At 35.8% G+C, this 121,896-nt stretch overlaps 10 protein-coding genes and 2 long non-coding RNA genes across 16 annotated transcripts; 6 read left to right on the top strand and 6 right to left on the bottom strand.

The window, feature by feature from the left end:
- Positions 1–377: 377 nt before the first annotated feature.
- Positions 378–2,632, bottom strand: LOC135076505 (E3 ubiquitin-protein ligase RNF181-like). The gene is made up of 4 exons (XM_063970959.1): positions 2,437–2,632; positions 2,124–2,308; positions 1,337–1,513; positions 378–663 (listed from the first exon to the last, which is right to left on the bottom strand). The coding sequence occupies exons 2-4, from the start codon at positions 2,253–2,255 to the stop codon at positions 529–531; spliced, it is 444 nt and encodes a 147-aa protein (XP_063827029.1). The 5' UTR covers positions 2,256–2,308; positions 2,437–2,632; the 3' UTR covers positions 378–528.
- Positions 2,633–4,021: 1,389 nt separating this feature from the next.
- Positions 4,022–7,072, top strand: LOC135076856 (uncharacterized). Its single transcript, XR_010258343.1, has 2 exons — positions 4,022–4,308; positions 6,888–7,072. It is a non-coding gene; the product is annotated as an uncharacterized LOC135076856 (long non-coding RNA).
- Positions 7,073–7,223: 151 nt separating this feature from the next.
- Positions 7,224–16,283, bottom strand: LOC135076851 (uncharacterized). 3 transcript variants are annotated; one of them, XM_063971316.1, is made up of 15 exons: positions 16,118–16,283; positions 15,857–16,018; positions 14,998–15,622; positions 14,819–14,916; positions 14,183–14,336; positions 13,823–13,969; positions 11,054–11,121; positions 9,395–10,562; positions 9,240–9,319; positions 8,934–9,087; positions 8,693–8,835; positions 8,041–8,615; positions 7,835–7,957; positions 7,655–7,753; positions 7,224–7,469 (listed from the first exon to the last, which is right to left on the bottom strand). In XM_063971316.1, the coding sequence occupies exons 2-15, from the start codon at positions 16,016–16,018 to the stop codon at positions 7,391–7,393; spliced, it is 3,675 nt and encodes a 1,224-aa protein (XP_063827386.1). In that variant the 5' UTR covers positions 16,118–16,283; the 3' UTR covers positions 7,224–7,390. The 3 variants fall into 3 exon arrangements, with proteins under 3 accessions (XP_063827386.1, XP_063827387.1, XP_063827388.1); XM_063971317.1 differs by having other exon boundaries at positions 16,148–16,283; XM_063971318.1 differs by having other exon boundaries at positions 16,182–16,283.
- Positions 16,284–16,762: 479 nt separating this feature from the next.
- LOC135076848 (protein N-lysine methyltransferase METTL21D-like) lies at positions 16,763–18,115 on the bottom strand. Its single transcript, XM_063971315.1, has 3 exons — positions 17,581–18,115; positions 17,300–17,495; positions 16,763–17,185 (listed from the first exon to the last, which is right to left on the bottom strand). The coding sequence occupies exons 1-3, from the start codon at positions 17,835–17,837 to the stop codon at positions 16,955–16,957; spliced, it is 684 nt and encodes a 227-aa protein (XP_063827385.1). The 5' UTR covers positions 17,838–18,115; the 3' UTR covers positions 16,763–16,954.
- Positions 18,116–18,183: 68 nt separating this feature from the next.
- LOC135076845 (ATPase H(+)-transporting accessory protein 2) lies at positions 18,184–22,975 on the top strand. Its single transcript, XM_063971312.1, has 8 exons — positions 18,184–18,293; positions 18,368–18,498; positions 18,581–18,679; positions 20,347–20,490; positions 20,573–20,713; positions 21,009–21,132; positions 22,060–22,196; positions 22,280–22,975. Exons 1-8 carry the CDS (start codon positions 18,212–18,214, stop codon positions 22,463–22,465), a joined length of 1,044 nt encoding a protein of 347 aa, XP_063827382.1. The 5' UTR covers positions 18,184–18,211; the 3' UTR covers positions 22,466–22,975.
- LOC135076850 (uncharacterized) lies at positions 19,138–20,189 on the bottom strand. The gene is made up of 2 exons (XR_010258342.1): positions 20,085–20,189; positions 19,138–19,857 (listed from the first exon to the last, which is right to left on the bottom strand). It is a non-coding gene; the product is annotated as an uncharacterized LOC135076850 (long non-coding RNA).
- Positions 22,976–23,158: 183 nt separating the features above from the next.
- LOC135076847 (LIM and senescent cell antigen-like-containing domain protein 1) lies at positions 23,159–30,339 on the bottom strand. 3 transcript variants are annotated; one of them, XR_010258341.1, is made up of 10 exons: positions 30,145–30,339; positions 29,953–30,013; positions 29,027–29,140; positions 28,762–28,874; positions 28,051–28,243; positions 26,997–27,138; positions 26,522–26,638; positions 25,859–26,000; positions 24,810–25,247; positions 23,159–24,357 (listed from the first exon to the last, which is right to left on the bottom strand). XR_010258341.1 is itself a non-coding variant. In XM_063971313.1 (9 exons), exons 2-9 carry the CDS (start codon positions 29,958–29,960, stop codon positions 25,054–25,056), a joined length of 1,023 nt encoding a protein of 340 aa, XP_063827383.1. In that variant the 5' UTR covers positions 29,961–30,013; positions 30,145–30,339; the 3' UTR covers positions 23,159–25,053. The 3 variants fall into 3 exon arrangements, 2 of the variants coding, with proteins under 2 accessions (XP_063827383.1, XP_063827384.1); XM_063971313.1 differs by having other exon boundaries at positions 23,159–25,247; XM_063971314.1 differs by lacking the exon at positions 29,953–30,013 and having other exon boundaries at positions 23,159–25,247.
- Positions 30,340–31,454: 1,115 nt separating this feature from the next.
- On the top strand, positions 31,455–32,106 carry LOC135076503 (putative peptidyl-tRNA hydrolase PTRHD1). The gene is made up of 2 exons (XM_063970958.1): positions 31,455–31,782; positions 31,896–32,106. The coding sequence occupies exons 1-2, from the start codon at positions 31,597–31,599 to the stop codon at positions 32,088–32,090; spliced, it is 381 nt and encodes a 126-aa protein (XP_063827028.1). The 5' UTR covers positions 31,455–31,596; the 3' UTR covers positions 32,091–32,106.
- Positions 32,107–34,514: 2,408 nt separating this feature from the next.
- Positions 34,515–43,081, top strand: LOC135076670 (saccharopine dehydrogenase-like oxidoreductase). Its single transcript, XM_063971090.1, has 9 exons — positions 34,515–34,958; positions 36,486–36,670; positions 37,949–38,078; positions 38,439–38,623; positions 39,612–39,741; positions 40,438–40,639; positions 40,917–41,283; positions 41,509–41,600; positions 41,723–43,081. Exons 1-9 carry the CDS (start codon positions 34,775–34,777, stop codon positions 41,853–41,855), a joined length of 1,608 nt encoding a protein of 535 aa, XP_063827160.1. The 5' UTR covers positions 34,515–34,774; the 3' UTR covers positions 41,856–43,081.
- A 2,255-nt stretch (positions 43,082–45,336) lies between these two features.
- Positions 45,337–54,949, top strand: LOC135076844 (saccharopine dehydrogenase-like oxidoreductase). The gene is made up of 7 exons (XM_063971311.1): positions 45,337–45,972; positions 51,906–52,090; positions 52,265–52,394; positions 53,403–53,604; positions 53,669–54,038; positions 54,328–54,419; positions 54,666–54,949. Exons 1-7 carry the CDS (start codon positions 45,798–45,800, stop codon positions 54,763–54,765), a joined length of 1,254 nt encoding a protein of 417 aa, XP_063827381.1. The 5' UTR covers positions 45,337–45,797; the 3' UTR covers positions 54,766–54,949.
- Positions 54,950–58,767: 3,818 nt separating this feature from the next.
- On the top strand, positions 58,768–61,896 carry LOC135076842 (vacuolar protein sorting-associated protein 4). The gene is made up of 2 exons (XM_063971309.1): positions 58,768–58,892; positions 59,443–61,896. The coding sequence occupies exon 2, from the start codon at positions 59,455–59,457 to the stop codon at positions 60,775–60,777; it is 1,323 nt and encodes a 440-aa protein (XP_063827379.1). The 5' UTR covers positions 58,768–58,892; positions 59,443–59,454; the 3' UTR covers positions 60,778–61,896.
- An 81-nt stretch (positions 61,897–61,977) lies between these two features.
- Positions 61,978–67,126, bottom strand: LOC135076843 (uncharacterized). The gene is made up of 6 exons (XM_063971310.1): positions 66,984–67,126; positions 66,311–66,516; positions 64,762–64,897; positions 63,620–63,750; positions 62,552–62,711; positions 61,978–62,185 (listed from the first exon to the last, which is right to left on the bottom strand). Exons 1-6 carry the CDS (start codon positions 67,027–67,029, stop codon positions 62,094–62,096), a joined length of 771 nt encoding a protein of 256 aa, XP_063827380.1. The 5' UTR covers positions 67,030–67,126; the 3' UTR covers positions 61,978–62,093.
- Positions 67,127–121,896: the final 54,770 nt, after the last annotated feature.

The raw sequence follows: 121,896 nt of genomic DNA, 5'->3' as shown, positions 1-121,896 counted from the left end.
TATTTACACAACATTATACTAGAGGTTTTTTCAAATATGTGATGCTGCCACTGCAATGGTTCTTCACAGGCTTTTAGTATCAGAATGACCATACGAGATGTAGTACGATTTAACAACTTCCCCAGCTTTGAAAGACTTAAAATATCAATGTGTTTACATAACAAAACGTTAAGGTTTGCATTTCAGAAAAATTGCATCATGCTAGATGTAAAGGATAGTTAGTGTACACTGGGTTGCACCATCTTACTTTAGCTATAACAAACGTCAAGTCTGTGAAACTCCATACAAAAACATCGGTTAAAGTTATAGTAACAGTTAAAGTTAAGGTGATGCAACTCAGCCTTATATTACACAGTTAGATGAATAAAAGTTTACAATGTATTACCACCCATGTATTTACATAAAAACTAATATATTACTCATAAGTAAATTATTTACATTGAATACTAAAACCATTATACCGCAGGTACACCAGAAAACACGAAATTATACTTTAGTATGTAATGAATAAAGTAGAAGAAATTGGAATTAACTGAACATGGAATTGTGCAGAATGTCTAATTCTTGTTCACGCTGCACTGCACGTTTCTTCTCCTTTTTAAATGCTTCATAACCTTCATCATCAGTGGGTAACTCGTGCCGGCAGAATGGACAAGAGTTGGTCTGAAAAATGGTGATTATATTGTTTTAATTGTAACTTTAAAAATATTATCAAAGTAAATATTAGTTATATTAGTCAAGTGATTATGTTTAGTAATAGTGCTATTAGTTATCATAATAAATCTGCTATTTTTTTCATCATTACATAAACTATACAGAATGATTATTTTGCAGGTAATCAAATACAACAACTTCTCTTAGGAAAACCAAGTACAAATAAAAAAAAAACATCCTTATAAATTGTCATCAGCAATAAGTAATTGAATTTAGGGATATCAATTATTTTTTGAGAATGTGAACCTGTTTTTCTTTGAGCATCTATCAAAGAATCAGCCTGTATTTGCCAAATGTTATGAAGGTGTTAATGTTAGTCAGCCTTGAATGATGGCAAGACTTACAATTACTGTAACTATACTACATACTAGCTTTCCGCCCGCGGCTTCGCGCGCGTGGACTACATTATCTACATATTTTACGGAACCCTATTTTTTTCTAAAATAAAATTTAGCTTATGTTACTCGTGGATAATGTAGCTTTCGAATGGTGAAAGAATTTTTAAAAACGGTCCAGTAGTTTTTGAGCCTATTCATTACAACGAAACAAACAAAGTTTTCCTCTTTATAATATTAGTGTTGGTAGATAAACAAATACTGTAAGAATGTACTGAATATATTACCTTGTTTAACCACACCAGGATACATTTATTGTGGAACTGGTGATTGCAAGGCATTGTCGTTGCTTTTTCACCGACAAGGAATGTTTTCAAGCAAATTGTGCAGCTCTCATCACTAGTTTCGATAGTTTTTTCTGGTAGGTTCTTCACTACTTCTTTGGAAGCTGGTGGTGGTAATCTGTAGAGGAAATAACAGATTAGTTACATAAGATAACTTTTAACGGTGTACAGAAGACAACACATTAGGGTAAACACTGAAAACACATCTTAAAAACATAATAAATAAGCGATAACATAGTAATAGGTGCAATTTTGCAAAAAAAAAAAAACTGATGTGCTGTATACTATACAATTCAGAGTTGTCTTCTGCTGGACATAGACCTCTTTTAATCTACACCCTTGAACTCACTTTTAACAATCATCTTCTAACCGACAACTACCCCTGTTTATAAATGTGTGTAAATAGACACAGTATAAACTGCTATGTTCATAAGTGCCACTTGTGGTCTAAACTGAATAAATATTTTTGATTTTGATTTTTTATAAAATACTTGTTATTGTTACTCAGAGTATTATAGGACAAAAACTGTTAATACCATACCAAATTAGGTAAGTATTTGTACCTTAATAACACAAAATAACAATGAAGGACACTCCAAATTTTACTGTGATCATAGTTAAAATACTTTTTCAATTTAATGATTACAAGACGAAATTAACCGTCATGAAGACTTAAATATTATTGTCTGTTTAACAAACTGTAATACAGAAAAATAATTTAAACTTAACTCGGCCATTGACCACTGAATCCATCTTCATGCAATCCAATGTCAAGCATAAACCGTGCCATATGAAGGAGGTGGTTTGGTTGTTCCCCATCTTGTAATTCACGCCATCCCATTTCTTCAAAATAGCCAGCCATTGCTTCTCAAACAACTTTTTTAATGCAATCTAGTGCACTATGTTTGTTGAAACCTGAAATTAATTAGTTAGTTTAGAACTTTAAAAAAAATCACTGAGAGCTCAAGAATGTGTTTGAAACTAGGTAAGTAGTAAATCAAAAAAGTTAATTCCTACCTAGTAAAAACTTAGTTTTAACTTACCCAGTTTAATAAAAATTCAAGATATAGATTATTTGCAGATTATCCTGATACATTTAAAACGATTATTAGATACTGATAAGAGGTATTGAAGATGCAGCAAAAAGTTATTTGTTATTTTAATCGTAATTAATTAAAATTTCATCATCAAAAAACCACCACTCATCATCACAACAAATTCTGACATTTCTCACAAGTTTGACAACTTTGACAACACAACATGATGACATGAGACAGCTGTATGTAGGGATGTACAAAATAAAATACTTTACTCATACATATCACCTTGTGTATCAATATTTTCTACACATTCTTCCAAATAATAATAAAATGCACAAAATTATAATAATATTCTGTTAAAATAAAAATACCATTCTGTAGAAACTTGATTTTTGTTACACTGTCTAACAATTTACTTAGTCATCTTCTAGTGTGTTCTAGTGTAACTCCATAAAAATAAATAGTTTTTTTTTTCTTAAATCGTTAGTCTATTTTCTGAAATATTTTTTGTCACATCCCTAGACATCAAATGCAAACGCTTTTTTAAAAGCATTTTACAGCTCTGGGTATAACTCATTTGGCCCTAATGTCAGTGTTGTACAACAAAAAAAAAGGGTGAAATAAACACAGAATGTTGTTTTCTACTGCTCAAATGCAACAATTTTCCCCATAAAAAGGTTTTTTCTACTGCTCAAATGCAACAATTTTCCCCACAGAACTGAATTTCAGGATCTGCCTTGCAATTGGTCCTGATGAAAGTACTGTTATTTAGGAAAATGTAGAACCTACTATTTCTGTTTGATCGACTAAAAACAACGCAGGCACTCACTTAGTTATTTATTTGGTACTGAGACAAGACAAATGAGCAGTCATTGATTCGGCATTGGCTACATAAGTTTCTGCTTGACCCATAGTTGAGTGGAGGAGAATGCTCCACTGTACGCATTAAGTTCATCTTTTGTACTTTTCAGTCATCAAGGCGATAGGTAAATGAAAAGTAGGAACAGAAATATGGGCACATGATGGGACCAACAAAATTACTTAGGCATCATACTTAGGTTGCGCTTGCGACGCTCGTCTCGGTTATCATCATTACTTTTTTAGGAAACTCAAGGTCACCTAGTCCACTATATGAGAATTCTGACACTCCATAGTTCCATGCACCTACCTATAACGTTGAACAGAGCCCACACCAAATCCTTATCTAATCAAACATGCAGGAACCAAAATTATTTACAGAAGCATTTCCTGTGCAGTGTGCAAGTACCTAAATGATCTTTGCACAAACCTTTCTTGTTTAGGTATCACTCAACATAAGTTTTTCTCAATTCATTCTCTTGTGTTATGTAGTTAAGAAATTACAATCTTTACAGTTTGTTTGAAAATTATAAGTAACTTGAAAAAATCTCCTAAGGGCTAAAGCGGGGAATCAAACCCACAACCTTTACAATGTAGTTGTCCCCAGCCAAATACAACATCAATTAAAAGACAGTAAGTAAGAAGTAGGCTTCACAAATTAATGCTCGTGTGATTACATTGCTAAAATGAGTAATAAAAATGCAAGTTGCGATAAACTTCCTTGCAATATTACCTACTTACCTATACTTACTCAAACAGCAGATGATTCAACTCATTCACCAACATACAGATGCGTAATATGACGGAACATCGAAGCCGAAGCCCACTTCATTATCAATTAGGTCGTAAAATACTATGCATACTAAAGCCAGTCCCCGTAGCGTCAACATTCCGTCACCCAGATAAGGTGGCTAGAGGTAGTGTCAGCCAACACCCGCAGTTAAAATCCAACCTGTGGAGCGATAGGTCGACTTTGATTCGTGTTGTGATTTTGTAACCGTCCAGCAACGAAAACCGGTAAGACATCAATGTTTACATTCAGGCAGTTCACTGGCTTTCACTACGCTCTCCGCCGGACGCGTTCCGTGTCTCAGTTTACTAATCTTATCTATTTTTAGGAGGTACCGTAAACATGATTCTTTAGATAAGTTAGTGACCATTGTACAGTAGAAAATTATGCATTTCTTAAAATACTACGCCTTGGTATATTTACCAAGTGTGTTTACGACCGGTGTATTAATACAGTACAACTAAGTAGGTAGGTATTTGGCGTACGTTAACTATTCTATTGTAAATACGAAATGCTTATCGCTTCATATCGATGTCGTTATTTACGAATTGATATGTAAAATGAATAATATTGAGTTATTTAAAAAAAATATTACACCCAAATGTAAAAACAAAATCAATGGTGGAAATTAGTACTATAAATACTTAAGTCAATACTTGAATTTATTAGGTAACAGAATATAATACCGTTCTAGATGGCTAGATATACGCAATACGCATAACGTAAGGTCTAGTTAGCAGAACGGTTCGATTCCACGGCCAGACAAATTATGCGCTTGCACGTTTATGCGTATATGAAGCAATTAGCAATAGAAACTTCGAAAGGATGTTAAGTAGGATTTATATTATATGACTGCCGGAAGGTATTATAATAATAAGGTTAACGATGCTGATATAACTTGCCGTGAAGAATCGTCTACCAACTGTTTCAAGCCTTATAAATAAAGGGAAAGTGCAGTAGATCTGTTAAGAAGCACCGCCCAATGTCCATATTGTTTGGTTTTTTTTTTTGAAATATTTTCTATTCTTCTGATAAATTGAAAAGGAGTCGTGTTTTTTCAGGTCATAGTGACCTGATGATGATGACTGTATAATTGGAAGATTACTTTACTTGATAACAATAAAATGTAAAAAGATTAATGTTGTAGGAGTTACCACCTACGCCTACGTTACGTAGCCATCTATGATTCAACTAACATGTACTTGTTGACGTTTACGCGAATGAAAAATTCCTTTAAGTCCTACGTATTATCAGTGTGTCACCAAACAACTTAAACAAGTATTTAAATAAAAAATACAAAGAAATGAAAGTCACCAACTGTGATTTCAGTACAGATTATGAAGCCAAAGATCAAAACAACTTGATTTCTCTCTTCGAAATATTTTTTAAATTCCTTCAATGTCTTATTTTATTACTAACCCTACCTACTCTTTGAAAATACTCTATGAAATCATTGTTAGTACTAACTACTGTTTCTGTTTTGGCCACACGTTCTTGACGAGCGTTCATAACACCTATTTTAATCGGTATTTATTATTGTTTTCAGAAAATGGGCAACGTATTATTCTCAATAATTTGGCTCATCATTCTGATATTCATCGGATTTTGGATAGCTGGAATTGCAGCTGGCTTTTATATCCTTCTAATTCCATTCACAGTTTGCATAGAACCGCTATCGGTAAGTACTAAAATGTAACAGTTAGAGATCTATTGTGACCTAAGTTAGGGCAAATATTCTTACAGCAAAAAACATGCGGGATCAAGGCCCATATTACGAATTCAAAAATTAATGTACACTCGATAATAAATTCAAGGTTTTGAGCTTCATTAATTTCATAATATTATTCGCTTTTAATAGATTTTAAGCCTAGGCGCAGACCATCGATTTTTCGTCGGCGAATAGTTTAGTCGGGCAGTTGATCAGTATGGGCATGTATGGAAGTGCGCACATTACACCGATTTGATTTGGCCGATTCTTCATACAAATTAAAATCGGGCCCAACTATCGGCCAACTAAAAATCGATGGTCTGCGTCTAGTCTAAAAATAATACAGTAACAGAAAAATAAATAAGGTCAGACCAATGACAAAAATAATTGAATCATACGTACACAACAAATTGCCAAGCCCAAAGTAAGCCAAGCTGTTACTATGGTGACCATAGATAACGGATTATATCACATCTGAATTACTACCAATACATACTAATAAGTGCCATCAAACTAATATTGCGAGAATCGAACCCGCAACTGCGGCTGTCCAAACAGCACTAATTTCCACTAACTATAATAATATGTACTGATTTGTAATATAAAATGCGCGATCCAGGAGTTAACTATGAATTATCAATTTTCATTATAACGGGTAATCCAGTTATCAATGTGTTATTAAATTGAATTCTTTGGTAACGTTTGATATGAGTAAGCCGTTTGATAGATAATTATTTATGCCATTATGGCCATCTTCGCGCTATAACAAAATGAAATATTTATGTATTTGGAAAGATGAACGAACATCTTACACAAAAAAAAAAGGCTTAAATACAGGGTGTCCCAAAATTTGACGTCAAACTGACACTGGAGTTCGAACAAGCCATATTATGTCCATAAAAACTTTTATGAGTTTTGAGATTATTATGACCAATTTTAGATATTAATGTCCATAGAAAAGTTTGATGAGTTTTGAAATATGGCCCAATTTTAGTATTTTCTAAAATAATATTATTCGATGCGAAGACGAAGGATGATCTAAAATCTAATCAAATCAAAGCTGATAATATAAATTAATCATTATTTTCTCTCTTTCAGGGACTCACGGACTTCCTCCTGTCAGTAATACAGTTCCCGAAATATTGCGCGCAGGCTATGATGGACGGAAAAGGCTTTAATTAATCTTAGAATTAGACAATTAATTTATTTTCCAATATCACTTTGTGCCATAAGTCTTAAATGTTTCAGTTTTTTTGTTAATATTTTTTAATTTACATCTGTTTTAATATAATGTTTATTATGAAATAGGGCTTGGCACAGACAGCTTTTAATATTTCCTATAATTTTGGTATTTTATTTACTTATCTGTATTTGTCTTCAACTTTGAAATAATTCTGTGCAGGCCAGGAGGTATTTGTATAGTAAAATAAAATAAAAATGTAAAACATTTACTGAATACTTACAACTTTAAAAAGAATCAACAGTCATGTATTTACAGTTAAGAGAGTCAATAAAAAATTATAATAAAAGAGATATCACTTCCTTTTGCACTTTCAGTTCATCTCTGCATAACAAAATACTTACAAAGAGATACTATTTGGCTACTTTACGGCTTCAATAACTACATTGACTGCTTCTAGGAGAGTGTTGGCTTGACTCGAATACTGTGCGATGATATCCCTAAAACCAAAGCATACGGTTCAAAGTCGTGAAAATTTGCTACTCCTTGGATTGTCATCTTGTACAGCAAATGTTCGATGTACTTCGAAGTAAATAAGTTTAAGACAAACAAAAGAACTTGCCATGAAGACGTCATCTAAACTGACCTTAACGAAGGTGATAATAAAATTTGTAAGATTTCTCACCTGTACTCAATAGACTTATTGGCATCAAGGTGAAATCCAACCTCTTTGAAAATATTCAGAATTTTTTTTCCACCGACAATCTTCTCCCGAGAAAGTATGCTAAAAAGTGAATTAAATATGCATAAATAATGCAAAAGATATTAGTAACCATATTATTATGATGTTTGTAAATATACATACGTTTTTAAGGAACAAAGAAGTATTTGTATATGTAACCGCGCCTTCTCAGCTTTGTCTTGTACTTCAAACTTTCTTGGAGAACTTAACGTCTTGGAAACACTTAGTTCTTCTTTAAACTTTGCACTACAAACGACAAGAAGAGGTTACTCGAGTGAACAAAAAACTCAGTCAAAACTGCTAAAGTAGGTAAGTAGATAGAAACTTACCAAAACGAATGCACATCTAAAAATGTTTCCTGGATTTCATTGAAAAATTTATGGATAAAACATTCAAAATAAGAATTTCCATTTTTGTCGACATTCTTTTCGTCACATAATTGAGATTCATCTCCTTCACCATAGTATTCAGTGTCTTCGAAATCCTCAACATTATCAAAATCGCGGTATCCATAATCATAGTCATAGTAATCCTCATAACCATCATCACTGTTAGAGAAATGTGCATCCATAGCATCCATAGGTAACGATTCTTTTTGTTTATTTTTTAACTTCTCTTCGTACTCGGCTAGACACTTGCTAAAATTCCTAATTATTTTTGGCTCGTTAATTGGCTTATCTATTTCAGTTTTAGCTTCATTTGTCTCATCATTGTTTAAACTATTTATAGGTTTTTCGTGCACAGTATTCGATAAAGTATTATGACATGCAGCAGAACGAGTCAAAAAATTTATGGCGACGTTTGGGCTGTCCTGATTTTTCTGAAGTTTCAAACTTGTGAAAAATGTAGATTCAATATCAATCTTTCTAATGAATTTGACGGGTTGTTCAGTCCTTTCTTCGTCCTAAAAATAATTCGAATGAAATATATTGTTCATAAACATTACAGGTAATTTTTTTATTACCTATTTTAAAAACTCACCTCCATTGCTCTTTTTCGATTGGATCTGAGATTGTATTTCTTTATTTCAGCATTATTATCAGAACTTTTTGGGCTTTTAAAAACAGGTAGCTTATTTTCATCGGGTTTCGGTGTTTCACTTGTGTTATCATTGTGTGGTTTATCTAAGAATAATAATTTTGGAACATAATTAAAATCTATAGTTATTAGATTGTTTATAGTATATTTATCGGTAACGATGAAACGAAAGTGTAATGCTTACCGATGCTGACATCTGTGTTATTTGCAGAACGATGATGGGAAGTATCCAAAAAGGCTTCCGTGTGACTGGTATCGAGGTTTGGGTCGGTAATATCACTTAACAGTTTGGCTAAGGAATCTGCGGCTGTTTGAAGGTCTTCAATGTTGCTGACAGACTGAAAAAAAAACATTAAAAAAAGCATTCAGTCGAATTGAGAACTTCCTCCTTTTTTTTGAAGTCGGTTAAAACACATTTATGCATTTAAAAAGTTGTCATTGCGGCTGAAAAAGGTATACATTTTTAATTTTAATATAGCGATTAACTCACCTGCAATGCGTCGACCAAATAAACACCGTAACTATACAATTCCATGAACTCTGATGGTTTCAAATTCACGCTAATATTACCTGAAAACAGATTTTTAAATCAGTGACTATAAGTTTAATTCAGAAAATTAAATACCCCCTTAATACAATAAATACCTCTGCCATCGCTGATTCTAAACAGAACTTTAGTTAACATATTTGCCGCATCATTTACATCAGGATCATTTTCAAATTTCTTTTTGATACATTCAGTTGCTTCATGTATTGTCCAAGGAGGTGGTAACATGCGATTAAAAAATGTAGGTCTTTGTTGTAATATTTGACTCAAAACCTCTTCCATTATTTGAACAAATCTAGAAACCCACTCATCACTCCTCATTTTTAAATACTCTTCCATGGTAGGGCTTTCGACTTCGAACATCACGCATTTGTATAAATCCTTTTGTTCATTGTTTAGTTTGTTATAAATCTCTTCATTGTGCATGCTTTCAGAATCAACATTACTGACCGTATTGGAAATTACTCCAGACGTAGAAGTCTCTTCGATAACGATTTTTTCATCAACACTTTTTTGTATGAAACATGAGCTACTGGTTTCACTACCATCAATGGGTTCGAAGTAAGAATTTCTAGTTTCATGAGGGAATATATTCTCAAATCTAGGTTCTGGGCCCGCCTGTTTGGTATGAGTTTGACCTTCTGTATTGGAAGAATGATCGCTAAATGTCGTCGATTTCTCATCTGTTGTATTATCGTGTGGAGCTGATGCAATTCTTTTTCTCCGCCATTTGAATTGTTTCTTTTCTCCATTATTACCCGTTGCTGGCTGATGAGAGATGTTCCTTTTCAGTCGTATTTCTCTTCGTTTAGGTATTTCATTGGAATCCACAACATCTCTATTTTGCCGATCTTTGCTTTCTTCACTGACATTACTTGAATTACATGTTTCAGTGTTTACTCCCATGGAACTCAGTTTCGGTGAGCTCTGAAGTTCTGGTAACTGGTCAGTTTGTATTCCAATATCAACAGCATTCTTTGATGTTGGTTTACTAAGTAAGTTACTAGTGGCAGTAAACGTATTACTTGTTAGAGTTCCAATGCACTCTTTTTCATACACATCAAACTGAGTCCCTACAGACATCGCTTTTGAATATTTTGCGGCATTTGCTTGAAGATTAGGTATTGTAATTTCAATATTATGGTCGCCTAATATTCGTTTTGGTGGATGCACATTAGATAGCGTATCTTTTAGTTCTTGAGCACTGAGTATAGTTATGGTGTTATCATTATTTCTTCTCCATCGAATATTGTTCGATATGAGAACCTATAACACAAAAATTACTTTAAAGAACTCAAGCATAATATTATGGTAAATATAAAACTTATTTGCACTTTAGGTTTTACATAGCTCCAATGCTTGTTGTTTAAAATCCTACTATCCTACTAATATTATAAAGGCGAAAGTTTGGATGTCTGGATGTTTGTTACTCTTTCACGCAAAAACTACTGAACGGATTTTGTTGAAATTTAACAGTATTATTGTTTATAACCCAGATTAACATACATAGGCAATAATTTATGACGTTAAGTGACAAATAAATCTCAATAGATAAATAAGACGTGTCTAAAAAGCGCCATCTATCGTCATTGGTTAAAATCTACAGCGCTGGACAAACAACTGTCTTTGACCTTCGTAAATATTCATGCAGGGGAAGCAGTAAAACGCCATCTATCAACATGATATCTAACGGGGGTAAAACGAGGTCCACGCGTACGAAGTCGCGGGCAGCCGCTAGTATGCAAATAATAACTTACCACATTATGTTCTGCTTTTAATTTGCAACAAAAATCATATGCATTACTGTCACTTGTGAGGTCTCTTCCTGAAAATAATTGATATTATAAAAATAGTATTACATACAGGGTGGAAACGTTAAGTGATCTCACTCGATTATTTCTAAACTATAAAAGATATTGAAAAACTGGTAACTGATCCTGAAAGTGCTGCATGAGCTCTTTCAAACGGTACCAAAATAGGAAACATTGAATTTTCGGATAGATCCAGTTTATTCTGTAACCTATCATTAATACCGATTAATAGAGCTCATGAAGCACTTTCAGGATCAGTAACTAGTTTATTGATATCTTGTATAGTTTAGAAATAATCGAGTGAGATCACTTATCGTTTCCAACCTGTATATTTAGGTATGAACCAGCTACATTTTTAGAAAGAAATTTCTAGGAGTATAGGGTGTACTGGTTATTCTCTCTTTGAGGACGAATAAACTCTTTGAGGACGAATAAACTATTTGACACCACCATTTTTAAAACTGTCAAAACGAGACTCCCTTAGATTTTTGTATGGCAATACAAGCAAGTGACGTCACTATTTTGTAATGATGCAACAAATACAAATACGAGTATTCGTATTTGCCGAATAGTAGATATTTACCGAATATTCGTATTCGGTGAAATGATAATAATTACGAATACGAATACCTACTTTTTTAAATTTTGTCACGCACGTGTGTGTCTCTGAACACTATAGCCACAACGACACGACGGGAGTTACCCCGGTCAGTATGTAACAAAGTAGTAAGTAAGTTCTCTTCCGGAATTTGACAGTCAATAGCAGATCGATTGTACAAGTATTATTTTGTTTTGTGATTAGTTACAAAGTAAAGTGATAAAATAACAAAAAAAATGCCATTTGTAAATTTTAATTACTAAAACATTAACCATAATAAAAAGAGTTAAATTTATGAGTATTTCATGACTATGTAGAGATATTCGTATTCGCCGAATAGTAGATTTAATATTCGTATCGTAAAAGTAGTATTCGTTGCATCACTACTATTTTGTCAACTCAATTAAACTACTTTTATCAAAATTACAATGCAACCAAAAATCTTAATTTACAGGTAATTTCAAATTAATTAAGTTTTTAAGACCAGAATGAAGTGTATTTTTAAAAAACGTTGAGATTTCGGATTATTGGGGAATGGTGTCAAATACATAGTATAGTTCGTTAAATACACGAAGACGCGCGGGGTCGAGGGAAGCGCGGGGTGCGGGGAGCATGGTCCGACCAATCCGAGCGTCATCAATGTAATTTGCGCGCGCACTCACGGACAACTATCCAATGAGGGCTATCGTTTTTATACTTAACAGTTGGCACCCCTGGCGATTGACAGGACCTTACTCTACAGTGGCGCCATCTTGATGAGTGCAATTGCGATAGTCCTCCTACCACTTTAGCGCTCACCAGTTGGTGCCACTGTCTTCGCTACTAGCAAGTGACAGGACCTTACTCTACAGTGGCGCTAACTGGTGAGCGCTAAAACGATAGCCCTCATTGCAACGCTGCCAATGCCAACAATGACGCTCGGATTGGTCGGATCAAACTCCCCGCACCCCCCGCTTCCCTCGACCCCGCGCGTCTTCGTGGATGAAACGAACTATACAGGGTAGAATTTTGTAATGCCACCTGGAGGGAAAGTACTCTTAATACTGTAGATAGAAAAATGTACTCAAAGAAACCATTCTTTTATTTTTGAAAAGAAATAGAACTGCATTCAAAGATTTCCGTTTTTTTTTTCGAAAATTCACTACCATACCATAAAATTTTCTGTGAATAATTTAAAAAAATTAAGATGTCATGGTTTTCCTTTCATTTGATTTATCAAGTTTGTTAGAGAGATTTCATCCTTATACTTAACCCTAACGATCTATGCAATAAAAAACAGGGTGTAATTTTTATCAGATTTTAGTTGGTTCGATTCCGGGATTCATTCGTGTAAAGCGGATGCGAGTGCCGGGCAAGAACTATACCTGTCTCTTGATAGATTGCACATTTTAGAAGGAACATGTAAATAGTATCATATTGGAAGGAATTTGTAAATAGTATTAGCCTCCAATTGGTAATAGTTAACACACACCTACTCGTAATGTGCAACGTCGCGTATTAGTAAAATGCGAAAGCAATATTCAACCTAATTCACATAGAACATTAACTTCTAAATGCTCTAACTTGTCGTTTGCTAGCTCGTTTGTTGCGCCACTTATTCCCAAAACATGAATGAACAAAGGGAGTGGCAAATCAGTTTGCGCACTGCATAGACAATTTTAACCGTAAGGGTGATATGTATAAGTAAGGCGGCAGCGACCGCGATAGTACTTCTAAGGTGTAAGCCACAAATTGAAATCTTCACTATTCTAGTATCATTAGCGAAGAAATAGCGTACCAATAATAATAAGCTGACAAAATAGAATTACTAGACAGACTTATTAAAAGAACAGTGTTGTGATACGAATATTTGCCTCAACACAACACTATACCACTCTGTAGCAGCATGAGCATAATTAATATTTTTTAACTTAGCACACAGCAGCACTTTATGGTACACACAGCAGTGTCCTAGTAGAGGCAATTAGTGCGATTTTGCAATGAAAATATTGCAGTCTAGTGTGCTGTTGTTTTTACATTTAATCATTGACAATTTCGTTGAAAAAGAAATACAACATTATTGAAAAAATAACATAATATTATTTTTTTCTATACTTATTATGACAGTAAACACATACCTAAGACAGCTTTACCAGCACTAATTTGTTGGGAGAGAATTTGTAAACATTGATGTGCTCTGCTAAAAATATGTGTATCAAAAGCTCTACTTCTGTTTTGAAGTGTCCCCATTACAGAGACAGGGATCATAAGCTGGCACTTTTCATCTGGAATAATAAAAATAATAATAAATATCTTTAGACATTTTACACTGTGCCTCTAGTTCCAAATAATTATGTTTTTAGCAATAATATAAATATTGGAATAACACAGTTACATAGCAAAATTTCCATAAAACACAAGGCCAAAGCAGATTTGAGATTACTTTAGTAGGGCAATGAGAAACCATGAAAGTTATGCACTAGATAATGTACACTTACCAGAATTTACAACACTAATAATCAAATTGATGTGGTTAAACAAAACACCAGGGTCGGCCACAACATACAAACTGGAGTTGACATTACCAGTTACAAGTTTCTTTAGAGGGTCCACATTTAAAACCAATTGAGTACCTCTAACAGTTGAATGTTCCTGAAAATATGATATTTAAGTATACATGTTATTTACAATTAATGTAATAAAATCCCAACTAATATTATAAATGCGAAAGTAACTCTGTCTGTCTGTCTGTCTGTTACGCTTTCCCGCTTAAACCTCGCAACCGATTTTGATGAAATTTGGCATAGAGATAGTTTGAGTCCCGGGAAAGAACATAGGATAGTTTTTATCCCGGTTTTTGAAACAGGGACGCGCGCGATAAAGTTTTTCTGTGACAGACAAAATTCCACGCGGGCGAAGCCGCGGGCGGAAAGCTAGTAAAAAATAAATCATTTATGTGTCATTATAAATTTTATGTGAAATTCTTATGCCCTTTTTCACCATCAATCCTTAATTTTTAAGTGACCCTATTGAAAACAAAATTCTTCTTGAGTGTTACCATAGGGGTCACTTAAAAATTAGGGATTAATGGTGAAAACGGGCATTAATTTACTAATTCTAAATAAATAAATCACCTTTAACCAAATGTCATCTGCATCACTACATGCTACATTGGCAAACTTTGGCTTCATTATTTGTATCCTTGGTGACTGACTGTTACTGACTTCTTCATCTAAAACAAATAAAAGAGATCAATTATTATTACACATAGAAACACTCAAACCCTAAGGCTAAATAAGTGTCAAGAACATACCTTGGTAATTGTCATTGACATTGTTCCATGCATTATTTAATCTCTTTGCAGTCAACCGTTGACGCAAATCCCTTTGGTCACTAAACCTATTAAATTTATTATATGGATTACCATTCCTTTGGCCAAAACATTCATTTCTATTATTCTGTGGTATAAATTTGTTGGGTCCATTTCCAATACCAAAATTTCTATTTATGGTATTTGTGTGTGGCATTTGATTGTAGCGTTGTGTTAGAGGCAATGACGTATTTTGAACAATTACTGGCTGCTCTAAGCTGTTATCGATATCATTGTCTATTTCTGGTAACGGATGGAGTGCTGGAGGTTTAGGTGCAATAACTTGGAGGATTTGGTAGTCCGGTGGAAGACCCCATGCGTTTGGATTGCCATTGTTATGTACAGCCACTGAATCAGGAGCATAGTAGGCTTGCATTGGCGCAATTGCTTCCTTAGGAAACTGATTATTTATAACCTGTTTGTTGTACACTCTAGAAGGGACATACTGTATTTTTGTATTTGGTGGACTTATAGAAGTTTTGACACTGTCAATAGGAGGTTCCTTTGGTTCAGGGCAGCTTTCAAACTTTGAACCTACAATACTTGTTGTTGCTTTTGCCTTTTCAATCTGTAAAAAACACAAGTTACATTAAAAATATTGAAAAACAATACTTCAAACAGTGAAGAACAAACACTGAAGGCTTAATATTGATTTCTTATTAGATGATATTTTTATTGTAACAGATTTCATTTCAATAACAATAAAAACCTGCAATCTGACCAACTTTTGAACTAATTTAAATAACTATGTAAGTAAGTACACCAAATTCATAAATACATCAATGTAAATAGATCTCCTTACTTCTTGATCACTTAAGTTCCATGCTGCTTCACCAGTTAGGGTATTGAAGTAATAAATTCGACCACCATGGGACTTGGACCGGCATACTATCCAAGAATTACCAACGGCTGTTACCGTTTCCACATTGTCGCGCTGAACAGTAGATTGATTCTGGCCATCCATCTGTTTAATAAAATAAAAATAACTAATGTGTTTCCACAAGGTTTCAACTATTTTAATGCGGACAAAGCAGTTTCTCAAGTTCATGTAAGGATCACCTACTTTCCCTGAAAAGTAGACGCGGTAACGTACTTCCTATACTTTAAGAATTCATGATATTACTTGCTTTATAACAAACGTAGAGATCTTCGTTAGAGAATCTCACTATTTGTAGTTAAAATCAAATAAAACTACTCGCAATTCACAAAATTTTGCAACAAAATCTGACCTGACATTTAAAAACAGACAGACAGACCACAGATTACTCAAAGGGTATGACATAGACAAGACCACAGATTAGAAGTCAAGAAACAACAGAGAAAAAAGCGATAGCCATTGTAAATCATCGAGTAGAAACAGGAGACGACATAAATGTTACAAAACGAACGACTTGGCCTAGGATGCGAGTCGCGTTAAGCTTTCATTCCACCATTTTACGCGATAAGCCCATACGTGTATCGTTAATATCATCGATAAGATTGTATCATGGCGTGCATCCTAGCCCGGCTGGCCAAGGGTAGAGAAATACCTCATAGATGAAATAAAAAAATCGTAAATATTGTCTCCACGGTCGATTAATATAAATAACGACTAGACTAATAAGGAATTTCTAGTAATAATTATGGTAATACTCCTATGAATCTAAACATAGAAGATGGCGATATGGTAAAACTTTAAACTGTAACAGGAGTTTCAGCTTAATACATGAAAACACTTAATAAAAATTACTTACATAGTGGCGAAAAAGCGATTTTATTATTTAAGTATTCTTAAAAATATTTATTACATTAAATGCAATTATTGTGCTATTTTGTTTGTCAACTTCTCACTATAAGAGATTAAAAATGGAATTAAAAATGATTTATAAATATAGCTTTGAGCTTATGTTACAAAATGTAGTTATTTCTTATTTATCCTTAACAATGTAATATCAGAACTTCTATAATTAGCATGTTGTTGTTCTTCTGGGATCTTCTCAACATTGAAATTATCTGTCAGTTTCTCATAAAATGTGTCCCATAAACCTTTTTGTATATCAGAATCTCTCATTTCCTGGGTCAAATATATTGTAGGCTTCTTTGACATGGTGTTGTTGAGACTCTGTAGTGTTTGAACAAGAGGATCTATAGCCTGTAATAGAAAATTATATTTATGAATTTAAAATAAGATAATTATTTTTGCCAACTTAATACTGGGTGGCATTCTCTACCAGTCACAGTTTGAATTATGATATTAGTAGTTTACCTCCTCATAATAAACACAATCAGCCATAACAATCATGTCAAACTCTTCTTTCAGTATTTCTGAAGTACTATCTCCCCATACAAGGGATTCAGCTGTGGCATATCCACCCATGCTGCCAATTTTTGTCTTGTTTTCATTTATGTTGAGCCGTAACAGTGGCAATGCTTCTGGCAAATCTGTAAGTGTGACCTGAGCCCTAGAAAAGGAAAAAGGAAAGGAAAAGGTTGGTGGTACCTAATAACATCAGTGTGATTCAAATTTGTAGGATTATTGTAACTTACCCTAAGGTAGCAGCTGTCAGTCCAACAACTCCAAGACCTGATCCAAGTTCTAATACTTTTATGCCACTTAAGAAATCAGGTTTATGCTGACACATTGTTTCAAGATACTTCGCCAACACCAAAGAAGCATCCCAAACAACACAGTTTACATCACCTTCCATTTTTTGATAGATTTTCAATGTTTTCAAACATATCTCAATATCTATTTCCCTGGGAAACAAATCGTTGGCTTGGAAACTCGATCTTCTGTGTGACATCTTTCCCAAATTTTTCCTAAATTTTACAAAATAGCCAATTCGATGCTCATAAAAATAACCAAAATTTTGTAAACATTAGAGTAAAATGCGGGATTTGGAAGTTCTCAAAATATAAGGAAATTTGTTGTTGTCTCTTCTTCTCTACTACTACTTGTCAATGAAAAGTGAAACAGACACAGTTTTAACAGAAGCTTTTTAAATTATAAGGATATTTCAGTAATCAATACCGTAAATATGTCAATGTCAAAACTATTCGTTCAGAAATACACAGCAGAAATACATGGAGGAATACCAATCGTTGCATTGAGATTTCACACATTTTCCATAGACACAGATGAGCTTCTAATTATTTCGTATAGCAAGACTGTGATCATATGACAGTCGATCATCTATTTTCGAACAAAATGGCTGTGACAATGGCTCTTTTTTGGATAACTCTTGTTTTATCAGTAATTGGTAAGTATTTACACGTTTTGAACTAGTATTTACGTTGTTTAGTTGTTCGTTAACGTATTTATATATATTTTAAGGCTCCAATGCCTCGGGGGAATTGGCTGTCTTGCACAGCCCGAAATCCCTGAAGTTCTCAGGATCTAGCAAGACCCTTGAGAGTGGCCTGAAAGAGGTTTTCTCCGCTTCCCTTGGACTGTCCGTGGAAGAGGTACAAACAATTTTAATGATATTAATACTTGCAATGTTTCTTTGTTAGTTACCATCATATAAAACCAATAATTCACTTGCAGAACTCTGACTGGGATGGGCTTTCAATTGTAGACCCATTCAACACCCCTGAGGCTGCAGTAGAGGTCTACATTGATGGAGTTTCCAGCCTTGGAAATGATGTAAGTTTATTTCATTCAATAAACATGATCATTATCCCTTTCAGCACGACAGAACAAAAAGTGAAAACTTGAAAAAACTTGTATTTATATGTAACCCATAGCAATCAAAGTCCCCAACAAAAATAGTAAAAAAAATCCCCCCCCTCTAGTTTCCCCCCAATAGACATCGCACGTACGTGCGTTCCAGGTTCTACTCAGCTAACGCAGGATCGTGCATTCCATAATAAATCACACAAAGTTTGTTTAATTATAAGTACTTTATTTATTATAGCCCTATTTATCAGTCTCATCAACATAAGTATTAATCTCGCATATTAATTACATTTTCATGACAAGATTTTTTTAAAATATCTCATCAATATCATTTTCGATATTCTTAGACTTAAAAACAGAATTACTTCGAGTAACATAATTATGACACCTTTATTGAACAATAACATTAATCAAAAACAAACAAAGATATTTCCTACCATTTTTAATGAAACAAATCAGTCTTCTTAGTAACAATATTAATCAAATAGAAAATTTGGTGGTATGACATGCTAGGAAGCAATTTTTATTCCTAACAAGGCACAAATGAACGTTGCATTTTGTGCAACGGATAGTAGTGGAAGACGTGCAGTTCTCAAACCTACATTTCTACCACTTGTGAGATCAGGAAATGGTTAAATTTGTCCAATCGTTTATCTGACGATGGAACCACAGCTGGTCTATATCTTTTAGTTGATGGTTCAGAAATAGGAGCTTCATCTTCTAAAACTTGATCAGCCTGAGGAACCGAAGCAATCAGAGCATCAGCAAGGTCCAATCTGAACCACAGCAAGTCCTTAGCCTTAATTTCTTTACCTCACCAGCTGTTACTCTTGGTGGAAAATCATGACATTTGTTTTCAAAGTTAGTTGCGCGCCAAATTCTGCGTCTTTCTTGCATTGGTAGACCACTGGTAGAGGCTGCTGGCTGGTTTCTAGGCTCTGTTACATTTAATTGCCGCAGTTGTGCTAAGGGGACTCCCATTTCTTCATCAGACTCATTCCCTTCACCGTTGTGTGGACTATCTGCATCATTTTCCAGAAACAGAAAAGCTTCGCTTAGTTATTCCTCGTCCGATTCCTCCTCCAAGTCAGATGTGCACCCATTTCCGATCAGTTGTTCCACCAGATTCTCGTTTAGAGCACAACCTGTTGAAAAATATAACATTTTAGTATTATTTCAATGTTACCTAAAAGCACAACATAAAACGACAACGCACGAACGTGCGCTCGCAACTAAATGGCTCTTTTTATAAGAAAATGTTGATAAATACTGTAATATTTTTTTGTTTTATATTTAAGGGATATATAAACAAATGAAATAAATACGATTCATAACATAAATATCACATTAAATATAGAAACAAAACACTCACGTCTACCTCGGCCGTCAACAAACATGACTCCTGTCTTGCACAAGTCCTGACGCGTCACTAGCAAGTATTTCCCCCCGCGCGTATGTTCTAACGGTTAGAATAGGTAATGCATAAACGATCGAGACCGTTTCGGCGCAGCAAAATCAAAATCTGCGACCTCTAGAATTTTTTGAGTGTCAACGCAAGTTTAGTACAATCCGTGCTGAAAGGGTTATGATGTCTAAATGTATATCAAGTTATAATAATTTAAAAATCCTTACAGGCTGGGTTGAAGTCAAAAGTATACCCACTTACAGTTGACGAGTATGAGCCTGACACATTTGAAGCCGTGAAACACAGGATCAACCAGAGATTTACCAATGGTGGCAACAAACTTGTCAAGATTGACCTTTCAGACACTGATCAGGTGATTATCATTAACAATTTAAGTGTAATAAAATAATATTCTAATATGAGCTAATATAAAATTGTAATGATTTATCTTTCAGTTAACATCCAGGGCTGACATATTTGGAGAAATCACTCCACCAAAGGTTACAAAAGTATCTTTGCAACACTTGAAATACTCTGTTGAAGAAGACTACCAGTTCCTTACTGAATTGGAGGCTTTAAAAACTATTGCCAACCAGGTAAGATTGTGTACTAATATTTGACATTATCTATTAGATATCTATAACAGTGAAAGGTTACTGATTGACTGACTCACTCATCACAAAATCTCAGAAACTACAAATTTTTCATGGAGGTTCCTTTTAGAACGTAGGTGCTCACTAACAACGGATTTTACGAAACCACCCCTAAGGGGGTAAAACGGGATCCACACGTAAACATTTATGACTAATACTATGAAGACGTGGGCGGCCGCTAGTTCTTTAATTTTTACTAAGTTTAAGTATAACAATGATTTATATTAAATAATTTCAGGTTCGGTCGTTGAGCCCCGACAACATTGTTGACTTCTACAACTTCAGATTCCGTTCCCTCCATGCTTTATCTGACTACCATGGACCTAACTCTCTGCAAGCTAAGGAGGCTAAGAAGCTTTTGGGTATGTATTAAAATTCCTAGCAATAAGCTATAGTTCAAAAAAGTTAATAAATATAAGATTTTAAACTTTTGCATTCCATTTCAACTAAAAAAGAGAAATACGGGTCTATAGTAGGTGTTGCTCCCGAAACCACAGAATATTAATAAGTACTACGTACAGAAGTTTTACTTCGCGAAGGTATTTAAAAAAATATATGCTCAATGTCATTAACAATATGGTGTAATTTAGCCTGTCTCAAGAGTCAAGCACCATTTTGTTGACAAACGTCAGTGATCGGCACTGCGCCGAAGCTATAGGGCTGACTTCGGTAAAATGATGTGACGTGAGGTGCCAAACTGCGGAAAATGGCAGAGGAAATACATTATTTAGCATAAATTATCATGAATAATATTAACTACTTATTTACCTCTCAGTGTCTTGAGGCAACTTAAAAAAGTACATTCTGTGTTTTTATTATTATTTAGGCAGTTAAATACTGCACAGTATTTAGTACCTACACCATTTTCTTTATTTTATTCCATCATACTCAAGAATACGCGTGCGTGAGTCAATGTTCGCTCGTATGTGAGGCCTTGTCAAATAGTATCCTGTAGGTGGGCCATCGTGCGTGTTTTGTTTTCGATGTAAACTCGCGGAGATGAACAGGCCTGCCGAAACATCAAGCCTTGAGTACATATGTAACATATCAACATATGTGACGCATTGAGACCTGTGTTTCTCTATTTAACCCTAACCAGGTCTAAAAAAAAGTAATTGGTTTTCAATCATATCTTCACAGCATAAAGTTCAAATAGATGTGGTCTCTGTGGATACCAGAGGCTGGTTATGGGTTAAGATAATAAATATTTATGAGAAAGTTACCATAAACTACAGATTTTAGTGAAATTGTGGTATAGATAAATATAAAATATCTAAAATTTATTTCAGGTGATGTGCTGGAAGATTTGAGCAATGCCTTTGTGAAGGCATACGATGGATCGGTACTGGTAACTGCTGTGACCACAGATGTCATTCACAGCCGCCGTGTTACCCGCTCAGTTAGCAATGAAGGAAAATTGAAAGATGTAAGTTTTTTGTAAAATTAATAGCTGTGCAATAGTATTACCATTTTTTTCTTCTCTGTTTATAATGTTGAATCTTCTTGCAGACTCAGAGCTTCAGCAGCGACAAATACACTTCAGATTACTCCGCCATTTTCAACATCATCCTGTGGTTCGGAGTTGTTTTCTCCTTCACTCTGATCGCCATTGTCTATGCTATCATGGATATGGACCCTGGCAGGGACTCCATTATCTACCGTATGACAAGCACGAGGATGAAGAAAGACAACTAAATTAATTAGTTTGTGAAGCTCACACAGAACTTTTATGTGTTCTGATCACACTTGTGAATATGATCCTGAAATGAACACCTAGGAGATTTTACTGTAAGCAGTAATTAACTTGTCTTTAAAACATTGTTTTATTCATATTAGAGTCACAGCCACAATGTTTGAATAGACACTGTAAAAATAATTAGTTGTAATGTGAGTTGTTGAAATGTATGAGCAGTTTATATTTATTTGCAGTTATTGTACATAAGTGTTACTAAGTTTACTGGATAGTTTACGTAATGGAGTACAATACGACCTTCTGTAAAATATTATTATGTAGTGTTGCAAGTGATGTGTTAGTATGGATTAAATCGATATAAAAATAATAATCAATGTTTATGTGCAACCCTACTCATTGACTTACGGCTTTTAATGTATTTCAGTATTATGTACTGTTTTAATTACTGTTGGAATTAATGTTCAGAAATAATTCAGATAAGCAAATAAATCTAATAAACATTCCCACTGTAATATTAGTTCTTTATTTACATCATCATCATGACCTTAATATATTTTTTTTGTACCTGGTTTTTGAATTTCCTTTAGCTAAATGAATATTTTTAATTTATTAATTGTTACAAAACATTACTTGACATTAAAATTTATTCTTGTGGACGGGATATTTATTTAGTTGTAGTTTTTCAGTAAAATGCGTTTTAGTAAATACAATTTTTATTAAAACCAATATGGCAATTTTAATGGTTAAATACACATACTTTTAGTTACTAAATTATTCCATTATTAAACTAATTAAAGTATTCATTAACAAAAAAAATATAATTAGTTCATAAAATAAAGTACTACAAAACGGGCGCTAAAAATTGTCAACCACAGATCAAACCAGTTTTGTTACATCTCAGTAATTTAAAACAATACAGAATGCTTAGGTTTCAATTAAGCTTTAAACGTCGTTTCGTAATACGGGCCCATCTTATTCCGTTTATGCACAAATCTAAACAATAATGTATATCAATAGTATTTTTTAGTTTTCCTTATAGCGTAGGCACTTCAACTTTTAATACATATCGCTATTAAGTCCGAGCTTGCGGCGGCAATAGCATTTTTTATATCTAGGCACTTGAGGCGCATTATTATTTTAAGAAATACACTTACAGCTAGATTTAAAATTGTGTCATTTTAACATTAAACATAAATGTATATTATAAAAGTTAGAAATGTAATATATGGAATTATAATTCATATTCTTTGATTTATAAATATAGGTTTGTATAAAAAGGCAGATCATTTAACTTGACAGTTGGCTTTTTTCCTAAATATTGTCAACTTGGATCAGTGCAGTGCACACATTGATGTCCTTTGCAAGGATTCTAGGCACCGGGAAAGCACTGCTAGCACTAAGGCACTTTTATCGTGCAACGTTGCTAAAGTATATTTACTCAGCGAGCGAGCCGCGCCCACTGCCATTTAATTTGGCAGTTCTGCACGCTATGTTGGTTACTTTTAGTTAGTCATACAAGTCCTATACTAATTTTCTCGCGGCCGAGTTCCATAATTTTTCCTCCATAAGTCACTACGCATACAGTGCATACAGGGACGTTATAGGTTTTTTTTTGTTTTCGGGCAGTTATCGGTTATTTAACGCGCGGATCTTTTAACTTTTTTTGACACGGAGAAAAAGAAAATACAATCGTTCACAACCAGCCAGTTAGTTCCGTTTGCGTTACGCTCGTAGAAGCGGCGGCAGGCGGGCCACTCGTCGTACTCGTAGAACTTGACGCACTGCGACGCAACGCTTACACTACGGCACTTTAGGCGACTATAGGGTTGTGACGTTCTACATAATAACTGAATGCGCGGCGGAGTTTAGTTTTTTTTGACGTGGAGTAAATAACCTAACCAGCCAGTTAGTTGCGTTTTAGTGTGTAGTTATGCGCACGGCGCAGACGGCGACGTAGTTCGGAAGGCAGACGCTCGTAGCAGCGGCGGCAGGCGGGCCGCTCGTCGTACTCTTAGAACTTGCCAACGCTACGTAACGCACTTCTAGCACTTAGGCGACTAAGGGATGTGACGTTCTTTAGATAAACTGTTATTAATGCGTGGATGTTTTTTTTTTTTTGACGCCGGTGAAATAGACAACCGCGTGTAGTTATGCGCACGGCGCAGTTCGGAAGGCAGGCGCTCGTAGCAGCGGCGGCAGGCGGGCCGCTCGTCGTACTCGTAGAACTTGACGCTACGACGCACCGCTGGCACTACGGCACTTTAGGCGACTATAGGGTTGCGACGTTCTACATAATAACAGTGAATGCGGCGGAGTTTAGTTTTTTTTTGACGTGGAGTAAATAACCAGCCAGCCACTCCAGCCAGTTAGTTGCGTTTTAGTGTATAGTTATGCGCGCGGCGCAGACGGCGGCGTAATTCGGAAGGCAGACGCTCGTAGCAGCGGCGGCAGGCGGGCCGCTCGTCGTACTCGTAGAACTTGACGCACTGCGACGCAACGCTTACACTACGGCACTAGTTAGGCGGCTATAGGGCTGTGACGTTTTAATGCAAGATTAGTTTTTTTTTGACGCGGAACAATAGACAATCGTCTAATTGCGTTTTAGCGTGTAGTTATGCGCGCGGCGCAAACGGCGGCGTAATTCGGAAGGCAGACGCTCGTAGCAGCGGCGGCAAGCGGGCCGCTCGTCGTACTCGTAGAACTTGCTGCGCGTGCTGAGAGGCGCGTCGCAGACCGCGCACGCGAAGTGGTGCACGCACCACGCCTTGTTCAACGCCGTGAATACTGTAGAAAAAGTTTAGATTATGAAACGTGACAAATATAGATGACTTACACTAAACTGTCCTACCAAACAGTTAGACAAAGTGCAATTATAATCGCAAACCAGTCGAAGTGGTCGAAAAGCCCCTTTTTTGTATGGAGTTTTGACGGATTCGATTTTCGATTCGATCAAAAAGTGCGTTTTGTCTAGGGGGGCAGGACCACACTCTTCTGTGGATGTCGTAAGAGGGGGAAAAAGGGAAAATATTTTTTTATGCGAACTTTAGGCCTCTTCTATCAATCTGGCTATAATCAACCAAATCTCTCCTTTTGCCTCTGGTAGGTAAATCAGAGGGCCGTCTTGCAGTAATGATGACACAACAAATAAATAACGTTACAGGTTTTTTTTTTCACATTCAGATCGGGAAGACTTCTGTGGGTCTAGACAAAGTGCACATTATAATCGCAAACCAGTCGAAAGGCCTTTTTTATATGGACTTATGACGGATTCGATTTTCGATTCGATCAAAAAGTGCAATTTGTCTAGGGGGGCTGGTGTTGGCCCCCCTAAGGTCATAAAACTAAAATGATTTTCCTTTGATAAACCGGTAATTAATTTACAAAAGCGAACTTACCATCACCAGCAATGACTTGGTTGCAGACATAGCACAGGTTCCCGAAGAGCTGGTGGTAGTGCTGCTCGCAGTAGGCCAGCCCTTTCTTCTCGTAGTGGCGGTGGCCGTGGAAAGGCTTCTCGCACTTGGCGCAAACGAAGTGCTGGAAACATTACACAGGCATATTAGTTGCTTAATTGACTTGGCTAGTAGATGGCGCTGTGTGAAATTGTCCAAAGATATTTAAATATTTAGAGTAATAATTACTAATTGGTATAGTTGAGCTATTACTATAATCACAGAATAATAATAAGTAAATGACGAATTTCTGAACGGCTTGTATGAATGTTGAGTCATAATCACTTATCAATGTTTAGACACTGACTGGCTTCTAACTGAACGAACACACATTTTTATTGAATTACGACATTCATGTTTTACACCACGTATTGTTGACGTTGATCGAGACAAAAATCGATCGGTTGTAACATTTTCGCTTCGTGTCCTAGGCACGAGTAGACTACCCATTGTTTTTATAATAATATTATTTATTTTATTTAAAAAAAATCACCAACATGATTACACCACAGACTAGATATGAACAATGAAATGTAATGTTATTTTCTAGTTGGATCTCTCTAAAAGTTATGTTAATTAATTTATTTGAATATTTAGTTCACTCACCTCAACATGCCAATGCTTGCCAAGGGCAGTTACGATTCTCTCCTCGATGGGGCGGCGGCAAGCGCCGCAGATCGGTATACCCATCTTGTCGTGGCAGCGGAGGCAGAATAGATTGTTCTGGAACGGACAACATTATTAGTACGGGATCGGACTTTCGATACTTTACCCACCCACGTGTTGTTGCATGTTAAACTTTATCGACAAAAAATCCAAAACAAGAGATGTTGCGCCCTTCGCCACTCATAATGGGACCCTATCATAATATTAATTTCTTGTCGAGTTCTTATTGAAACTCATACACGAAAGAGACCTTGCTTTTAAGGTAATCTTCGTGCCTTGGAAATGAAGATGAGGGTAGTTGCAAACCGAACGTGACGCACGCAAGGTCGAGCTCGACGCCGCACGTGAAGTGGTACACTTGCCGCGGCGCTTCATGACGTCACTGTGACGTCAGCCTGCAAGGCTCAGCACTCACCACGTCGTTGGCAGCGTACCCGGGGCGGTGCTTGACCTCGCGCGCGGTGTGGTCGAGCTCGACGCCGCACGTGGCGCACGTGAAGTGGTACCCGTGATACACCTCGCCTCGGTAGCGCAGCGGCTCGCCGTCGATCACGCCACTGTTAGAAAGAAAGAGAGAGAATGTGTGAGAGAATCTGACTAATCACTGTTCAAGATCAAATCGTCTATCTGTCCTGTTCCAAAAAGTCCCACAAATTTTCCCAAAAATTAGCTTTATACGAACTTACGGTATTCTTAGTATATTGCGCCTAAGGCGATTGTTCCTTTCGCTGTACAGAATAGTTTAATTGATATAAAGTTAAGTTAGCACGCATAAAATGCATAAAAACTAAAAAGTTAAATTTTATTTATGTTTTTGGTCAGTTGCTTTAATAAGTCAAATATTGTTTCTTCATACATACTTCATCAAAGAGAATACATAATCATAATCGCTGTTACTTATAATAATTCATTTTTCAGATAAGTGGTTCTATTTTAGGAAAAAATAGGTTTATTTAGAATCTAAGAAAAAAATAATAAAATTGTAAAAGAATTATAAAAAAAAAAAAAAAACAAATTCCACTACTGGCAGTAAAGAGACGTAGGTACCTCAAAATATCCCTAAAGATCAGTAAGACAAACGCGCGTCAGTTCCATGTTGCACTCCTCGCAGCTAGAGCAATATCTTTCGGTAACTACACTAGCTAATGATAACACGAGTTGCCTTAGTATAAGTTGTGTAGAAGTGGTATGGTAAAAGACTGCTTTTAAAAGAGCTTTATACAGCTCTTAACATACTTATTACCTCAGAAAGGGATCAACACCGTATCGCCTTTCGCGAGCTGTCATCGCCTTTCACGCGCTGTCTGTGTTACGGTGGGTGCAGGTGCGGATAAGTGTGAGTTGCAGTATGGAGTTTCATACAAAGAATACTGACCGCTTCTAGTTGATACGGTTACGATCCCTTACCGGGTAGATAAATCTGCGACGTTCTTAGAAGCGCTATTTAAAAGGCTATTTTGGATACTCACTGGCACTTATGGCACATGTAGTTCTGCAGGCCGTCGGTCTTGATGCGCGCGTTGCAGCCGTGGCACAGAGCACGACCGCCATGCTTGATGAAGCCGGCGTCTGCTAGTTCCACATTGCACTCCTCGCAACGGAAGCAGGCAGGGTGCCAGTTAGCGTTCATCGCTTTGATCACGCGACCGATGATGAACTCGCCTAGTAAAAGTACTTGGTTAGACTGTTTGTTTGCTTCAATTCAACTGCTGGACAAAGGTCTTTCTAGGATAAATGCTTGGTTAGATCTTTTGTTTGCTTGAATACAACTGCTGGATAAAGGCCTTTCTCAAAGATTTCTACTACAAACAGTCTTATGCTGTCCACCATCCAGATGATTCACCTGACCAGCTTGCTGATTCACTATACTCATTACTCGTAGAACCGACGTCATAACCTTTAGCTAACTACTAGTCAGTCGGTCTTAGATACAGTAACTTATCATGTTACTGAGTCGAATTCACATATGACAGTCTAATCATAAACTGTTATGTAAAAAAAACTGTGCTAACACTAAAACCAAACATTTTCCCCCTTCTAATAAAAAGTTACACAGTTGTTAAACACTGTTTTAAAATGACATTTCCATACTAAACGTCACTTTAAAACACTGTTCAACGAGCGTGTAAGTTTTATTAGTAAGGGGGTTTATGTTTATCAAATATCAATTTTTTACATACCACATTTTCCGCAGCATGGAGCAAATAGCACCTGGAAATCACGTTCACAGTACTTGCGGCCTTCGAACTCGTAAAAAATACCCTCTGGGAACACTCTGAAGCATTGGGCGCATCTGTATTCATAACAAAAACATTATTTTGTATTAAAAGCATCTCATCAAATACATAGGCAAGTAGTGAAGCTGTTAATAATGTTCAAAAATGAACAATTTAATCATGACACTATCATGTTAATTACGTATACAAAATTGAGTGATATACTTACACAAAACAGTTGGTATGCCAGAGTTCTCCATTGGAGTTGACGATCTTTTTATTGGTCTCAAAACCTTCACCACAGCGGGTGCAAAACATATTGTCAAGGGACATGGTTGCAATGCTGAAATAAAAAAAAAACACTATTGTTTCTTTCTACACAAAAATTTGAATCACAGGTCAGTTTAGTATTAATAGTGATGATGTAGTTGAGTGAATTTTAAGGAAAATGAATTTTACCTGTTATTGTTACAAAGCCTACTGAATCTGTTTGCTATCTGAATAAGCTTGTTAGTTATTACTTTGAATGTATTAAATTAGGTAAAACAAATCTCATTAAACATTGAAAATACACAATAGAGATAAGCAAAAAAAGATCTAATTTGCTTAAAAACAAGCATTGTAAATGTGGGAAGTTGACTTATAAACAATTTTCAAGGCTGAAACCTGCTATTGTAATACTTTAATATCAATAAAATTTACTATCATAGTAGTCTATAAGTAGTTTTGTATTGTTCAAAACATTAAGTATGTTGAAATCAATGTCAAGGATTGATTTTTAGGAGGTATTGAAAACATAAGTAGTATTTTATGATGTTAAACCTTGAGTCTATGCAGTTTTATAAATCAATCTCATCTTTAACTATTAGTTATTTCACAGTTTCTGCATTTTAATAGAGTACATAACATAATGTAGTATATCAAAGATAAATACAAGGACACAAGTAATATACCTAATCAAAAAGCAAATACATCAACATTATCAGAAGATTGATAGAATCAAAACAGTAAAGTAAATAAAGGTCAGTAGTAAATATTTAAAGCCAGATAAATATTGTCAGTTGGCATTGTGGGCAATGGAAATGTGTAGGTGCTAATGGGCGATCTTTGTAAGTATTTAGGTTAGCCACTCCCTCACTACCAGATGTTTCTTACCCTGGCATTTTCACTGTCTTATAAAAACTATTTTACAATAACTCGAACACCAATAGCTTTTCTGTCAAAAAGAAGAATATTCTGAGTCAATGAAGGAATCCAAGATCTTATGGAGCGCCCAATGATGTAATGCTAACCAAAATAGAACGAGTTCACCATGGAAGTTTATGAGTAATCGGGCTTAGGACTTACCGTGATCACTGTGGATTTGTAGATATGTGTAGCACTGAAGTTTAGCACTTATAGGAATATCGGTGACACGATAAATAGCTGTGTAACCAATGTATAATTTAATTATGATTATAAATCAAAAATAAATACACAACAAAAAAATCAAAGAAACAAGATGAGACGAGACTGACAGCAGACTGACAAGTATGACAGATTGTGATGTGGTGTTGGTTGACATTGACAGACTTGACAGACATGTGACACCGACAGACTGTGACGGTCTCGAAGATGTTATAAAAAGATAAACACTCTTTGTTTCACAACAACTGTAACCATACAAAAAGGCGGTTTTAAGGCGGACTAGACTAGAACTACTAGAAGCGATCTTGTCCCTTGTCCAGACAAAACAAGGATTGTGGCGTAATTTCATTTTAGATAGTTGTTACAAAATCATACTATAACGTATAGACGTTTCGGCCAATGATCCTGAAAAATGCCTTCTTCTGCCTTCATTTACAGTCGGTTTACACTCACTGGAAAGCATTGGCGCATTGGAGTTGGGTCTAGAGATGGGTTTCCACCCGGGTAAAAACCCACATGAGGGTAAAAACCCAATAAAAACCCGTTTCATTCCACCCGTGGGTGTTTACACCGGGTGAAAACAAATAATTTTATAATTATTTCAATTGGTATCTTTTCTTTATTTTTATTGAATTTTTCTCATTTAAGTTTATTGATTAATAAGTAATAAGGCAAATTTAACACTAATATGCATTTATATCGTGGCCAAATCGTAAAATTGAACACGTTATGATGATGTGACCAATTATTTTATAAAATGGTGTTATTTCAAGAATCGTTGAACCGATTTAGAAGAAATTTAGTAGGAACACAATAATTTGTGATCATGGCAAGGACATGGAGGGGGGGGGGAGGATGCCAAAGATGCCAAACTCTCTCTTTGATGACATTACGGTATAAAGTTACAAATAACAACACCAACTACAAAGTACTTCTGCTTAAAAACTTGAAATCGAACCGCCCTTCCGCCGCTGTAAGCATTGTAACGTTTTTTAAGACCTCCTCTCCCCCCAGATTGCATTACGTAACACTAGAACGCCCCCTTAGCAACAAATACCACTTCTCAGTTTTAAAAAACTCTATTTTTGTTTTCACCCACCAGAATGGGTGATAATGGGTAAAAACCGGGTTTTTACCCAAATCACCCAGTTTTAACCCAATCGGGTGAAATGGGTTTTTACCCACTACCCATCTCTAGTTGGGTCCGGTCTGCGAATTACGATTTTAAAAAAAATAATGTGTCAAAAACGTCAGGCAAACTTGTCACTGTCACAATCAGAAAATAAATAAAAATCTAACCTAAAAATTCAAATTGAATTGTAAATACATATTTAAGAATGTAAACTACTGTATAGGTGTTACTTTTAGTACATTTGTAATAAGATATTAAAAATGTCTAACATAGTTCAATATGTTTTACTTCGAAGTGATCTCCTAAAGGAGCTGGGTTGGTCCATTGGAGCCTTGGTGGCACAGGCCTGCCATGCATCAACAGCTGTGCTGCATTTACATAGGGAAGATGAATGTACTATTCAGTATTTGAACGATTTAGATAATATGCATAAAGTGGTCTTGGAAGTAAGTTTCTATCTAGAGACCCTAAGCTCTTCCTTTAGATGCTTTTTTGAAATTTACTAACAGATGTTCAATATGACTATAAAAATATAACAACTGTTTACTTTTCTTTTCAGGTCCCTAATGAGGAATCACTGAAGAAAGTAGCTGCTAAGTTAGAAGAAAACTCTATTGCACATAAACTGTGGATTGAGCAGCCTGAGAATATTCCTACATGCTTAGCAATCAAACCCTATCCTAAGGAAGAGCTAAAAAAATATGTAGGGAAATTTAAATTGTACAAAGCTACAATGGAAAGCATTAAAGGATAGTAAATTATTATGTTCACATGTTTCTTTTCAATTAGATTAGCTCCTGTTTATCCAGTCATCTCCTTGATTTTTCATCTTCTGTTTGACCTAAAGTTTAACTGGTAGAGAATGCCACACGGCATTACGTTCGCCTTTTGTAAATTAATTAATCCTCAATCAGGCCAATCAAATCAAGCCAATTTTAAACTCTGGGAGATAAACAAGCACCAATTTCGTTGTGTACGCTCAGGTACGGATTGCAAGCAGACAGATTCTCTTTTAACCGAAAAAACAGTATGAAAGATTTTATAAGTAATCCACAGTATAAAGGCGCGCGCACGGGTGATTTTTTTGTCGCCGTGGCAGATTATCCGAGCTAATATAAATCTGTTTCTTTTACACCTTTTTAAAGAGAAAAAGAGAGACACCTGTCACGATGACAAAAGTAGCCAGTGCGCGCGCGCCGTTAGAAATCGAACCTGGAACCGAATGCATGGCTTTAACCAATAGAACGCGTACCTACCTATCGCGCACTCACTTAGCACAAAATAGGTGTTATTTCGCAGTTTCGTGAGTTCGTAGCCGACACCATAAAGCTGATACAGCAGCAGCTGAGCAGCAGACGGCGTGTCGTCGCGAGTCGCGCGCGACACTATACTGGTTTCTGGTAAGTAATCTATGAAATATCTAGCAACAGATGCCATTCAGACATCTTGTATATGTACTACGTCTAAGGTGTACTATTTGCGAATCCTTTAAACGCATTCGGTTTCAGGTTCGATTTCTGATACAGACGTGGAATGAACTTTCTTAGCAACTCGTGACCTCTTCTGGAGAAACTGTGGTCCGGTTTTTGAACTTAATTGGTATTTATCGTCACTTACATAATAACTTTTATATTTAACAGTGAGTCCTTAAGAATTCTTCGTTACGAATCATGACAAACAAGGAATTAATCGCGCAATCTAAATTTTAGACTTCACTAGTTAACTAGGTACTTATATTTAAGTTGGTATTGCTTTGTAATTATGAATTAACTACTTACTTTGCCTAGACCTTCTTTCGCTAGCTCAAAACAGGTTTACCTAACCATACTGTAATATACACTCAACATCAAATAAACCGCACCTTCCGCGACGCGAACTTTAAAGATTTTCTTCTGACACAATTATGGTACCCCAACAATATTGGTGTTATTTGAAAGCCCAATAAATATCCTTAAAGAAAAATACATTATTTTCATTTCTAAATAAATGATTAACATATACCATAAATGTGACTTGAAAATAGACCTCACTTTGGGCTCACCTCTGGGATTAATGAGACCAATTTTTATGGTTATAAAACCAAATAAAGATCTCACGTGTCCTCTTTAACAGATGGATAGCGATTAATCCCAACTTAACAGTTTTATAGTCATAAAAAATGGCTATAGCGTAACTACCTATTTTTTGAAGAAGTGACTCTGGATCCTTGTAAAGACACATTTTTGGGGTAAAAACCTTTCCTTTAATGAAATGAAGTTTAGAACTAGGCTTTCAAATGGTACCAACGTTGGTGGGAAGTGGGGATGCATACGTTTGATAAGTGCTTGTCGCGGGAGGTGCGATTTATTTGATGCCGAGTGTAGTTTGTTACGCAAATAGAAAACGATATTTTCTTACTCAATTCGACTTTTACGGAAGGTCACTGTTATTAGACATTATGATCAATCTTAGCATAAAGTTTGGCAATCTTTTAATATCCGATAGGTATGCATAATGAAATAATTTTATTAAAATAGATAGGCAGCCTTAAAAGTTCATTCACCTCAGAAGACAGCTAACCTTCAGAGTGTATTTTATAGTACTTAGTTATTTGTTTTATTTTTGTTATTTTGGTTGTAAATGTTATAATGTATAATGTCTTATAGTTGTGAATAAAAAAAAATAGTAACTATTTGCTTTATTTTCAAGTCTAAAGTTCAAGTCTAATATTTAAAAAATAATTCATACTTCAAGAAATCTAAAGAGGATAGTCTGAGGATAATAATGCAATGGTAGAAAATATTACACTCGCGAGCAAAAACATGGAATCACCCTATTTGTTTCGAGCGATCATAACAACTAAATAACTAATAGATATAAATAAAAATGGTACCATTTTAAAGGCAATATTATAAACTTTTAATTGATACCCATACTTAGATACTTAAATAGTCTTCAGTTCTTAAGATTGCTCCGAACAAAAGAGATGGGGGTGATTCCATCCATATTTTTGCACGTAAGTGTATACTAGAGTATTTAATGCCTTAAGTGTAATAAATAATGTAGAGTTAATTCTACAGTTAGCGCCAAAATATTTGTTGGAGTTGAGAAACGATTCATTGCCCGTGTATCTCAAAAATTAATACTTATTAAAATTCTACGCATGGAGTCGTGGCAGGTATACTCGTACAACTCCAATTTTTACTGGACTGCATGGTCCGAATACATAAACTTTCTATGCGACCTTGGTTTATCGTTCTTAAATATTGCAACAATGTCCGACCAGTTATACAAATAAACAAATTCACTACTATGTGTTCATAATCGTGACGCCCCCCACTACATGCGTAGCATTTTAAAATTCATTCCTTTTCTTTTTCTTATTTTTGTTTGCTCAGAATATTTTGAAAGTTCGGTCCGATTACGCGTTAACTGACGGTGCAATCAAAGTTATCCACGATGGGTACCATAGCTACGGAAAGACTGGACTTGGTAGTGCTTGGTGCAACAGGATTCACGGGAAAACATACGGTGAAGAATTTGGTGAAAATAATAAAAGCAAACAATTACAACTTCAGTTGGGGAATCTCGGGGCGGTCGAAGGAGAAAATTCAAAATTTGCTGACTGATCTGGAGGAAATAGGTTAGTGTCTATCGCTTATTTTTCTACTCGGTTTCGTTGTTTTTGTGTTCCGGCACAGAATAAACACTAATAGTACCAAGGCTCCGGTCCGGCAGATAGAAGTAAGATAGCTATTAGCTATCGATATACAGGATGGAATTTTATAATGCCACCGGGAGGGAAAGTAGGTACTCTTATTACTTTAGATTGAAAATTTTACTCAAAGAAAACATTCCTTTATTTTTAAATAGAAATAAGTAGAACTGCATTTAAAGATTTCCAAAAATTTCCTTGCCACACCCGGGAATCGAACCAACTAAAATCTGTAAAAAATCGATCGTTATGGTTAAGGATTAAATATCTGCAACACACTTGATAAATGAAATGAAAGGAAAACCATGAAATTTTAAATTATTTTAATTAAGTAAATTTACAGAAAATTTCGTGGTGAATTTTCGAAAATTTTACGGAAATCTTTGAATGTACCTAGTTCTCTTTCTTTAAAAAATAAAAGAAATAGTTATCTTTGAGTAATTTCCCTCCAGGTGGAATTCCAAGATTTTGGAGAATTCGAACCTTCGGCTTGATTATTATTATCGTCATGGATTTACTTAACGCGTAAAACAACATAACAAATATTTCTGTAGATAACCATTTGTTTTGCAGTTTTAAAATTAGTTACTTACTATTTTAGTTAAAGTTAGGAAGGCCATAATCTTCCTTGTTTTGAGAGTGAAATTTATAACAATTTATTGATACTTCTAGAGTTTAATTAAATAGAGTTGATCTTGTTTTTAGAATAGAAAGGACAAAAACAGCTAAAAATTCAATCAAGTTCTTATAAACAGACTCTTACGAAACCGTAGAAAGTGCAGTGAACTTGTTATGATGGTCTACTTAAATGGAAATGTTTAAATATAAAATACGTAATTAAGTTTTTTTAGTGAATCCTCCTAATAATCGCTAAAATCAAGTGGCAGTGGGCGGGGCACATAGCTCGAAGAGCTGATGGCCGCTGGGGCAGGAAAGTTCTTGAGTGGCGACCACGAGCTGGAAGACGTAGCGTGGGCAGGCCTCCCACTAGGTGGACCGACGATCTGGTGATGGTCGCGGGAGGTACCTGGATGCAAGCGGCGCAGGACCGGTCTTTGTGGAAATCCTTGGGAGAGGCCTTTGTCCAGCAGTGGACGTCTTTCGGCTGAAACGAACGAACGAACTAATAATAAAAATGCGAAAGTTTGGATGTCTGGATGAATGTATGTTTGTTACTCTTTCACGCAAAAACTACTGAACGGATTTTGATGAAACTTTACGGTATTATTGTTCATAGCCCAGAATATCATTAGGCTATATTTATGACGATCTGTGACAAAATAAATTTCACGCGAGTGAAACCGCGGCAGAAACAATTGCGACTTTAGTTCGTTTACGGATCTCCTCATTTCTGATTCGATCTCGTAAAGAAACATCGAGAATAGCCCTGTCCACAGCACGCTGTGCAACTTTGAGCTTCTGTTCTGTACAATATAAAACCTAATTTCTTTACAGGCGAGGAAAAAACAAAAATAACTGTAATAGAATGCGATATTAAGAGGGATGACATCAGGAACGTTACACGAAAGGCTAAGGTTCTCATCAACTGTACTGGACCCAACACGATTCTCAGCGAACCTATAGTGAAGGCGTGCGTGGACACCAAAACGCACTATGTTGATATTTCCGCGGAATTATATGTGAGTTTTTTTTAATTAAATGTATGTATCCCATAAAGTTCTGGCATGTTTGGATTTAGAGTTTTTGAAGAAGTAAGTATTAGCTACGTATGGTAGGGAAAAAACTGTCAGAAAGAATAAGAATCGAAACAATTATGAAATACTTCCCTACACAAAAACAAAAGATGTCATAGAAACAATAAAAAAGTTTAAGTGGAGGTGGTCAGGCCACACCATTAGAGGAAGCGAAAAATGGTCAAAACTAGTCATCAACTGGTAGATACACAGGGGACAAGAATAGGAAACGAGGTAGACCATTTAGACGGTGGATTGACATCAAAGCCATAGCAGGTGGCACATGATGAAGAATAGCCAATGATAGAGAGAAATGGCGGCAGTTGGAGGAGGCCTTTGTTAAGAGCTCAGATCATATTCTATGATCTGAGGTTAAGAGTGACATACAGACGTAGTCAAGCAAGTGTTCTGGTTCTGTGTAAAGTGTTATTGTAAAATGTACCTAACACTTTCTGAATAAAGGCTATTATTATTGTACCTACGTATTAGAATAGTCCTTGGAAAACTTGGATATAATATGTGACTAGAACTCTTGAGATACATAGTCTCATGTAAAATGCGAGGTCAAAGTTGAGTTTTGACTGGTTAAGTTAATTTAATTGTGAATATTCAGGCTCTAGACAAAATTGGGGGAGGCCTATGTTCAGCAGTGGACGTCCTGTGGCTGAAATGATGATGATGATGATGATGAGACAAAATTGTTCTGCATTTAATGTGTGCTCATCTTTTCGACGGCTATAACTTTGGAAAAGTGTGTCGGGTAGATATTAGATACCTATACATGTATAAGTGTTTAAAAAATATAAATAAAAAATAAAATGGATTGAAGTGCGTGTACACTATACGAGTAATTATGTCTCGATCTCAGATCATACTATTAGAGTAAGAGGCAAGAGCTAGTGAACGCCACACCAACGTCATTTTATAAAAGCTGAAAGTTTGTCAGCGTATGCTCCCAATATAGGATATATGTTGGTGAATTATGAAGTTTGGGTCATCGTGGCTTTGGGAGCTACCCTAAAAAAACTGTCTGGCAAAGAGTTGGAACTGTCAAAACTGTCTGGCTGTTGGGGAAAATACTTCTAATTATTGTCCAAATATTATACATAAAAATCAGATTTAATGGTATACTTTTATTTATTATGGAATGAATTAATTGATTTACCTACAGCATCTGCTTTTTTCATTTAGCTTGTATGATTCAATACAAAACCAATTTTCCAGCACATGCTCAACTTACACAGAACGTTCAATGAGAGCGCAGAAGAAGCTAACATCGTGGTGATTCCAGCTTGCGGGTTTGCAGTCATTCCTGCCCTGACGGGCTTGATGTATTTGGAACAACATTTTAAAGGTAACTAACTATTAAACAAACATGTAAAGTATCTATATAATTTGTGCCCGTGATTCTCAACATGTCTCACTCATCTCTACATTATGTAGAGAAGGCTTCTAGATTGTAATACATAGTATGAAAATGATAATTAAATGTACCTAAACTTACCTCTAAAAAAAATAAAAATTGTTTATTTCTGTAAATCATTTACAATAAAGTTACCGGGGTCTCCCAGAAAGTAATCGTAAGATACTTGTGTTGGGAGTACCTCGCTCTTCCACCTTAGTTACAAATTAGATTTACGTGATACTTAGATTAGACACGCTGTGCAACTTTGAGCTTCTGTTCTGTACAATATAAAACCTAATTTCTTTACAGGCGAGGAAAAAACAAAAATAACTGTAATAGAATGCGATATTAAGAGGGATGACATCAGGAACGTTACACGAAAGGCTAAGGTTCTCATCAACTGTACTGGACCCAACACGATTCTCAGCGAACCTATAGTGAAGGCGTGCGTGGACACCAAAACGCACTATGTTGATATTTCCGCGGAATTATATGTGAGTTTTTTTTAATTAAATGTATGTATCCCATAAAGTTCTGGCATGTTTGGATTTAGAGTTTTTGAAGAAGTAAGTATTAGCTACGTATGGTAGGGAAAAAACTGTCAGAAAGAATAAGAATCGAAACAATTATGAAATACTTCCCTACACAAAAACAAAAGATGTCATAGAAACAATAAAAAAGTTTAAGTGGAGGTGGTCAGGCCACACCATTAGAGGAAGCGAAAAATGGTCAAAACTAGTCATCAACTGGTAGATACACAGGGGACAAGAATAGGAAACGAGGTAGACCATTTAGACGGTGGATTGACATCAAAGCCATAGCAGGTGGCACATGATGAAGAATAGCCAATGATAGAGAGAAATGGCGGCAGTTGGAGGAGGCCTTTGTTAAGAGCTCAGATCATATTCTATGATCTGAGGTTAAGAGTGACATACAGACGTAGTCAAGCAAGTGTTCTGGCAAGCATTTAATGTGTGCTCATCTTTTCGACGGCTATAACTTTGGAAAAGTGTGTCGGGTAGATATTAGATACCTATACATGTATAAGTGTTTAAAAAATATAAATAAAAAATAAAATGGATTGAAGTGCGTGTACACTATACGAGTAATTATGTCTCGATCTCAGATCATACTATTAGAGTAAGAGGCAAGAGCTAGTGAACGCCACACCAACGTCATTTTATAAAAGCTGAAAGTTTGTCAGCGTATGCTCCCAATATAGGATATATGTTGGTGAATTATGAAGTTTGGGTCATCGTGGCTTTGGGAGCTACCCTAAAAAAACTGTCTGGCAAAGAGTTGGAACTGTCAAAACTGTCTGGCTGTTGGGGAAAATACTTCTAATTATTGTCCAAATATTATACATAAAAATCAGATTTAATGGTATACTTTTATTTATTATGGAATGAATTAATTGATTTACCTACAGCATCTGCTTTTTTCATTTAGCTTGTATGATTCAATACAAAACCAATTTTCCAGCACATGCTCAACTTACACAGAACGTTCAATGAGAGCGCAGAAGAAGCTAACATCGTGGTGATTCCAGCTTGCGGGTTTGCAGTCATTCCTGCCCTGACGGGCTTGATGTATTTGGAACAACATTTTAAAGGTAACTAACTATTAAACAAACATGTAAAGTATCTATATAATTTGTGCCCGTGATTCTCAACATGTCTCACTCATCTCTACATTATGTAGAGAAGGCTTCTAGATTGTAATACATAGTATGAAAATGATAATTAAATGTACCTAAACTTACCTCTAAAAAAAATAAAAATTGTTTATTTCTGTAAATCATTTACAATAAAGTTACCGGGGTCTCCCAGAAAGTAATCGTAAGATACTTGTGTTGGGAGTACCTCGCTCTTCCACCTTAGTTACAAATTAGATTTACGTGATACTTAGATTTGCTAGTAGTAATAACATTGTTAAGTACACAAGGTTACCTCTAATAGATAATATTTTCGTTTACTTATTTAAATAATGCTCCTTTCAAAATTTTAATTACAATGTTAATTAGCATAATGTATAGGTTAATTAACATAACAGAAATGTTGAATGTTTCAATATTTTTGTAACGTCTTTGCTTAGGTTTCAAATAAAAGGATTATCTTTTGTAAACAATTTGAGCAACTTTCATTATTATATTAACCATAGAAGCATGATGATTCTCAGTTACTATTTACATATTCTATGTGAATTTATGTAATAACAGGATTTTGGCGCATTCGCCATGAATTTATAGAAATGCAGCTAGGTTTTTTTGGTAGAATGGTCCATGAAATTTTGTCCAAATTATTTTCAGGAACATTAAATACAGTGGAATGTTATGCGGAAGTAATCATACCAAAGAGGGTCTATTTCCCTGGCCTAAACAAATGTATACTCCACTATGGTACTTGGGAGTCCCTAGTGCATGAGTTACAAAATTTGAAGGCATACCGAATACTGAAGGCCGAGACATTTCCACAGAACATCTATGATTCAGATCTACCGGAGATAAAAAGGTGAGTTACCTTTTATAATACATTAACATTCGTAAGATACCACCTCCATTGGTTATTATTGTTGCGCAACATTTCTGCATATTTAAAGTATGTAGTACGACAGCTTGTGAGGCCCTTGGGTGCCCTTGGCAAGGCGTGCAGGGAATTTACGCAATACTAGCACTCATTGTGCATATAAAGTACCATCAAAATTGCCATTTAGTCCATTGTATTGATTATTAAATAAATATTTAAGTATAACTAGTATAAAATTCTACTCTATTGTTATTACTTCCAGGTCGTTTTTCCACAAAGACCAGGGCAGGTTATGGTTTCCATACCCTGGGTCTGATGAGGATGTGGTAGAAATGTCCCAAAGATACCTTCACGAGAAAAAGGGCAAGAGAGCGTATCGTTGCAAAATCTACACCGCTTTGCCGGCATGGTTTCATTACATGATTATCCCAACCATGTTTATTTACTACTACCTCTGCTACCTGGAGTGCTTCAGGCACCTACTGTGGAAGTACCCTCGCTTCTTCACGCTAGGCTATGTGTCCCATAAAGGCCCAACTGAAAAAATGGCTAAAGATATAAAATTCGCATACACGTGCAAAGGGAATGGGATGGACGAAAATGGTAAAAAAAAATCTTTGACGGTCAAAGTAAGTTTATTTATTTGTGTTATGAATCAAATGTGTATTTAGATATTTATTTACTAGTCATTATTTAATTTTCCTCGTATAAAACAATTTGATATCAAAAGGTCGAAATAAGTACATAGCTGTATTCAGAATCACGTGGATTAAAAAGGGATTAAAAGCTATCCCTTCAAGCCAATGTCCCGCAATCCTACTAGGTAGTTGTTTAACCTTACCTTTTTGTTTGAGGTAACTGGAAGTGACCCAGCATATGAAACTACATCCATAACAGTAGTTATAGCAGCACTAACGATCTTAACAGAGGGCTCGAAGATGCCAAAGTAAGTATGAAGCACAAAATATAGAAAGAGATTTCTGTGGATGAAGCATACATGCAATGTTTAAGTTGTCGTTTATTATTATTTAATAATTTGATTCAATAGTTTATTGTTTTCATTTACAGAGGGGGAGTTCTACCAGTTGGTGCAGCTTTTCAAGACACACAAATTGTCGACAATATTATGAAAAATAAAGGGCTCACTTATGAAATCATAGACAATAAAATCAAAGAAATTACTTGTTTACCTATCGAATAAATTGTCGATTTACAGTTAGAAGTTCAGTTCATTTACAGTATACAACCAGAAACGTATAGTATTTATATATATAGGTATATATAGGGCACCTTGAGTGTTTAGTGTCTCAGAAACCTGCTGCATACTTGTAGTTTGAACTGTGAAGTAATTCTAGTCACTTCTAAATGTAGTATCAATTCAGAAAAAAAAACTGTATTTTCCCGAAAAGTGTATTAATGAGAATTTATATAGGTTTTAAGAAGTGGCTTAGAACTACTAAGTTATTTCTTTACCATAAAATCCCAAAGCAGCAGAGACGCCGAATAAAATTGCCATAGATAAGGTAGCAGCCGGTCTCTATATTTGGCCTCATAGAAGGTCGTCTTCATCCATGGGTTCAAAGGTTCGCTAAGTACGTGATTATTAATGTGATTAATTAGTAAATAAGGAATGAGTTAACCAAAGTAAAAGGATGCATTCTCAAAGAACGGATAGCCGCTGGGATAGAAAGAAATATTCTAAAGTGGTGACCTCGCACTAGAACACATTAGGTACTGAGGCAAGCATCTCACTCGGTGGACCGACAAATATTTTTAGTGTACTTCAGTGGATGTCTTTAAAATTAAAGTAAATGCTAACTACTGTAGTTCTAAGTTGTGGGAGCAAGGATAACGCCTGTGATAACGCATAATATTTACCGGTAGTATTTTTTTTTATTGATGCAGCTTAGTAATACAATTCATTGCTAGCGATTATTTTGGTCTAGAAACAAAATTATGTAAGTTTGTATCTATTTGGTTAATTATTTAATTTAATTTTAGTTTAACCCTTAACCAGGCCTAAAAAAAGTTTAGGTACCTACCTTTTGGTTTTCAACCGTATCTTCACAGACAGGATAAAGTTCAAATTGATAAGGGGTTTTGTGGATACCAGACTGGTTAAGCGTTATTGTGGTGGTAGTATCCCCTGTGGCGTGGTGGTAGCGACCCTCTCTCGTGGTGTCTGCAGAATACAGTGGCCGTAATGTGCTCCCGAGTACGTTATTTATGGCCTCATACTAAGCAGAGACCAATTTGATACAACTAATATACCTACTTTTTTTTTATTTGTGTTGAGCGGCTACTCTAGTTCAATAAAGTCCTAGTATCACTGCGACCGTTATCGATCTATTGTTATCTACTTTTTCTTGCTCTTTAAGTTGATTTGCATCGTTGTAATTTTGGTACCAAATAAATATTTTTACTTTCTTTCTTTTATTGCTGAAAAGTAGGTACTTACCTATCTCAGTCCAGTCAATGAAGAGCCTTCCTGACAAGGAGGATCTCGTTGCAGTTTAGAATCTAAATGTAACTCTTAAGAATGTTATTGAGTTTACTGCATCCAATCATCTACCATACAAATAAAAGTGCTGACCTGCTTTACATTGGACAAAGTAAAATTTATTTATAAAGTCATGTCTCTAGGTCGCAACCGGACCTTCAAACCCCACTCTCCCCGCGGCTCAGAAATTGTGTTCCACACATTTCTCTCTTTAGTACTTCGTACTTTATTGGCTGAACTCTTATATCTTAGCAAATGTCAATGTATTTATTCAGAATTAGAGATAGTAACCTAATGATAATAAATACAGCTGTTTTCTGTGTTGATTAGGTACTTATTAACTAAATTATTATGTCAACTAACTTCAGGTCAAGACCTTTAACCGGTTTGACGAGTTCTATGCGATCGTAAGTATGTAACTACTTAGTTAAGTAAATAAAAATATTGGACTTCAGCATGCTTTTTGACAGACCAAAATTCAGTAATAAATGAATGATTGATATAATAGAGTTAAGCATTAGATGGTTTTTAATCAGAGCGTTACTCATATCCTGTAAAATCTGAAAATAGTTAAGCCCAAGACCATAGTATACTACATAAAGTCTTTAAAGAATATTATTTATACCAAATGTTTAGTCCTAATGTTTACATGAGAAAATACCCGAGGAAAATACTGATTAAACATCATTACTTTCAACGCGATTAACCATGATGATCACAGGTGCCTACCTAATTATTTTAATAATCCCAATTATCATTTAAGTGGCTATTGTTCTTAGACAGCCATAACAGAATGTAATGCCATGACAATGTAGAATACCATAAATAAACAGGCACAGCTTTTCAAATATATAATATCTTAAAAGATATAAGTACATATTATTATGTATGTAGGTTTACTGTTTCTAGATTGGTAAATAACTTTTGAAGCACGAGCCCTAGTGTCTCCGTAATCAAAGTTGAACTCTACTTCTGTAGATAGCCCTATTTTGCTGTAGGTCGGCCGTTTGGTGTAGTGGTTCGAAACGGACTACTATTCCGGAGGTAGCGGGTTCGATTAAATATTTAAGTATGTTTATATCCGTTGTCTAGTACCCATAGTACAAGCTTTGCTTAGTTTGGGACTAGAAGCGCAGTGTAAAATGTCTAATGATATTTAATTTAATGTCTAAGGATAAATAAATGAATAAATTCTTTATTGAATAACTTATTGACAGTTTTTAATAATAGGCTAATATTGAACTATAGTAGGTAAAAGTACATACGTGCCTGACTAAGAATTATAATTCCTGTATCTCAGGCAAAAAAAGGCTTACATTACTTTATTAATAGAACTATTTCTAGCAAAATATATAATCTAATATTTATACATAACAATATTTAAATTAAAAATTAAAATCTACACAAGTTACATAAATTTAAGATTTAAAATCAATACAATGTGCTACATAATAGGTATTGCTTGTCCAACATACAGTGTCTGCGTAAACAAAAATAATAAACTGAGTCACAGTCAATGTTGCAAAAATCATACAAGTTATTTATGTTTACTCTAGATATAAATGCAATTCGAGTTTGTTAAGGTAGATTTGATAAAAGGTTTAGTGGGACAGCTCTGTGATTTATGTACCTACAATATGTTTATGTACCTACCTACCTACAATAACTTCTATCTAATATTAGTGCTCTCTTGGTTTACCAATCTTATTACAAGCTTTTATATTCCCTTACAGTTACACCATATGCATACGTGCATACTCGTCGTTCATGTTTGCGGCCGTGGCCTTAGGTACCAGTTTTTTTTGTTGCGTCATAAGCGCGCTCTACACTCGCGGCGCGAAAGGCCGCGAAAGCCGCGAAACGCGTGTGTAGATGGTTTCGCGGACTTTCGCGCGTTCACGTTCACGCTTCGCGCCGTTCCCCGTTCGTTGTCGGTTTTTTGTCCCGCGACAAAGGTTCGCGCTTGGTTCACGGCGCGCGATCGCGAACGCAACTACACTCGCAGTTTTTCGCAATAGCTGAGAAGACGCCGTCGCAAGTGGTTGTGCATTATTGCGTACTTACTAACGTTCTTTTTTTTTAAATGAGTACTAGGCATGGAATAATGAACTTGAGTTGAAATTTATCGAGTGTTTTCAATCCGAACTAACCTACTTTGGCAGTCCAAACCATAAAAAAAGGACCATAAAAATAAAAATAAGACCCACTATGCCTGGACGCGGATAAGTGACATTTTAAATATTCCTGTGGGTGAATTTAAAAAAAAAAGGACTCACTTATGTCCAGTTATAGAACCTATAGAAAGAAAGTTAAGGATTCCACTCATAGTGGGGCAAGCTCAAGTGAAATATATAAACCCATTAAACATTTTTTATTTGTGTCTTATTTTAAATACATAGGTAATTACGATATAGCACAGAGCGTCACCGCAGCAACAATCACGTCGTCATCCATTGAGGCCGCGAACGAGACTGCGAGGTTTCGCGAGTGTGGAGAGACACATATAAACGCGAAGTGCACGGCGCGAATCGCGGCGTGAATTCACAGCAAGAATCGCGCGCGAGTGTAGAGCGCGCTATAGTACTTTGAAGGGCCGGCTCCAAATAGTCGTCGATACTTGCTCGATAAGTGTAGTTTACCGCGATGAGTTCGGAAGCTACGGAGAGGCTGGACCTAGTAGTGCTTGGTGCTACAGGATTTACAGGAAAACATGCTGTTAAGAATTTGGTGAAAATATTAAAAGTGAACAATTACAACTTCAGCTGGGGGATTTCAGGACGGTCGAAGGAGAAAATTCAAAGATTGCTGACCGAACTGGGTTAGTACCTCCCACCTACAATTTATTGGGCAATTTTATTATTTTTATACTTTATTAGCTAAGTTATTTTGAAAATATCTACTACTTAGCTGATACGATTTACGATTTACGAAGAACGAGAGGGCGCCACCGCGCTGTGTAAAGTTCGTCTCGCGTAAATAAATTCTTAAAAATAGTTTAAGTGAACTCTTTAACGATTTTATAAAGTAAAACTGTTCTATGATGTGATATAACCCTGGACAAGTGTTATCTTTAAAATATACAGTAAACCTAAGAAGAAAAAGTGCAAAATAACAAAGTGTTAATACTCAAGTAATTTCAATATAAACAGCAATTAAAACTGTGTAGGTACTCTATGTTTAAACAATTGAAATAAAGTGTGAACGTTGTAAACTCTGTGCTTTTGAGGTATTTATAAATTAGTGCTAAACATAAAAAAAAATGAATCGAGAATATTCTGGAAATATTTTTAATATGATACAAAAATACAACGACATCTGTTGTCTAGTAGCGAAACTAACTAGGACCAATTTAAGCACTAGATAAAGAAAAAATCATCCGCAAGCAAATCATACCTCTACTCTCCAAAAGATGGCGCTATGTGAAGGTTGTAGACAAAATATCCCAGATAGACGATTCCTCAAATGTTCTTATTGCGATAAATTCTACGACTTGGAATGTGCAAATGTCTCCGAGGCGCGATTTTACAATACTATGTCACCTAATAAAATAAAATAAAATAATAATAAAATAAATATCCAGATATTTTACACTGCGCTTCTAGTACCAAACTAAGCAAAGCATGTACTATGGGTACTAGACAACGGATATAAACATACTTAAATACTTTTTTTTTGTAAATACATACTTATTATACATAGAAAACACCCAGTCGAATACAAACAAATATGTTCATGCACACAAATGTTTGTAGGTACTGTGCGGGAATCGAACCTGCTACCTCCAGAATAGTAGTCCGTTCCGAACCACTACACCAAACGGCCGACATATTATATACAGTGTGTCCGGGCTTGTAGTGATCAAACTTTAAGGGCGTAATCTATGGACAATTTTATCGATGAAAATACTTCAAATTTGGGGCTTGACCCATTTCTCGCAAAATTACGAGGATTTAAGTTTTTAATTTTTAGTTTTCACCTCTTCCTTCAAAAACAAGTGAAAGCGTGGGTAGCTTAACACTAATAAGCAAAAATTTTATATCATGCGATAGCCAATAAAATTATCTATTAGCAGAAGTAGAAAACAGATACAAGTTTCAGACATTTTAAGGGAGTAAGAATGGATTTAATTAGAAAAAAACATGACTTTTTTCACTTCTTTTTCATTTATTTTCCAACACAAGAAAAACCAGGTCGTTAAGGTATGTTTTATTTGCATTGTATTATTAGTATTGGAGCTATTCTACAAAACGAATATAAATTTATTAGTCTACGTCTATTAGTTTCGACGTAATTGTTGAACAAAGATACCCCTTCCCAGCGGTTTCCATAGCGCACGCGACATGCGAAAATGCACTGCCTGAAAGAATCACACAACCTATTCCGATTACTATGGAAACCGCTGGGAAGGAGTATCTTTGTTCAACAATTACGTCGAAACTAATAGACGTAGACTAATAAATTTATATTCGTTTTGTAGAATAGCTCAAATACTAATAATACAATGCAAATAAAACATACCTTAACGACCTGGTTTTTCTTGTGTTGGAAAATAACTGAAAAAGAAGTGAAAAAAGTCATGTTTTTTTCTAATTAAATCCATTCTTACTCCCTTAAAATGTATGAAACTTGTATCTGTTTTCTACTTTTGCTAATAGATAATTTTATTGGCTATCGCATGATATAAAATTTTTGCTTATTAATGTTAAGCTACCCACGCTTTCACTTGTTTTTGAAGGAAGAGGTGAAAACTAAAAATTAAAAACTTAAATCCTTGTAATTTTGCGATAAATGGGTCAAGCCCCAAATTTGAAGTATTTTTATCGATAAAATTGTCCCTAGATTTGGCCCATAAAGTTTGATCACTACATGCCCGGACACACTGTATAATAGAAAAAGGAATTGGAAATGCCAAACGTGTATTTGTAATGCTCCTAAAAAAGATACTCAAACACTCCTATTAGACCAAAATCTCCTGATTCATTTATTACAATGAGAAAGAAAAAAGACCAAATCGAAATAGCTTCTATTGCATGCTTAACACTAGAGTACACGCGCGGCCTACTATAGTAGACCAGGGTAACATTTTACGCTATAACTTTTTAAAAACTTGCGCCAGAGAGCTGGCATTCCAGGAAAGCCTCGTTTACTAAATTTGTCAATAAGCCAGTAATGCTTGGGTAGCTAGCATCTACGCACTTTTCTAAAATTGGCCGTCAAAACTGCAGGTTTACCTAAAAGCCCCTTAGCACTCAACAAAAAAATTATGGAAGACTTGCAAAAAATGGATTTATCCCGTGTACCAGGCAGTAGAAAGTCTTGAATACTATGACAGATAAAAAACAAATCATATTTTTGCAGAAATTTTTTTTGCTAACATGGATCTCAGAATGCAATTTTGGTCCAAAAATGTACAACTTTTTAATCTGTTTATAATTTTTTATTCCAAATAATTAAATAAAAACACTTTGATAATAAAAGAACTATAATAAGCACTTTAATCATTAACTTAATAATTTTAGTCATAAATTGCTTACAAACTGATTTACAGTGATTTTAAATTGGCTTACCAGAGTAGGCCGCGCGTGTATTGGTGTAAAAAAGGGGGCGCGTGTACCTACTGTAGTGTTAAATCAGACAATAGATAATATAAAAATTAAAAAAAATTAAATCGGAATTTAGAAAATTTACTTTGTATGAAAATTAAAAAAATTAAAATGATGATATCAATTTTCTGACTTCACCATACCATTTATATGACCATGTTAACATGGGCTAGTGTTGGCTCATATACCCATTTGCCTAACACCCTGTATAGCAAATGTTTTATTTTGCCAAATATTATATCCCAAATAATTTGTTTAGTCAAATTGACACTTCACATACTTACCCACCGTTACCCACAAATCAAAGCATAAGGCACATGATCGTGGTTTTCACAAGAATTTTATGTAAAACAAAGAGATTGCAGAAAATGGTATGATTGCAGAAAGTAGGTATTGCCGAAAATAGTAGGTTAGGTTAGGTTAGAACAGTGACCCTTAACTCTAGAATCACCTCTATTGTTAATGAATCATTTAGAAATTTCGATAAAAATAATGAAATATGAAAATTAATTTAGAACAAATTTAATATTAACTACCCACTAAACAAAATAATAACCACAAACTAATTTGTATTCCATTCTATGCACCAATCAAATTGTTTTATCAATCAAATAATCTACCAAAAACGATGCTCAAATCTACCAAAATCTACCAAGACCTATTTAAAATTCTACTTAAATTCTACCACTAATACCTATCTAATCCAGGTGGTTGGCACATAAAGTAAAACATATAATTTGAACAAAATATAGTATTTATATTTATTTATCATCATCATTATAGTCTTTTTTATCATTTTTATATAATTTTTTGTCATTTTTAGGGTACAAAAAACGGAACCCTTATAGATTCGTCATGTCTGTCTGTCCGTCCGTATGTCACAGCCATTTTTTTCCGAAACTATATTAAGAGCTATACCTACTGTTGAAACTTGGTAAGTAGATGTATTCTGTGAACCGCATTAAGATTTTGATGCAAAAATAAAAAAAATAAGAATAATTATTGGGGGCTCCCCATACTTAGAACTGTACATACGTGTGGGGTATCTATGGATAGATCTTCAAAAATGATATCGAGGTTTCTAAAATATATTTTTTCTAAACCGAATAGTTTGCGTGACAGACGCTTCCAAAGTGGAAAAAAGTTGCCCCCCCCCCCCCCTCTAACTTCTAAAATAAGAACATGAAAATCTAAAAAAACATATGATGTACATTACTATAAAAACTACCAACGAAAATTGTTTTGAACGAGATCTAGTTCATTACTTGTAGCATGGATGCTTCAGGTTTACAATTTTTGCAATTTCCAGCGCTCTTTATAATATTAGTATAGATAATTATAACACTTTTAAAATTAGTACTATTTAATAATACAAGTTTTAAGTTTAATTTCATTGATAAATAAAAGTACTTCTTAAAAATAAACCCTTGGTATCAACGTTTGAATTTTTTGATGTCGATATTAACAACACTAGCCAATATGTGGCAACATTTGTGTGCATTGAATTTAATTGAACTGTCAAGTTAGTTCGCCTTCATAATATGTTTGTCACTATATATAGTGACCATAAAGTTAAACGGTCCCTAAAGTTCTTTTTTTTTGGCCTGGATTCTCAGCTCGGTTACAATTTAATTTTGGACTACCATTTATAAGAATGTTCTAAAAATACCAATTATCTACCAAAATCTACTAAACGATTTCGCACTACTAAATCATCGTTCTCTTTGCCTCAAATCTACCAAAAAAGTAGAAATCTACTAAAAGTGGTCACGCTGGTAAATAGTTTATCGTGAAATATTTTTGCCAAATGAAACATTTGGCAAAAAATACTTTGCTAAACAATAATTTGCTAAACAATAATATGCCAAAAACGACATTTGCGAATTAAAAGTTTGCAATAAGTTGTTTTGCCAAATGAGAATTTGCCAAATAAAAATTTGCGAAACGTTGTTTGCGATGTGATAATTTGGGAAACGTTTTTTGGCCAAACATTAGTAATCCGTTCACATACGCCCTTTTTGAAATCAAACACAGCACCAATACAGAAACAGCATTAAGGCGATAGGTGAGGCAAAACTTCAAAATAGACCTCTCTTTGAATCCCTACTCCTCCTAAATGGATGATCCAAACAAGAAAAAAAAAATATGTGTGAGATGTATAATATCTTAAACTAAAAAATTGTTGTTCGTTTTTTTTTGTTACAACAACTATTAGTTTTGACAGAAAAAAATCTTAACTTTCTTCTAATTTCACCAAAGAAATTTCCTACTACTCCTAAACGGCTGAAGCGCTTTTAATTATTCTTTCACCAAATGATAGAAAATTTAATTATCTAAAAAATTGTTGTTCATTTTTTTTTTCAAAAATAATGTAAATACGTGTCATACATTCAAAATACCCTGTAATTTCCACACGCGGGCCGCGCGAATGCGGGAGCTCAGTCTTTCACTAGCGTTCGCACGGGGAGGCTGTGTCGCACATCGGCACGCTCCGCTTCTTTGTTTTTCTATAAAGAATTTATAGCGCAGATGGTACACTAACTTGTATGCCTCAAGTTGAAGAGCTTGTACGAAAACGCCACAATGTCGGTCCGCCTTCAGGATCAGAACTCGACACTCATCCAGCTGCAGCGAGGGGTGAGACAGGGAAATGTTATATCTCCGAAACTGTTCACCACCTCCCTGGAAGATGTTTTCAAGCTTCTGGACTGAAGCGGATTCGGCATAAATATCAACGGCGAGTATATCACGGCCCACCTTCGATTCGCGGACGATATTGTAGTCATGACTGAGACCGTGAGGATCTAAGCACAATGCTCGATGGCCTCAGTAGAGCCTCTCAACAAGTGGGTCTTAAAATGAACATGAACAAGACAAAAATCATGTCAAATACCCTTGTTGTACCCACTCCTCTGAAGCAATATCTCACTTTTAGCCATCGATTTTTGGATAAGCTACTATGGATTAATTATGTCCTCAATATTGTCTATTTTTTGAGATACATTCGACTTGCGCCGGGCCTGGGTTTTTTTTTGTATGGGCTGCGCCCATTCTCCTTTATTCTAGATTTCTAAGAACATTGTTAGAGCATTGTTAGAGTTAGTTTAATGATAATTTTGCTAATTAAGTACCTGATGGTATTTTACAGGTGAAGAAAAAACTAAAATCATAGTAACAGAATGTGACATCAAAAAGGACGATATCAGGAACGTGACAAGAAAGGCTAAGGTTCTTATCAACTGTACTGGACCCAACACGATTCTCAGTGAACCTATAGTGAATGCGTGTATAGACACTAAAACGCACTATGTCGATATATCTGCCGAATTGTATGTGAGTATTTTTCATAATTTTAGCTAGTCAAAGTTCTATTCCGTTCCGTTCTATTGTATGTTCAACACAACTTTGCTGACCTGACATTATTATTTATAAGTTATTTTTAGTATAACGTAACTTATTATTATTATGTGGTATAACTAAGTACCTAAGCCTAATCTTCTATTCCAGCACATTCTTAACTTATACCGAACTTTCAATAAGCGCGCAGAAGAAGCAAACATCTTGGTGATTCCAGCTTGCGGTTTTGCAGTCATTCCTGTCATGACGGGTTTGATGTATTTGGAACAACATTTTAAAGGTATTTACCTAAAACCTAAATAAAGTTCTTTGATTAGTACCTACATACTTAAGTACAAATAAAAATAAACTTTACGCTACAGTTCATGGGGACTTCCTTTAACATGTTACTACTTATATTATGTATTTCCGTTATTAGGTACCTAGATTGTTTAGAAAACTGTATCATTCAGTATCTATCTACCTAAGGGTTCTTACACACGAACAGCATTTTGCTGTCGACGCATGTAACTGCAGTCGACGTCAGAAGGCGACGGCTAGCTGTCGACATGCTGCCGACGTGCTGTCGACGCGTTCGCGGCTGCCGCCGGCAGGTGGCGGCAGCTAGCCGCCTCCGCCATTTTGAAGGTCAACTGTCAGTAGTCCAGCCCCCCTAGACAAAACGCACTTTTTGATCGAATCGAAAATCGAATCCGTCAAAACTCCATACAAAAAAGGGGCTTTTCGACCACTTTGCGACTGGTTTGCGATTATAATTTGCACTTTGTCTAGACCCACTGGAGCTTACACGCACACCTAATGAGTTCCGAACAAATTGATTCGGAATTGCTAAAAAATTAGTGCTGTCAAAAACAATGAAATAATATGGAACTCGAATTTAGAAGGCTACCATAATAAAACATTAAAAAATAGAGCATGGGCGTCGATATGTGTAGTCTCATTCTCTATTCAATAACATTTCTTAAACCCACAATGACCGGTTCTTTCTCTTTCGTCGACGACGACGGAGTAAATGCAACAACAGTGTTTCTTCAATGAAATCCATTTTCAACTGGCTGGCTCCTGTACAAAGACGTACGCCGACACGGTCGTCGCAGCAAGCTGTCGACTCGTCGACGGCAGACGTCGACGTGTCGACAGCTTGCTGCGGGCACGTCGACGGCTAGCTGCCGACAAGTGACGGCGACTGCGGTCGCCTTTGCTGTCGTCAATGTGCTGCTCGTGTGTAAGAGCTCTAACTGGAGTTGTGAATGCTCCATGAACATGACTATGTCCAAATTATTTTCAGGGTCATTGAATGCAGTGGAATGTTATGCCGAACTAATGATACCAAAGAGGGCCTACATCCCTGGCCCAAACAAATGTCTACTCCACTATGGGACTTGGGGGTCCCTAGTTTACGAAATGCAGAATATGAAAGAGTACCGAAGACTAAAAGCCGAAATATTCCCACAGAACATTTATGACTCAGATCTCCCAGAGATAGAAAGGTAAAGTTTTTAAATCAGATTAATTGCTTCGGTAGACTTATTTTATCTTACTGTTTACTTTCAGATCGTTTTTCCACAAAACCAAAGGGAAGTTATGGTACCCATACCCTGGCCCCGATGAGTATGCTGTAGAAATGTCTCAAAGATACCTTCATGAGAAAAAGGGCAAGAAAGTGTTCCGTTGCAAAGTCTACACGACCATGCCGACCTGGTTTCATCTCATTATAATGATACCAGCTATGTATCTTTACTACTACTTCTGCTACTTAAAGTGCTTCAGGAACTTATTATGGAAGTACCCACGTTTCTTCACCCTAGGCTATGTGTCACATAAAGGTCCAGCCGAAGAAATGGTTAAGGATATAAAATTCGCATTCACGTTCAATGGAAGTGGGACTGATGAACATGAACAGAAAAAATCTTTGTCAGTCAAAGTAAGTAACTAAGGCCCGATTCGACAAAACTTTTATCCGAGAATAATTCCTGGTATAACTGGCACATTGACAGTTTCAGCATGGGAAATATGCCAAAATGTCGAACTTAATTGATTGTCTTTCGGCGCTTAAATTACTTACTTACGCCCGCGCCGTTTCTTTCTCATTTTTTAGTAATATTGACGTATTTGTTATATTGACATTTTGGTGCCCGTGCGCCTATTCCTTTTTGATTTTATCCCTGTAGTAGGTACTCATTTAAAGTAGGCATTAAAATTCTTGTTTTCAGATTACCGGGTGTGACCCAGCATATCAAACTACATCTATGACGTTGCTTGTAGCAGCTTTAACGATTTTGACGGAGAGCTCGAAGATGCCGAAGTAAGTATGGTATAGGCTTATGAGCAAAGCACCCTTTGCCGAGTAAAATGTCCAAAATCAAGTCTGTAAAATAGTTTTGACCGTTTGTTTTTATCAACAATTAATAATTTTAATTAGGTTTTGTAGGCAGGGACAATAATTTGATGTGTTAAAAGTAGGAATATTTTATTAATAATAATTATTTGTATCTTAAATTGCATTTATGTTTTTAAAATTTCTTAAATAATATTATTTGTTTACCTACAGAGGAGGAGTCTTACCAGTTGGCGCAGCTTTTCAAGACACTCAAATTATTGACAATATTATGAGAAATAAAGCACTTACTTATGAAATTATAGACAGTTAGGATTAAAAAGGAATTCGGTTTTTTTATTTTTAGTTAATACTTTATAAACATATGTTATTATTTAAATATAATGCATACTTAATGGTTTATCTTGTAACTTGTAATATAATTTAAATTTAACTGCTTAAGTACTTATTTAAATCTTGGTATTTAATAGTTGAATACATGGTGTTTCGATACCTTATCGTTGGACTATTATTTTCTGTGTAAGTCACACGATACTCAATAAAAACGAGAAACTATTTTTGTTCCGGTAACCTGAAAAGAAAGAAGAAAGAGAAATAAATGTATTTTTATTTGGCACATTAAAAACAGCAAATTACAGAATTTAACAGTATTGTATAGATTAATTTGAAAAGGCTTCCGCTCAGCATAAATGCCCCAGTGCGGCAATAAATAATTTGAAGTGACGTTATAAGTACTGAAACTTCTTTGTTTCCACTACCAACACTACACTCATGCACGTTTACGAACAATCAAGCAAATATTACATTTTTATTAATCTGGGGGCACGGCAGTGCCCCCACCAAGTCGAGCAAAAAAGCGGCACGGCCGTACCATCCTTTTCTCGAAGCAATTCAGGCCATTTTCGACCGCCTGTATAGGTGTACCAGAATCTCATGGCAAACAAAAATATTGGAAAAGTGTGTTTTTCATATGGCAATTATCTATGGTTTAATTGTCAGCTGTCAAAGAAAATTATGAAATCTGTCAGCCGCTTCAAAAATTTTGTAATCTCTTCTTGACTATTTGTTATTTTTGTGGAAAAGTCGAAAAAGTTGAAGCAAGTCATATTGTTTTCAATGTGAATTGTAAAATAAGGCATAATTCAAAGTCAATCTTTGATTCTAAAACGCGTCGTCAAGTTGACAGTAAGTTGGACTGAAATGTTTTGATACATTTAGTTTATTACCCAACTGCGTCAGAAGGAGGGTTATGTTTTTTTATATTATTCTTAATAGCTGCTTTATCGGGGTTTTCAGGTATATCTCACAAATTGGTGCAGAGGAATGGTCAAAATGTTATGACCATGTAAAGATAATTGAAAAAGATTTCATAAAGCAAGATTGAATAATGGATAAGTTTCCAATTTTTTTCTTTCAAATAAACTTAAAATAAATATAAGTAAAACTAATAATAATTGTGAAAGCATCATGAAAATATCTCTACAAATAAAGAAGTTACAGAGCCCTAAAGTTGCGCATACATAACTATTCGCGCCATTTTGATCGGTGTATTCACGACAGTCATTCGGACTACAAACAGTAAATCACCCCTGTGGGTCTAGACAAAGTGCCATTATAATCGCAAACCAGTCGAAAAGTGGTCGAAAAGCCCCTTTTTTGTATGGAATTTGACGGATTCGATTTTCGATTCGATCAAAAAGTGCGTTTTGTGCCATTATAATCGCAAACCAGTCGAAAAGTGGTCGAAAAGCCCCTTTTTTGTATGGAATTTGACGGATTCGATTTTCGATTCGATCAAAAAGTGCGTTTTGTCTAGGGGGGCTGATCCAGTGCTGTTGACAGATCCATTTTTTTAAATCTAGCAGTTTTTAATTTTTCAGCTGGGGTCACTCAAGAGTTTTCTAGTTATGAATGAAGTGATAAGTTAAAAGTATGATGCATAATAAAATTAGTTACTTAAAGTTATATACGATTTATTTATTTTTCAAGAACCTACCTAAAATGTATAATTTCGTATAGCCTGACCAGGAACATAAAAACCCTGGCATAGAGGCGCGTCAATTGCATTTGATAGTGCAACACTGAGTACAGTCGTACCTTTGTTAAATTAATAGGCTAACTTTATGTATCAGGATTCAGGATTACGGGCTAATTTGATATTTTCATAAATTGACGAAAAAATATTATTATAGGTAGCCTGGTTTAAATAAATTAAATGAAACCATCAATCGAGCTAGTAGGATTTATTTTATTATTCATCAATAATCAAATTCAGAACTTGAATATTCAACTGCAATGTTTGCTCATAAACGCTTCAAACTCGGTACTTCTTTCCCAATTCCATAATATTCAACACTTAGAAAGTGACAAAAAATTTTAAAATAGGTAGTTGAAACAAACCACAGCTAATTTTCATAGTGGACTGTACTATGCGATAAACATGTCAGTCAATTTGACAACCTTTGCCGGAAACATTATTCAATGAAAATATTGTCCGAACCCTTAGTATTTCTCTTCGACAAATACTTTAACACATTGTAAACCACTTTTCTTTCACGACTATAAAAATATTTTAGCAATTTAATTCACAAAATCAATTGCGCACATTTAAAATAAAGTTTGTTTACACTTTGACAGCAATAGACTGACATGCAAGGTGACATGACAATGAAGTTTTCAGTTACTGTTGCCATTAAAAGAAATTAGTACCATTAGTTTTCCGCAACATGGCGAGGGTTTTTATGTTCCTGGTCAGGCTATACTTCATGTTCATTAATATTATAGTCATAAAAGTAAAAAATTAAACAGTATCAAGATCGTTTATTCCAATTTCCCCAGTATTGCTCTCAACAAATTTTATTTTCCCTATTTGCCATGAGATTCTGGTACACCTATAACTTCGTTGTGGATAAAACTAGAAGGCTGAATTTTCATTAGCTATGCAGGCATTGTAAAGACACGGTATATTTAAAATTTCATTCAATTTGAACCAGTAGTTTAGGAATTATAACAGGTCAAAGTTACTTAATTTTGTCACTCACTGACTCACTGACTCACTGACTCAATGACTCACTGACTCACCGATCATCAAAATTCTAAGGCACTTCTAGCAGACCTAGAAGCTTCAAATTTGGAATATAAGTAGTGTTTGGTGTATGAATCAAGGAAAAACTAAAATATTTAGGAGCACGGTAGTGCAACCGCCAAGTCGAGTAAAATTTTTCAATTTCGGTCCAGTTTTCTAGATACATAACTGTTGTCTACAAAATACAAAAAGAAATGAGATTTGGGGGCACGGTAGTGCAACCGCCAAGTCGAGTAAAATTTTTCAATTTCGGTCCAGTTTTCTAGATACATAACTGCTGTCTACAAAATACAAAAAGAAATGAGATCCCATCAAAAACAATACTTGTCAAAAAAACCAAGTCTCGCAACTCAGTTGTTCTACGGTAAAAAGTTGTGAGATCCATGTAATACCAAGTCCAGGCCAGGAAATCTTTAACGTTTTACATAAATATATTGACTTGGCCATCGCATGAAAACACGTGTAAATTAAATTATTTAGTGCGATGGCCAAGTCAATATATTTATGTAAAACGTTAAAGATTTCCTGGCCTGGACTTGGTATTAGATGGATCTCACAACTTTTTACCGTAGAACAACTGAGTTGCGAGACTTGGTTTTTTTGACAAGTATTGTTTTTGATGGGATCGTTTTATACAGGGTGTTAGGTAAATGGGTATATGAGCCGACACTAGCCCATGTTAACATGGGCATATAAATGGTATGGTGAAGTCAGAAAATTGATATCTTCATTTTAATTATTTTAATTTTCATACAAATCGGATTTAAAAAAAAATATTTGTATGAAAATTAAAAAAAAAAAAATGATGATATCAAATTTCTGACTTCACCATACCATTTATATGCCTATGTTAACATGGGCTAGTGTCGGCTCATATACCCATTTACCAAACACCCTGTATACAACTTTTAAAAACTTTATCAAAACATGATGTATCACTTTCCCGCCAACCAACATCTCCGAATTAAGTTGTGCCACAGATAACTAGAACTGTCATAGAACTCCAAAAGTATTTTTAGGTAAACGCTTACTTGTTCATTTGTACAGAGCAAAACTCGGCAAACTTGTCGCCAAAAGAGAAAAATTAAATGTTTCAGCGATGAATTTGGATGAATTCGATATATTCGAGTAGGAAATCTATTTGAATGAATAGCGAAATTGAATCGAACTTAAATACATTTTTTTCTATGGCAGCACCGTTTTCCGGTTTTCAAAATGTCAAATATGTCAATCAGTGTGACAAACAACGATTTGCCCACTGAGATGTAATTTCTTTTTTCTTCAAAAAATAAGTTTGTGTAGTGAATTTCTGTGATTTGCAAACGCATTTTCACATATTTGGTTGTTTCATAAAGGTAGGTAGATCGTTTTAGTTCCGTTAATCGGTAAATACGCACTCATATTAATAAGTGATCTCACTGGGCAGTTTCGTATTGTCAATCGTAGCCCAGCGCAATAATGACTAATTAGTCCATTTACAAGACTAATTTAATGCCAACAGGCCCTCTTAAATTTGTTTAATAATGTAATAAATATAATAGGTTACTGAACATTGACTGGGTTTTGCTTCTTGATAAAATACATACTACTTGTACGTTTACGTGACTCATGTTTTTCCTCTTACCTTGTATTGAATCCTCTGTATACCTTCTGCTTGAACCTAATTCGGTCAAAACTTTTTAATTACTGAAATAGTCTTGTAATAGTAACAGTGCATATTCTAAAATCATTATCAGAGGTGACCTGTTTGTGGCAACAAGATGATCCTAATTAATCCCTAGAAATACTATTTCTTTATCAACTTCAGTGATTTGACACAGTCAATATTTATGGTAAAATCATTATATGAAGCAAGAATTTACTTGTGAGATTGTTTACTAACAAATACACATTACATTTTCACAGAAATAAATAAAGATGACATCATCAAATACATTGCAAAAGGCTATCGACCTTGTAACGAAAGCAACAGAGGAAGACAAAAATAAGAATTATGAAGAAGCTTTGCGGTTGTATGAACACGGCGTGGAATACTTTTTACATGCTGTCAAATATGAGGCCCAAGGGGAGAGAGCTAAAGAGAGCATTCGGGCAAAGTGTTTACAATATTTGGACAGAGCTGAGAAACTGAAAGAATACCTCAAGAAGGACAAGAAGAAGAAACCAGTTAAGGATGGAGAGTCTAATTCAAAGAGTGAAGATAAAAAAAGTGACAGTGACAGCGATTCTGATGACCCAGAGAAGAAGAAATTGCAAGGGAAGCTGGAAGGTGCTATTGTGGTGGAAAAACCTCATGTTAAGTGGAGTGATGTTGCTGGGTTAGAGGCTGCCAAAGAAGCGTTAAAAGAAGCTGTTATCTTACCCATTAAGTTCCCTCACTTGTTCACTGGTAAACGGATACCCTGGAAGGGAATTCTGCTGTTCGGACCGCCTGGTACTGGTAAATCATACTTAGCAAAAGCAGTAGCTACTGAAGCTAATAATTCTACTTTCTTCTCAGTGTCTTCATCTGATCTTGTGTCCAAATGGCTTGGCGAGTCTGAGAAACTGGTAAAAAACTTGTTCGAAATGGCTCGTCACCACAAGCCAAGTATCATCTTCATTGATGAAGTTGATTCCCTCTGCTCTTCCCGATCAGATAATGAGTCTGAATCTGCCAGAAGAATCAAAACTGAGTTTCTTGTACAAATGCAGGGTGTAGGAAATGACATGGATGGTGTTTTGGTGCTTGGAGCCACCAACATACCGTGGGTCCTTGATGCTGCTATTAGGAGACGATTTGAGAAGCGTATTTACATTGCATTGCCCGAAGAACACGCTCGGCTGGATATGTTCAAATTACATTTAGGTAACACACGTCACCAGTTGACAGAGCAGGATTTAAAAGTATTGGCTGCAAAAACAGAAGGATATTCTGGTGCTGATATAAGTATTGTTGTCCGTGATGCATTGATGCAACCTGTCCGTAAGGTACAGTCCGCAACCCACTTCAAGAAGATAACTGGGCCTAGCCCCACTGATCCTGATGTGATTGTCAATGATCTTCTGACTCCCTGCTCACCCGGAGATCCAGGAGCTATTGAAATGACCTGGATGGAAGTTCCAAGCGACAAATTAGGAGAACCACCTGTCACTGTGTCTGACGTGATGCGATCATTGGCAACATCTAAGCCAACTGTTAATGACGAAGATATGATAAAGCTCAGGAAGTTCATGGATGATTTCGGTCAGGAAGGTTAATTTGCAGCAGTGGAATTTTATTTTTATAAGAAATATTTAAATGGTAACTTAATATTTTGTTACTGCACTCTTTTAATGTTAACAAGCACATCTTTTTATTTAATTGTAACATCTAAGGCTTGAAAAATCCTTCTGCGTCTCATTATTTTTATGAATTATGTATGTATTTGAAGTTAAACAGATTATGTTGGTAGGTATATTTTACTAGTTGATGCTTTTGCTAGTTCCACACCATCCTATTGTGAAAGTAACACCAATTTGCCTTTAATATAAATCTTAATGTTTAGTCTGTGGATTTCAATAAATATACTGTTAGTAAATTGAATAAAATATATTGTGTACTTAGGTAGGTATATTAATATTTTGTCTAATTGTACATGAATGTTAATACAGGTCTGATGATTTGGATTTCACGATTTTAATTATTAATGTAAACAAACATATATTAACAAATCCACAAGTTGTGCAATGTGCATGGAGATTGCTTTGTATGTGCTGATTTTGAATTCTGTGAAGCTAAAACACTGGACTGTGCCTGTGCAAAATGAGAGATGTCTCATACAAATTTCTTACATTCAAGGCTCACTCCACACATACCTTGTGGCCATAAATGTATTTTAAGGGCTCTAGTTTGCTTCAAATTTGAAATATTCGATGTCTAAGCAAATAGGTGTTCTATAGGATGAGATAAAATAGAATACCCAATACTTCCCATGATTAGGTAACAGGGTTTGTATGTGTTAAAATATCTTTGCACCTATTACGAATCTGCCTACCTAATAATTCTAGTTGTAGATAAACTAAAATTTATTGTTAGGAATTAATTGTTCATCATGTTGAAAATATTTTTCGTGGTCATTGTGATAATGTTCAATATTTACTTTCACAAGTTTTACGTATCTTTTTTGAAACAAGAAATAGGTATGTATGTGTAATATATTTATTTGGCTTTTAAATTCAGACTATAAACAGTAAATTGCAAATCACTTAAAAATAATAGGTACTATATAATCTCTAACATTCTTAGCTATTTTTAGGTTTCAAAATTAGTATAAAGCGTATTTTTGTCTATTGTTTATATTGTTGAATAAGCGATTAAATATGTTTCAAATATTTAAATTGGTCTTTGTTTTGACACCTTAACTTGTTCAGGGAGCAATCAAATGATACGACGTTATTTTCTTATCTTTTAGTTTTAATACTTCTTCATAATAATTGTAATCTTCATTAGGTTGCATCATTTTAAAGAATAGATAAAACAAATGAATTTTATTTACATTTTGGCATATTTTAACACTTACATATTAAAACAATTATCACAATATCTTATCGAACATTTTAATGTTGACGAATACTGGTATCAGGGGAAATAGAACGAACGCCTTCATCACGCTCGAAGAGTTTGTTTCTGAAACAGATAAGATACTTAGTTGTAGTTCGTGATTTACATTTGTGTAATAATTTTCTTAATCTAATATAAAAAAAAATCTAAGTGTTTTAATGTTACGTGTTGAAATTTTTCACAGGGAAATGACATACCTACTGCTCCACAACTTCAGTGATTCTCAAGATAACGATTCCCAATTTTATTCAAGGAGGTTCAAGAGCTAGAGTTGTGTTCCTAGCTTGATTATTCGCTACCTTAGTCCCTCGTACTAAGCTAATACGCTTGTGTCACGAGTGGGTTCACCACAATAGTCGAGCGTCAGCGAGGTTCGAACCCGCGTTCCTCGGATGATATCAAAGAGTATGTAAGTATGAGAACTTTACTGACCTATAACAACGGTTCTTTCTCTCTGGTGCGTGCCGAGGGTAGCGACACATCGGAGCTGCATCAGCGGCTTCGCTGGAGCTTGCAGGCCGAGGGTAGCTACTAATAAACCCTGTGGTGCTGATCGCGCACCGTATGGTATCAACCAGGATGGCTCTGTAACCTGGAAGAACAAAACAATTGAATATGAAACGCTCTATCCATCTTGACACGAAAAGGTACTTGTGTTGTGTGCTCAATGCTCATGATTGGTTTGATGTGTCAGTTAATCTTCAGGATCGTTCCACATGTTGCCGAAGAATGAATAAATGATTTACAGTATCGTACTTGTAAGTACACCAAACAAAACAAGAATAGAAATAAAACAAATGAGAAGGCACAATTTAGGCGGACTTATCGCTATATTTATCTCTTAGCTCTACCTCGACAATTTGAAGTCCGTAGAAGTGGTAGAAGTTAAACAATCTATCGACAGCTGAAAGCGGCTCTAATATTTTTGTAGTCCATGCTCAAAAAATAAGCACGAATTTGGACGTCTCACGACCATTTTCAATCTGAATTTTACTTGTGCAGCGTCCTCGGCACTCGAGTTCAGGAAATATTATCGAAAGCAATAACAATCCTTTTGTCCGTCTACCTACGTGCCTCTGTAGGTCTGGGATCGGGAATGAGCTATAAGAGCAATTGAATTCTAGTGGCTCGCTCATACTGCATGTAGGTAGGTACTTTGATATGAACAAATCCTCGTGCAGAAGTAACTAGGTAGGAGGAGTCAATGGTAGGAGTAAAGTATATTTTTGGATTATTCAATGTTTTTACAAGCAGACTTTTAATTGAATAAGCAACACTAACTAGGTACTTTATCAGTAGAGATACCAATCATGGCACACAGAGTTATTTCATAAGACGATGTCCGCATTTTTGGTTCATTCTGGCACGTTTAGCTTTGCTCTACACTCGATAAGCTAGTTGCCCGTGCGAGTGTCGACCGCTAGCGATTTCCAATTTTAGATTTTATTTGTGCAGCGCAACACTTGAGTCGTGGAAATATTATCGAAAGCAATAACAAACCTTTTGTCCGTCTACGTGCCACTGTAGGTCGGGGGCCGGGAATGAGCTTGAGGAGCAATTCACGTTGAGTGGCTCGTGTGGCGCGTACGCCCGCTCGTGCCCGCTGATACGAGGGCCTTCGCGGGGGATGTCTGGAATTAAACGGTCATTCTTGGTAGGAGGAAGGTTTTTTGATAAAAATGGTATAAAATAAAATAGGTAAAACAGCTTTAAGGGCATTGTACTTGCACAGTGTACACGATCACATAAGTAAGCTGTGAAGTATAACGTAATGAGTTAAAGCTTAGCACAACTTACGCAAAACAAAGAAACGGCTTTTATTAAGGTACCTATAAGTATTAATTGATTTTAGATTTTTATTAATTTTTCACGACAGCAAGGCTTCTTTCAGTAGGGTTAATATTTTAATGAAAATACAAAACATTAAAAACATAACAAAACCCATTTGGCCACAACTTTTCTATTTTTAAGTTTATTTAGGTACAACTCGATGGGTGCCGGGAATAAAGCCACAATCGACAAAACACAATTTTACAGGAGAAGAGATTTAGTGTCAATTTTGAATAATTCTAAACTACGAGGCGTATCCAAACGGTTTGTATATCCAACGATGCGTTATTTTTTCTGGAGTAACATTTAATGTGCTTAAGGTTATAGTGCTTAGAATATACTTTAAAAAAGGTAGTAATACATATTGCCGCTTCATACATTGAAAGTCGGTTCCGTAAGAGTCCATTGTGGTTTTATTCCGGTAAAAAGTGTGCAATTAATCAAACAGCAATAGTGTATTGCAGCCTCAGGCGCTGATCTGAAGGATACAGTAATAGCCGTTTGCTTGTAGAAGATTTAAATAAAAGTTTTAACATTGTATATGGCACGATTATTCCGGTCAACAAATTTTAAATGATGAATGGGAATAACGATTCAATATCCATAGTGCTTTTGGTAAATCAGGCAGTTTCAAAGATAAATTCTGAAAAAAATTCAAAAGGTGTATGTATAGGGACCCGCAGTTTACTAAAATGACTTAATCGGAAAACTGCTGCTATGGCTATTGCGGCTTTATTCCAGGCACCCATCGAACTGTTTATACTACTTAGTAAATTTATAATAAGTTACCAAAAGTAATAGTTTATACTTACAATAAACTTCCATGAAAGCCTCGGCCTGGGCTGAATGGAACGATGGCGCCTCCTTTGACACTTCACACCGGTACAGGCCCCGGGATTTCAGGCTTAAGTCCTTCAAGTGAACGCGGCGGGCGCTTGACTTATCCAGCTGCAGAATAAAAAACGTTTAATGAATAAGGTTTCTAATATAAGATTTTAAACTTTCGCGTTCCATGTAACTCATAATGTCTCATTAATAGTTTTTAATATCTAAATAAACTTGAATGAAAATAAATAAAAATGATTTAATTTACAATACTGTCGATGCTTTCGTGGTAGTAGTAAAAGTGTTTTGACTCTCGATCCGGAGGTACTGTGTTGAATTCTCATTTTCAAAATAAAAGTTCCTACTAAAATGTATTAATTACCTGTGACTTATTTATATTCACAGAGAGTCCTTTTAACATTTTTAAGACAGTAACGGAGTCTTCTTCATTGCCGATAGGTAGATATGACTAGTAATAAAAAATAACTAAAAAGATATTGTTACTGCTATCTTATCTCACAAAGCTTCAGCAAGCCACAAATAATATCATTAAAATTGATGATCGGTAAAAAAGCGGCTCTGAGAAGCCAATACGGTTGATATTTTATGACTGTTCTTATGACACGATGAGGCGAAAAATGTCTAGAGCCTATAAGATAGGTAAAAATATGTTTTGTCTTCACAGACATGCCAAAATAATGTCTGTCTTTTTATTGGCTGTAATAATATTATAACACTGAGCTGTGCCTTCCAGTTTGTGTGGTAAATAAATAGACACATAAATCCAGTCCAGTTCTTTGTAGGTAGTTAAAGACGATGTTGGTAATGTAGTTATCTTCTGAGTTGGTAAAATATTATGCAAACATGGACCGTCCCATAAGTCAGAAAAATAAAATTAATATGATTATTATATTGCCATTGTTAGGTACGATTTTTAAAGGCCCTTTTCAGTCATCACTATCTTTTTCTCAAAAATTTGCAACTATTTTTGAGAGCACTTTAACGAATATAAGATACTTTCGCTCAGCAGTGATAGACTTTCGGCAAAGTAAAGAATCTCTCACATCGACTGTGACTCCATCCAAGCTATGTGCTCTCTATGGTGGGTGTAGTTTCGGCATGAAGACAAGGCTGGGTTGCACTATATTACTTTAACTTTAACAAACGTCAAAAATCTGTCAAACAAAAAACACCGGTCATCGTTAAAGTTAGCTGGTGCAACACAACCCAAGTAAAAAACTTACATCGACCGTGACTCCGTCCAAGCTATGTGCTCGTTGTGGCGGGCGTAGCTTCGGCATGAACCGGTAGAACTTAGTTTAGGCTAAGTAAAAAACTCTTACATCGACTGTGACTCCGTCCAAGTTATGTGCTCGTTGTGGCGGGCGTAGCTTCGGCATGAACCGGTAGAACTTAGTTTAGGCAAAGTAAAAAAACTCTTACATCGACCTTGACTCCGTCCAAGCTATGTGCTCGTTGGCGTAGCTTCGGCATGAACCGGTAGAACTTAGTTTAGGCAAAGTAAAAAACTCTTACATCGACCGTGACTCCGTCCAAGCTATGTGCTCGTTGTGGCGGGCGTAGTTTCGGCATGAACCGGTAAAACTCTTCATGATCCCGGTACCACTTGACGGAGTAGAGCTTGCCGCCTTCTAGCTCATAGTCGCAGGTCAATGTGGCCGCTTCGCCTCTCTGCTTGAATGGTGGCACTGATACTCCGATCACTCGAAGGCAGATGGAAACTGCGAACATTTTTTTCCAATGGTCATGTTGAGAGATTAGCCTAGATAAGTAGGTACACGTTTGGTGTTGTTCATGTGCAACCGATTCTTTTGTATTATGATGGACTTTGTTTAAAATAATAATAATTAAATGTTTAAGTTTCCTTTTGAATTTTCAATTAGTTATCGATAGTTTTTTTAATTAAATTAATATCAATAGATAATAATAATCTACTAATGTAAAGATGCTATTATATGAACATTGCAAATTGGTATATAAATAGAAATACCATACCATTATTGTCATTTTCAACTCACAATATTATTCATTCCCAATACTTATTACTTTTCTAATCCACCTCACTGAAATTAATTTCTGCTGGCGCTTTTTAACATTTACAATCTTAATCTTTTTCTTTCTTTCTTCTTTCTTTCTAATCAAACTTAACTGTTATGGTAAGTTATTAATTTTCAACAAAAACCAGTACCTTTAAAATAGCTGATAAAATACCAAACAACAGCGATCCGCTTCATTTTCACATTAACCACTCACTAACTTACAACCAACTCGCGTCATTGTTACAACGGTAACATAAAACCATCAATGTTACAAACTTAGCGCGTAAGCAATAATGAGAAAAGTTCGGAGAGCCCGCTGGTAGCGCGCGTAGCGTATCGCGGGTGGAGTGCAACTGTTGCTACGATGCTTTGCTACGAATCGCCGCTACGAGATCTACGAATACTGCAGCGCACTAACTTTCGGACGGGACAATATTTTTAACGAAAATTCTGTAGTAGTTAGTATAGATAGTCGCTAAATAAAAGGAAACTTTTTAGGAAGAATTTAGGTCGAAATACTTACTTGTATGAAAGTTCATCATCATCATCATCACTTCAGCCATAGGACGTCCACTGCTGAACATAGGCCTCCCCCAATGCTTTCCATGTTGATTGATTAGTAGCGGCCTGCGTCCAGCGCTTCCCTGCTACCTTTACGATGTCGTCGGTCCACCTTGTAGGTGGACGTCTCACGCTGCGTTTTCCGGTACGCGGCCTCCATTCCAGAACCTTTCTGCCCCATCGACCGTCAGTTCTGAGTACTATGTGCCCTGCCTATTGCCACTTCAGCTTGCTAATCCTTCGGGCTATGTCAGCGACTTTAGTTCGTTTACGGATCTCCTCATTTCTGATTCGATCTCGCAAAGAAACACCAAGCATAGCCCCAGTGGCGTAGCGTGGCTTTTCGCCGCCCGGGGCCGTCCGGAAATCCGCCGCCCTTTATTTTAACTATAAATATTTTAAAGTTTAAATATTATTTGAATGGACTTCAGGTACACTATTCACCTTATTTGTTGAAAGTCAAAATAAACTACCACGCACTGCTTCAGAAGGAAAATACATTAAAGAGAAGCAATTGCTTGAAACCCACAGGAAGTTTGATTTTCTTAAATAGCTCAGCTTTATTATGTAACACTAGGTGTATAACAATAAACAATAATAACAAGTATTAAAGTATTTATTTGTCAATTGAGAGTAAATATTATCTTAAATTATACAGTGTGAGTCACGTTAAAGTGTACATATGAAAATAGATGAAACTAGACCTATTTTTATCGACAAAAAATAGGTCAAAAAATTTTTGAGATTTTTTTTTAATTTTTTATCGAATTTTTTTTCTTCCAATTACTTATTGTAAAGAAAACGTAATAACTTTTAAACTAATCGGTATATCCTGATAAAATAAAAACAGTAATAATGCTAAATAACAGGCAATACTAAAAAAATACATAAAATACACAAAAAAGGTCAACAAATGATAAAAAAATAATACGTTTTTTAAAAAATCTGCTTTGAAATTCGTGTTTTTTTGGTTATTTGATAAATTTCTCCAAAAAATGCCCCTATAACCGGTGGTTTTTACTACTTTGTATTATTCTCTATCGTATTACCTTCGTAAAACCAAAAATCACATGTCTCTATCCCTATCACAACATTTGCAATGATCGTTTGAACTAAGACTCTCCGGGCGCGCTATTCAACGCTTCGTTAACAACGAAACTGAAAATGGCTCTAGATTTGTAATTTAGATAAAGACAAGTTAAATTTCAAATAAAAACAAAAGATTTCGAAGTAAAATAAGCATTTTGGTTAAAATTAAAATTTTCTCTACCTGCAGCGGAGAATAATGTTGTGGCAGGCCTTTGTTCAAACGCTCATAGCAAATGTTGTGATAGGGATAGAGACATGCGATTTTTGGTTTTACAAAGATAATACGATAGAGAATAATACAAAGTAATAAAAACCACCGGTTATAGGGGCATTTTTTGGAGAAATTTATCAAATAACCAAAAAAACACGAATTTAAAAGCAGATTTTTTTCAAAAAGTATCATTTTTTATTATTTGTTGGCCTTTTTTGTGTATTTTATGTATTTTTTTTAGTATTGCCTGTTATTTAGCATTATTACTGTTTTTATTTTATCAGGATATACCGCTTAGTTTAAAAGTTATTACGTTTTCTTAAAATAAGTAATTGGAAGAAAAAAAATTCTAATAATTATTTTTTTTAAAATCTCAAAAAAAAATTGACCTCTTTTTTGTCGATAAAAATGGGTCTAGTTTAATCTATTTTCATATGTACACTTTAACGTGACTCACACTATCTACTTTTAAACTAAGCGGTATATCCTGATAAAATGAAAACAGTAATAATGCTAAATAATAGGCGATACTAAAAAAAATACATAAAATACACAAAAAATGCCAACAAATAATAAAAAGTGATACTTTTTGAAAAAAATCTGCTTTTAAATTCGTGTTTTTTTGGTTATTTGATAAATTTCTCCAAAAAATGCCCCTATAACAGGTGGTTTTTATTACTTTGTATTATTTTCTATCGTATTATCTTTGTAAAACCAAAAATCGCATGTCTCTATCCCTATCACAACATTTGCTATGATCGTTGGATCAATCATCCAGTCATCTTCAAGTTTGGAGTCAATAATATATTTTAATAATCCCAGAGAGCCGGACTTCATAAGCTCTTTTTTACGGGTTAGTAGTGCGAAACGCCTACTAAAAAATATTAAATTATTATTGAAAGAGTAGAGAGAGCACATTCGTGCGAACGAATTTCGTGCGAAACGACCACTATAGGTCTACCAGAATCTCATGGCAAACAAAAATATTGGAAAAGTGTGTTTTTCATATGGCAATTGTCTATGGTTTAATTGTCACCTGTCAAAGAAAATTATGAAATCTGTCAGCCGCTGCAAAAATTTTGTAATCTCTTATTGACTATTTGTTATTTTTGTGAAAAAGTCGAAAAAGCTCAAGCAAGGCATATTGTTTTCAATGTGAATTGTAAAATAAGGCATAATTCAAAGTCAATCTTTGATTATAAGCGCGTCGTCGAGTTGACAGTAAGTTGGACTGAAATGTTTTGATACATTTAGTTTATTACCCAACTACGTCACAAGGAGGGTTATGTTTTTTATATGTATTATTCTTTTTATTAGCTGCTTTATCGGGGTTTTCAGGTATATCTCACAAATTGGTGCAGAGGAATGGTCAAAATGTTATGACCATGTAAAGAAAATTGAAAAAGATTTTATCTCTTTATCTTGATCATCTATTGAAGAACAAGAAATTGCAAGTGGAGTTCTTAGAATAGTTTTCTAGTTCTGAACGAAGTGATAAGTTAAAAGTATGATGCATAATAAAATTAGTTACTTAAAGTAATAATACGATTTATTTATTTTTCAAGACATTTTCCTATGTTAAAAACCCGATGTATTACTCGCCTACCCATCAAAATAAGTGCGAGTTAATTGAAAGCGTGCTTATCGGTGACCTGCCGTCAGTTTCGAGCCTGTGGCAGGCCTTTTTGGAGTCAAATTCTATTGCTTATATCTTAGACGAACTGTCCACACGCTAACAGCTATCCTACGAACATTTCTGAGCTCTTGCTGGACGTCGATACCAATCAAATGACGATTTCATAGAGAGGTTGACATGAAAAAACGGTCATCCTTCTGCGATGTGCACTGGCGCTGTTCAGAACTTGGTCTCGGGATAAAGCCACTAGTCTCCCGAAAGCGTCTTAAAACTTTCGAAACCCAGGACTGGCTTATGTGGAGCTGACATGCGACAGCCCGCTGGCTGAGCCCTGCTTGCAATAGTGCAACGATTTGTGCTGCTTCTGTAGGTGTAGAATCCCAGGTAAAGTGTCAAAAAAAGCGGAGATGTGTATGGATCAAAGTGTGAAAGCAAAAATCCGAAAACACGTGTTTATATAGGGGGTAAGTAGGCCGCAACTCGCGACGTATCAAACAGTTGATACATGTCTTTTTCCTTACTTCTTCACATCAGCCGGGATATCTTTTTAAATACCGGTGTGATTTAAATGAATTTGGTATCAATTAAAAGGTAAAAGTTTAATCTTTAAAATGGTGCCACTTTTTTTGTTACTAACAAATTCGTTAGTACACAAGATCGCGTGGAAACAACTTCATGTAAGTGATTCCATAGTTTTGCTCGCGAGTGTAGATTAAGTTTTTCTGAGCCCAGCATTACTGCCGGCATTAAAAAGGAATACTTTTGCGCTAGATTTTGCAGGTGTTGGAATCGATCACGAATTTCAGCAGTTACTCTGTCTATTGAATTGAACATTGTTCGCCTGAGTTCATTCTCGTACGAGATAACCCAACGTCTAAAGATCCATCGCCAAAAAGATGCTTTCTCTTGATTTGTCTTGGGGGTTCTACTGAAATTCCAAGCTCTTCACATAAACTTTTAGCATTTTGTAGAGCTCGTCGCGCGCCGACCAAGCGATATACAAGTTACTCTATGCAAGCGATTATCGTCCTCTCTTGCGCACATTTGTGCGTTTCGTTTCGCTTTATCGGTACGTAACATATTACGACGCGATTTGGAATAACTTTTTTTTTCTTGTTCATGCAATGTTTTTTTTTCTTATCCGCCGCCCCCTTTCATATGCCGCCCGGGGCCATGGCCCCCCCTGCCCCCCCCAAGCTACGCCACTGCATAGCCCTCTCCATACTCGTGTGTATGAAAGTTACTTCATATTAATAGTATGAATACGTACCTATGTTTTTCTGCTATAATTGTGTAATGATTTTAGAATGTATATCGTATTTTATAGGTACGATTGGTTGCTTATAAATAGTTATTGTAACAACTTTAGTAGAATTTAGAAACCCATTATTAAATTAAAATACTTTATTTGATTACTTCCTGGACATGTTACAGATATTAGAACGATTTTTTTAATTAATTCTGAATTGTATTCGATTGTCTCATATTATTGTTTAATTTACATTAATTTTAGAATTTTTATTGTATATAATTTGCTATTTTAGAAATAAAAATAAACTAAATTAATAATTAGGTAATGCAATTGACTACTTCCGGGGCATGCCGTCGATAAGTCGTTTGAATTAGACGAATGGAAGGGGAAGCTACCTTTTTGCTGGCATGCCACCGGACAGACAGTTCGATTTGAGCTTTCAAACAAGATGTACTTATTAGTAAGAAGTAATGTTGTAATTATGTAAATCAGTGGTGTAGAAATACATACTTGAACAAGTCTTCGATTGGTTTTTATTCACATTATTGTATTTTAGATCTCACAATTTACTACTTCAGTTTTAGTGCTACGTGCTTGTCTTAATTCTTTAGTATTATTAACTGTAATTGAAAAACTGTAAATAACAACTAAATCAAGGCTAATGGCGTCGATAAATAATTAATTTTGAACACGTGTAAGTAGGTACGTCATGTTTCTCTTACCGCAAAGAGTTATTAAAGTTGCTTAATTAATTATACCTTACTTTCATCGGCGGTGTTTGTTAACTATAAATGTAAGTAGGTAGGTACCTACATGTTAACGAGGCTTAATTATATCTTTATTAATTAACATGTTTATTTCGACACTATGACTACGAAATTCATTGAACTTTTTTGATGTTTTAATTAATTAAAAATTAAGTAAGTATTCAATTACATAGGTATTCGATCAAGTGATTTTGATGGAACATGCCTACTATATGACTTTTAGTATAGTTAAGTATCTTTTTGGTAACGCTAACTCGTGTGTAACACAATGAACGTTGCATTTGAGACTTATTATTTTCTGTATCTCAGGAAAGATACGAGTGTTTTACAAAAGGGTTATGTTAAAAATAGCAAAACCCAAATGAAAAGTTCAGTTACTCGCTTTTACTTTGCGGTTTGTTCGCCCAGCTACTTTACTTGGCTTAACTTCAGATGTATGTCCCTCACTCTGCTGGTTCGCTTGTGTTACACCAAAGGTAAGAAGGAGATTAGGAGCATTAATAAATACGTAATTTTGCTAATGGTTTACGTGTAGCGCGTGTCCCATTGTGGTCGACATGTAGGTAGTAACTTTTAAAACAATTGCTTAAACAAGGTTTCTACTCATAACCACGAAAAACGTAACTTATGAAATTAATGGTGATAGCGAGAAAAAATAGCAGATTCAGTAAGCAGCAACGCTAATTCAAATAATATAAGCTGTTTACAGGAAATACGAGTAACCATATCAAAGACAAAGGTGGGTTTTAAAAATTAGTCGTTTATACTACAGACTAACGGCACACAAGCAAGGTGACAGATCCTGAGCATCAGGCTAAAAATATGTTGGTCAACTTCAAAAATTGGTTGTAGAAAGAAACTACGGTCTTATTAAAAGTGCTTAAAGAAGAGATTTCATAAAAGTTTATTCAAACTCAGAAAGGAATATTCTTCTCACCAATCAATTAAGTGCACAGAATATTATGGCACGCAATCATGACGTGGTGTCTTCTAAAAATAGAAATCTTGGAAATATAGGTCACTCTATTGTCATTTATTTGAGCTTCCAATGTAAAATAAGACCCATAAAAGGCTTCATTTTTAGTTTCATACGTGTCGGTGCAAATGGAAATCTCCTGCACAGTGGAAAAAGAACTTCATCTTGAATTTATTGGCCGCGAGAATTTTCTTTGAACTCGAGGTAACGACCTCGTTGGGTGTCTAACTGCATTAAACAAATAGTTTTTAGATGATAATATGAGTAATATAATGTGTGAAACACCATGGTCATTAAAAAAAAACTTTTTCTTTTCAAGAAACAGATGATTTTTAACATATTTTTTAAAGAATTTCAAACATTTAAAAACAGGTGACGGCACCAGTAATGGACACGGCACCAATTATGGACATTTTTTTCCTTGATCGAATTTATTAAGCAACTGTCGCAACATTTTGAACTGGCAACACTAAAATCACAATCAATAGACGTTTGGGCTATCATTTTGACACACGTCACCAAAATCGGCCACTTTGTTTTAAGATAGCTGCGAAGTGAAATCTCGTTGCGCGCGGTGGTCATGAAAATCCGTTTTTACTATTGAAATCGTCAAGGAAGTGAGTACATATTTGTGCATGGTGCTATCTTGTGTTGTGTTATAATGAGATTTGATGTTATTTTTACTGAATAATAATAAATAGCAAGTAAATTGAGCTAAGTTAAAACTGTCTTATCACAGCCAGAAGTTTTTTCAGGGGTTTGTTCATTACTGGATTCGATATTTTATGAAATTCAGTAATGGACAAGTGTCCATGCTTAAGTTATTAATTGATTTTTTAGTTTATTGTATTAAATGATTTAATTTGATGCACTAAACATTTGGGTTGAGTTGATTTTGTAATTGATCTTTATTTTCCAATGATGGACGATGTCCATAACTGGGTATTTTTAGTTGTCCATAATTGGGATCTTTGTTTGTCTTAGATGGCACCAAAACAAAATTACACCCCCAAACAAATGGGAAGAGCATTGGATGCTGTTAGGATGGGGGAAAAGATAAGCACGGCTGCCCTCCGGTTTGATGTTCCTCGAATAACCTGGGTTACCTCCGCCATATCGAATAACAAATGATCGAAAGTAAAAATATCAAACACGTTTCATCGAAAACTCAAAACATCGAACGATTAAATTATAGAATTTACAAAATGATCGAAATAATCTTCAAAAGATCTAACGATTAAACTATCGAAAATCGATCTTATTGTATAGTTTAATAGGAAGATGGAGGTAAGGGTTCCTTGTTGACTATGGTACCCTAGAAATTAAAAAAATGTATTTATATTCATCATAATTATGACATTTAGTTTAAACTTCTTTATTGATTTTCGATATTTTAATCATTTGATATTTTGAACATTTGATCATTTGTTGATAACGAGATACATAGAAGTTATAGGTTTAAAAGATGTTTTAGATGAACCCAGCCGGATATTTAATACCGAAGGAAGCGCATTTTGTCAGTCAGATGGTTGATTGAAAGTCTGATACTTGAACATCGAAGACTGATCATGTTGAAAGTTAATAAAAGTTGATTTGTGACATCATTTGTTTCATTCATGTGTTCAATACAAAAGTGTCCATTAATGGATGTTCATAATTGGGTCCATGTCCATAACTGGGTGTCCATTACTGAATTTTTGATGTCCATCAATGGTGATTTCGTAAATTTCAATTTATAATTTTTTTATTAATTATTTATTAAACATACAGGATTTTTGGTTTTGTTTAAATGTTCCTCATGTATTTGAGTGCCGAAAAAAAAAATCACCACTTTTGTATCGTCAAAAATCATCCCCTTTTTAAACGAAATTCGAATTTAGTGCGCTTAACATGTCCATGATTGGTTCCGTCACCCTACTTTTACTGTGAATTGTGTGTTGTTGTTGAATTAAGTTTAAAAAAATTAGTAAAGTACACAGACACACACCATAACAAATGAAAAAGCTCACATTTTATGAAACTTACCATACTGAATATTAAATTTCAAGATATTTTATTACCATAAAGGTATATGAATTCAGCATTAAACAATAATGGTCAGTAATAATAATTACCAGCGACTTTAACTGCCGATTAATTTTAATTAAAAGCCTTATTGTTTGTGAAAATATCTTAATATCTTCCCATTTTGATACTTAAGTTTTTATTGTTGGTGTAAAATAAATACTATTTTTTATTTCATACCTACTCGTACCGTTGATATTAGAGACCAAAAACCTGCTAACTACGCGTAGGGTCTCACATTCTTTTCTTATCGGTTATATTCTTCGATCTTGTATTTCTGAGATAACTCACTTATCCCATTTTTGTCATTGCCATTTTTGCATAACGTGTCACTTACAGCAGGCTTATGGGGTCTTACATTAACAATCATATAAAAGAAATGCCTGTGTGCCTTTTTGGAGACTAGGAAATTGGCTTACTATTCCAACAATATCTAAACTAGTCATTGTAGTTAGCAAGTGCAGATCACGCGGGTTGCATACGTTTCCGTTATTAGTTGCTGATTACATTATATATTCATCGGCAGCGAGATTTACGTAAACAGCTTATTATGCGGCGCGAGGCTGGGGCGCCCTGGCTTGATGATAAAGCGGGACATGTAGAGACAAGTCATTTTAACTTAGGTACTTGTTGCATACACAAGGTGGACCGACGACATCATAAAGGTAGCAGAAAGGCCAGGAAGGCGCTGAACGCATGCCGCTACCAACCGGGCAACATGGAAAACATTGGGTGAGGCCTATGTTCAGCAGTGGACGTCATCGAATCTCAGCCATAGGAACGGCTGAGATCATGATGATGATGTTGATGACTCGTTGTATTATATACCTACTTATTTAGATAATTAGCTGTAAAACGTCGTACCGAACGTCGCTTGAATAATTTTAAGTTAGCTTCTTTTAAAGACTGACTACTCCCGGATTCTGATTTGATATTTTTGAGCTAAGAATCTCAATTTAGAAACAAGGCCATTGATTGAGATATTAAAAAAAAACTCTACTTATTTAACTATGCCACAGTGTAGTTTTGTAGCTGACAGGCTTTTATGCTTTCTGATCTCTGTAAAATTTAATTGAAGTTTATTTTGTACCCTCTTTGGAAAAGACTGCCCTTTCTTTTTGGAAAAATATGGTCACTCCACCAAGCGGGAAACGGTGCAGCTTCATTCAAACATGGCCGCTGTAATATTCGCGGCGTAATTTACGGCAGTAGAACTTTACAGTTTTTAGCACATTCCGTCTGCTCCAGTATTCAGTGCTTTTGGGAAGGCAGCTCTCGAATTCTTAATTCAGGTGCAATGAGATGTTTTGCGTTATTAGGCATAGAGCGAGTGTTTTCCCTGAAAATAAATCAGCAAGTCTAGGTGAGTAGTGAATGCGGAGCGCGAGAAGGCTGAAACCTTGTTGTTTACCTTCGTCTACGGACTACGCAAGAAGGTTTCTATGAATACATCACTGTTAAATAAAGTTTTACGACACGTAAGTGTTCGTGATCTTGGCAAATCTCGTAGGTGTTGAATGTTGATGTCTCAAGTCATGAGTCATGAAATGTCTGAAAAAATAAACACTTGCAGGACTGGTCTGGTATTGTTATACTTTGTGTAATACGGAGCCCTTATTGTTAGTTATTCATCGTTAAACAAGAGCGAAAGCGATATAAATTTTTTATCAACAGAAAGAACCAAAAGGGATTGGGGATAACCAATGAATTTGTCTTCAATAAATAGTAGATTTTTCCGCAAAACTGATGGATACCAAGCTTTATTTAGTATACAGTGCTAGGCATAGCATTTGCGAAGCCTATTCAGCACAGTCACTTCATACTAGACCTAAACTGGAGGCAATAAAGTCGACTTATCAAAATGTAGGTATACTAAACTTCGGCCATGACTGTACCAAGTCCCATGGCGGAACCGGTTCGGTGCAGCACCGGCTTCAATTAAACTTGCCCCATTCACCGGACGCACGTGCATAGGTAATGCGCTCGCCTTCGCCTTGTTAAAACTCCATACTGAACTGTTAGCACTCTATATGAATACTCCACTAGAGGACCATAACGTGTTGCGCAATTTAAGTTATGATCTATTTACCTGGTGGGACTACCAATATGCTTATGCAAATGCTTGTATACCTTCGTAGAGAAGTTTATCTAAACAGGTGGTAATATTATTCGGAAATTCGGAGGCATGTGTATTAGGTCAATTTCTCTATTGTAAAGATTTCTTAAACCTCAGTGAGAGCCACTGAATTAAGTAAGTGAAAGTTGAGTTTACAAATTGGCTCATTCCATAATATGGTCATTGGACGGCAGATGATGACGAATTCGGAGAATCTTAAGTGAGACGTACGCTGATACATTTATTTTATGTAATCAAGTTTCCACTAAACTCTAAACTAACGAGGTCTGACTCTCTGAGAAATCAATGAACTCTACCTCCATAATACTTGTATGTAGGTACTCGTAGTATCTCCAAATAGTTCACCTACAAACCTCAAGCTTTATTGAGGTCTTGCAGGTCCCAGGTGACGAGAGTCCGCTAAAGGCGTTATTAAGTCCTCAAGCTGAGGGCAGCCCTCGCGTCCGCAGTCCACAGGGCTGTCAACAACACAGGTTACGACCGCTTGACCTGCTCGTCGTTTTAAACAGGGTTGGTACTTAGGTTGTTACAAGATGCACAGGTTATTGATGATAAAAACATAAATACTTTATTATTTAATGGCTAATCAGAGGTGGAATTTTGCAAAGCAATCGTAATCATTTGACAGTTTATAACGTACCTACGATAAAGTCAGTTAAACAAAGCGTTTGACAGAATAATAGTACGTTATGAACTGTAAAATGATAACGATTGCTTTACACAATTCCACCTCAGATCAAGAAGTTATTTTCCTAATAAAAACAAATCAATTTCCACTAAACGTCACATAAAACACTGTTCAACGAATGTGTAATTTTTGTTAATAAAGAAGGGGTTGAAACTGTAAGCCCAAAGTTTTAAAGAGATCAATATGTGACACGAAAGAAAAAAACAAACACAGCAATTTTAAACTGTGAAAGTTTAGATTTGGTTACATATTGTACAGTGGTGGATTTAACTGAAATATGCAAAACCGCAATATTTGTCCTACGAATTTGTTTGAGGACCGAGGTGGATAATATTGGCTTCAATAACACTTGCGCCATTAACCATCAGTCCGCAATAGACATGACACTATAGCTTCCTGGTGCATACTGAATTTACGTACGAATTTGCACTCTTTCATCCACTCGTAAAGTTCAAAATGGGACAAAAGCCTTTTTGGTTAGCGCACCCATCTTAACACAGAAAAAGATGTAACTACCTGACGATTTTCAATAGAAAATCACACGTATAGTTTGGAATTAAGATTGAAATTGAGATGGGGTGAGACGGGCCGATTTATTCTATTTCATGCGAGTCCAAATTGCCGACAGTTAGGTTAACTGTTGCTCGCAGTGCTTTCTATCTGTGCCATAGTACTGCTTCCTGATATATTGCTGTACAGATTAAGGCAAAAAGCCTGTGTAACAAATGTCGGATTCGCAGTAACAGGCTATAAATAATGTAACTACAGATTACAGCATGTGATTCACCGCACTAGTCTCTTCGTGTATTGCCAATAAAACAAATGAATGGAACACTTAAGTGGCTAGTCACTTTGTCACGTAATAAAATATTTCTTAGAAAGTGCAGGTGATGGAAAAGTTTAAATGGTGTCCGAGTCTGTTCATATAGTAGCAGTAAGGTACCTTTAGATTTTAGATACATAACGCATAATTGAGTAGGTGTCTGTGGTAGAGAGGTGGTGTGGGTATGAATGATATTTGACGTAACAGCGTTGTGGTACAGAGGCGGTGTGGGACGGATGAAATTTGACGTAACAGCGCTGCCACGGATGTCTGAAACACATCTAAAGACTCGCTGACGTTACGCTTACGTTTGACGTTACAATATCACACCTACCCCTATCGCTCTACCTTTGTAGAAATCTACGTTTAAGAGCCATTTTACATTTTCGTGCAAATTTCTAAGATTTTGGAAGCATGAATTACTATCTTAAGCAACACCCAGAGATTATTTAATTACTGCGAAAGATAGTTCAATCCTTGTTGTTGACCAATAATGTAACGGATTTACTAAAACTCTTTTGATTAATTCTCAGTGCCCCATCTCCCACAACCATTTTACGGAAAAATTGCCGCAGACTCAATTTCAAAGTCCTGTATCTATTATTTATGCTCGTATAATAAGCTTAAAAATATATAGAAATCATCGGACATATATTCTTGTAGTCCAATAATCAAACGGATTCTTGAATTTCATTACCATTATTGAGTAAAATCTAAAAATATTTTGGCAAATTTTTAAGATTTACGTCACATTTTGATCGTGATTTTTGGTTTTAATACACAGCAATAACAGCAATAAAAGTATCCCAAAATAAAGAATATTCATTGGAGAATTGATTTCCACAGTTATTGTTTAAATATTAGTAACTACTTTGTCAAAATATTGATGTGAATATCAGTATAAATTACAATGCGGAAGCCGACATTGATTAGTACGGCGCGAGCGCCCGTCAAGGCAGGACCTGTGTCATTTTTCCCGCCATGACGTTTACGTGTGTTCGTGTCATGAAGCGGAGATTTATACGGCGACCAAATACTTTTGATACTATGCCGGGAGGTCCGTTTTGAGTCGGCCGTTTGGTGGTTCGAAACGGACTAATATGCCGAGAGGTCCCGGGTTCGATTCCCGGCCGAGCAGAAATTGAAATGATGAAATTTAATTTCTTTGACGGGACTGGTAGTAACTATGTATTTATGTATGAATTTAATTTAATAAATAAATTATAAAAAAGGTTGTAAGTACATAGTATATCCATTAAGCTAGCACCCTTAACAAAAGGATATTAGTTGCTTATTTTGGGACTAGATGGCATTGTGAAATTGTCCAAAGATTTGTTTATTTATTTATCCGCTTTGAGTTTTGTTTCGTGAAGAAGAAAAAGAACCGTTTTGTTTCGAGAGGGAAGTTTTGTTGTTAAATCAATAGTAATAAAAGAGGAAAGATTTGATTATTTGTTTGTTTGAAGGCAATAGGCTCCGAAAACAAATTCTTTCACTAAATGTTTCCTATGTTGGCTATAAAATATTTTCAAAAACTTTACTCCAAAATCTTCGATAATTGGTCGTTTAATAAATAAATTAGATAACATATTAATATTTTTTTATTGTTTCCAGTACGATTTCAGTACTAGTTTTTAGAAATTGTATGATTTAACTAAAGTGTTATTTTATGCATAATTTATTAACTTCTAAAATATATTCCCTATTGATAGATGACGTGCTTCGTATTTGGTTAAAAAGGTGTAGAATGTTATTTTGAAGATAACTTGCTTCCATAGAGATATAGAAAGATGCTAAGTAATGCGCTGAGTTCGAAACTCAGTGTCAAAGAAATCAAAATATGTGCTCATTATCCACTGCGGTATCAGTATTCAACGTTCGAATAATCTTTAGTAGTATGCAAGCAATGTAAACTGTTTACATTATAACGTCGCTGCTGTCATCATTGCTTTCACAAGCAATATGTTCTGTTTTTGGGCATATTGTTGCGACACCGGCTCCGCCCCCTTATCACATTTCCCTTTAGTTTCTGTGATCTGTGCTTGCTTCGAAGTTGATATCAATTAAATATTCCTTAGTGCTTTTGATTTAAATTATTTTTTTTATTTTGACACGTGTTTGAAAAATCAAGAAATAGTCAATAATACAACAAATGAAAACGAAACATTGCATTGCAAGTTGCAATGTTTCAATATTGATGAGGAGATTCCATTGGAAAGTCTGTATTCATTCCTAGGATTCCCCTAACACCATCAAATTCAAGAGAATTCTAGAGAGTGCAGTTTCCCATCTCATGCTTAGGGGCCACGGTTTAAAATAGCGTGGTTGCATAGAGCCTGCAACGGGCAACCGCGTGCGCTGCTCATACTAATTTTCGATACAAAAACAAGTGTTGGCTTACGAGTTTTATCGGAGTTCCATGTGGTAGCGGGAGTAGACTTAAGGGAAATCTATGCTTCTCCGACGGCCAGTTGTAAGTTGTATGCTCCAGAGTATGTGCACACAATAGCCTGGTGATTTTAGCACCCGAAGAAAATGTTTCAATTTTGTTGTAGAAAGATATCATAATTTTGTAAGTATTCAGATATTTAAACATACCTAATAATTTGTAGGTTTTATATTATAATTATAAATCAGCTAGTACCTAGTGCAAAGAGGCAAGGCATGTTTGTAAGATGGGGATAGCGGTGCGGGTTGTACAATAACTAAATGTCGATGTATAACTTTACTGCATATCTGAATTGTACAATTGTTTGTTATCCTAAATAAAATAAAATAAAATAAAATAAATAAAATATTAAAAAATATTATCATATTACAAAATTAATAATTTCTTAGAATAATTTAATTTTATTAGAACCAGTTTCCACTTCTTCGCGGAAAAAGTCGCGGGCAAAAAGCTAGTATGAAATATGTAGTATTGCCCGCGGCTTTACTCGCGTGAAATTTAGTTTGCTACAGATCGTCATAAATATATTGTTATTCTGGTCGACGCCAGGGATGGATGAGCGTCGCTGTCGCTGGCGACAGGGTCTTCTGGTTAAGGGTTCATGACGTAGTTCTCAGGCAAAATGAAATCCACTCATAGAAATTAATAAACTTAGTGTATTCACGAGAATAATTACACACAGCACTAGAGTGGTATCGGGACTGAGTGAACCAACGGTCTTGCGATAGGAACGTCCGACCCGAGTGATAGTTGAACACAAACTGCCTAGTACTGCTGTACTGTACTGTAAAGCTTCATCAAAATTTGTTCAGTAGTTAGTTTTTGCGTGAAAGAGTAACAAACATCGAAACATCCATACAAACTTTCGTATTTATAATATTAGTAAGACTAGTAAGAAGAAAGACAGTAAGATGAATTTATTTTAGTTATTTGTTAAATAATAATAATATTTATTTATTTCTTAGCTCTGTCTGATCTGGAGGAGTTGCAATGGCCACCTCCATTGCAACTCCATAACAAAACAATAGAACCCTATGGAGTTTGGGCTTGTGTAATTCGCCTTGACGAATACTTAGTCTAGGTAAATGATATCCAGGGTCCGATGATGGAGCTGCAAGGGGGCAGATTTTTTTTCACTATGTGACTGTCTTTATTTTGTACTTAATATAATATATTTTACATATTATACCTATTCGTGTTTCATTATTAATCGAAATAAGTATAAAAATCTTTAAAAGACTAAATAAACTCTATTAACATTTTAAATTAATTTATCATGTTTTAATACCTTATTCTACCTTAAAATTAATAACTTATATCAAGTCTTAATACGGTTACGGCTCAAGATTTTTTTGTCCATTTCGGCGTTCTTTTTACTCTTTTGTCGTTGCGTTGACAGTTTGTAGCTAAATTCGCGCGGAATATTTTTGTGAAATGGCTCTTAAGCGATAGTCTGTAATTCCTAGTTTCTCTATCGTTTCGTTCGTTCGTTTCAGCCAAATGACGTCCACTGCTGGACAAAGGCTTTCCACAATTAACGGTCCCGCGCTGCCCACATCCAGGCTCTTCCCGCGACCTTTACTAGATCGTCGCGTGATCGAATCAGAAATGAGGAGATCCGCAGGAGAACCAAAGTAACAGATATACTCGTAGACTCTCTATATTGGCAAGTAATCCAAGACAGTATCCGAGGTATCAATTCCCATAAGTTTACGATATGATACGGCGTTTATAGCGTCGCCGCCGGCGTTACAATAAAACGCGCTTGTTTTATGTTAAACTTTACGATCTATATTTTATAAAAATAAAATACCTGACAAGTAACGATTTCACACCCCTAAGGGATACTTTTATAATAGAAACCCGGCGCTCGTTAAATACACAGCAGCAGTGTAGACAATAAATTGCGTATTGATATAACTTACGGTGTGTGATGGCGCTTTATTTGCTAAGTATATTGCTGCAATAACGTTTTATTGCTCGTAAAATGGGCTTCTTATGTAGGTAGGTACCTATTAACAGTATTTCAAAAATGATGTGTTTGGGATAAAAGGTAGTGATTTGTGTAAAAAAACTATTCGTATTTAGCTTAAAACTAATAAAAGCAATCAGTGTTACCAATTTTGTAAGCTGTCATTACAAATACCAAACATTTTTCAGTGAAAGCAAATACTTTTAAAGATATAGGTACCTAGTTCAAAACCAATGGAGTAATTCGTCATCTACTACGCATGTTACGTAAGTGCTATACTTAGTTAAATCAAAAGCATTCACTGCGCTCAGCCAAAAAATAATTCACAGGAAAACGCGTGGTAAGAAGTCAAAACCTCAAACAAAAGTAAGAAAACCCATTGGACCCAGGTATCCAGTTTGTGAGAAAAAAGGACCGAATAACACAGAGATCCGCAACCTTTTCATAACATAAAATATAATATTTGAGCGTTTAATTTAAGGGTCTTGCGGAATAATATTAAAAGAGGTGCTTTGTGAGGTGTTGTAACAAATTGGCGGAGTCTGTGGCCGCCCGCAATGGACGCTTGACCGAACCTACGGGTAGGAGGTACGACGAGCTTTGAAGTTCTAATTAGAAAATTAATTTAAAAAAGTGACTTTAAATAAAATAATAGAGAAAGAAGAAAGTATAAAATAATGATAGACAAAATCAAAATAATGTTGAAGATACTTACCAAATATGACAGTTTAATCTCTACTAACTCATAATAATCTCTAGTAAAGTAACTAACTTTTTAACAAGAGTCTACAGTAGGTACTGGCGCGGACTATACAAAGTATGCTTGCAAACATTCACGATGAGTAACATCATAATTATTCACATTAGTTTTGGTAGAGTTAAGAAAATAGAGGTAACGTTTGGTAAAATAAAACACTTTTTCAGGAAAACAATCAACATGATATTTGGAATAAGTATATACCTAATGTTGACCAAACTTCCATCGTCTGTACTCTATCCTTCATGGAGGAATATTTGAAAAGAACGCGACTTGTAAGGTTCTTTGTTCACGGATCGCACAGCCTGAGGAGAATGCGCGCACTGCGCTTCAATACTACCTTCGGCCAGACGCCTCATTTCATTCCAACATGACCCTTAAGCCAACAGCAGACAGGTCCCAGCAATATTTAGCTGTTAGATGTGCCAAATATGCTTTACGATTTTCTCGCACACGAATTTTTGAATGTGCATTTACAGCTGAAATGTGGTTTCTGTACGTGTTCACTTCTATTTCATTTTTTAAATCTCGCTAATTGCTTTCGTTATTACAATTTTAACTAGTTTTTCGTGTTTATTCAATAATATGATACGTATTTTATGTATATTTCATCAATTTCAGGCAGAAAAGTGTGTAGTGCACTTACGAGTAACAGCCCTCTTTATGGTGTAGCCGATTGAGAAATTAATTACCGAGGGGTTTTAGGTAAAAAGTTATAAAGGTTCGTATAGTTTTAAACTATTCGGAATAATATCACCTGGTCTTTAAAATAGAAAATAGGTACATAAATAAACAAACAAGTCCTTGATTTTGTCAGAAAATCTAAATTAAGCTCCCTTCACTTGCTGTACAAACCGTAGCACACCTTGCTTGGTCACCCAAGTTCACAGATAGTAAGGTAAGTGGACAGAAATTCAGCCCAAATTATTCGAGAAATGTGTGTCAATTGGCTTACCCAGTTGCTATTCAGGTCGAGTGTGCAGGTAAAGGAGGTGTATTGGCTCTATTAGCATCAGATGTCGGGTGCTGCCTGGAGTGCATAATGCAATACATTGCTTTAAAGGGGTTTGGCTTTTGCTACGCAAATGCATTGCAGTTTTATACCGTTTTAAAGACTGGAAAGCTTATCTACAGATCATTGTGCCGTCGTACCATTTAAGTAGCAATTTTTAGCAATTCTGGTGAAGGTCGCGGGAAGAGCCTGGATGCGGGCAGCGCAGGACCGTTCATTGTGGAAAACCTTGGGGGAGGCCTTTGTCCAGCAGTGGACGTCATTTGGCTGAAAACGAAAAAACCATTTAAGTATCTAAATAAGATGTGATTTTACGTAGGCTGCAAGTGCCGACTTTAAGTAAGCTGAAAATTGATGATATAGTTGTGACGTCATCGACTAATGTTATACAAAATCTATGAGAGACGCGTTTTGAGTTGATAGTCATGTCTGATTACCTTATTGGCAATTCTATTCGATAAAATAAAACTGAGACGTTTTCAAAGAGGAAAAGCGGCATTTGATATTCAAAGAAACAATAAAGTAGATAGTAAATACGTATAATCGAAACAATATCCCTCAAATGATTGATGTAGTTAGTGTCACAATCACAGGCCTTGCGAGTTTTAATAGCATTGCCCATTTTTAATGCAATATGGGTTCACAAAAGGGAAAAGTACGACCGATGCAGGGGTTGCTCTTATCAAACACATTTTCGATGCTTGGCAGGAGAAAAAGGATGCTATTGGTGTATTTTGTGACTTATCGAAGGCGTTTGACTGTGTTGATCATCAAACTCTGTTATTTAAGCTAGAACATTATGGCGTATCAGGCAAGGCCTTAAGCCTATTACACTCTTACCTCTCAGACAGATTACAAAAAGTAAATATTCACGGAACTAACTCTTCGGGCGCCCCCCTAAAAATGGGAGTGCCCCAAGGCTCAATACTGGGACCATTGCTCTTTCTGATTTATATAAATGATCTACCTTTTTATTCAAAGGACCTTTGTGAGATAGTATTATTTGCTGATGACACTTCTTTAATTTTTAAAACTGACAGGCGTCAGGAAATATTTGACGACGTGAATAATGCTCTTTCCAAAGTATTAGACTGGTTTACAACTAATAATTTGCTATTAAACGCAAAAAAAACTAAATGTTTAAAATTCACTATGCCTAATGTCAAACAAGTTAATACTAATATTACAGTAAATAATGAACGCATTGAACTGATAAACTCTACTGTCTTTCTAGGTATTACCCTAGACTGTAAATTACAATGGGGCCCCCATATTGCTGCCTTGGCGGGAAGACTTAGTTCAGCTGCCTTTGCGGTGAGAAAGATCAGAAACTTGACTGATGTTGAAACAGCAAGGCTTGTATATTTTAGTTATTTTCATAGTATTATGTCTTATGGTCTTTTACTGTGGGGCTCAGCAGCAGACATAGAATCAATTTTCATTTTACAGAAAAGAGCTGTTCGGGCAATATACGGTCTTAAACCACGTGACTCGCTTAGAGAAGTTTTTAAAGAAATCAATATATTGACTGTGGCTTCGCAATACATATTTGATAACATTATGTATGTCCGTAAACATATACATTTATTTACTAAGAAAAGTGACGTCCACTCATTTAACACGAGACATAAGAATAAACTTGCTGTTCCATCATTCAGGTTGCATAAGATAGGTAATTCATTCTTGGGGAAATGTATTACCATATTTAACAAAATACCACACAACCTTGTCGAATTGCCAATAAACAAATTTAAGATACATATAAAAAATACCCTTATGTCCAAAGGGTACTACAAGGTTCGAGACTATATTGATGACAAGGATGCGTGGTCAGTTCAGTCTGCACATATTTGATGTACTTAAATTTGACTATTCTTACCGTTAGATAATTCCTGGCAATAAGTGGTGACTGAGTTTGTTCCGGCGTTTCTTCTCAGCACTTGCCATATGTTTGTCTCGAAGCGCTGGTAGGGCCCAAAAGATAAGGAGACATGTAAAGTGCCCCATAAGGGCTACCTTTTCTTTTTTTATTATTTTCTATTGACGTTCATAAGTGCCACTTGTGGTCTAAACTGAATAAATATTTTTTTGATTTTTTGATTTTGATTTTTTGATTTTTCACTTCGGTCTGATTGATGCGGGGATTTATTAACGCTTTGCGACGGGATTCGGTATTACTTGCTTGCTTGCGATTTAATAAAATGAGGATTTGATAGATGTCGGTTGGTTTGTTTTAAGTTTATATTTAAGCCGGATAACAAATTAAAACGTTTGTTTTGAAACAATAATCGATGTCCCTGGGATGTAAAGGATTGAGGTTTTCATTGGATAGTGTTGGGAGTCGACCCAAAGCCAACAAGATGAAAAAGTTTTGAGATCTCTGATAGACTAACCACAAGTTTGAAGCCATTGTTTGTTGACATACTCGGGCTCATGGGCACAACTAGGACGAGATTTCAAAATACAGGCCTACTCACCTACGTTTACAGTTGATGTAGTTGGTTTTGATCCTATAACTCTTTCTATTGGCCCATTTCACGACAAAGTACTACAAGTAGACTTAAACTTGGATCTTTAATAGAACCTTAAGTGCTAGTGAGCTATTTTCGAAGAGTCGAACCAATGTACATTTAAGCCGGTACATTTCGCAACAAATAGTCTTTTTATTCTTCGAGTGATGTTAAACGTGGTTGGAAGTTAAATTGAACCATCCAAGGAACTTTTGTAATGTAACAAAGTTCCGTTCACACTACAAAATGGTCCGCTGAGCCAATTTGCTTTTTCACTCGAATAAAAATAGAATTGAAACGGCTTTGTCAAGATTTTGTCTCCCGCTTCAGGTTTAAAGTACCGTGTACTATTGGCTCAGGTACTCGTAAATGTAGATGTTACTGTTTTATTTTACATCTTCTTTCTGTTATTATACCAATTTATCTTTCTTTAGGAAGGAAGGAGGCCACGTATCGGAAAGCGCAGCGTGGGACGACCCACAAGGTGGACCGACGATATCATAAAGGTAGCGGGAAGGCGCTGGACGCGGAACGCTACCAACCGGGCAACATGGAAAGCATTGGGGGAGGCCTATGTTTAGCAGTGGACGTCCTATGGCTGAGATGATGATGATGATCTTTCTTCAAAGTATTTTTTGTAATTATGTTGTTATTAATTATTATTAACGGTACCATTCCCACCCCTCGTTTCCACCGCTGCAACTCCTGTGTAGCCAGGATCTACAGCTTGACCGCCAATAAAAACCCAACCAGTGTTGTATTATTAGTCACTTTTGATAAGACGATCTATGACTAATATTTTTGCGGGTTACTACAATCTACGCTCTACGTTTCGAGCTTACCTACCCTAGTGCAGAATTAAGCCATTGTTGACCCGTCTATGCTATATTAAAGCTATCCATGTTACCTTTATCCTGTCCAAACATGTTCGTGAATGTTGCCGGTCCTGCCTAAGGCTGCTCCGACGATTTTCGTCAATCGCCAAGACAAAGAGAGGGGTGAATACTAAAGGGTGCAGCGACACTTGAGCGGTTTTCATCAGGCGACGAGACACCGGTGCTCTTTCAGGCCCCCTTTTGAGATCCCGCGCAAGATTAGGCACTAGTTCTTATGGTGTGAGTAGGGTTGCGACTTCGTGCAGGTGTGACTTGATGTCGATGAATTTGAATGAAAAGCTTTGTTGTTGGTGTCATCAAAATTGGTAGTACCTAATTAAATTCTCATACTGTGCTGGCTGATACTAAAGTTATAAATAGTAATTTAGTTTTTAGTAATAGTGCTGTTTTAGAAAATAACGTGAATGTAAGACAGTTTCTTAGCGAATTAATTAAAGTAAAAACTATATTACTTTAATTTTCTTCTCAAAGCAAACTCATCTCCCAGGTTAAAACAAAATTAATGAGTGTTTCAAATATTTTAATACTTACATAATGTAGGTACTCATCCAAATTTTAAGTTAAATAAATACTGACTCTTTCCATTACCTAACAGTGATATTCAATGTAAGCACACGCAGCCTTTGAGTTTTTTGAAACTTTACAAAATATGTCGACATCGACTACAGCAGGACTCGCAACAGGACTAGCTCGTTATTGCACGTCATCAGTAGTGCGGCTCGTCGCCACCACTCGGCGCCGCGATGATTCAGCATTCTCAATCCAAAAGCCTTTTACGATTCCACTCTTTCATTCTCCACATTCGAGCATTCGAGCCTTTGGCTCACGCAGGGAACGTGACGCGCACCGCATGTTTTCCCCATTCATGGCCCGCGAGATTTTGCGGGTGCTTTTTGATGCGGTGATTTGCCCACATAAAGGCCCGCGTTCACGAAACCGAAGCGATTTAGAGCGGAATCCGTGTCAGCTTTGCTTGATCAATCTTTTGTAAGCTGGAAATAAGTAACGAGTGCGTTTTTACAAAGAAATCGGTCACTATTCAAGAATTTATTTGTAACTTTATGCAACATCAATAGGAGGGTTGTGTTTTTTATTCGCTTTGAACATTGTTTAGTTTAACCGCTCGGTCATTTTAGGGTACTTATGTTTATCTTTAGTTAGCATAGGACAGGGAAGAACAATTTAATAATACAAGGTATGTTTAGGTTTCGGATTACATTCGACGTAGAGCGAGATGCGAAATGGGCCACATAAACTATGTTTATCAGCACCAGGCTCGACAAACAGTCATATTTCCAGTTGAGGAATAAGAGCACAGGATAATTGGTAATGGTAACTTGCTAGATGCATAATGATTCATAACGTTGGTTCTGGTTAATGACTTAAAAATAGACTTTCATGGTTTTTTGGTCCTGAGATTTTTCCTGGTAAAAAGAATACCTCTCTTATCTATTCTCAATAATATTTTGCGTCTATTCTTAGAGCCAAGATAGAAAAAAATATTTTGCGAATAGCTCATTAGTGCATATGTTACGGTCAAAGTGATAAATGTGAAAATTATGAATAATCGCCGGTTATTATGAATAATTACCGCATGATTTGGTAAATGTGATTAATATGAGGTCATTTATGTGTGTATAAAACTAAATAGGCGGCTTAGGGGTGGCCCAAGGGCCACCCCCGCCGCAACTTAACCTATTTTTCACTTTAAATCAAAACATTATGCTATAGGCATCATGGAAAAGTAATATTATGCAAGAAACATTCCAAACTCATTATGCCAAATTATATTAATATATGATATCAAAACGTTCAAAAGTTTGGCTGTACACGAGCACGTACACAAGATGTTGTTCTCTTTTATGAAATTTGTTAGTACTAAGGTTGAATTATTAAATAATCACTGTTAAATGTGATTAATTTATCACTTTTACCGCGACTGTCGGTAATTATTCATAATAACCGGTTATTATTAATAATTTTCAATTTATCACATTAACCGTAACACATACAAAAAGTGACCAGAAAGGGGGTGTAGTGCATGAGCTGGTACCTAAAAATTTCTTCAGAAATTGGTTTAGGATGCTTAAAAAACATAGCATATAATAGAATTTAGGGTAGAAAATATTAAAAAAGTATAGGGCAGTCATAACACAATCTCGAACTCAATCAAAGTTACATTGTCGGCGCGATCTTGCACCGAGTGACTTTCCTGAAAACTTTTGTAGGTTGTGAAAACTTGCTCTAGGATCTAGATCATTTTAGCGGTCTACAATGAGATTTAGAATGTTCATTTATTTACCATAAGCTGAAATTAATTTCAATAATGGACTTCCAAAATTATGAAACTTTTTGTGAGCTTACTGGTAATAAAGAATAAAAGGCCTTTCAAAACTTTAATACCTAGAAGTTGAAAGATTTTCTAAGAATGTTCTGTGTTATGTGATAGCAAAATATTACCTTACAAAACTCCTGAAAATAATCATTTAAATCGATAGTTCAGACTTAATTAATAATAATTGTTAAGTTTAGCTACTGGTCAAACCAGCAGCGCAGGACCGTTCATTGTGGAAAACCTTGGGGGAGGCCTTTGTCCTGCAGTGGACGTCATTTGGCTGAAACGAACGAACGAACGAACGAACTGGTCAAACAAAAGGACAAACTATGAACATCTTAAGACAAAGGGAACCAATTAGAAGTCGTATTGAACTGAGTGCTATTCCACTCAATAACAGCGGCACAAAGCTCAAGCAAAGAGCAGCGGTAATCCCATCAAAGTACGATCAGTAGCCATGGCTGGGCATTTCTACATAATGCGGATAAAACTCTATTAAACTCTATTAATGTTGATAATCTGGAAATCAATGAGAGACGTCTTTATTCAGCACTGGAAGTACTGTAGCTAAAATAATAATGATGAAGGTGGAAGTTGATAAACCAAGGCTGCTTTTTTTCCTTTTTTTATGTGACAGGAGGTAAACGAGCAGATGGATCACCTGATGGTAGTGCTGATCATAGTGTTTTAAGAGCTCAATTTAGGGAGCTGTGATGATTTTGAATGTCAAGTTGATCAGAAGAAGATTTTATCCAAATACATAATGGGTAAGCTATAAGAAGAGTATGTGTCATGAAACTGATGAAAGTTTACTATCGTAAGTTACTAAATTCATTATAGCTTCACCTTTCGACCACCTTTGCGTTTTTAACGCAGTTATACAGTTACATAGTTAACGGCATGTTAGATAAGCAATGTGTTTTCTATAATCATTTCTATAATCAATCAGCAGAACAACAGTACATGTGGATATTTTTTGAGTTGATATTACTAACGCCATCTTACAAGAGCTATTCTAGCAACAACGTATCTTCATAAAGCTTGCAAGGTATTTTCCAATCCACACCAAAATGCGCCATCTAGCGAGGGGCGAAGGAAATATTTTAGTGAGGAAAGTTGGGAAAGCCTTTTCCAGCAAGTGACTTTGTGCTTGTGTAACTGCTAGTACAGAGTTAGCAGCAGAGATGGCGTTTATGTATAGAAATTTTTATTATTTGGTATTAGGAATTTTTCGAACCAGTACAAACGGATATTTTAAAAGTCTATAATATTTATATTATGGGGCAATTTCAGGAGGTTTTATTTGTTAATATGTTTTTAAGATAAACAGGTCTTTTATTTTTTTAATTTAGTAGAAACTTAAGTATTGAATTAAAACATAATTAAGTAACTTTTTGTCTTATTAGCAAATAATTTATTAATATTACAGTTTTTATCAATATTGAAGTTTAAAGTTTTCAGACATATTTTTCTAAAATCACGATGAAAATACAAAACGTCATTAATTACGCCAAATTAACGAAGGGTCTTGTTTTTGGGATCTTTAAAGGGTGAAATGGAGTATTAATATCGTTCGATGTAATTTTGCACACTTCAGTAGCTATGAAAAGAGCAGATTTTAAATTAATTAGCAAACTGTTTTTCCCGAGTCATTCATGCGAAGTCATGAATTAATACTTTTATCCCACGATTTTAAGGCTTCCTCAAAGAAACTGAAAGCTTTATCGTTCGTTCGTTCGTTCGTTTCAGCCAAATGACGTCCACTGCTGGACAAAGGCCTCCTCCAAGGTTTTCCACAATGCACGGTCCTGCGCTGCCCGCATCCAGGCTCTTCCCGCGACCTTTACGAGATCGTCGGTCCACCTAGTAGGAGGCCTGCCCACGCTACGTCTTCTAGCCCGTGGTCGCCACTCGAGAACTTTTCTGCCCCAACGGCCATCGTCTCTACGAGCTATGTGCCCCGCCCACTGCCACTTGGTTTTAGCAATTCTGCGAGCTATGTCGGTCACTTTGGTTCTCCTGCGGATCTCCTCATTTCTGATTCGATCACGCAGGGAAACTCCAAGCATGGCCCGCTCCATCGCTCTTTGGGTGACCTTGAGCCTTCTTATGAGGCCCATAGTAAGCGTCCACGTTTCGGATCCATAAATCAACACTGGCAGCACACTGGTGTGTGCTGCCAGTGAAAGCTTTATACGGTCAATTAATTAGAAGAATTAATAAGGGAATCTATTCAGTAATTTCAAAAGCGCCTTAAAGGAACCCATTTCCACCACCAGTCACTCTTGGCAATTTTTTCATCACCCACATTATGCGCTAAATGAAGGCTGAAATATTACAGCAGCAATTATTTCTGGCCGAATATTTTATTTAATAGCCAAAGGTCTTGAGACAAAGGAAAAATAATAAAAAAACACATCGAGCGTCTTAACAAAAGATCCCTTGGTGCTCCAGGAGCGCGTTAGAAAAACGGCTGGTACACATTAAAAATAATTTCTCCCTTTGTAATGCGATTTTTCTGTCGCTCAAGCGTCGCTTATAACAATTTGTGTCATTATTTCTGAGGGCTTTGTTGAGTGTTGTTGCTTTAATGGTCACTTGGCGAGCGCTTGATGGCGATCCTTATTGATATGGCGTTATGTGCTGTTATTGCTGTCGTCAGTTGTGATGTTTTCATTGGGGTTTTATTAGCGTTCACAATTGTGCCTTTTCTTTCTTATTTTCGTAAGTCTATATTGGCCTCTATGGATCTATTTACTGAATAAACTTGCTGTATTTTCCATTAACATGTTAGTAGAATAAACGTTTACTTAAAAACGTATTTTTGTTACGTAAATGAGACAAAAATCACTTCATGTTACAATTACATTTTTGTTGAATTACTGCCTGTATTAATCCTTCGACATTTTCCTCTGATGCGTGGTCGACGTATAACCTATTTAGTTTATAATACTTCTGCATCGAGTATGCACTTCCATTCTCAATGCAAAGTTGACGTGCACACTAATTGGTTGTGATAGAGCGGGTTAGGGCGCACTTACATCTGAGTGGTCGCCACTGCCAATATATTATGTTCGATCCAGTTACGGACTTTGTATGATTGAATAACTAGCTCGGACTACTAACTAGGTATAACACAGTGCTTAAGGCCCTCAGGTAAATTGCGGTAGTAAGTTTGAGTCCCAACAGAATTAGCAATAGGTACTGTACCTGCGGAAATTCTACCAATAAGTTAGTTTCGTCTACAGTTTACGGTAGTGGTAAAAACAAAACTTTTTTTTGTATACCATTAGATACCATACAAAAATAGCCTTTATAGGTTTTAAGTTATGACACAAAGAGTTCAGGTGCGATTTTCAATAAAAATATTCGAGTAAACTAACGCCCTTCTTAAAAGGATATTATGTCCGGGAAAACCTGGGCTCATGGTAACACTCCTTTCGACTCACGCTGTTGGTAAAAGTAGGTACTAATAAAATTAATGACTTCTTGGATTTGACTTAATTTCAGTTCTCAGCACTTATATTGTCTCCAAAATTGCTCCGAGACGGGTTTTAAAAATGATTATTTTCAACCTAAATTATAGTAACGGCTCTTGTTTTGCCTATTTTCAAAATCCAAAAGAACATTTTAAAGCCACAACGTTTTTTAAGCATTTAGTCTTTTTTTGTCTGCGAACTCGGGTGTAATGTAGTGAACAATTTTCTTCTTTTTACACTAACAAGCTATTCGCGTCAGTGCAGTGTCCTTTGCTTGTCTAATGCCGTACCCCAAAAAGAAGAAGAAAACTTTTTAACGCTATAAGAGAATACAGTGTACCTACCATGAGTTTACGTTAGGTGTGCTCGCTAGCGACTGCATAAAAAAATGACATTAATTGTATGACATATTGTGCAGCGCCCCTAGCGGCTACTTTCAAGAAACAAAATCTTCATAGAGATTTTTGACGTACTCGCTAGCGAGCGTACCCAGCGTAAACTCATGGTAAGCACACAGCAGCTTTCAAAGGTAATATATTTTATAACGTTCAAAAGTTTCTACTAGGCCGCGTACTCTTAGTTGGGTTATTGAGTATTAAAAATACTTCAGCTTTCACTTCTCCGAATCATGAAATATTAATCAGTTTTCTTTTAGTCGCAATTTTCTCTCGTAGTAATAAACTTTTAGCAAAATTACCTTCTTTTTCAATTGTACCTTATGTAAATTCAAATAAAGCAATACCTACCTAGTTTTATTTTAACTTTTATACAAGATTTCTTTGAACTTATTTAAAGTATTTAATAAGCGATTAAGTAGGTATTTTACAAAGGCTCTAAATACTAGTTGTTTGTACAAGCTGTGTCTAGTTTAGGGTCATATAATTGGTGTGATAGTGACCTAATAGCAAGTAATTATATTTGAAGATTACTTCAAATGCAAGAATGCAATGCGTTCAAGGGGTGTTTTTCCCAATGGTTGGTAACCGTCCAATAACTGGAAGTTTACCCTATTCTATTTTGATCTAACAGCAAGTAAATTTGATGGATATAGAGCGGCTGTCCATTCATAATCAAGCAATTTAAACGTAATGTCTTGCAATTTATTGGCGACTACACATGCACAATGGCTTAGCCATTCATCTTGATTATGCGTGCCCTGGGCACGGCGTCTCAATACCTGGCTCCTATTACTCACTGAGTAGGTACTCAGGCGGAACAGAATTTTATATACGTCAGGTGCACAATGGGAAATAATTAATGTTTCATTCACTCAATAAACGGTTCCTTGGTGTAGCAGTTGGAGAGTTCAACTATCTTGACAGTTGACAGCAACTCATGTCTTCCGTACACGAGTTCAAAATCATTCTCATTACTCATTCGTGCGATGGTTCATTTAACTTCTCTCTCTCTAACTTTTGCTCTAATTGTAGATTTTTATTTGGTTTTCTAATACATATTAGACAAAATGAACCCTTGCATGAATGAGTTTTAGCACGATTGGGCATTAGATCTTTTGTGTTTTCCCCACATTAATATTTCGCATAAAAGTGCTCTTACTCATTTAGGCTGAGTTGTACCAACTAACCATAACTTTAACAATAACCGATGTTTTTTTATGGAGTTTGACAGATTTTTGACGTTTGTGGTGCAATTCAGCCTCAGTATTTCGCACATGTTGTGTAGTAGGTAAATCCGTAACATACGACGGCACATGACAAATATTTAGTGAAAATACTTAGGTGTTAGATTGTATGTAGTGGTGTAGTATAGTAGTCGTAGTATTCCACAAATATTATATCAAGATAATACAAAAGTTACAACTAATGAGAGTCCGGGCGGTCCTTTATGCGATGCTTCCGTCGCCTACCCTTGCGTCCTCTTGGCTCAGAGATCGTCAACTTTAGCGCCTTGTTTTATTAGGGCACTAAAATTATTAATTGCAGAAGATATGAAGATAGGATGCGCAGTAAAAACTAAAACAAGAATTTGGAACTGAAATCGCTTGAGGATAGTTTATGAGTTGGACTCAGATGGTTTTAGTTTGCAGTTTGCTAGTTTGCGCAATCCCTTCCTTTTCATATAAATTTTTCATAATAGGTAATACCTACAAAAAACTTATCATGGATTGCTGTTTCTTATGCGTAGTAAACATTCTACGCTAAATATTAATTGCAAAATATTCCATAGAATATTTTTCTCAGAACTTTTTAATAATGTACTCGTAGAATATTTACCTATAACCCTTGGGATATCCGACTATTTAGCGGTGCGCTGATGTGTTCTTATTGCATTAATATTTTCACAGTAGCAGTTTACAAAAGGTGATCAAAATCTAATTTTAAAATGTCCGTTAAACTAGAAATGTTTGCTACTGCTCACTGAAACATGAATTATAGGCAAGTTCGTTTAAGCTCACGGAAAATGTTTGCGATCGCTGCTCAGATACTTACAGCGATAAGAGGGATGGTCTCCTTATCTTTCAACTATCATGAAACCTTGTTTACTGTAACTTGTGTTTCATGTTGATTTAGTAATGCGGGAAACAATGGAATAAGTTGGAACCACTCCGTAACCTAGTTCTGACCAAATAAATATTATTCAGTGTAAGATATTGAAGCAGAAATATTGTTTGTGGGTTAGTTATATCACAAAGTTTCGGATTCAGAAAAAATATCTTAGATAATTTCATCGATGAAAGGTTTGGTTTATTCATCTGTAATTGATACTCTTGAGTCTTGTTTTCAAATTCACGTATTTAATTAATAGATGTAAAAGATACATAAAGGTGTTATAGAAGTGTTATACTACAGTAATAGTAGCCCAGTAAAATTCGCCAATACAGAACAAAAACGCATCAAACTACGAGTATAAAGATCCTTTCCCTAAATAAATAAATAAAACATTCCACACATTTGGAGTCCAATCAAGCATATATCGCTGCATGTAAAAGTTTTTATTAGATAGAAAAATACCCTTATTTTGTTCCCAGAGTTCCCAAGTTAGATCAGAAACTTCTAGACTAGTGGGGAGTTCTACAAGTTAGCTCTAGTCTAGTTCATCTAGAGATTTCCCGCGTGAAGTTCTACAGTTTTTCCGATACCATCGGTCTATCTAGACTTAAAGCAGCAAGAAGTTTTGTTCCTGTCATGTTTGTATTGATATTCCTGGAAATACAAAGCTAGTCTGCCTCAGTGCTCGGATAGCATTTTGAAAGATTTAAGGATAAGTACATACATATTCTAATGCTTTTGAAATAAAATTTAAAGAAAATAATATTATGTATTACTGTTTAGATGAAGCGATGATTCACATAACAAATCCCTAATAACTAACATCGGAAAACCCATTTCGTTCCAAATTGGAGCTGAATAAGAAAAACTTAACTTTGCTTTCTATTCTAACTTTATATTTAGATACGACGATTAAGGTATAAAAAGGCTAGAAAGTTTTCTAATGTGCTTAACTTTTTTATTTTTTAATATAAGTCTATTTGTATTTTATCCAAGCGCAAGTGCCGGCTCTATTTTAAAAATGTTTAACTACTTTAGTAATTACAATTGAAGAGATCTGAAATTGCCAACAACCTTTGCAAGCTGGCGGACAGAGGAAACCTACTAATAATGTCACCAGTGCTAATCATCTAATTATCTAATAATGAAGCTGTAACTTGAATCAAAGAACCAACGAAAATCTTTTCGTATTTGATGTTAGTTAAATTACATATTATTACAATATTCGATCTGAAAGGTTATTGCTTTCCCAAAATATAAATGCCTACTCTGATTTTATATTGTGAGTGCCAATTAACATTTCCTTAAATTAGGAATGAGTATTTTTAGACATGAGTTGCGACCTTTGGCATTTCAAGTGTTTCACGTGTGTGTAGAAATGAACTAATTATAAACACCCTTTATACACCTGGTAATTGGCATTTAATTTAACGAACTGGATTTTGAAAATGTTATTACTCACGCAATTAACTAAAGTAGGTACTATCATACAATAACTAATTACTTAGTACGCTGATGCGGTTTAAGCAAAATGTTATTTTTATTTTAAAAAATATTTTTAACCGAAAAATAAGTTAGCGGTTTTGAGTTTTTAACACATAAAGACGAGACCCGACTCTACTTCGGAACTACTATTGCTTCTTTTGCTACGTTCAACGAATGAAAATTACAGGAAGTGGAATCCACATCTTTATGGTCCGTGACCAAAGAAACCTAAGTGTTAAAGTAAATTTGGAGTCCTATTATGTATCCCGCATTGTATTCCGAGAGAAACTATTTCCGCAACATTAATGTTTACGCTCCAAATAAAGGGAATTTTGTATGAAGGAAATCAAAGGGTAGATCGTCCGTTTTCTCTTTTGAATCCGGTTACTGAGGTCACCGCAAACGGAAGGGTCCAGGTGAAATCCAATATCATGAGCGGAATTTGCATTCAAATCATACCGAGAGCATTAATTTCACACAGCTTTTAATATTGTTGATTCCTTTTTCACAGTTCAATGAAAAGTTGACAATCAAAATACGCAGTGAATTCATATGTTGTGACTACCAGGCTTTATTTAATATTGATGGTAAATACGTAAAACATTTTACAATTCATAAACTGAAATACTACGAGTGAATTTTTCGAGAGCATTTTCACTGAAAAAAATGTTTGGTTACTGTTTACACAACAAAAGTGACCACCGAACACTTTAGTTATGAGGAACAAAATGTTGTGTAAATTAAACAAATAATTCTGTAGTGAGCTAGACTTAGTTTGGTTATAGTTACCTAACACTTAGTTCGGTGGTCACTTTTGTTGTGTAAGCAGTAAACAAACATTTTTTTCAGTACTGATCAGTATTATGAGACGACACTAAAAATTCTTAGAATTTTGGGCGTTGTTTCAAAATAGAAGCCTTATGCTTGTCATAATTCTATCATACACTCCAATTCTCCTAATTTAGAAACAGTATAAACTTAGATATGCTTTGTGACACATGGAACACTGTAGCCGAGCTATAGTAACTGAACTATCAGTTATTTAGTCGATCTATTCCTGGCCGATACACTGTCCAATACGGCTTGATTTTGTTTCGTTATTTTGGGTTCGTATCTATATGGGTTTAGTAGGCAAGTTTCAGGGACATATTGTACTCCCTCATTCCTATCGGGCCTTTGTTCCAAAAGCCATCAGCCGGCCCAATCAAGTAAGAAATTGGTGATCCCGCTTGATGCTTGGGCCCACACAGAGGCCTGTTACCGAAGATAAGCTTCTTAGAGCGATGAAAATGTGTTTAGTGATGTACTGCCTTCGTCATGGATGGACTTTGTGTCAGAAAAACAATCCTTAATGATTTATAGAAAGAGAAAGGTTGTTTAGATTGTTAAGCTTCGATTGAACAAAAAGCTTCTAAAAGCGAAGGCAGTAAGCAAAGCACAAACAGTATAGTTGCGCTAAGCTATTAACAGTATTATGGAGGTCATAAAGATACAAAAGCAATTCTCTTGGATTGAAAATAAATTGTAGACCAAGTACTTATTGCCAATTTGATGCATGGGAAATAAATATTAGCGCAAGAAAATTCCGCAAATAATATGTTTAAAAAATGAGTCGATGAAACCATGGCAGCGGTAACAAGACCCATCACTAAATTGTTTCTCGACTTTGAAAGTTTACGAGTAAAGCAGATTATTAACGTTTAGTGAATTAGGGAATATGTTGTAACGTCTGCGGTTACAGCCGGAATGAACGTTTGCGTAACCTTTGTGGCTGCTTTTGTCGTAAATGCCGAATTTGCGGGGCCTTTAGTTGGTATTAATTTTGAAGATGGAAGCAAAATGAGGTAAACAATGTTATTTGATTATTAAATTGGCGTGATCGTTTAGCGAATATTAAAGTTTCAGTTTCAAATAACATATTCTGAATACGAATATTTGATTGGCTTCGGAATCCACTATAACATAAAGCTTTTAAATGCCTTATTTTATTCTTGCTGGCTACGTGCCCTATGCATTGGAGGTTAGACAGCAAAAATGCCAGCATCAGAAGACTGCACTTGATCTTAATATAATCTAAGTTTAAACTCCTGACAAACTTTGTGTTGTTTGTTCTGCGCCCTTTTCCGAAGAATTTCCATCAAAAATTGGAGGCATTCGACCGCTTCGTAACATAGTTATGACGTGGCGTTTTGTCCGCCCAATCCTTAGGGTTGTATGGCCCATTCCAGTAATTGCTTATGGATGACCAACGTTTTTTGTTCGCCCATGTAATTACTTAGAAATATGCTATGCTTGCTAGAAACTTCCTGAGGGAATAGAGTAGTCGATTAGGAAAAAATATGTATAGAGGAATCGATTTAAACTGAGTTGCACCACCTAACTTTGACCGTAACTTTGACGATAACCGGTGTTTTTTGTATGGAATTTGACAGATTTTTGACGTTTGTTAAAGTTAAAGTAACATTAGTGCAACCCAGCCATAGTTGTTTATAGTTGATTACGGGTATTTTTAGTTAAAAAATAATTCAATTTCCCAATTTTGAGAGTCAAGATGAAATTGTTCCCATATGATTTTTAATTCACCCTACAAAGAGGGTTGCAAAGATCTTGCCGTCGTAAAAAAGATAATGCATGACTGTTTTCTCTTGGATACGCAGAGAAAAGATGTTTGTTCTAACAAAGAGCAGTTTCAAAGTAAAATTGGGTCCCTTTGTTTTTTCGCCGTTAGAATTATAATGAGTACATTCCCCTCACAGATCATTTGCATCGGGGGTTCCCCGTGACTAACGCGGGGTTGACGAAGCATAATTTCCCCTCTTAAATGTATACGAATACTTAGCTTAGTATAACAATCACTTGAATAGAGCAATGAGGCCGTAAGCCCATTGTTTTCAACCTGTTTATAAATGCGGTTCAGCTTTTTGTAAAAAATATAGCTCATCAAGCTAAATATTAGTATCTTGTGTAGTTGTAATAAGTTCGATTTTGCATGTGCTGGCGACCGTGCTTTTAATTGCCATAAACATAAGAACACTCGTATCGTATGTATACATAAAGACTAGGTTACTAAATGGTACATCTAAAGTACTCACCATTTGGGTGAGTACATTATTCTCAAGTTTTTTTAGGTAGCTACCTATTTATATTGTCTTCCCTAACTTTATCTTCGTATCCTAAGTTCTTTCGCATTGTTAGTTATGGATCGGCTTAAACCGCTCATCCGAAAATAAGCGATCAAAGAAAGAAAGATATCCATTCTCTTAAACCTTAGTAGATAATACACTCGGCATCAAATAAATCGCACCTCCCGCGACAAGCACTTATCAAACGTATGCATCCCCACTTCCCACCAACATTGGTACCATTTGAAAGCCTAGTTCTAAACTTCATTTCATTAAAGGAAAGGTTTTTACCCCAAAAATGTGTCTTTACAAGGATCCAGAGTCACTTCTTCAAAAAATAGGTACTTACGCTATAGCCATTTTTTATGACTATAAAACTGTTAAGTTGGGATTAATCGCTATCCATCTGTTAAAGAGGACACGTGAGATCTTTATTTGGTTTTATAACCATAAAAATTGGTCTAATTGATCCCAGAGGTGAGCCCAAAGTGAGGTCTATTTTCAAGTCACATTTATGGTATATGTTAATCATTTATTTAGAAATGAAATGTAATTTTCTTTAAGGATATTTATTGGGCTTTCAAATAACACCAATATTGTTGGGGTACCATGATTGTGTCAGAAGAAAATCTTTAAAGTTCGCGTCGCGGAAGGTGCGGTTTATTTGATGTTGAGTGTAGATACACGAGTATTGTATAATTCTGTCTGATACTCTGATCGTACATCCGATTTAGTTAAAAAAAAAACTGAACAGTTAATCGGTTTCTCATTGGAAATCAGTGTCAGGACATTACAGATGTCTCAATTATTTAATTTTAACTTCATTTATTGTAAGTATGTACACTACTTGTAATGTGTGTTCATACAGTTCGTATATCTATCCACGCCTCGTGCGCTCAACTTAACCCTTCCTCCACAAGTCAGTTAACCTCATAATGTATCGTGTAAACACCTCTGTCCAAGTTTCGGCAAGTCATCCAAGTCTGAAGACTTATTGTTTGCGACCTCAAGACTCGTGTATTGCAGCAGGCTGCGGCTCGCAGTTTGCATGGCGACGGGCATAGCACTAGAGTGGCCACTAGATGTAGAGGGGCTGGCGCCGCGCCAACTAGTCGGTACAGATTGTAAGGGTCGGCGCATAATAACTTTATTTGCCGGACGGGGTGCTGGGAATGAACATCTTTTAATGGCTAACAGATGTTGGGTTGCGAAGAAAATCGCAGTTTTGGGGTTGACCTAAATTGAAAGGGTAGGGTTAAAATAGAGATGAATGAAAGCTTTTGTCACTAGTTCAAGCTTGTGCCTACGTAGTCTGCTATGCCACTAGATTTGTCTTTCAAAAAGTGTCGCAAATAACTATGAAACCTTATGGATACTGTAAATCAAAGAACTACTAAGACAGCAGAGAGCAGTGTAGATAACATCGGTATCCTATTCGCAAAAAGTGTCGCAAATAACTATGAATGGATACGGCAAATCAAGTAAGTAGGTACTAAGACAACAGAAGGCAGAACAGTATCCTATCCTACGCTATCCCGCTGAACCTAATCTCTTATTAACAGGTTTGATTCGGTTAAGATTTAGAAGCTGTAATCTTTCTTCTTTCTATTAGAAAAAATCGAAAACGACGAAAAATAGATTACCTACCTAAATTACTTTTAGAATCTCATCTGTACCTACCTGTAATTTTTTTCGCAGCTTGGTATGTGCACCAGCCTTACAAAGTCTAGCCCCTTCGGGGAGCTGATTCAGCTAAACACTAACGATAATAACGTGTTCGAGTAAACGCGCCGCGCTGTATAGCTTGCGACTACTGCTTGTCGAGGTGGTCAAGCGCTAGATTGTCATTATTTTGATAGATTGTTATGGTTTTATGCTGATAATGACCTTTTTTAACCTACTAGAACAAGTAAAAGAAATATTATTTACTTATCATACACTTATCAAATAATTCGTGACACCCAAAGTGGCCAAAAAGTGGACATCACAACCATATTCTAATTCTCAAAGACATGTCCAAACTTTCTGGCAACTTTGGGTGTCACGTACTATTTGACGCTGACTGTACAACATTATAGCTAAGATCAATACAGTAATTATATCACTATAGTCAGTACCTAAATACCATTAAATAACAAAATTTAATTATGCAGGTATCTCTACTTTCTTTGTTTTACAAGCACAAAAGTTATAATTTTGCTGACTACTTATTCTAAGAATACTGCTCTGCCCTAAGTAGATAAAGTATAAATAATAGCAACTACTCGTTCAGTCCAACTGAATCTGAATATAGATCTCCTTTCTCAGAAAAACTTTGCTGGATTATTTTCATTGGAAATACTAACCCGGAACCAGGTCAAGACTCAGTTCAGCATTCATTACATTCAAATGTGAAAGGAGCTTCTTATATTCAATGATATTTCTGATATATTTTACAATGCTTGCTTTGTTGGTTTTCGCGATCGGTTTGGTAATACTCGGAATAGTGGAGTCAAATTCGAAGAAGCTGTAGTTATCCTTTGAACGATATCGATATTATACCTTGTGTCTTAGTTAATATAGCAAGTTTTAGTTTAACGCAAAATCACACTAGCACCTTTATGGTATTAAGGCCCCAAATGTTTCGGCCATAAATATAATGTCGCAACTTGCAATAAGGCGATTTCCTATAACATCTGCGGATGATGTTTTCGCTTAGAAGAATATTAGCTGAATACACAGCCATAAAATACGAGTATGTTATTAACAAGAAGTACGTACATTTCGAAACGGAGGTAATGGTTTTACGGAATAAAAGTATTAGTCGAATATTTTGTAGAAAGGAGAGCTTCAGCAAAGATTAATAAATGACATATAGCGTTAAAAGAATTTAAAAGTTTGTTCGGTGAGTATTATCAAGTTGAGTGTTAACTATATATTAAATATAAGCAATCTTTTCCTATCATTTCCCAATGATAGTACTTAAATCGTACATAATAATAACAAATTATTTATAATACGTCATGAAATAATGTGTAACAATATAGAGTTTCCAGAACCAAGTAAATTTTAATGCTATTGTACAACTGCGTAAGATCATTCTTATGTATGACATTAACTTCAAAGTTTCCTTGCTTTATCCCAACTCAGATACATTTCGCAGCCTTCCCCGAATCACTGATTTAATCCTCTTTGTTTCTTTTTGCTAGAAATCTGTACATTACTTTTGAATTTACACATTTCCCCCAATATAGTTTTCTGGGAAAAACTATAATACATGTTGGCGAAGTCACAAACTAACCTTCATACTCGTATTTCTAATAATAGGATCTTTCCCCGGCTGTGTTTTGGTATTGTGTTGCTTTAGATCCGTATCAGTATTTTTCTGTATCAAGTGACTGTAACGAGATTAATCTGATTGTGTACCAAATACATCAAAAAGAAGCTACATTTCTGGTTATTTTGTAGGTATTTTTATCAGCTATATCATAGAGGTATAAAATAATATACAAAATTGATGAAATATGAAAATTATACAATATTAATTAAAATAAGACTTGTTCCGAGAAATAGAGTCCAAATTCAAGTGCCATAGGTTATATTTATTTACTGAGATTTCATTAAGCAATGTGACACTTTAGAAATGGAGTTATCTATACTTTAATATTGTAAAGCTGAAGAGTTTGTTTGTTTGTTCACTTGAACGCGCTAATCTCCGGAACTACTGGTCCGATTTGAAAAATTCTTTCAGTATTAGATAGCCCATTTATAGAGGAATACAACATCACGCTACGATCAATAGAAGCAGAGCAATAATGAAAAATGTTGCGAAAACGGGTTTTCACGCTTACGAAGTCGCGGGCACAGCTAGTTCTTATAATGATCTAGTCCTAAACAACTTGTTCATTTGAACTTAAACCACAGACCGAAATTAAACCCCTAGACTTAATAAACATAATAGACTTTGTAAAGTTCGTGCTTGTTTACTTCACCTTGGATTTCTGACTAGTGTTTTTGTTATAGGCCTAACTTTAGACAACTTCGGACAAAATTAGAGGCCTTTAAAGGGACGATAAAGTCGATAAAACAATCTACTTAGATTAACTTTCAGAAATAAGAGCAGGGATCGTTCGCCGACAGCTCAACTGATTACCTCACTTGACGCGGAAAATAAAGTTCCTACAACTCGGTAATAGAATCCCTTGAATAGGTTGTTCGAAACGCCTTCTAAATAATGTTAAAGGCCTCGATGGAGGTGTCAAAACTTGCTGAAGTACATCCGGAGGTGTTAGGGTGTGTGTTTTTGCTGCAGATTCTGTGGTTAGATTAAAAAAGTTGTCCGTGATCGATAGCTGAACGAGTTTACTTGTTTTTTAAAGCAGTATTTCAGTTTCCGGGTAAGAGGGTCCGAACTCTTACGCTTGCAACTCAAATGAAAGGCAACCCTGGTCGAGTCTCTCTCTGAGAGCATCTGAAAGTTGAGGACCTCTCTAAATCTAAACTTTTCTCCCGTTGACAGCGCTTGAGACATTACTTTTCAAGTTATTGTAGCCTTTGGAAACGTGTTCGAGATGAACGTTTCCACATACATCTTGGAAAGATCCAGTATAAATCGTTGGAGTTTTCCCAATGCTTTCCGAGGTTAAAGGAACATGGCGTTAAAGGAAAATCTTTGCGTTATTGTTTTCTTCTTTTGTTAGTTTTTGGGTCGCCCTCGTTTTAAGGTGTGAATATTCACATTATTAAATAATACTTATATTGCAGCTCGTAACAATGTAAATATTATGTGTGACCAATAAAGGTATGGTCTTAGTATCTTCATAATGCGCCATCACATATTACGAGTAAAGCTTGTAATTTTATCATACTTAAGTGCTTTGGATCAATCTGCAAGTTCACTTACATAAATTTAAATTAATTAATAAATAAACACGCTGTTAGAGCAAGCTAGGATATTTTATTATATAACCTAAATTTAATCTGAAGCGACTTCGGTTTAACTCGGGTATTAATAAAGTTTTTATTGCATTTTTACATAGCGTGCGTACTACTTCAGGTTTTACAGCTAACATTGAAAATTCATAAGAACAAAATTACTTCGGGTCGCATATTTCAGAGTTAAAATAAAATTGTACAGAACAAAAGCTTATTGCTCAGTTTAAGAACCTTCTCGGAAATAATATTCAAGATTGAAGTTTTCATTTTTTATTATCACAAGCGTTTTTGTTGATTTTCTTTTTTTATTAATTTTTAATAACGTTCAAATTTTAATATTACTTCTTAAAGTGAAATCTATTAAACGTTGATTACATACAGATACAAAAAAGTTAATTAAACAACAAGTTAACTCTATAGTAACACACACAATTCCCCAGCAATAATTCAAGTCAAAAACACTTGGTGAGAGCAGCGGGTAGCATTTATTAATATTTCGCTGAAAAAACCCTAACCGCAGACATTATTGAGGGCAATTCATATAACGAGTACATACTTAAGTACCAAACCGCAGGACAACGGTCGGTAATTCATAGTCAGAAATAAGAGATAAACTTCAGACGCTTTATGCAACGGAATTAAGGTTCAATATAGCTTGACAAAAAATACATTTTAGTTTCACAGTAAAAGATATGACCAAGCTTTTTGGCTCCACATGGAGAGTCCAGCTAGGTTCCAACAGATTTACTTTTGCATAAATATCGTTAAATTAAATTAACTGTTCCTTCTCCATTCTGATACTGTGATAATGTATCTACTTACTGTCTTAAATAAGGCACCGAAGCAACGTTAATTAAATTTTAATTCGAATTTTGCGATATTAAATCCTACGATGAGTTCCGTATAAAATCTCTTCACAAACTCACTTGAAATTTTGTTTAATCTACATTTATTTGCATGATTCTATCTGGAAATTAGATCGTAGTCCTTGACATTTTGTGAGGCATCTACATAATTGCGTGTTTAATATTTTGCTCAGGAGTTCTTTGGGTATTAATATCTTTAACAAAAATAGAGCAGGTCAAATGATAATGTGAATCAAAATTAGGGCCATAATTCTACTGAACTTTACCTTAAGTAGACTTATGCTGCCTTCATTGTGTCGAAAATGTTGTTTGTTTTCTATAGGAGGCCATTCAACGGTAACTTTGTTCGAATAATGCACGTAAGTCGCTTAAAAATTCCCGTCATGGCCCCAGTTTCCCGCGGTTACAATTTATTGGCATCCTCGCTGGGGGTGGAACAAGCAATATGATCGATAAGCCCAAACAGGACCAAAAGTTTCCTTCAGTCATCGCGAATGCTCGGGACCAATCAAACATGGTCCCTCGATATCCGCAAATCGCTCAGGGACTCCCAAAAACTCTAACCCACTGAAAGAAATGAGGGTTCCAAAAATACTAGTCATTTGATACCCTTCGTTTATATTGTATATTGCTCACTAGCCCCGGGGAAATCATATGTGGATGTGGGAATAATGTTGTCCTATGATTTAGTTTGCATTTGAAAATTGTGTTTTCTCGAGTGTTGGTCCGTCCTATGCAAATATTCTATGTACCAGAGGATTACCAACCCTGGTCAAAGAGCAACTTTCATGTTTCCATAGTACGAGTATATTAACTTTGCTGAACGAAGTATAGTAACACAAATAGGTAGGGTAATAGTAAATATTAAATGCATACATGAACTTAAGTTATATCAGTAATCTATTAACTCCATTAAAGCCACACATAAGTCAAATTAACGTCATAAAATTTAACGGGTGCGGCGCGGGTGTTATCTTCAGAAGCATACGTCTGGTTTAACGTGGCTATAATAGTTTAGCCGGGCTAGGGTCACATAGACTGTGTAGTCAGCAGTTTAATCTTACATAGCTTCTAACTTGCAAACTATGCCTTGGAGTAAATGACATACTCGTATTTGGAAAATGAGTTTTAATTTGTCGTTACTGCTATCATTTACTAAACAAAATAGGGAAAGGAAGGAGTTAAATATTTATGAGGAGAAAAGGATCTGATTAAACGGGCTTTTAGGTAAACATAATAAATAATGTAAGAGTTACTCCTTAGTCTAAATAGGCAACTATTCCAGAGTAAAGACTATAAAACTTAAGTCTTACTGAACTAAGCTTATTTTTCGAAGATTTTGTTAGCGGACTCTGTGCTCCAGAAACATTTTCTCAGAATTTCGAACCTCGAGGTTTGGGTCTGTCTGTCCTTCAGTCACGGTACAGTCTTGTTACTATGAATAATTAAAATGAATGAGACTTTGAATGAAATTTTCTTTGGAACGAGTTCTGGGTAAATTCTTCATACTTTTGTGTGCTTCTCATGCTATAGTAGCTACATTAATGTACAGTCGCGGAATGAAAAGGTTCGTCAGTTTTCAAATTGATTCCTTCAACGAATCGCGAGCACATATTACCTTTTGAAACTATGTTACAGAATAATCTCGAGTTAGAGAAAATAATCTTTAACTGTTCGTCAGTAAAGTTCAAAATTATTCAGATCAAAGTTGTTTGACAATTTATCTTGTCAAGAAGATTATTATGATTGATAAACTAAAACCTTCTTGTTTGTTCAACCTGCCATTATTATTTATATTAAATAAAAAAACTATTGTCAATTGGTCAATGTCATTATTGCATTGCACTGATGGGATAGAAAAATAAACAAGCAAAACCTTATTCGTTAGCAAACGTCATGAAACGTCATATTTATTTAAATGTTAGCAGCACTGTTTCTTGCACTGTTATGTTGGCAGGTTTGACTCTTACAGTACCTAGTGCAAGCGAAAACCGACACTAAGGTGACGAACCTTTTCATTCCGCGACTGTACTTCTTTTGCTCCAATGTTTTTTTACTCTTCGCTAGAATGCAAGGCAGATTAAATTATTTATAAAAGGAAAGCTGACGTGTTACAGCTCCAATATGTTCCCAAAATGGAAATGGGGAGAGCTTAGTGGACTGTTCGAAAAGGCTGAAAAAGTCCATTTTATTCCATTTGCTTAGGACAAAGGTTTTGTTTGGTGATCGCATTGACGATTGTAGCGAGTTGTGTTTGTTTAGATTACTCTTTGTTTCTTTTATTAAGTGCTCTGCCGTTGATGGTATGGATAAACGGGAAATTCGGATAGTTGTCTGGAAGAGATTGTGTGTCAATGTGCCCCATCTGCTTAATGGGGTAAAAATAAATAAATAAATATCCTTGGATATTTTAAACTGCGCTTCTAGTCCTAAACTAAGCAATGCTTGTACTATGGGTAGGGGTACTAGACAACGGATATAAACATACTTAAATACTTTTTTTTTAAATACGTACATATTATACATAGAAAACACCCAGTCCAATACAAACTAATTTGTTCATGCACACAAATGTTTGTACTGTGCGGGAATCGAATCCGCAACCTCCGGAATAGTAGTCCGTTTCGAACCACTACACCAAACGGCCGACAATAGCAGCTTTATAGGCAAACTTTCTATATTGTTATAGATAATATCGTGCAGATAAATTGTGTACTAAACTCTATTATTATAAAACCTACACAAATACCTAAACAAACTAAATATAATAAGCTAAATTATCAGACCATAGACAATAAATGTCGCACGCGGATAAATTGTACTTTGTGTTTTTTCAGAAAAATGTTATTTATGTTCATAAACTAAATATTCTAGAACACTGAACTGTGAAACATAAATTATTACGACACATAAATCATTCGTTGCTGTAATCGCTTAGAAGTCTGAAAAATATGAGCATAATGGAGTACAATGTTATTCCTTTGGTAATAAAATATACTTGATGCGAGTAATATGACTGAAATGCGAATGATAGGTACTCATGATAACTCTATTTCGTGATTTTTATTTAAAACTAGCTTCAAACACGACTTCGCTCGCGAGAATGTTGATCTGTTAACAAAATAATTACAAAATAAGTTTATGATTAAAACATAACCCTCCTTCTGGCGTAATCGGGTGAAAATTAGATGACTTAAAAGTAACGATCCTACCTCTGATTAAGACTTATTTTGACGCCAAAAGGGTCTATACTATAGGTATTCTTCTCATGACTCCTATTTATTTACTCAAATTCATCATCAAATTTTCAGCGGTTTACGTGACAGATAGAGTTACTTTCGCCTTTATACGTCAGTAGGTATGGGTTAACGTTTTTTGCATAAGCTGTATGTAAGTAGGTAAGTATATCCTTATTACTCGCATGTGCTTCGAGTATGCGCAGTAAGAGGATAAAGTGCAGATTATCTAGGTATTCTCCAGATTACCTCTGAGACTGCTCGCAGTTATACCCTCGCAAGGGACACCCCGAGGCACATTTTTATTCAAATAGACGACAAAATTTCCCTAAATTATGGAATTTGTTATAACGTCGTGACGTTTAAATTAAATTAGAAAGTTCTCAAAAACAATTAGACGGCTACAAGAAACCTTCAGACGTAATGAATGTTTTGATGAGGGTTTTTTCTTAAGTTTCAACAAAATGGCTGCTTGACGAGAGAAAGATTTCTCGTGCAGACAGGATCCATCTTTTTTTACCGCTTTACTTAAAATGGTCTGCCTCGGGCACGACCATCATTTGCAAGATTCTATTTTTTAGAATTGTAAGATGAGACACTGACAAATTAAGGATTGAAACGGATTCAACGGATAATGTGAAACAAATTTAATTCTAGACAAATAACTAGTTTATAAGGGTAGAAAATAAATCAATTAGGAATGGTATTTGCATTGTATAACATGATGTCACTTTGCAGAAGCAGAGTTTAAAGAAAAAGGTAATTAATTAAATTTAATGGGATTGTGTTTCTAAGAAACATGCTATTAGGCAGTGCTTGTTTTAAAGAAGATTCTGCGAAGTGGCCAGCTATGCTATCCACATTAAGAGTTGCAAAATGTGTTTCATATAAAATTAAAATATCACTTGGCCGAGTGACAGTAGAGTGTGGACTTTACGCGTTTTGAATATGTACAAAATACACTTCATAATTTATTCGTATACAGCTCTACCAAGCGGTTCTCTCAATTTACACATTCTCGTGTCACTTCTATACAATCTTTTGTCCGCTGCCGGAAAATTGTTGCGTTTCGCTCCACATTTTTGCCCAGGCCACATTAAAAGTTGTCAACTGTTTTCGTGATTTTAAATTCAAAAGCAAACATTTTCACAATTTAAAATCGTGCTTACTCAACAAAAAGTTGACTTGAGTCTGAAATTTTCCACAAATTGTAAACAAAATAAACGAAGCGACAGTAACAAAAGAGAAAGAATTTAATATCCACCGCGGTATGCGGTGCTTGTAACAATTTGTTTTCTTCTCGTATACATTCATTTTTAGGGTTCCACATACTTAAGCAGTTTTTTCCCCATTTGTTTATCTGTCAGGCATCGGTCGGTCTGAGGCCATGAAATTTCTTAACTTAGTTACTTCCATCTCTTTATTGTTTTTCCTGTTTCGTAAATTATTTTCCCCTAACGTTACATTTCAGTTGGAATAGTAAAAAACTTTTATTTTATGAAAATATTTATGATGTAGTAAAATGTGACATAAAATATGTGAAAGCAATGGGTGATTTAATTTCAAGCTTTATGGTCGGATGGCCATTTTATGGTGGTGTTTAAAATAATAACTGTATTTCAAAGCGATATACCTACAATCGTATTGTTAAGCTTGATGGATCATGAGATGTATCAGTTCGAATTGTGGTTTAATCAATAAGGTCGTTTTCTCACTGAGAACATTGCAAATCTGTTTCTAGGTTCGTGGAACCGATTCGCAGACACTCCGCTCGATTCTAATCCTTCGGGTTAGTCATTCGTGTTAGTGCGCGTTGGGAATTTCATTATATTTAGTAGGTACCGCTATATTGGTTTTCGCCCAGTGCTGTGAATTGCTTTCATGGAAATTCATTAAGTTCAAATAGTTTTTCTTTATTACGAATAACTCTAGAATTGTGTGTACTTTTAGGTTTCATCCACCTAAACATTCTGAAGTTTTGAAAAACTTTTCATTATTATTTTCTCTAAACTTTGTTCAGTAATACTATTAAGACTTACAAAACTTGAAGGCATTCCTAGAACGGTTTCAAATTAACAAGTTTGATTAACTGCCAAGTTATCCTAATGCAAATTACTTTGCCTAGTTTCAGCTAGCGGCTAAACGTACTTCATTGTTGAACAGTAAAATGAGCCTGCCAAAATCCTCTTGAAGCTTTGCAGAGTCTTGAGAAATATATCAGGCGGAGGTATCCTCAAACCGATCGTCTAATGGAAAGGATTATACGTAATAGGGATGAATCGGACCCGTCGGGAGATCAAAGCCACTGCGGGCTATGACTGCATTAGTGAGCGATAGTATTGGAATGCCTGGGATTGTGCGAGACGGAATATTCGCGGGTTGTATTATCTTCGGTTTCCATAGAACGAACTCGTAGGATTATTGTGTGGCTTCTCACGAGCATTTGTGGATGGAATGGATATGTATGTGTTCATCGTTAGACGATCGATTTTATATTCAAATTCTTACTATGTAATTAATTATCAATTATTACTATGTAGAGTTTTTGGCCATTTTCAAGACACTTATCACTCAGGTGAACGCATCAACTTGTGCTGAAAATAAGTGGCGGAAGAAATCAGTCATCATTTCATGTAACTACACTCGTTTAGTTATCCGTTACTTGATTTACGCATAATAAAGCATTATAATCTCATATGGTTACATTTAAGTCCGTAATTGTAATCTTTATAAGACCACCTTGTAAGACGCGTACCGTAAGAGATAAAACATTTTAAACAACTTCTTAATTCAAGCGGTACCAAGAACATACATGTAGGCACACAATTTTATTTTGTGGTAATCTTCTCTAAACAGTGTCACAGTATTTGTAACAAAGATCCCCCGAAACGCCTTGACCGATTCGCATGAAATTTCGTATGTGTAATGTATTCAGTATGTATGTATGAGATGTAAAGTATTTTCATACATACACCTACGTAGTAGTAGTAGGTACGTTAAGGGTTTTTCACGTGGGAAAAGCTTAAATAATTTTCGTTTAATTTAAGACGATCCATTCAAGTGAAGACGTTTCACGTTTCTACTTTCTTTCCTCGAAAGGCAGGGCCATGCGATAATTAAAAGTTGCGATATGAAAGAAGCGAAGTAGGTCAGTTGTGAATTGGAACAATACGTTTGTAACAAAAGTCGGATTATTGTCTGCGGTATCATTTTTATCAAACTGATATGGTGCCTACATTATCATTCCAATTTGTTTGATTTACAATCGAACAATCGATATCATATTTCTGGGTATGAATGGCAATTAGTGGCTATTTAATTTAGATCCTTACATACAATTCGATCGAGGGACAATAAATATTGTACAAATAGAGAAAAACTCTTAGCAGCTGGAAAAAAATATTAAACCATAAAATAAATAAGAAGTGAAGGTAAAAAAAAGCGACAACATTTAAAAACTACTTAGTCTACACTAATATTATAAAGAGGAAAACTTTGTTTGTTTGTTTGTTTGTTTGTTTGTTTGTTTGTTTGTTTAGTTGTAATGGATAGGCTCAAAAACTACTGGACCGATTTTAAAAATTCTTTCACCATTCGAAAGCTACATAACTCACGAGTAACATAGGCTAAATATTATTTTGGAAAAAAGTAGCGTCCCGTAAAATATTTGGGATTTTCATAAGACGTGGAAAAGCGCCATCTATCGTCATTGGTTAAAATCTTCTTGCGCCTGACAAAAAATTTTGAGGTACCTAAATATTCATGAAGGCAAAGCTGTTAAACGCCATCTATCGACATCATTAGTAAATTAGTAACTAAATATTACATGTACTATGAATAACGCTGTTCGTAAATAATATTGAAAATTTAATAAATAAAAATATTTTATGTATTTGAACCATTCCCTGTATGTACCTATTTGAATCATTCACTGTGTTTAAACGAGCAAATCAAAGTGTTAATTAGTGAATTTTTACAAACTTCCTTGCAAATTCTTATTAAGTGCCGCCATCTACCGAGATGAATATTAGGGTACGGTTCAGCGGCGGACAAATGGGATGGGCGCGTGGGCGATTGTAGTTAAATAGGATAAGAATTACTTCGTTTTTGTTTTCTGTATGTAATTTGTAAATTTTTTGGTAGGGTCTTTATTTTAATTACTTAGGTTGGTAGGTACCTACTTACTTATTTGATTTTAATGATAATTACTATAGGTACGTATAATTTTAGTAGAAAGAAAGGTCATTGAATGACTAAGTGACTCACTCACTCATCACGAAGTCTCAGAAACTACAAGTCTCAAAAGAGTTCTCATAGGGGTTAATGGTCTATTCCACCTGGCTTTGATCACCAAGATGATCAAAGTGGACTCCAGTTAAATTTTTTTTTTTAGTGTTCATTGATCACCTATAAATAAATCATACCTCTGAATTGTCACATACATGTCCAATTTGTTTATTGCGGTTTTTAGAAAATATCAAAAATGTTACAAAACAAAATATGTAGTACAACAATTGGACATGTGACTATTCAGAGGAGGTGTGATTTGTTTGTAGATGATCAAAGGACACTAAAATAATAATTTAACTAGAGTCCACTTGGTTCACCCAGGACATCGTATCCGTGGGTGCTCAAAGGCACAGAATATATTCAAAGGACACTAAATTGTCGCTGTAAGTCCACTTTGATCACCTGGCTGATCAAAGCCAGGTGATCAAAGTGGAATACACCTCCTTTTAGAACGTAGGGAGTCACTAAGACGAAATTTTGCAAAATTCAACCCTTATGGGAGTTAAAAAGGGGGTTAGAAGTTTGTATTGCAGTCCTCGGTTTTTAAAGTAAGAGACTTTTACTTTCAAGTTAAAATGTATGCTCACTATGATCTCTAGATATTGTGGAGGTGTATATAATAATACTAGCTTTGGTCGCCCGCTACGCGGGCTACAAAAGCTAGATCTGCGATGCTGGCCGCTCCGGGCTTCGCCCTACGCGGCGCTCGGCCTGCGGCCTCGCATTCGGAGCTCGGCCTTCGGCCTCGCAAAAATTACAGGGGGTGTTTATTGTCTGTCACTGTGCTCTTGTGCTTTTTTGACGCAACACAAGTAAATCTATGGGTACTGTGGGGATTTGAACCATCGCTCGGCCTTCGGCCTCGCCTTTCTGTCTGTCACTGGGCTCTAGTCCTTTTTTGACGCATTAAAAATAAATCTATGGCGACTCACAGGCTTTAAACTATCGCTCGGCCTTCGGCATCGCCTTTTTCTACGTTAGCTAAGCCCCCCTGCATACAATTTGTATGGAGAATTTAGTCCCTTTAGGAAAACGGGTGAACGCTTGGCGGCCATCTTGGATTACCAAAATTTTGCATTTTTGCCTTAATCTGGACCATTTTCCGCGCCGAACCCCATTTTTACTTTTTTTCTAACTTCAACCAATCCCGAATTCATTTGTTTCTACAATTCCTTATTCCTCCGTTGTCCCAAAACTTTGAGTTCCCCTAACTCCCAGTGTTGCCAGGTGATCGAGATAAAAATAGTCAAATGTCATTAGTTTGACCTATTTGCAGGAGGCGTCATCCAAATTTTTGACCGGACCGGAAACCTCTTGACAAGACACACGATCGCCTCATACAACTCGACTTTCTAAAGTGTGGCCAACTACTCGAAAAATGAATTCCAAAATTTCGAAATTTTCAACTTTTTACAAAATGGCCGCCCACGCCGCCGCCATCTTGATTTTTTGGCATTTCGGATTTTTCCCATAATCTGGGTCGTATATCCGACCAAACGTCATTTTTATTTTTTTTCTGCCACGACTCCTTCTGTCTGTCACTAACTTTAAAGACACCCATGTCGCAAAAAAAACTTTTCCCCATAACTTTCAGTGTTGCCAGACTTTTTTGATAAAAATGGTGAAATGTCATTCGGGTCCCCAAATGTCACCAGACTGCATACCAAGTTTTTGGAATTTTTGGAAATTTCCATTTTCTACTATCCGGGGCCGTGGTGGAAAATTTTCTACCAAAATGGTAGTTTTTTCCTATTCATGGCAACACTCGAATAACAGACCAACAATCGCCCGGAACATTGTACCCCACTTCGGTGTCGCCATCTACCGGAAAATTGCAGTCAAACTTTGGGAATTTTTATGCTCGCAACAAAATGGCCGACGGCTCAGCCGCCATCTTGTTTTTTGATAATCTGTGAATGGGGCTCTTAAGAAGACTATACATGTCACAAATATTCAAAAGAAATTTTCAAAAACAATGGCGCATCTCGGAATGACACCTCCCCAAAAACACCCCCGAAATCGCGTTTTCAATCCAAGATGGCGGCTCGGCCATTTTGTTTTTCCGTTTTTTTCTCACATTTTTTAACACACCTTGGCAACCCCAACAAACCACCAAAAAAGAAAAAATTCAGGACCGAAAACAAAAAAGTTGGTGTTTCAAAAAGTGCCGCCATTTTGTTTTTTGGTTCAAAAAATCCAGTAAAGCTGGCAGTCAAAAAATCTAGTTTGAGATAAACACATACAATTTTACCCCTCTCCCCTCTAAATACCCCAAAAATACCCCTGATCAGTCAGTGAGTGAGTCAGTCAGTGGTAATCGAGCTTTATATAATATAGATAGATAGATAGATAGATAGATAGATAGACTAGCTTTGGTCGCCCGCTACGCGGGCTACAAAAGCTAGATCTGCGATGCTGGCCGCTCCGGGCTTCGCCCTACGCGGCGCTCGGCCTGCGGCCTCGCATTCGGAGCTCGGCCTTCGGCCTCGCAAAAATTACACGGGGCGTTTATCGTTTGTCGCAAGGCTCTTTTGCTTTTTTGACGCAACACAAGTAAATCTATGGCGACTGTCGGGATTTGAACTATGGCTCGGCCTTTGACCTCGCCTTTCTGTCTGTCACTGGACTCTAGTCCTTTTTTGACGCATCAAAATTAATCTATGGCGATTCACAGGCTTTAAGCTATCGCTCGGCCTTCGGCCTCGCCTTTTTCTACGTTAACTGAGCCCCCCTGCATACAATTTGTATGGAGAATTTAGTCCCTTTAGGAAAACGGGTGAACGCTTGGCGGCCATCTTGGATTTCCAAAATTTTGCATTTTTTCCTTAATCTGGACCATTTTCCGCGCCGAACCCTATTTTTCATTTTTTTCTATCCTCACCCAGTCCCGTGAAACAATTCCTTAAAACCACCCAAGTCCCAAAATTTTGAGTTCCCCTAACTCCCAGTGTTGCCAGGTGATTGAGATGAAAATAGTCAAATGTCATTAGTTTGACCTATTAGCAGGAGGCGTCATCCAAATTTTTGACCGGAAGTCGTTATTTCCATTTTTTTCATTTTTTGACCAAATCTCAAGGTATGGCAACACTGGAAATTTTTGTTTTTCCAAATAATACTCCTTGACAAACTACGTAATCGCCCCATACAACCCGACTTTCCCAAATGTTGCCAACTGCCCGAAAAATGCATTTGAAAAATCAGAAATCTGAAACTTTTTACAAAATGGCCGCTCACTCGGTCGCCATCTTGATTTTCTGACATTTCGGATTTTTCCCATAATCTGGGTCGTATAACTGACCAAACCACATTTTTGGATTTTTTCTGCCATATCTCCTTCTGTCCGTCCTTACCTTTGAAGACACCCATGTCGAAAAAAATACTTTTCCCCGTAGCTCCCAGTGTTGCCAGGTGATCGAGACGAAAATGGTCAAATGTCATTTGCACGACCCTTTTGCAGGAGGCGTCATCCAAATTTTTGACCGGAAGTCGTTATTTCTACTTTCGACATTTTTGGACCAAATCTCCTAAGGTATGGCAACACTGGAGAAATTTCTTCACCCAAGCGAAACCTCTCGACAGGACACCCAACCGCCTCATACAACTCGACTTTCCCAAATGTTGCCAACTACTCGAAAAATGAATTCCAAAATTTCGAAATTTTCAACTTTTTACAAAATGGCCGCCCACGCCGCCGCCATCTTGATTTTCTGACATTTCGGATTTTTTCCATAATCTGGGTCGTATATCTGACCAAACGTCATTTTTTTTTTTTCTGCCATGACTCCTTCTGTCTGTCACTAACTTTAAAGTCACCCATGTCGTAAAAAAAACTTTTCCCCATAACTTTCAGTGTTGCCAGACTTTTTTGATAAAAATGGTGAAATGTCATTCGGGTCCCCAAACGTCACCAAACTGCATACCAAGTTTTTGGAATTTTTGGAAATTTCCATTTTCTACTATCCGGGGCCGTGGTGGAAAATTTTCTACCAAAATGGTAGTTTTTTCCGATTAATGGCAACACTCGAATAACAGACCAACAATCGCTCGGAACATTGTACCCTACTCCGGTGTCGCCATCTGCCGGAAAATTGCTACCAAAGTTAGACAATTTTTATGCTCGCAACAAAATGGCCGACGGCTCAGCCGCCATCTTGTTTTTTGATAATCTGTGAATGTGGCTCTTAAGAAGACTATACATGTCACAAATATTCAAAAGAAATTTTCAAAAACCATTGCGCAACTCAGAATGACAACTCCCTAAACACACCCCTGAAATCTAATTTTCAATCCAAGATGGCGGCGCGGCCATTTTGTTTTTCCGTTTTTTTCTCACATTTTCGAACACCAAATGACAACTTCAACCGGCCCCCAAAAACTAAAAAAATCAGGACGAAAAACGAAAAAGTTGGTGTGTCAAAAAAGGCCGCCATTTTGTTTTTTAGTACAAAAAATCTGATAAGCTGCGCGTTGAAAAACCTAGTTCAAAACAAGTGCTGTTACTCGTACCCTCCTCCTCTCTAAACCCCCCAAAAATGGCCATGATCAGTGAGTCAGTCATTGAGTAGTAATCGTGCTAAGCATACAATTTGTATGGAGAGATTAGTTCAATTACGAAATCGGCTGAAAATATGGCGGCCATCTTGGATTTCTAAAATTTTGCATTTTTCCCTTAATCTGGACCATTTTCCGCGCCGAACCCCATTTTTACTTTTTTTCTATCCTCACCCAGTCCCGAGGAGCAACGCCTTAAAAACACCCATGTCACAAAATTTTGTGTTCCCGTAATTCCCAGTGTTGCCAGGTGATCGAGATGAAAATGGTCAAATGTCATTAGTTTGACCTATTTGCAGGAGGCGTCATCCAAATTTTTGACCGGAAGTCGTTATTTCCATTTTTTACATTTTTGGACCAAATCTCCCAAAGCATGGCAACACTGGAAATTATTGGTTTTTCAATCGATACTCCTTGACAAACTACATAATCGCCCTATACAAACCAACTTTCCCAAATGTTGCCAACTATCCGAAAAACGCATTTGAAAAATCGAAAATCTGAAACTTTTTACAAAATGGCCGCTCACTTGGTCGCCATCTTGATTTTCTGACATTTCGGATTTTTCCCATAATCTGGATCGTATAACCGACCAAACCCCATTTTTGGATTTTTTCTGCCATATCTCCTTCTGTCCGTCCTTAACTTTAAAGACACCCATGTCGAAAAAAATACTTTTCCCCGTAGCTCCCAGTGTTGCCAGGTGATCGAGATGAAAATGGTCAAATGTCATTTGCACGACCCTTTTGCAGGAGGCGTCGTCCAAATTTTTGACCGGAAGTCGTTATTTCTACTTTCGACATTTTTGGACCAAATCTCCTAAAGTATGGCAACACTGGAGAAATTTCTTCACCCAAGCGAAACCTCTTGACAAGACACACAACCGCCTCATACAAGTCGACTTTCCCAAATGTTGCCAACTACTCGAAAAATGAATTCCAAAATTTCGAAATTTTCAACTTTTTACAAAATGGCCGCCCACGCCGCCGCCATCTTGATTTTTTGACATTTCGGATTTTTCCCATAGTCTGGGTCGTATATCCAACCAAACGTCATTTTTATTTTTTTTCTGCCATAATTCTTTCTGTCTGTCACTAACTTTAAAGACACCCATGTCGCAAAAAAAACTTTTCCCCATAACTTTCAGTGTTGCCAGACTTTTTTGATAAAAATGGTGAAATGTCATTCGGGTCCCCAAATGTCACCAGACTGCATACCAAGTTTTTGGAATTTTTGGAAATTTCCATTTTCTACTATCCGGGGCCGTGGTGGAAAATTTTCTACCAAAATGGTAGTTTTTTCCTATTCATGGCAACACTCGAATAACAGACCAACAATCGCCCGGAACATTGTACCCCACTCCGATGTCGCCATCTACCGGAAAATTGCTGTCAAACTTTGACAATTTTTATGCTCGCAACAAAATGGCCGACGGCTCAGCCGCCATCTTGTTTTTTGATAATCTGTTAATGGGGCTCTGAAGCAGACTATATAAGTCACAAACACTCAAAAGAATTTTTCAAAAACAATTGCGCATCTCGGAATGACACCTCCCCAAAGACACCCCTGAAAATGCGTTTTCAATCCAAGATGGCGGCTCGGCCATTTTGTTTTTCCATTTTTTTCTCACATTTTTTAACACACCTTGGCAACCCTAATAAACTCCCAAAAAGGAAAAAATTCAGGATGAAAAACAAAAAAGTTGGAGTTTCAAAAAGTGCCGCCATTTTGTTTTTTGGTTCAAAAAATATGGTAAAGCTGTCAGTCAAAAAATCTAGTCAAAAACAAACACTAACAATTTTACCCCTCTCCCCTCTAAATACCCCAAAAATACCCCTGATCAGTGAGTGAGTCAGTGAGTCAGTGGTAATCGAGCTTTATATAATATAGATAGATAGATAGATAGATATAGAAGCTTTATAGATACTGTTCGGTACACTGTGGTACTGTGTACACATCGGTTTGCCGACGATATTGTGGTCATCGGTGGAATCTTTTGAAGATCTTGGCATAATGCTCGAAGACCTTAATCGATTTTCCCAACAGGTAGGCCTGAGGATGAACATGGACAAAACGAAGCTTATGTCGAATGTCCATGTTGCGCCCTACCCAGTTTCAGTTGGGAGCTCAATTCTCGAGATTGTCGACAAGTAGGTAATAGGTATGTCTACCTCGAACAAACGATCCAGCTAGGTAGGTCCAATTTCGAGAAGGAGGTTAATCGTCGAATCCAACTCGGCTGGGCAGCGTTCGGGAAACTACGCAACATCTTTCCGTCCAAAATACCTCAATGCCTGAAGACTAGAGTGTATAACCAATGTGTGTTACCAGTGATGACTTATGCTGAGCCACACGCATCACGATATGCAATCCAAACTTGATGACCTTCATCGAGAAGCGGGTATCACAGGGCTCAAAATTAACTGCCGGAAGACCCAAGAGATGCGATCTGGTGTGAGAAATTGCACGCCATT

Source organism: Ostrinia nubilalis, chromosome 12 (genome assembly GCF_963855985.1).
Source record: "Ostrinia nubilalis chromosome 12, ilOstNubi1.1, whole genome shotgun sequence".
NCBI classification, from domain to species: Eukaryota; Metazoa; Arthropoda; class Insecta; order Lepidoptera; family Crambidae; genus Ostrinia; species Ostrinia nubilalis.
Note: the sequence above shows the minus strand (reverse complement) of the source record. Positions and strands in the feature narration are given on the sequence as shown.

What these genes read in the sequence shown, in the direction of transcription:
- LOC135076505 (XM_063970959.1), bottom strand. Translation starts at nt 2,255, where the DNA reads ATGGCTGGCTATTTTGAAGAAATGGGATGGCGTGAATTACAAGATGGG. An exon ending in GATTCAGTGGTCAATGGCCG is followed by an intron (nt 1,514 to 2,123) that starts AGTTAAGTTTAA and finishes TATTTCCTCTAC; the next exon opens with AGATTACCACCACCAGCTTC. An exon ending in TCCTGGTGTGGTTAAACAAG is followed by an intron (nt 664 to 1,336) that starts GTAATATATTCA and finishes ACCATTTTTCAG; the next exon opens with ACCAACTCTTGTCCATTCTG.
- LOC135076851 (XM_063971316.1), bottom strand. Translation starts at nt 16,018, where the DNA reads ATGGATGGCCAGAATCAATCTACTGTTCAGCGCGACAATGTGGAAACG. An exon ending in TAGAATCAGCGATGGCAGAG is followed by an intron (nt 9,320 to 9,394) that starts GTATTTATTGTA and finishes ATCTGTTTTCAG; the next exon opens with GTAATATTAGCGTGAATTTG. An exon ending in TTAGATGTGCATTCGTTTTG is followed by an intron (nt 7,958 to 8,040) that starts GTAAGTTTCTAT and finishes TGTCGTTTGTAG; the next exon opens with TGCAAAGTTTAAAGAAGAAC.
- LOC135076848 (XM_063971315.1), bottom strand. Translation starts at nt 17,837, where the DNA reads ATGTCACACAGAAGATCGAGTTTCCAAGCCAACGATTTGTTTCCCAGG. An exon ending in CTGACAGCTGCTACCTTAGG is followed by an intron (nt 17,496 to 17,580) that starts GTAAGTTACAAT and finishes TTCCTTTTCTAG; the next exon opens with GGCTCAGGTCACACTTACAG. An exon ending in ATTGTGTTTATTATGAGGAG is followed by an intron (nt 17,186 to 17,299) that starts GTAAACTACTAA and finishes TTTCTATTACAG; the next exon opens with GCTATAGATCCTCTTGTTCA.
- LOC135076845 (XM_063971312.1), top strand. Translation starts at nt 18,212, where the DNA reads ATGACAGTCGATCATCTATTTTCGAACAAAATGGCTGTGACAATGGCT. An exon ending in ACCTTTCAGACACTGATCAG is followed by an intron (nt 20,491 to 20,572) that starts GTGATTATCATT and finishes TTTATCTTTCAG; the next exon opens with TTAACATCCAGGGCTGACAT. An exon ending in TAAAAACTATTGCCAACCAG is followed by an intron (nt 20,714 to 21,008) that starts GTAAGATTGTGT and finishes AAATAATTTCAG; the next exon opens with GTTCGGTCGTTGAGCCCCGA.
- LOC135076847 (XM_063971313.1), bottom strand. An exon ending in TGGCATACCAACTGTTTTGT is followed by an intron (nt 28,875 to 29,026) that starts GTAAGTATATCA and finishes TTATGAATACAG; the next exon opens with ATGCGCCCAATGCTTCAGAG. An exon ending in TCCATGCTGCGGAAAATGTG is followed by an intron (nt 28,244 to 28,761) that starts GTATGTAAAAAA and finishes TACTTTTACTAG; the next exon opens with GCGAGTTCATCATCGGTCGC.
- LOC135076503 (XM_063970958.1), top strand. Translation starts at nt 31,597, where the DNA reads ATGTCTAACATAGTTCAATATGTTTTACTTCGAAGTGATCTCCTAAAG. An exon ending in TGCATAAAGTGGTCTTGGAA is followed by an intron (nt 31,783 to 31,895) that starts GTAAGTTTCTAT and finishes TTTTCTTTTCAG; the next exon opens with GTCCCTAATGAGGAATCACT.
- LOC135076670 (XM_063971090.1), top strand. Translation starts at nt 34,775, where the DNA reads ATGGGTACCATAGCTACGGAAAGACTGGACTTGGTAGTGCTTGGTGCA. An exon ending in TTTGGAACAACATTTTAAAG is followed by an intron (nt 38,079 to 38,438) that starts GTAACTAACTAT and finishes ATTTCTTTACAG; the next exon opens with GCGAGGAAAAAACAAAAATA. An exon ending in GAGGGCTCGAAGATGCCAAA is followed by an intron (nt 41,601 to 41,722) that starts GTAAGTATGAAG and finishes TTTCATTTACAG; the next exon opens with AGGGGGAGTTCTACCAGTTG.
- LOC135076844 (XM_063971311.1), top strand. Translation starts at nt 45,798, where the DNA reads ATGAGTTCGGAAGCTACGGAGAGGCTGGACCTAGTAGTGCTTGGTGCT. An exon ending in AAGATTGCTGACCGAACTGG is followed by an intron (nt 45,973 to 51,905) that starts GTTAGTACCTCC and finishes GGTATTTTACAG; the next exon opens with GTGAAGAAAAAACTAAAATC. An exon ending in TTTGGAACAACATTTTAAAG is followed by an intron (nt 52,395 to 53,402) that starts GTATTTACCTAA and finishes AATTATTTTCAG; the next exon opens with GGTCATTGAATGCAGTGGAA.
- LOC135076842 (XM_063971309.1), top strand. Translation starts at nt 59,455, where the DNA reads ATGACATCATCAAATACATTGCAAAAGGCTATCGACCTTGTAACGAAA.
- LOC135076843 (XM_063971310.1), bottom strand. Translation starts at nt 67,029, where the DNA reads ATGAAGCGGATCGCTGTTGTTTGGTATTTTATCAGCTATTTTAAAG. An exon ending in GGCTTTCATGGAAGTTTATT is followed by an intron (nt 63,751 to 64,761) that starts GTAAGTATAAAC and finishes GTTTAATTCCAG; the next exon opens with ACATCCCCCGCGAAGGCCCT. An exon ending in GGCACGTAGACGGACAAAAG is followed by an intron (nt 62,712 to 63,619) that starts GTTTGTTATTGC and finishes TTGTTCTTCCAG; the next exon opens with GTTACAGAGCCATCCTGGTT.